Source organism: Pipistrellus kuhlii, unplaced genomic scaffold (genome assembly GCF_014108245.1).
Source record: "Pipistrellus kuhlii isolate mPipKuh1 unplaced genomic scaffold, mPipKuh1.p scaffold_m20_p_5, whole genome shotgun sequence".
Taxonomy (NCBI): Eukaryota; Metazoa; Chordata; class Mammalia; order Chiroptera; family Vespertilionidae; genus Pipistrellus; species Pipistrellus kuhlii.
Genome location: NW_023425551.1, coordinates 10,170,331 through 10,273,285, shown reverse-complemented (window position 1 = coordinate 10,273,285; position 102,955 = coordinate 10,170,331). Strand labels below are relative to the sequence as shown.

Here is a 102,955-nt window from a genome sequence, read left to right as displayed (position 1 = left end):
AATGTCAAGGGAAAACATGCAGGTTTTAAAAAATATATATGTATTTTTTATTGACTTCAGAGAAGAAAAGGTGATAGAAACATCAATGATGACAGAATCATTGATCAGCTGCCTCCGACATGCCCCACATTGGGGATCTAGTCCACAACCAGGGCATATGCCCTGACCAGAATTGAAACCTGGCCTCCTGGTTCAAAGGTCAATACTCAGCCATTGAGCCATGCCAGCTGGCAAAAGCAGGCAGTTTTTATCAAAAAGAGAATAGTTTGTAAAGTTTGGGGAATCCTTCATGAGAGGATTGTCCTGTTTCTTTGAACATCTTTCTTTTTAAACTTTAACAGATCAGAATTGAGTTAAAATTTATGACTATTTTCAGAGAGAACTGACTCATTATTACATGTAGTCTTTCAATTTAGACACAGTTGGTTTTAGCTCCAATTATTCAAAAGTGTGATATTTCTTTCAGTAATGTGTTTATTTTCTATATATAATTCTGTGTTCTTGATCCTTAGACTCTCTTCAACATAGCCTTAGGTTTAAAAAAAAAATTAAAACAAAAACAAAGGAATTAGCATTCTTAATCTTAAATCTGTTCAAATCCAATACTTAAATAAATTAATACAATAATCTTTCGCTGCCCTATATTATAATACTATTATGAGAATATTTTCTTGTTTTAACTTTGAAAGATTACTAGTTAGGTTCAAAACACAGGGTTTCTTCCACCGACTATCTATATATTTATCATTAAATTATCAAATCACTTTAGCATTTGAATCATAGTCTGGAAATGATGGTTGTTACTCTGGATCATCACTTGTGTTCCTTCTTCAATAGTGCCCTAGGGCTTTTTGGTGTTTCTACATTATGTTGGTCTGTTTTCAGATATTAATAGTCACCCACTCCTACCTTATGAAGTAATCTAATTCTAATTCAGGACAAATAAAACAATTCTGCTGAAGTAATACTCTGAGACAGAAAACACTTTAAATGTTTATATGAGGGTGGAATTGGGAAAGGGAAAAGAAACTAAATGGCTATGTTTTATTTTCTTGGGTAAATCAAGCTAGATTTAACCTGGAAATATCATAACTTTTGCTTCAGTGTGAGTTTTATTAAAAATTTGATTATTTAGTTAATACGGAATTGTATACTAATCATTTGCAAAACTACAAAAAACATTCATTTTTAGTTGTCACAGTGATATCTGCTCAATTCACTCTTTTCTTTTATAGTAAGTATTATGATTAACAAAGTGGCCCTAGTCAACATCAAGAAAATGCTCATCTCAGACTAGTTGTATTGCTCACATCAATTTTGAAAAAAGTAGCACATTAAGGAAGCCACACTTATAGATTCATCTTTCAAATGAAAATCCATCTTTTCATTTCCTGTATTTTATACCTTTTATTATATACATTATGTCAACCATAACATAACAATGCTATTTAATTTAGGTGAAGTTATTCCAATGTAATGTTATAATAAATTAAGCTACTCATTATTATTAAAAAGGGCAACTTATAAAATATTAATTATTCTGTTGACCAATTTAATAATTAATATAAATTAGTCAACAGTCATATTTCTGTAGTAAAAAAAATGAAGTGGCATAGCTAAAAAAATTTTTGTGCCTCAGTTTCTCTTTAAAATGAGCATTGTCATAATTAATTGGTCAGTAGAATGTTGATACAAGTTGATATAAATAAAGTGCTTATAATAGGGTCACAGCAAGTACTCAGTAGATGTTAATATTATCCTGTTCTATATCCTCTGCTTAATCCTGATTGGCAGTGGAAGCTTCTGACAATCTGTAACATCGTTTTAATGCAGAAGAAGGAGGAAAACAGAGGGAGAAGTAAGAAAACACCTCTTTATTAGAAATCAGCTTTTAAACTAGGAACTAACTGGAATTAATTTGCATGCCCAGATTTTTTAGCTTCAGCAATGACAGACCTCTTCTTGTAATTTTGATTTGCATAATTGGCACACACCCTATGAGGAAAGATGGCAACCAAATACAACTTAAAATTGTTGCTAAGAATTCTTGTTACTTGATTTAGAAACTCTCAGGAGGAACCCATGGACTCTGTCTTGTCACACTCCACACATAGGATGTGCTTAATATGTATGTTTGTGTAAATTAATGAATGAGAGGGTGTGGGAGTAATTCTGAGTATGTGACATTGGTGGCCCTGCTTTATAACTTTCCAAAGGAAAACTCCAAGAAGAGGACAAAATCTGATATTGGTTCCAGTGAAGTTTGTTTCTTTAAGAAACTTCTTAAAGCACTCTGCAGCACTAATATTTTTCACTATAAAGTATAGAAGCACTTCTGCTGATCTAAATGCTGTCATATTGAGTGATGGTCACAAATATATTTTATTTTGTGTCCCCTCAATAAAATGTTTACCTACCTCATATATATGTATTTATTCATAACTTATATGCAAATATAATCCTATAATATATTATGAATATTACAACATATATAAACTGAAATTGAAGACAATGAGATGAGGATAAAATGATAATATTTTTATATAGTGCCTAGCCCCATATTACTGTTAACTATTATTCTGAGACCAAATATAAATATACTGTATATATTTTGGGTTGAGGATTATTTCTCAAAATAATAAATGTAAATTCACATTTCAAGTAGTCTTCTTGTAAACTTTGTGAACTTTAGCCACCGTCTTTCTGTTAAAATTATTTTTATGTTCCCAATTACACATTAGAATGTGGCTGACAACTTACACTAAGAACAGAACACATATTAGCACTCACTTTTCGTTGTTAGGTTGTACATTGTTAGCATTATTCTAAATCGTCAGTTTTGTAAAGACATTATTTGCAATCTTTTTATCTCATTTTATAACACTATTTATGAATTCAGTTAATTGGGTCCATATACAAGACAGCAAGTCATAGTAAGCTGAACTAGGATGAAAAATGAGACTGCCTCTGACAATCATGTATACTTTCCTCAGGACAATTCATGACAAGTGGCTGTCTGACATATGCCTGAGTAAATTACCAATGTCAATCCATATGTAAATTAATTGTTATCTCATTTATATAAAATTAAATATAAATGAGGTATTAATATTTTCTTTTGGAACCTCAGTGGATCACTGCAGACTCACTGGGATTTGTGTGCCCTCTTTCAGAAAACAATGAGAAAAGAAGGCCCATAAGCACACACATAAGAAAAAAGAGAAACCTCAAGAATAGTGGGTATGGACTTGCAGTCCAGACCTACATATCATAATGTATATCTTTGTTTTTCTGTAAATGAACTTGATTGTTAACTCAACTTCCCATATTTTACTAATAGAAAAAAATTTTTTTCATGTAGTCACCTTTTCTGGTGAAGTTTGTGATTATTGAGGCATTTTAAGTTTTCACTAAGTCAATCCAAGGATTCTCAGTTTCTCCTTCACAAGATGTCATCTAAGATCTAAAGGCAGAGGATGAGATGAAAGGGCCAGGGACCAGAAAGACACTGGCTCTTATGATGTTATCACAACACATGGTCCTCGTCATCTTTTTTGAATATGGCAGTGAATGATGCTGATATTTCCTATCCCGTGTGAGAGAAAGCACAATGTCAAGAAAGATGGCAAAACATTTGGCTGGAGCACCTTATTGAATTGTGATTCCAGTTAGTGGATTAAGGAAACTGAGGGAAAAACTGGTTTAGAAGGAGTAATTAGCATTTGTATTTTAGAAATGATACGTTTAAGGTGTCTATTGTGCATTCAAGGCAAACATCAATTTTGAATTTTGAATATGGCGGTTTAGTGCTCAAAAGAGAGATTTACGGTTAAGATAGAGATTTAGGAGCACCAGACACATAAAATTGATCTTTAAATCATGGGACTGAATTGGATCATCTAACTTTTAGGCTCCAAGGAGTGAATGTGGAAACATAGATAAGTGATTCATTAATAAATCAGCAGAAGTTCCAGATGAGAAAACTGAGAAGTGGCCAGTGAAATCGGAGGAAAACGAGGGCAGTGTCACGCACGTATCAGACACCAAGGGAGGAAGCACTTCACGAATTAGGAACCGATTAAGTTTGTAAATGTGGATGCGAAATCTGGAGAGATAAAGACAGAGTTTGTTTATCTTTCGATTGGGTGACCTGGAGGTCATGGATACCTTTGATGGAGAGATTTCTGTAGACTTCTGTAGACAAGGGGCTCAAGAGTAACCAAGAGAGAAGTTGAGTTCAGTGAGTACAGAGAAGTATTCTGAAAGGTTTTTCATAAAGAACCCACATTGGGGAAGTGGTTGGAAGGTTATGTGAGTCATGGGAACTCTTATTTGTTTTGTTCTGTTTTTAATATGAGTGATATTACAGCATGTCAGTGTGCTAATGAGAACTGTGCAGAAAATAGGGAATGATTGTAGGAACAAAGCATGTAGGTAATCAAGAGAATGTAGGACCAGGGACGTAGTTTATGATACATAACAGTAAGTATAGCAATAAATCATGGAGCATACGGCAGGTATTGATAGAAGTAAGGAAGTGAGAGGAAAAGGTAGAGTGAATTGATTGGAGATCCCTGGGCGAGGGATTGTTGGGTTAGCATTATTAGAAGTAATGAACTAGGAAGGAAATAAATGGTTTTTAGATAAGAGGGTGGAGTCTCTCAGGGTTTTGCTGGTGATAGACTGTGAATTCCTGCAGGCTGGCACAGTGACATTTTAGGGGATTGGAGAAGAGCCATAAAGAATAAGAATCTGAGTTATGAAAGTTGACCAGGGAGGTTAGGACATCATGATCAGTAAGAGATTAGGTGAAATATAAGTAGCTATAGGCTTATTGTAAATATATTAAATGACCTAGAAGATTCCTCTAAGAATTCCATATTTATAAAGCAATATGGTTAAATAATAATTATTTGACTAGTGAAAATATATTTTTGCAAATAAATAAGTTTATTGAATTTAAGCATTAATTGGCAAGTAGTTGTGCTTTTAAAACTATATAGCTAGGAATTTTAGAGACAATTTTTAAAAAGTTGTTATACCTCTGAAAAATGCACCTGAAATACATTTCTTTATTTCTATGAATAGAATCTCATGCTCAAATTTTCAAAATTACATGCAGAATTTATTATGCGATGGTGATAGGAAACATATCTTTTAACGAACATTGATGTTAACAGCTTTTGCTAAAGGGACAATCTAGGAACACTGAATTCATTGTGGTTTCCAAACTGGGACTGCTAGATCCATTTTCCAGTGTTATTAAAAACGATTGAAAGCATGTTAAGGACTTCTTAATATTTCATCAATACATTAGCCAAATTGCTTATTAAGATGTGTGTCACTGTACATTTTCAGCAGCAGGAGAGCAACAATAATTTAAGATTAAACTTTTAATCTGTGCTAGGCACTGTGCTAAGCACATTAAAGTAATCTTGATTAAATCATCATCACTCACCCTATGGCTAAAAGCTAAGGTTGTTCCCCATCTACACTGGGAAAGTGGGGCTTGCCCAAGGCTTGCAGTCGGTGAGAGATACAGTAATTCCCATCAGCTTCGTCTGCTGAAGAGCTCATGCTCTTAACCAACATGCTTATTGCTTTATCTTGGCTAATTCAACAGTAAAAAATTAAATTTGTATTTTATTCACATTCTCTTATTATTTTTTCAAGCATTTATTTTTCCTCCTTTGTGAACTATTGTCTGGTGTTGTCCCATATTTACTTTTTAATCTAAATACTAATGCTATTCTTATTGTTTTATTTGTCTAAGCAATTGTCAATATGTCCCTCAATTTTGATCTTTGTTTTTATATAAGAAATTATTTTTTACATAGTAGTACCTACAGAATTTTTTTGGAATAAAATGATTAGAAGAGCATTTTGGTCACTTTCCTCATGTAATATTTGAGGAGAATCAAGGTCACAAACTCAGATAATTGCTAATCTCCAGATATAACTTGGAAGACAGTAGCTAAGAAATATACTATATTAACATTATAATAAAAATTTGATTGGAATTTCTTAAATTATTTGTTTTATTATAATCTTTATTCTGGAACTAGATTAGTTCTTTGCTCTTTTGTAAGAATTATTAGAATTAAAATGTGTGACTGTCTTGCTCAATTAAAACATAAATTAAAACATAAAGACCTATAAAATATATACATACATACATACATAAACTATGCCTAAGTGGTTTAAAATATATGAGCTATCATATGTATACCTAACTTTTTTTCAGTGTTACCTAGATCCAGTAAAATAAATAAATATAACCGGGATAAAAATCCACCATACTTTTCTTGGCTTTCTATGCTCTCTTCCTACTTTGGAAAAAATCTTGGCATTAGTCCAGATAGGTGGCCAAAGATTGAATATTATATTTGCTTTGCTACTAGTCTTGCTGTAAACTTCTTAGATTTCATTTTGTTCTATGCTAGATGAAAGTAAGGAATAGTAAATGATTGACAAAATGAATTCAAAGCAGGAAATCCAAACATTTGCCAAAGGGTAAAGATTTTGTTGTTGTTGGTTTATGCTATGCTTTTCCAATTTGTTGTCTATAATCATAAATATTTATGATTCATTCTATCCCACAGATTAGAATATGGTTTTCCCTTATAGGAAACCTGTGTTAATGTGAAAGGAAAATAGAGTGCTATAATCAAAGTATGTTTCCAAACAATGACACAAATAATGTAATATTACGATTTTCTAGAAAATACTGACACAAATAATGTAATATTACGTATTTTTCCTTACTTCTCCCGCCGTAAGGAAAAAGGAAGACAAATTCAAATTGGAGCAGTCAAGCACTTTTTATTTATTTATTTATTCTTTTTTTTTTTCAGTCAAGCATTTTTTAATGTTCTTTGTTCTTTTAAGTCCTTAAAGGGAAAACAGTAATAATAGAATCCATAGAAACTACATGAAAATGGAAGATAAAAAAAATTGTTTAGTGCCGAAACCAGTTTGGCTCAGTGGATAGAGCATCGGCCTGCAGACTGAAAGGTCCCAGGTTTGATTCCAATCAAGGGCATGTACTTGGTTGCGGGCACATCCCCAGTAGGGGGAGTGCAAGAGGCAGCTGATCAATGATTCTCTCTCATGGATGTTTCTAACTCTCTATCCCTCTCTCTTCCTCTCTGTAAAAAAGAAATCAATAAAATATATATATATATTTTTAATTGTTTTGTAATATAAAATTTCTTTTGCCTCTACACTACATGACCCCACATGTACCAAGCTCTTTATGTGGATATTGCATCTCGATCCTTCCCTAAAACCTCCCCTAAAGTCCCCGCCTTTGGAAATCCTAAGACAAGGACCCAGTGCACTTACTGCCTCTCTCTTTCTTGAGCATGCCTGTGCCCGTTCTCCCCCTTTATTCCCTAAAGGTGTATGCCTTTGTTGTTTTTTCTAAGCTCCAAGGACCCTTCTTTTGCCTCTGAAACTTGATTCTTGACTCTATACAGCCCAGCTGGGCTCACTTCTTCCACACCTGTGACCTTCTAAATAAACTTCTGCTTGTATTTGAGTTCTTGATTCTGAATTCTTTCTTAGCTGAACTCAGAAACCGAGTTCTAACTCAACGAGTAACATCTGATGCCATTCCCATTAGCATTTTTTCTTCTATTGATTATTTTTCCCCCTAGGGAAGATATCAAAATGAATACTTGCCTTTAAAGTTGGCCTGTCAGCTACTCCCTGGTTACTGATTTGTTCCTTCTTAAAAAATCAACAGTCAATCCTTTGTGACTGTGGAAATTCTGCTCACTTATGCTACCAGAGCATTGTTGTTAAAACGGTTAAAAACTAGCTTATTAAAATGCAGAAGTCTTAGTGATAGAGGCAAAGTGGTTCAAATTCTAATTTCCACACCCACCTGCTTCTCTGAACACTGAAGGCATTTGAAATGCTATTTCTTAAACAACACTAAAACAAACAAAACAGATAAGAGTGAAGAACTTTATCTGAGGCGAGACCATTTTTGTTAGCAGAGTACCAACAAAGGTCAGTCAGATATGCAAGAAACACATCCAGTGTTCTGGAAGGGGAATGTGTGAATGTTGAACAGTCATTTGAATAGATTGGGCTTTCTCACAGCATCCAGACTTTGTCCTCTGATGTGAAGATCTTTTTGATGGAGTTGGCTAATTTTTGTTAAGTGCCACCATTTCCCATTTATAGACTACAAATAAGGTATGAAATATTTTCATTTATATAACTTAAAAATCTATAGATGCTTCATGGATTACTCTCATTTCTTCACTACTCAAAACAATTTTTTTCAAGACTTCTTATTGCCTACAGATGAGGTCCAGATGCCTTCGCTTGCCTTTCCAAAGTCTCTAGAATCTATTCTGCATCTCTGTCTTATTTGCCATATCTCCCTCTGTTCTCAGCACTGTAATGCCAACCACACCAGCCCATTTCTTTCCGAATATGCCTGGGGCGTATCTGCCTCCTCTCAGCCCCTTAGTCCAATCTGAAATGCTCCTTCGGTCTCACTAATGGTCCATCACCTGCAGCTGGGCCTGTATTCCGGGAGGAAGCAGATACTCTGCGAGAGCACCCAGAGAGACAGCCACATTAGTTTCCCTTCCTCCCTTTTCTGACCTTGGTTTCCAGAAGACCTCAAATGCGGTAACTCCAGAGCCACTAAGAATAAGGACAGGATGAGATGAAGAGGAACAGGAAGATTATTTCGAGGGATGAGAGTCATACGGGAGAGAAATGTCCTTATGGTCACTGGCCACTGAGATGGGGTGCCTCCTTACCAAGTGTAGCATGGTGTTTCAGGACATTTGGGGGTCACACAGCTGCCTGTTTCTACCTCTTGGAGAAGCAGGGAGAAGAATGAGGACAGCATTAGGAGAGAACACGCTTTGATTAAGTTGATTACGTGAAAGGTTTATATCAAATTATGCGCTATGCAGATTCTGACCATTTCTTCAATTTAATACTGAGAATTTATATTGCCACTCACTTGTTGACTATGCAGTTGAGAAGACTGCACATGCAATGTCCAGTCTGTTTCTTCTTAGCTGGGAAACTGAAATAAGTAGCACAGAAAACAAAGTTAATTAAAAAAAAATTTTTTTTTAATATATATTTTTTATTAATTTCAGAGAGGAAGGGAGAGGGAGAGATAGGAACATCAAAGATGAGAGAGAATCACTGATTGGCCGCCTCCAGCATGCCCCACCCTGGGGCTTGAGTCCATAATCCAGGCATGTGCTCTTTTTTTTTTTTTTTTTAATATATTTTATTGATTTTGTACAAAGAGGAAGGGAGAGAGATAGAGAGCTAGAAACATCGATGAGAGAGAGTCATCGATCAGCTGCCTCTTGCACACCCCCCACCGGTGATATGCCCGCAGCCAAGGCACATGCCCTTGGCCGGAATCGAACCCGGGTCCCTCAGTCCCCAAGCCGACGCTCTATCCATTGAGCCAAACCGGTCTCAGCCAGGCATGTGCTCTTAATAGGAATCAAACCTGGGACCCTTCAGTCTCCAAGCTGATGCTCTATCCACTGAGCCAAACTGGCTAGGGCTGCTTTGTTTGTGTTAAAGTTGTTTACCCTCGACCCGTGGTTGGCCAACTGTGGCTCTCTAGCCACATGCTGTTTGCCACTCTGTTGACTGAGTTTGCTGATTTGGCTCAGTGAATAGAAAGTTGGCCTGCAGACTGAATGGTCCTGAGTTTGATTCTGGTCAGGGGCACATGCCCAGTTTTCAGGCTCGATCCCCAGTAGGGGTCATGCAGGAGACAGCTAATCAATGATTCTCATCTTTGATATCCCTATCTCTCCCTCTCCTTTCCTCTCTGAAATCAATAAAAATATATTAAAAACAAAACAAACAAAATAAAACAAGAATTTGTACATATGCTACTATTTTTATTCTCTCAATTTTATTCTCTCAAAACATCTCTTAAAATTAGTCCAAAAATCAGAGACTATCAGAACCAGGTAGATTTAAGAGGATTTTTCAGTAATGTCATTCTACACATAAGAAAACCAGAGTCCCAAGAAATTTAAAAAAAAAAGAAAAAAAAAAGAGCTTTTTATTTTAAAAGATCCTGCGAATGGGGGAAATAACCAACAACACTCTTTTGGATTTTCTGTCACCACTAGTGACAGATCCATCAGGCCCCTTGGGCCTGTTTCCTGCTAACAGGTGAGCTAATAACACGTTATCTCCCCGGGTCTGTGACCTTCGTGGGAGCAACTCCCTCCCTCTCTATCTCCTGACCGACCATCTAAATATGTACCCAGGGAGGCAGGTGTTGTCGCTGGAAAAGTGGACTTCACGTTGTTAATTAAAGGAGAGGGAACAAACATTTGCTGAGGAGTCCAAGGCCGTGGCTGGGGGGGGGGGGGGGGGGGGGCGAAGAGGGGTAGAGAGGTGCACCCCTGGAGGGCAGGGTGGTGCTGAGAAGCAGGCAGGCTTCAGTAAGTTTTGCCCCAGAATCTTGTGAAAGTGGCCGTATCTCCGGATTTAATGCTCAGTGCAGAGGAAGCTAGTTTCCTGTTCTCCCTCTGTATTCCATGTCTTATTCTTTTTTGTTGTTTAAATCTCACCCTTGACAAGAAGCACTAAGAGAAGAAGCTCATTCCTTTAGACCAGGGTTTCCCAAACTTTTGAAATATGTATACCCCTTCTATAATTTTTGTAACGCTGAGTATCCTTCGTACTCATGAGAACATAGGATTAGGCGCAGCTAAGCACGGTGCAGTGCATATCCCCACCAAACTCCAATGCAACGCGTACCCCCACCAAACTCTTCCCGTACCCCTGGAAATGCGTACCACACTTTGGGAAACACTGCTAGACCAAAGCCACCAAAGAGAGGCAGTGAGGAAACTTGAGGCAGTCTGGAGGAGGCCATCAATGGAAGTAGGAGAACCTCCAGGAAAAGGAGAAGGGGGAAGAGGTCAGAGCTGAATCCCACGCCTGCTGTGTATCTTTCAAATGGACTTTATTTCAGTCTTATCTTTAAGGACACGCTCAACTTCCATCACTCTTAACCTTTAACTGATCTGTACCTCAGTTTTCTCAGCTGTAAAATGAGGACAGTAATGCTTACCTCATGGGGTTGTGAGAATTAAAAGAATTCGGCTCAGCTACAGCATCCACTGGGCATCATCTCTGTCCTTCCAGGGTCTCACCCCCTCTGCTATTTCAATATGACCATCGTCAGACGTACCAACGTGTAGATCTCCCAGGCATGTGTGGTGAGCAGAGAAACCTATGTTGGATTATAGATGTTTGATAAGTGGTGGATGTAAGGGGAAATCTAATGGGTCTTATCACTTCACCATTTGCTTATATCAACTCATGTGATAACTTTTGAAAGTAATTTTATGATTCTAGAATAACAAACTCAATTTATACCATGCTGTATGATAGTTAAATAAATAAAACAAAGTAAAACTTTCAATAAAAATAAAATAACATTTTATAATGTTGTAGCAAAAAAAAAAAAAAGAGAGAGAGAGAATTAAAAGAATTAATATGGGTAAAGCACATATCACAGTATCGGTATCTGGCATCCAGTAGTCACTGTAGAAGCATTTACTCTTAGTTAGGGAGACTAGAAGCCCATTGTGCCCCCTCTCATAGTCCAGGCACCCTCAGGGGTGGGTGACACCCCCATCACACCTCTGCTGCCGCCACTGCTGGCACACAAGCCTCAGCTGGCCCTGGTTACCTGAGCCTCAGAAGGCCCTGGGTGGCTGGGCAGCTGCCCGGCTGTGCTGTGCACCTGCTGCCCCAGCAGGGCTGAGGGGACTGGGCACCACCATCTTTGAGGGCAGGACAGTCAATTCACATATTCCCTTTATTGGCTGTGGACATCTCCATCTTTGAAAGGGTGTGACAGTCAATTAACACATTCCCTCTTTATTAGATAGGATGATATAGGTTAATGGTTAAAAGCACTGATTTTTTAAAAAAATATATATTTTATTGATTTTTTACAGAGAGGAAGGGAGAGAGATAGAGAGCTAGAATCGTTGATGAGAGAGTAACATCGACCAGCTGCCTCTTGCACACCCCCTTCCGGGGATGTGCCCGCAACCAAGGTACATGCTCTTGACCGGAATTGAACCTGGGACCTTTCAGTTCGCAGACCGATGCTCTACCACTGAGCCAAACTGGTTTCGGCCGAAAGCACTGATTCTTGATTCAACCTTGGGCAAAGACTTCTCTGGGCCTGTGTTGCCATGTGTAGGCTATTATGAGGCTAAATAACACATTCAGCACTTGAAACAGTCTTGAGTGCATATTAAGTGTTAGCCATTAGTGCATAGTAAGCACTATCCCCTCCCCCTCTCTACTCGCCCACATGTGGTCCATCACTGAACACAGGACCTCCTGTCCAGTGACAGCGCTCCAGAGATAGGAGAAGCTGTGCTCAGGGCCTCTTGCCCCCAACACGTACCTTGCCAAGACTACTTGGCCGGCATCTCCTTTGTGTACTCCACTTTCCCACACAGCAAAGCAAGATTTGTGGGAAAAGTTTTTCCTATTTTCTGTTCATGCCCTTGGAAGACCAGGAATAATCACTTAGTTAACCCCCATTCTGTTTCATGAGACCCGTCTTTCTCCAACATGAAAGGGGAAACTGTTAAGTGATGGGAGGTATTTAAATTAAATCAAGAATAAAGTTATACATTCACATACCATTTACTTGGGCTCAAGGTGGGGCGGGGGGGGGAGGGGAGAGAGAAGGGGACTTTTCAAAGTCTCAAGGTCACAATGGAAAAGAGTACTTTCAAAATGAAAACCATCAAAGGCCAATTTTAAATCTAAGATTGTAGAAAATTCCGAATTATTTTTAACTTGATTTTAATGATTTGCACATGACTATTTTAAATTAAAATAGGAAAGAAATCTGGCCGACCTTGCTATACAGAAAAAAGAACTCTTTGTCACATGGAAGTAAACATTCTATCTTTGCATTCCGAAGAAATGTATTGATATTTTAAAAATGCATAGGAACACTCTTTTTTTTTTTTTTTTTTTTTTTTTTTTTTTTTTCTGGTCTAAGAGCCTAGGGCAGTGGTCAGCAAACTCATTAGTCAACAGAGCCAAATATCAACAGTACAACGATTGAAATTTCTTTTGAGAGCCAAATTTTTTAAACTTAAACTATATAGGTAGGTACATTGTTATTAACTTAATTAGGGTACTCCTTTGATCGCACTGTATGTGCGCACCCACACGTGGTATTTTGTGGAAGAGCCACACTCAAGGGACCAGAGAGCCGCATGTGGCTCGCGAGCCACGGTTTGCCTACCTCTGGCCTAGGGTATTCTAAATAATCAAAAGCCAGAAATTAGCACACTTCTTTTAAATTTTTATCACTTTCTATTACAATTTCCTTTCCATACTACATCTCAGAAAAACTGCGCTTGAAATACTATAGTTTGTGTTTCTTTTATTTGGTTTTTACAATAACCCTGATCAACACATATAGCAGAACTGGTGAAGCAAAACAGACTGGAATCTCAGAGGGAAGGTGGGGGAGTGTGGGTGGGAAGAGATCAATGCATAACCATGGACACAGCAATACGGTAGTGAAGGCCTGAGGCGGGTCGTGGGGGCAGATTAGAAGAGGTCAACGGGGGAGGGGGAAGGGGACATATGTAATACTTTCAACAATAAAGATTTAAAAAAAACAAATTGGAAACAAGAAATCTGATAAAATTTGACTTTGGCCATGTCAGTCAGAAGTGTAATGCCAGCACCACCTAGTGTCGATTTTGAGTAAATCTTGAAAATGAAAACTAAAGAGGAAAACAATTTACCCAAAGGCATATAGTCAGGTTAGGTTAAATAAATCCACATTTATTGACTGAGAGTCTCCTGGTGTTTTTATTATTATTATTATTATTATTATTATTATTATTAATTATCATCATTATTATTTATTATTCTCTACAATATCAAATTAAGAAAATATTTAAAAAGCAAATCCCTTCTACTGATAGAAATTTAACTTAAGTGGGAATTTTATTATAAAACAGGAATATTTGAATGTCTAGTGTGTCTACAGCACTGTGAGAGCCTTCACATACTGTAAGGGGTGGGGGTGGGGGTAACACTGCTTTCTGGTTTCTTGCTTTGAGAAGAAGAGGCAATCTCCATCTAGTACTTCCGGCACTGCTCTGCTAACCAGTACTGCCAAACAGTATTGACCTCTGTAATAGTGGAGCACTGTAATACACGGAACAAAAGGCATTGTGTTTGCCTATGTGGCCCTCCTTTTAAGATGTTTATAATCAATTCATTTTGTGTTTCCACAGAATGTCAGTGAGCCCTTTTCACAGCCACGGCCAGGCCCCGGGCCGATGTGAAAGGAGTCAAGCTTGGCGATGGCATCTCTTCTTTCCAGGTCAGCTTCCTTCCCCTTGGCCTCACTTCTGGCTACCCTCTCCCACCCGGGGGATGCACCGGCTTCCACCACTTTGCTGTTCCTCCAGGGTCCTGCAAGTTAATGGCAAATTGTACTCACCAGAGAAAAACTTTTTCTGGAATAAGGTAAAAATATGAGCGAATGAATGCAAAAAAAAAAAAAAAAAAAAAAAAGACCAAACAAATAAAATTGCTCTGCAAAGATACAAATGACTCGCAATAGCCTCTGAGGTATCCCGCCTATATAAAACTTTATTTTCCTAGGAATCCTGAGTGGAATCCAGACAAATTTAACAACTGAAATAAGCCAGTCAGAGAAAGACAAGTAGCATATAATTTCACTCATATGTGAAATCTAGTGAACAAAATAAACTAACAAACAAAATAGAAACATAATCACAGATAGAAGAGACTGATAGCTGTTAGAGGGGAGAGGGTTGGGGGCCTGGGAGAAAAAAACTGAAGGGATTAATTTTAAAAAATTGTATAGACATAAACAATAGCACACTATGGTGATTTACCAGAGGGGAACAGGAAGGGCTTAGTAGGAGAGGGTGAAGAAGGATAAATGGTGAGGAAGGTAGTGAACATGAAACAGAACAACCAATGGGTCCGGGCTGCCTGTCACTAAGTGAGCCAATCCAACAGAGACAGGGTTGAATCATGTATGAGCATTTATTCCAATACCGTGGCATATGGGAGAGCAGTCATCCACAAACATCTGCTTATACAGGATAGAACAAAGATTACATGGGGAAGTAGGGATTACAGGCATGGGAAGTAGGCAATGCAGGCTGGATTGAGACTCCACTGTTTGGGCAACAAGGATGTTAATCTCTCCATGATAATCAATCTTGAATAAGGCTGGACCACATTCCAAGGTGGACTCCCAGGTACCGGGGGCATACAGCTCCCAGCCAGCTTAGAATGTTCTTTCTTTAACCAACACGAGTTCAGTCACGGTTAACAGAGAATGATTAATATTTCCCATATCCACAGCTAGCCCCAATATTCTATTTTTGCCCCTAACAAACACACATTACCACATATAGATGATGTATTATAGAATTGTACACCTGAAACATATATAAAATTTGTGCACAGGGGGGAAGGGTTCCCTAGCCCAGTCTGCACCCTGTCCAATCTGGGACCCCTCGGGGGATGTCCAACTGCCTGTTTAGGCCCAATCCCAGTGGTTGGATATTCCTCTCACAATCCAGGACTGTTGGCTCCCAACTGCTCACCTGTCTGCCTTCTTGATTGCCCCTAACTGCTTCTGCCTGCCAGCCTGATCATACCCTAACCACTCCCCTGACAGCCTGATTGATGCCTAATTGCCCTCCCCTGCCAGCCTGTTTGCCCCTAACTGCCCTCCCCTTCAGGCCTGGTCACCCCTAACTGTCCTCCCCTGCAGGCCAGGTCCCCCCAACTGCTCTCCCCTGCAGGCCTGGGTCCCCCTCAACTGCCCTTCCCTACAGGGCCGGTCACCCCCAACTTCCCTCCTCTGCTGGCCTGATCACCCCAAACTGCCTTTCCCTGCAGGCTTGATTGCCCCCAACTGCCCTCCCTTGCAGGCCTGATCTCCCACAACTGCTCTCCTTTGCAGGCCTGGTCCCTCTCAACTTCCCTTTCCTGCTGGCCATCTTGTGGTGGCCATCTTGTGTCTACATGGGGGCAGCCAGATTGTGTGTTGGAATGGTGGTCAATCTACATATTACTCTTTTATTAGATAGGATAGAAGCCTGGTGCATGGGTGGGGCCGGCTGGTTTGCCCTGAAGGGTATCCTAAATCAGGATGGGGGTTCTCTTGGAGCATGGGGTGGCCAGGGTAAGGGGCCTGTGGTGGTTTGCAGGTTGGTCACGCCCCTGGGCGACCCAAGTGGAGGCCCTGATATCTGGGATTTATTTATCCTCTGTGATCAAAACTTTGTAGCCTTAAATGGAGACCAAGGCAGGCCAGGGCAGGTGGAAAGCTTGGCTTCCTCCATTGCCAGGAAAACACAAGCCTCCTGCTCACTCCGTGGCTACAGCCATCTTGGTTGGGTTAATTTGCATACTGGCTCCTGATTGGCTGGTGGGTGTGTCTTGTGGGTGTAGCAGAGTGGTGGTTAATTCCATGTTACTTTTTTATTATATATGATGCCACCCACAAATATTAAAAACCCACAAAAACAAAGCTTATAGATGTGATGGTTTAGGGAAGAGGTCCTTTTGGTGCAGGTGAGGTAGAGCATGTCCTGGATCTGAGGACCCTGTCTCAGATGCTTGTTGCCACTTTCTTGAGTGAATTCTGAAATGCGAGACCTAAATCCATTTTCTTCATCGGTAAAGTTGTAACTGGTCAATCAATGGATCCCTGCTATCATTACTTGAGCCAATTAAACATAGACACAGTTGAATCATATATGCATATTTATTCCAATACTGCTGGCATTATGGGAGATCATTAGGTCATTCACAAACATCTGCTCTGCAGCCCCCCATAAACCAGCTGCTTATATAGGGTAGGACAAGGATTACAGGGCAAATAGGGATTATAGGCATGGGGTGGGACTCCATTGTTTGGGCAACAAGATTGTTAATCTTTCCATGATAATAGGCAGTTCTTGAAGAATGGTTCCAAGGTTGACTCCCAGGTACAAGACTGACTCCCAGGTCCTGGGGGCGTACAACTCCCAGCCAGGTCAGAATGTCCTTTCTTTAACCAACACAAGGCAATCATGCTTAACAGGGCATGATTAATATTTCCCATAACCAAAGCTAGTTCCCCAATATCCTATTTCGCCCCTAACAAAATGAGAAACATTAACAACTATTTTGTATGATTATTATTATGAAGCTTCAAAAGGATCCACTACGGTGCTGAGTAATCACCAGTCACACAAAGGGTGGCTATAATAATAAAATTATTCCTATTGGTGTGCTCAGTAAGAAATCCATTCTAGATTTTTAACAGGTAGCAACAGAACCTTCCTTTAGCTCTTTGTTTGTTATATTTTAAATAGCTGCAGATTTTTGTTCTTAGAGTTGTCATCAATAACTCTGAGGAAAAACCCACTCTCATTAATCAATCCTAGTTTTAGCTAAGCAGTTGCTGCCTGTGGAAAGAAAAGAAAGAAAAGGAATAGAAGGGAAATCTATAAAAAATGACACAGAAAATGTTATTGACAAATAACATAGGAAAAAATCAACAAATGTAGGACATTCACCTTAAAGTCACCACCACCCTTTATTCTCAGAAAATTAATAAGAATAACTTTTGCTATGTATCAGGCACTTTCCTTAGCAATTTATCAGCGTTCACTAATTTAATTTTCATAGCAATTCACCATTTTGCACATTGAAGAAGTTGAAGCAGAGAGTAAAATAACCAGAGTCATGAGAGTTAAGGGCAAACCTGTACTGTAATTTGAACTTGGGAGTCAGTTTACACCATTAATGCATCAGGTTAGTGTGCCTTGGTAATTCTTTCTCTTGTTCTTTCTTCATCACCTACCCAAGCAGCTCAGTCCCCTGAGCTAGCAAAACTGAAGCAAATGCACCATTTCCTTTTGACTCTCCCTGCAGGCACTCACATTCTAAGGAGGTTCAAATCTTTGCAGCCAGATCACAAAAATACCTTTGGGCACATGACACAAAACAATTTCTTTTTGTTTCTTCTTTCTTCTCTTTTGCATAGAATCAAGTTTCCAGACAGCTGCGCAATTGTCCCCTTTTGTCTTGGTTTATCTTACAGTATTAATTAAGACTTTACAACCAAATAAAGCAAGAGGCTGTAAAAAGAAAATGGTGAAATGGGCATGGAGACTTCCCTTAAGGAGCCCCAGCTGGGGAGCTTTGTTGAACGTGTCTGCTTGCTATGACAAAATACTTTACTATACATTCCCCCAAATAGCTTGATTTTTTTTAAAAATTGATAGATGGATTCAACTTTGTCTTTAAACCATTGATCTCTTGTTTTTTGTCTGAATTCCTTCTCAGAAAAAAAAAATCTGTTGGCAAATATTCAACAACCTTGATACCCTCTGTAATGCAAAAATACTTATAAATATGTATAGGATGGGACATTTATATGTGCATTGTGATGATAAGTGATTTAGCATATACAGCTCTCAGAATATATCAAATGGCTTCATTTCTGGCTTCTAAACAAGAGAGAACCACCTAATAATACTGTGACCCAAGAGATGGGTTGCTTTCTTTTTTCTCACATTTTCATGGAACAGATTACTCATTTAGATACTGACACAAAATTGTTGTGTTGCAGTAACTGTCATAACACTAGTGAGTGACTCATCCTCAAAAGATGTCAGCAGCTCATTAGCAAGTCTGAATTGGCACTGATGTAGTAATCACCAGGAATTGTCAATTTCCATCACAGTGTCCTCTCCCAGCACCAAGAATTGGGAATGTTTGTGAAATTGCAGAGGAAGGCAGAAGACAGCCAAATGGACAAATTCAGCTGCCCGCCACCTTCACTATCAGAGAATAATGGCAAAGCATCTGAATACAAGAGGATGGTGATGACAGCTAATATTTATTGAATTGTTCTTTGCCTGGCATTAGTCAAGTGTTTTACATACACAGTAAGTCCTCACTTAACATCATCCATCAATAAATTCTTGGAAACTGCAATTTTAAGAGAAACTCTGTGTAACAACACCAAAACCCCTAGGCCAGTGGTCGGCAAACTCATTAGTCAACAGAGCCAAATATCAACAGTACAACAACTAAAATTTCTTTTGAGAGCCAAATTTTTTATTTTATTTTATTTATTTATTTTTATTTTTTTAAAAGCCACTCTTCTTCCTTAGGAAGGAAAGTAGCATTTTTTAAAAAATATATTTTATTGATTTTTTTACAGACAGGAAGGGAGAGAGATAGAGAGCCAGAAACGTCGATGAGAGAGAAACACCAACCAGCTGCCTCCTGCACACCCCCCACCAGGTATGTGCCTGCAACCAACGTACATGCCCTTGACCGGAATCGAACCCAGGACCTTTCAGTCCGAAGACGGATGCTCTATCCACTGAGCCAAACCGGTTTCGGCAAGAGAGCCAAATTTTTTAAACTTAAACTTCTTCTAATGCCGCTTCTTCAAAATAGATTCGCCAAGCCCGTGGTATTTTGTGGAAGAGCCACACCCAAGGAGCCAAAGAGCCACATGTGGCTCGCGAGCTTCAGTTTGCCGACCACTGCCCTAGGCTAATTGACAGAAACAAGAGTAATGTTCTTAACTGCATATTTCTGGTCACAAACATATCACTAAACTTCTGTATCAAGACTCAAAACACTTTTCACATTAAACATTGAAATAAATGTGAGTGATATGTAAACTTAACAAATAGTAATTGAAACAAGGAAGAATTATTTTCCAACTCCCTTGTTCTAATTCAGGGTTGCAGGTGGCTGGAGCCTGTCCCGGCAGCTCAGGTCACAAGGTGGGAACCAGCCCTGGACAACCCCCCACCGCAGGGCCGCACACACACTCAGAGTGAGACAAGGCAGACACTAATTCACCTAACGTGCTTTCCTTTGGGATGTGGGAGGCAGCAGGAGAACCCAGAGAAAACTCCACACAGGCAGTGGCCCTGGCCTGGAATTGAATTATTTTCCTCTTCACCAGCACTGTAACAAAACAACATTGAGACCTGACCGGTTTGGCTCAGTGGATAGAGCGTCGGCCTGCAGACTGAAGGGTCCCAGGTTCGATTCCGGGCAAGGGCATGTACCTTGGTGGCAGGGACATCCCCAGTAGGAGGTGTGCAGGAGGCAGCTGATTGGTGTTTCTCTCTCATCAATGTTTCTGACTCTCTCTCCTCTCCCTCTCTCTCTGTAGAAAATCAATAAAAATATATTAAAACAAAACAAACAAACAAAAAAGTTGAACAGAACATTTTTGAGGTCCTGCTGTCCTGTTTTGTTTACTACTTCCACTAGCCCTATACATACGCACTATCGATATTATTAATGCCATTCCAAGAGGAGTACACTGAGGGGTAGAGACATGATGTAAATTGACCAAGATCACACAGGTTGTGAGCAGCAGAACTAAAATTCAAACCCCAATCATTTGAATCCAATATTCATGTGTTTACTGGTGAAACTGTACTTCAGGGTTTCTCAGCCACAGCACCACGGACAAACACACACACACACACACACACACACACACACACACGGCCAGATCATTCTTTGCTTTTAGAGTTTGCCTGGTAGAACTGAGGATGCTTAGCAGTTTAGCAGCATCCCTGGCCTCTGCCCACTAGATGCCAGTAGCTCCCTCTCTCCTCAGGCCCCTGTCCTGCTGATGGCAGCCCCAAATGTATCCAGGCACTGCCCAATCCTTTAGGAGGCAAAGTGCCCCTTCCCCCAGGGTGAAAACCACCGTTCTACTCCCACCCATCTTTATACTGACTACACAGGGTGTCCCCAAACACATGCAGACACACTTTACCGACACAGTTGATAACTCACTTAATTTTCACTTCTTTTCAGGTTTAACTGGTTTGAAATAAAGGCTGAAGCCAGACTAAGTTTTGAGCAAAGAAAATGTATGCACTAGACTTTTTTATGGGGATACAAAACCGGCCACCGTTGACAAAGTGAGAGTGCACAAATACCTCAAGAAATGATTCTTGATGTTTGTGATTCCATTGCTTCCCGCTATCAGCAGTGCCTGGACCAGGACGGTCATCAGTTTGAAAACAGGCATCGACAAAATAAAGTATTCATTTCTGCAGACTCTTTAAAAGTTTGAAAACAAAATGTATCTTAATAAGCACTGACTTCATAATAATTTAAAATGTGTACCAAGTATACATTGTTTGGGACACTTTATACAATATTGTGTTATTAAACAAATCAGAAATATCATTTTAATGGCTAAAATATATTTTATTGAATATTAAATAAGTGCTACACCTAAAATAGTACTTTTAATTAATTTATAAAGAGAAATTTGTACTTGAGAATTTAAAACTATCAGGTTCTTTGAAATCTACCTTTTTGGTGTATATTAGATATAGATATAAACTTCATAAATAATAATCAGGAGGTGTTTTATATCACAAAGACTATTAATTTCCTCTTTTAAAATATATTGTCAACATTTTAAAAAATGTGTTGTCATTTTTCTCCTGGTATGCTTTAGATAAAAATGAAGGAGACTTGTGTGGGTAACAGATTTAACAGTGAAAGAGTTTATTTGATTACTGTATACAGACATGGCCTAAGTTACAATCAAATAAGGTAAAACTGCAGGCATATATGTCTGAAAATAAAAATAATTCATTGGTAATTTTTAAAAAAATCCAGAATCCTATTCTTTTTCTAAAATGTCTAATAAATCAACATTTACTAAGGCTTTGGTTTTATTTATTTTAAAACATACTTAAATATATATTAAAAAACAAGTATTTTGTTATTTATACCTACCTCATTCTTCAAATATTTAAGTGCCTAGGACAGATATAAAAATTAAAGTCTACATTCCTGAGAAAATTACTTTAGAAACAAGTCATATATACACAAAAGCCCTAAGAATAAGAAAAGACTATAAAGCAACTAATAAAGTATTTCTGCAATATTCACATTAAATAAAAACATACACACACCCAAGTTAAGGAAGATAATAAAATTCATTTAATAGGCATATTACATATAAACAATTTATCACAAATTTTGCATCTTAAGAGCCCACATGAAAAACCACAGTATACATAGACTAGAAGCAATGTATATCAGACAAAAACATCCTGGAGATGTTTACATTGTCAGGTTTATACTTTTCCTCCAAATATTTTTAGGGTTTGGGACCAAAAAAAAATTAATTAATTAGAAACAAGCATTCTATCCCAAAAAAACCAATAAGATTCTCCAAATCCCATTTATTAGTATTGTTTGGTTTAAATGTTTTATCTACTACCATAACAGCAGAATTCAAATCACATCTGGCTAAATAAGTCTAAAAGAGAATAGTGGATTTTTATTGGGTTTATAGACAATGATATGTATTTAAATGACCATACATTCTTAATTTTTTCCTTGGGTGCAATTTGGATGTAATCTGCCTTTTAATGACCTACATTGGACCTCATGGTTGCAATCCAAGTGAGTAGCATCACAACAAAATTATCTAGTACACACATGCTGCTTAGGGCTGCACTGTTACCATAGTTACTACCAGATCGAACATCTCAGGAAAGCAGAACCACTAAAGTCTTTCACCTTGCAGAAATTCAGCACTCTTGATATGGTGTGAGCCTTCATTTTCCTTCATTTGGGGGCTTTTCCGTTTGGTCTTGTGTTTTTCCTTCATCTTTCTTTTTTACATCTAAAAAAATAAATAATTTTCATTCATATGTGTAATATATTAAGATTTTTCCTTTATGTACCCTAGTCATTTTCTACTTGATTAAGACATACTTTGCCATCAGTCCAGACATAAAAATTACACAAAGAAAAGTCAGATCCCAACTTTTTTTTTTATTGATTTTGTACAGAGAGGAAGGGAGAGAGATAGAGTTAGAAACATCGATGAGAAAGTCATCGATCAGCTGCCTCTTGCACACACCCCCACTGGAATCAAACCTGGGACCCTTCAGTCCCCAAGCCAACGCTCTATCCATTGAGCCAAACCGGTCTCGGCGCCAACTTTTTTTTTTTTATTAGCAATTGGAAACTATTAATTTTAAAACACTTAATAATATTTATACTTAGCTAATTAAAAGAAAATAGGCCTTAAATCCACTTATTTATAACTCTGTTAATAAAACATTTTCTATGCCATCTACTTCTGTAAATGCGTTTCCTTTTGCGTATTCTTTAATACCTGGTGTTATATGCTGACTGTATTTTTAGTACTTTTAGTTTCTTAGTTGATGCCCTTGACTTTATTTCAAAACGATTTAACGAATCATATAAAAATAGTAGCAATATTCTTTCAGATAATAGTTTCTCTGGTGACCAGAATATAAAATGATGAAGAATACTAACTCTCTTCCAGTATATTAGCTTTCTTTTCCTTAACTGAGTAATGTCAACATGTATTTTGGGGTGTGTGTTTGTGTTTATAAACTTTGATTAGACCTTTTATATTGACAAGTAACTTCTCTACCTCATTAGTTGGGGATGGTTATTCAACAGCTACATCATGTTTTGATAATCATACAGTTGTCCCCCCTTATCTATGGTTTCACTCTCTGCGGTTTTTAGTTACCATGGTCCAAAAATATTAAATGGAAAATTCCAGATATAACACTCATAAGTTTTAAACCGCACACTGTTCTGAGTAATTGTGATGAAATCTCATGTCATCCTGCTCCGTTCCACCTGGGACATGAGTCACGCCTTTGTCCAGTGTCTCCAGGCTGTACATACAAGCTTCCCACCCGTTGGTGAGGTGGTAGCTGTCTTGGTGATCAGATGGACCATTGCAATGTTACAGTGTTTGTATTTAAGTGACCCTTATTTTACTTAAAATGGCCCCAAAGCCATTCACATGATTTTATTCCAGTATATTGTTATAATTTTTTTATTTTATTATTGTCATTGTTGTTATTCTGTTGCTGTGCCTAATTTATAAATTAAACTTTACCATAGGTATATATATACAGGAGAAAACATAGTATATGTAGGGTTTGGTAGTATATGAGGTTTCAGGCATCTACTGGGAGTCTTAGAACATATCCCCTATGGATAAAGGAGGTCTATTATATATGGCATTTTCAAACTTAAAAAGCCAAAAAAAACAAAAAAAAACACCCCAAACATTATTTATGCTTTATTTTATTTTTATTTCTTCCATCTTTTTTCATCTTATGCGCATACTTTTTTATGTGTATACTTTTTTTAAAAAAAAGGTTTTTTTATTTAGTTTCAGAGAGAGAGAGAAAGGAAGAGGCAGAGAGAGAGAAACATTCATGGAAGAGAGAAACATGAATCGGCTGCCTCCTGATTAAGCCAAAAACCAGGAATGTGCAACCATGTACGGAAGGACACCCAACCAACTGAGCCACCTTGGCCAGGGCTTATGTGTATACTTTGTAACTTTTACCAGTAGTGTCCCATTTGAGAAATGCAATGACCTTTGGGGAAAAGTGAGGTAACCATGGGACTCCAGGATCTGTCTATGGCCCCTGCCTAACAATGGCATGTTTATTTCATGGGAATCAAACCAGGAACATTAGTGACTTTACCAGGTAGTAAATAACCTGAGGCAAAGAACTAAGAGCCTTCTCTTAGTGGGGTAGAGGTGAAAGAAGCTTCTAGCTCTCTCATTCTTCACTGTCACCAGGAATACATTTCTACACACACACACACACACACACACACACACACACACACACGTCTACGTCTACCTTGACATCTAAAATGGGATGACTCAGTGATTTCACTTCTGGAAATATATCCAAAGAAACCTGAAACACTAATTTGAAAGAATATATGCACATTTATGTACATTGCAGTGCTGTTAAAAATAGTGAGGATTTGGAAGCAGCCTTAGTGCCCATTAGGAGATTATTGGGTACAAAAGTTGTGGCACATTTACACAGTGGAATACTACATGACTGTGAAAAGAAAGAAACCTTACCTTTTGTGATAGCATGATGCTCTATGTTAAGTGAAATAAGCTAGTCAGAGAAAGACAAGTACCATATGATTTCATTCATATGTGGAATCTAATGAACAAAATTAAACTAACCAACAAAATGGAAATAGAAGCAGATATATAGAGAACATACTGAAAGCTGTCAGAGAAGGGATGGTTGGGAGGCTGAATAAAAAAGGTGAAGAGATTAAGAAGAAGAAAAAAACACACACATAGACACAGACCACAATGTGGTGATAGCCAGAGGGAAAGTGGGGTGAGAGAGGCAGGAGAGGGTATAGGGCAATGGTCGGCAAATTCATTAGTCAACAGAGCCAAATATCAACAGTACAACTACTGAAATTTCTTTTTATTTTATTTTATTTTATTTTATTTTTTTAAAATATATTTTATTGATATTTTACAGAGAGGAAGGGAGAGAGATAGAAACGTCGATGAGAGAGAAACATCGACCAGCTGCCTCTTACACACCCCCTACCGGGGATGTGCCTGCAACCAAAGTACATGCCCTTGACCAGAATCGAACCCGGGACCTTTCAGTTCGAAGACCGACGCTCTACCACTGAGCCAAACCGGTTTCAGCTGAAATTTCTTTTTAGAGCCAAATTTTTTAAACTTGAACTTAATGCCACTTCTTCAACACAGCCCGCCCAGGCCATGGTATTTTGTGGAAGAGCCACACTCAAGAGGCCAAAGAGCCGCATGTGGCTCGCGAGGCCGCAGTTTGCCGACCACGGGTATAGGGGAAAACAAATGGTGGCAGATTGAAACCTGCTTGGTTTTATTAACCAATGTCACCCCAATAAATTCAATTTAAAAAAAGAAATTAAAAAATAGAATGGGGCACATGGTACCGGTATTTTGGTAATGACTTGGAACTGAAATTATCTTTAACTTCTTTGAATGCTTTTAAATGAAGTTACTTTTAAAGACCTTTATTGAAATTATTATTATATTTAGTCCCAGAAAACTAAACTCTGCAAAAGCTATATGGGCTATATGTAAGCCATGGGGAGAAAGACCCAAGATTTTCCTTCATTCGCTTGACAGCTCTCTCTCTCTCTCTCTTTTTTTTCTTAATTCAACTACTGGTTGAAGTCTGATCACCTTTTATAAAAATGCCTTCAAGATCTCATCTCTAGTTGATAATAAACTTCCTCTAAGAGAAATACCGGTAGCTAATCTTATGGAATACTGCAGTGAGCCTGGCCAGCGTGACTCATTCAGTGATTGAGTTTTGACCTACGAGGCAGAAGATCAAGGTTCTATTCCCGGTCAGGCACATGCCCTGGTTTTGGGCTGGATCCCCAGTGTGGGGTGTGCGGGAGGCAGCCAATCAATAATTCTCTGTCATCATCCATGTTTCCATCCTTCCCTCTCCTCTCCTTTCCTCTCTGAAATCAATAAAAATATATTTTTAAAAATTAGTGCAGTGAAGCAGAGGCTCCTCAAGTGATTTGTCCGTGGGTGGCAGAAGAGAAATTATGTTCTTTCTGAGTACATCACAATCAATTTTGCAAGCTCCTTGAGAGAAAGGATAATATGTGCTGTTCTTTTACCCCCAATCACCAGCACTGTGTATGACAATACACACCCAATGAATACATAAATGCTCAGTTTCCACGTACAAAACACTACGAGACAAAAAGATGAAATTGTCCACTTTCGGGAAGCCCGAAAAAACCTACTTGACCATAAACACAGAAGATGAAAGGGGGTAGTCAACAGTAGGAGAAACCAGCACTTAGCAGGGAGACGTGCAGAGGAGAGAATTGGTTCAGAGAGAAGTGCTGCTGATTGTAAGAGAAATGTACTGTTACCTTCCTTTATGGAGAGGGTCTCCAGTTTGAGGGGCAACTCGGAAGTCCCGCCTATCCCGGCTGAACCCTGGATGTCTGGGACGGCATTCCGGCGGCCTGCCCTTGCTGAAGATGCAAAATTGTCGACCCCGAGCTCCACATCAGTCATTTCCGATGGCTCTGTCCTCATATCAACATCTACAAAGAGAAGGTGCACGTGAAGAAGAGGATGCGCCTGTTCCGACGTAAACACTCGCAATGGTGGCTGAAAGGCATGGCTTGCTCAGAACCACAACCAGCCTGTTGGGGAATCTAATCGCTGCTCACACTCTGCATCTATGTCTACTGTTCTGGCCCCAGAGTTTCCATCTGCTCAGAACAGAGCAGGAAGTTCTCAGTGCGAGCCAGGTTGCTAAAAATAACCCGAGCCAGAAGAGCCACTTGGATGTTTTAGGGTGCAGCAATCTTCTTGCCTTTTGTTCTGCTTTTCTATGGAAGGATCAGCCAACGGGGGCTGGGAAGGAAATGAATACTGGCTTGTTTGGCCACTCCCAGACTCTGCCTGCCAGGATTTGCTTTGAGTGTTTGTTCAGCCTAAAACCAAATCACTATAATCTGTGAGGAGCAAACATAATACACGCTGTTCCCACTCTTTACAAATAAGGAATTCAACTTTATCTCAAAGGTTCCCCCCCACCACCCCTACCATCCACCCCCCAGTGACAGCTGTGTGTTTCTCTCTGCGCTCTTCTCAGCCCTAATTTTCAATGCCGCATGTTCTGTTGGGGAGTGTAGGACTCGTTTTATCTTTTCGAGTGGACATGGTGATTCCTAGTGCTTTCCTAAAGCATCCTTCATCTTCCCAGTAACTGTCAGTCTCTACAAAAAAGCTCTCAAGAGATCCCTCACTCTACAGGGAGAGAGGTAGCAGATATTGCTTATTCTAAAACCATTTCATATGTTTTCTTTTTTTCACCTTTCAAAAAATGTTTAATTAGCAGTTAATGTACAATAACATATTAGTTCATGGCGTACAACCACATGATTGTATATTTATATAACTTATGAAGTGATCCCTGTTAAGTCCAGTATTCATCTGATACCATATATAGTTATTACAATATTGACTGTATTTCCTATGCTGTACATTATATCCCCATGTCTATTTTTTAACTATAATTTGCACTTCTTAATCCATTTTCCTTTTTCACCACTACACCCCGTCCCCCAAACTCTTTTCCCCTCTGGCAACTGTTAAAATGTTCTCTGTATCATATGATGCTTCCTAATGAATCTTTCCTAAGAAGTCAACAATGAAGAGTATCGCAAATGCAGCAGGAGCAGGAACAATTTATTGAGAAGCTATTAAATGTTAGGCTCTCAGCTGGACATCAAGAGTACAGAGGAATGATACATTCTCTGTTTTTAGGGGACTTGCACTCTCAAAGGGAAGAAAGAAGGTAAACATGCAAGCACAGATAACGACACAGAATGTGGTGAGTATCAACCAAAGGATGGAGATAATCATCATTTGTGGCACTTGAGGGTAGGAATTTGTGAACATTGGCCTATATACACAAAGCAAATCAAACTTTTCATGAGGAGAGCCCTTTGCAATCAGTGAGCTTCAATTCAGGAAATGCTAAAAAATGAAGGGAAACAGTCACAAAATACGTGCATTTGAAATTAAAAATGCAACTCTTTTTGGCCCATAGCATGCACATTGAGTTTAGTGTTGGCCTGAGGAATCCAGAGCAACTAGGCTTCTTCTCCAGATAGTTTCGTTTTTCTAGGAATTAGGAAACATTTGAGAACAATGCTAGAATTTAAACATAATTTTGAGCTCAATTAGGACTTCTAATTGTTTAATATTCACCAACTGTCTGGCATTGAAAGACAGTACAGATTAATGTAAAGAGCACTGGACTATTATTCAAACAGAACATTCCAGGCTTACAAAGTTATATTGGTTAATCCATTTAATTTATCTGAGTCACTATTTAAAAAAAAAATGGCCTGACTGATTCAGAGAATTCTTGCGGAAAAACTAATGAGAGAAAGGGTATAGAAACTCTTTGTAACTACAAAACCATATGGTTGATGACTGGCATCATTGCTCATGTCTCACTAAGTTTTATTTACTCTACCACTCTCCTGTGTGCCCACTCTAATCCTAACAAGAAATATCTGACGCCTGGAAAACCTCCGAAGTTTTTTAAGAGGGAAATCAGCATTCATTCAACACTGTGTGAACATTTTCATGTCTATTATTCTCACTTAAATCTCCCCCAAACCCTGTGAGGTAGTGAGGAATCACCCTCACTCTGTAGATATGGAAACTGGGGCGCAGGAACTTTAATTGACTTAGTTAGAGTGGCACAGCTGCTAATCTAGCATCTAATTTCAGCTTACTCTGAAAACAAGACATGTAGGTTACTACAAAATTAGCTTTCCAAGTCTCTGAGATATGTATAGCCACACAACAGCTACTTTAGATTCTGCCCTTCACTACTTTTAAATAGGAAAGAATCCATAATAATAAAAGCACAATATGATAATTAGACCAAACATCCTTCCAGATGTCCTTCTGGACAACCTTCCAGATGAAGCAGGGGCTGCGAGGGAAGCCCGGGTCCCAGGTGCCAGAGGGAAGCCAGTGCCGGCAGCCAGGGGAAGGAAGGCCTACTCTTGCACAAATTTCATACATCAGGCCTCTAGTATATTTATAAATGTTTAGTTACCTTGTGACCACCCCCATGATGTGTGAATTTCAATTAGAGATGTCTTCTCTACCTGTGAGATCTCTAGCTTGTGAGTAGCACCTGAGGCCAGTTTGGAAACAGACCATTTGCCAGGCACTCTGTCCTCAGCCAATTTCTAATACATCAGAAGTGAAGACCATGATTGAATGTGTACTAGTATTTCTGTGAAACATCTTCCTGCATAACTAGAAATGAGTGAACTATGCTGAGCTTGAACACTTTGGTTATTACTGGCCTAGTAGTCCCAATCTTAAAACTGAAGATAAGCCCTAGACTGAAGGGTCCTAAGTTCAATTCTGGTCAAGGGCACATGCCCAGGTTTTGTGCTCGATCCCCAGTAGGGGGTGTGCAGAAGGCAACCAAGCAATGATTCTTTCTTATCATTGATGGTTTTATCTCTCCTTCTCCCTTCCACTCTGAAATCAAGAAAGATATATATTAAAAAAAAAAAAAAGGAAGATAATGTTAAAAGAGTACTGAGTTAGCACTTGTGCATTGAAAGAAAACTTCCAAAAGGTGGCTGGGAATAGGCCATCCACAAGGAAGAAGGGATTCTGGTCTCCAAGCTTATGTCAAGGTTTCTTTGCTGCTGGCTGCTATTTTGGAAGTTTTTGCTTTTGCCTTTATTATTTTTCTAAATTAGTCCGTTTTTATAACTTGACTAGAGGCCTGATGCAGGAAGATTTGTGCAAGAGTGGGTCTTCCTTCCCCTGGCTGCCAGAACCACCTTCACTCTGGCCTGAGCAGCCTTTCTGCGCCAGCCTGGAGCCTTCCCACGCTACCCAGAGGCTGAGAATAGCTGGGCACCTGTGTGGGCAAATTAACCCGCCATCTTTATTGGGTTAATTTGCATACACACTCCTGATTGGCTGGTGGGCATCACCAAGGTACGGTCATTTAGCATGTTACTCTTTTTTTTTTTTTAATTGATTTTTTACAGAGAGGAAGGGAGAGAGATAGAGAGCCAGAAATGTCGATGAGAGAGAAACATAAACCAGCTGCCTCCTGCACACCCCCTACCGGGGATGTGCCCGCAACCAACGTACATGTCCTTGACCAGAATTGAACTTGGGACCTCTCAGTCCGCAGACTGATGCTCTACCACTGAGCCAAACTGGTTTTGGCTAGCATGTTACTCTTTTATTAGGTAGATCCTAGAAAATAAGCTCATCACAAAACCAAACATTTGTCAAAGTTAACTCACTCACTACCCTTTTCAGATTAAAAAAAAAAAATAATAGAACTGGACATGAAGGGAGGCCAAGCCACAAGCTGATTTCTCCCAACTCCCACTTGGTACCATCTTCCTCTCAGAGCCACCCGGACTGAACGGCCAGGGTGCCGTGCTCCACCATAAGACGGGCACTTCGGCCAGCCCAATCCTACAGGACTACGGGGAGGAAGCTCGCTACAGTGACAGCCACTTGGCCTTCCTGACAGAACGTATCTGTGATTTAGAGATCACTGGCAGGGGCAGTGGAGCCCACAGGGTGGGTGATTCTAAACTGAGCTCTTTCCATTACAAGGAGGCTTATCGCAGCATCAAAAATAATCTGAAAGTCCATGAAAGAAAAATAAGTCTGAAAAAGCTGTACAGATTCTATTACCTGCCATTGTAAGGAATGTGTTAAATCCAATTAGATCTACCCACGGAGATGTGTCATTGACACCTTGTAAAACAAAGCAAATTTTAAAAGTAATATTTACAGTGTGTGTGGGGGGACCTGGAGTTGGGGGGGGGGGGGTCCTTGAATATAATTTCAACTTTGTAAAAAGAATAAAAAACCTAGTTGGAATGTGAGAGCAAGACAAATATCAACAATTTTTCAGTACCTCCTTACATATTTTAGCTTATAATAATGAGCATATATTACCTTTTGTATTTCAAAGAATTACAGCATTCACCTGACAAAATTATGAATACACAGATATTCTAGAACAGAAAGGTTCTATAAATAACATTTTGGTAACTTAACAAAAAATAGCGTATCTCTAACTAAAAGCTTCTCTGTCCTCCAAATCTTACTTGTCTGTTATTATCCTGTGCAACATTAATTGCCTATGCTTGACATTATTTTTAAAGGGATGATATATATGTACCGTAGATGAAAATTGCTCTATTCAGTGCTTTGTGACATTGAAAAAATAATATAGCGTATAGAAAGATGAGGAATCACTGATAAGAAAAACAAAATAGAGATAACTTTCAGGTTCTTGTAATTTTCTGGGCTTAAAAAGCTATGTTTGTTTGCTAACCAGGGCAGCTGACTCACTAACAACTCCTCCTTTTTCTTCTACAGAATTAGCAGAGACATTTGGTCGAGTTCTGCTTTGTCAACTGTGGCTGAATACAGGAGCTGAAACCACTAGGACATTCGGAGATTTTGCAGAAGTCCTCGGACGCCCACATCAAGGTAATGCGATTTACATCACCTGGGACAAGCTTCCATCTTGTAAATTTGAAATACACAAATTTTAGAATGGCTTAACCAAACACCGTTACACAGGCATGTTTACACACACATTCAGGCATCTTCTCAGTATCCGAAAATGTTGACAATGCTATGGCTGCACCACTGAAGCAGACAAAGATGGTTAAGCTAAATGGAGCACTAGAGGAATATAGGTATTTTTAAAATCACTAGTCAGCTCTCAGTGGGCTCGAAAGAGCCTGCTAAGAAAAGTATATGTTATTAAGTGATAAGCACACTTATAAACAAACAGAAGGGTTTGTAAGCTCTTTTCTTCCCCACGGAGACAGCCCATCCTTTCGACTCACACCCATTCTTTTCTGAGGCTTTCTTACTTGAAGCCAAGCCTGCAAGGAGGTGGATACCTCTTTTGCTAGTCTCTGGATCCATAACACATATTCCATCTCCTGCAGTGAAATAAATACTAATTCTGCATGTAGAACTGGAAATAAACTTCGGACCTGCTAAAATAGTTCTCTGGGGGTATGAGTCAGGCTATCTGGAAAAAAAACACGACCAAAACACTAAAGTAACAAATAAAGAAAAACAACAGGCATCTTGGAAAGTCAGTGTTCCTGGGGGCCAAAAGACAGAGAGAAAGAATAGACATGCACTGGTCTCAGCTGATAACTGCTTCTCCAGCTTTTGACATCTTAATATTATATGCTATTTTTTGTTTTTTTGTTTTTTTTGTTCTCTGCCTACAGATCATTCTCCTGAATGATCTTCTCTTTGGAACATACAAATCTCTTAAACACACACACACACACACACACACACACACACACACACACCCATAAACAAACAAAACACACACACACAAAAACAAAACTGTAACAACGGCCTCTTAATACCCACAGAAACAGGTTATTACTTACTCATCTAGTCACCATCTATGGAGCTCCTGCGAAATTAAGCTACAAAGAGGAACTCACAGTCTGGTGAGATCAAACACATTGTGACCTTCCTTGAACTCAACACCTATTCTTTGCAAATCAAGTAAAAGTATCCACTCTAAGATGGGAATCCTTTAACACAACTCTTATCCACTAAAGTAGTGAGGCCATTTTAGGCTAGATGGAACTTATATAGAATGTGTTTACATCTATAGAAATTATTATTATTTTTTAATATGGATACCTTCCTCTTTTTAAAAATCCCTTCATATATGGCATTGCTGTGCTTCAAGCATAAGCCAAAGGAAATCCTACCTTTTTTCCTGGTGACCCACCTATTCATTTTTTCATGCCTAGGTTCTTGCTTGGTAACCTAAACGGATCCCTCAACATATAATTGGTAGATACAAGGAGGTTATTTTTACCACAGAAAGTTTTTGGCAGGTTAAATTTATAAAATTCAAAATGCAAAGCCAAATGGTTTTCCCATAATCTTCCATGTAAAGTGGTGAACAAATCTGAATATCTTCCCAGCACAAGCACACTTGTAATACTAAGATAAGGCACTCAGAATAATAATATGGACTGGTGTGAATAAAGATGAGGAAAAGATTAATTTCATTATGCTATGTAACCCCCTTAAGGGGGTTACAAAGCAGAACTCGACCAAATGTCTCTGCTAATTCTGTAGAAGAAAAAGGAGGAGTATGAGGGCCACACTTAGATGGTCATTCCACTTTAATTTCCTGCTAGAAAAACTGTTTCAGTCCACACCCTCCATAAAGAATGGTTGGTTGTTAGGCTGTCACAGGGCTTCCTTGACCTTTTGCAACTCTCTTAAAGGGCCATGAAACGTTTCCCATTATTGCAGGATTTTTAATTTGAAAGGACCCAATATGCAACCTTCCAGACCCTAATACTTAGGGGATACATTAACGCAGCACGGCCAGTTTGTGTCAAAATTTCTTCTAAGTTCCCATGGTACTCTTCTGCCATGAGCATGGCTCGTTCTGCTCAATCTCCAAAACAGCTTTCCCTATTTATTAGTGCATTACATGTGTGTGAGTGTGTGTGTGTGTGAGTGTGAGTGTGTGTGTGTGTGTGTGTGTGTGTGTGTGTGTGTAGTGGGTGGTCTCCAGGATACAGAGTAATATTTTCAGTTTTCCTTTAAATGAGCATAATTCTAAATGGCTATAAGCCATAGAAAGCATCCTTCCTACTTACATTTTGCATAGTTTTGCCTTTCACCCTCCACCTTTTCATTTCTATCTTTCTGACTCATCTGAATTGAGAGGAGTTGGCATGGATTAGAAGGAGCCATGCTCATTTCCTTCCCACCTACCTCAAGCCCCTCTTGCTTGAGAATGTCCCTCCAGTCTCATTTACTTCTCACAGTATCCTTTCCCATAACTGACGCCATTATCCGGTGTTTTTATTTTGTTAAGCTCCTGCAGCTTAAGAAAGCAAGTATTCGGATTCAACTCAAAAAGTACTTAGCACCAACTCTGTGCACAACATGGTGCTCGTTACTATGGAGGTTAGCCACAAGGAGGAAGGACTTCCCTCCCTCAACTGCCCAGCCAGCTCCTCACCCCACAGAGGAGAGAGTGGTTAATTCCACGGGGAAATGGAGCAGAGCTGCCCAGGGAACATGGCATTAGAGTGGGTCCCAGAGAAAGAGTAAGCAAATTCCAAGGAGAATTGCTCTCAAACCACCCATTTCTCTCATCTCTGCCCCTTTCCAACCGCTTAGGACACAGTGCTCCTAGAGCTCAAAGAAACTCAAATATTCTCTAAGCGCACAAAAGCCCCAGAACTGAGTTTGCACTAGTGAGAAAATGCTACCATTTTGAGGCTCATGTGGTTTGCTTGCCCCCTTCCCGTCTCACAGTGAACACAGCCTGTCTATGCAGGGGGCAGTTAGACGCAAGACCTGAGAGGTCGGTTCCTTTTTTTGTGAGACTGTGGTTTGAAAATGACATCAGTAGGAAGGAGGGAAGGGGAAGAAGGGGAAGTTAACTCTGACCAACGTGGTCACGCAGGAAATGTCTCTGTCTGGTACATGGACTTTATATTCATAAATAACATAAAGGAAGGATAATACTATATTTAAAATGTAACATATTTTACAGTAAGCTGTTTTTTAATTAAAAACTGTATGTCCCAACACCATACATCGTCATCTCCATGGATGTTGTCATGCATGGTGTCAGGTGGGTACTAGACTTACTGGGATGACCACGTTGTTATATAAATGTCTAATCACTGTTGTACACCTGAAAGTAATAAAATGCTGTATTTTATTGTCAACTGTACTGGAAAAATAATAATTAAAAAAATAAAACCTGTATGTTTCATTTGATCACCATGTCTTTGAGCTAAGTATAACTTCCGGTTCTTTTCAACCCCTCCATAAGTAATTTAGACTTCTGTATATTCGGAAGAAAAGTTTTCAAAGTGAAGAGTTCAAAGCAGAGAGTTGAGCTCTGAGATTACTGAACTACATGAACACAGCCTAAGACCATCGGAAAACACAGATATTTACATTTCGATTCACAACAGTAGCAAAATTACAGTTATGAAGTAGCAACGAAAATAATTTTATGGTTGGGGGTCACCACAACATGAGGAACTGTATTAAAGGGTCACAGGCATTAGAAAGGTTGAGACTCAAATGATATCACCAGATGTCCTGTTTCTCAGGCCTTTAGACTTGGAATAGACTTGATTCTCCTGAGTCTCCAGCTTGCTGATTGCAGATCTTGGGATTTCTTAGTCTCCATCATAGCTTGAGCCAATTCCTTATAGTAGACAAATATATATATCCTATTGGTTCTGTTTCTCTGGAGCACCCTAATACACTAAGATATAATTGTCATTTTTTGTGGTTTATAGAGAGTTTTTTATGGTATATTTTGAGGATTTAATATATTTGGTGTTTCTTAATGTCATTACCTGCATACCTTTTTTTCTTCTTCTTAGTATTTGGTAGGATCCCTGCATTTGAGACTTTAATCAATTCTGGAAAACTCTCAGGTATTTTTTTTGGATATTACTTTCTATCCTTTCTGCTATTATTTCATTGGAAATTCCAATTAGACAGATGAGATAAATACTCTCATTCTATTGACCATGTCTTTACTCCTTTCTTTCATATTTCCCATCTCTTTATCCCTCTGTACTGCATTGTATATTATGTCTTCAGATCTATCTCCCTATTCACGAGTTCTCTCTTCATCTGTATTTAATCGCCATAAGGTATACATCAAGTTTTTATTTCTAATTATATTTTTTCATTTCTAGACAATTTGGCTATTTTTCAAGTCTACCTCACTGTATTATAGTATCTAATTCTTCAGTCATACATAATTAAAATACCCTCACTTATTCTTTCCAAATATATCGAGCCTATGTTTTTAAATTTCACATAATTCCAACATGTAAATTCTTTATAGTCTGATTCTCTTGTTTATTGTTTCTGTAAAATCTCTCTCATGGTAGCTTATTTCCTTGCATTTTTTAAAATATATTTTGGGTTGTGAGATTTTTTTTTTTAAATAAATTTTTCCTTGAAGTTACTTGAGATCTGAGATAAAGTGTTTTCCTCTACATGAGCTCTGAATTTGCATCTTCTGAATGTCTGGGCCCACTGCCAAATTGGTTAGCTTTAAATTCTTAACATGAAATTATTCAGACTACATAGACTGTAGTTTCAAACATTTGAGGTTCTACCTCTGGTAATAAATGATGAATAGAGTTTTTTTTCCAAGCAAGGCAAGGCCAAAATAGAAAACAAAACAAAACAAAAAACAAAACAAAAAAAAAACCTTGCTGTTTTTCTTTGAAGGTTAGGGTTTTGCCATATTATCCTTTGCTTAATATGTCTTATGCTGATTCCCTATCTTGAGTGGGTCCTAAGTTTCTTCCCTTGTCCTAAGAACATGACTCTTTAAGACAGCAGTTCTGAGACATTAGGGAACTCAGGGAAGCCTCTGAGTTATAGCACTCACCTGGCTCTAGATTTTGGACTTATTGTTCTCCTGGGTTTATGCAGTATTCTCTTAGTTATTTGCCAATACAGATATTCATATAAAAAGAGTTTTGAAAATATGTTATCCTGCCTTAGCAGGTTTGGCTCAGTGGATAGAACATTGGCCTGAGGACTGAAGGGTCCCAGGTTTGATTCTGGCCAAAGGCATGTACCCTGGTTGCAGGCACATCCCCAGTAGAGGGTGTGCAAGAGGCAGCTGATCAATGTTTCTCTCTCGTCGATTTTTCTAACTCTCTATCCCTCTCCCTTCCTCTCTGTAAAAAAGCAATAAAAAATATTTTTTTTAAAATACATTATCCTGCATTTTAGTGTGTTGTGTACTAGAACTTTTTAAAGGACATTAAGTTTTCCATAGTGCCAGAAAAATAAGTTCTACCAAGGTTCAATACTTTTGGATCCAAGACTCAAGATATCCATTTCCTTGAGTCACAGAAAACAATGTATAATAATGTAACTGCTTTATTCTTTAACAGAAATGACTTCAACTCACATAGCCCCATTTTTCCTTCCACATTTAACCCATAAGAGTCATTCCTTCATGTAGAGTAAGGCACAATTAGGGTGCAATATTACATGTTGCTCACTCCATAAGGCTGCCTCCCTACCCACTAGCAAAAAGCAGTCTGTGATTCAAAGCAAAATCATTCACTTCCACATTTAACCCATAAGAGTCATTCCTTCATGTAGAGTAAGGCACAATTAGAGTGCAATATTACATGCTGCCCTGACATATAGTAAAATTGGGAGTGCTTCAAACATTCCCTCTCCAGCCTGGCCGATGTGGCTCAGGGGTTGAGCATTGACCTATAAACCAGGATGTCAAGGTTCAATTAATTCCCTTGACATCCTGCCGGGGTTGTGGGCTTGAACCCCAGTAGGTGTGCAGGAGACAGCTGATAAATGATTCTCTTATTATTGATGTTTCTATCTTTCTCTCTCTCCCTCCCTTTCTGAAATCAATAAAAATACATTTTTAAAAAGCACATATAATAATAATAATAATAATAATAATAACAATAATAAAAAGTTCCCTCTTTGCTCTGCTCCCATGAATAACTTACCCTAGCTAAAGAACCCCTTTTGTATCCAAGGCATCAGGCACAGTCCCTGCTTATTTCTGAGCAGTGTCTTTCATTTCCATGCCAGCCTGTGGGATTATTCAAATGAGCCTATCATCACATCTTCTTGTGGGAACCAGGAGGCACCACACCCTCTTGTTACTATGCAATTTGCCTTCCCCAGCCCTCGGTTATTTACAATCCCCATGTGGCCCTGCACGATAGATGTTGTCTTTCCTGGGCTGTGAATATTTGTGGCTAATCAACTGCTGTCATCTCATCTGTCCCGTGTCAAGTGTTGTGTGTGTAGCCAACTCCGTATCCCCAGGGCAGGAATCTCTCCCTCACCAACAGGGTGAATAGAGGCCAATAGAAATTGCTGGTGTCACAAACCACATGACACGCCCAGCCATGCACAAGGACACCTGGTCAGCTTCAGTGAACAGCCCTCGGCTAACTTAACAGGTTTTGTGATATGGTGAGGGCTGCCTGAGAGGGAACCACTCATTGCCGTGCAGGCTGGGAGCTATGTCCTGTGTGGTCTTCTGTTGTCTTTGTCAGCCATGGCTACCTCTTTCCACCCTGAAACCCTCGTGTCCCCAAGACAAGAATGGTTGTTATTTGATAGTCCCTGGCCCTAACCGGGTGCTGTCAGGGTTAGCCTGTGTTCGCCAGGTGGTCTCTGAGGCTCACACAGGCAAAGGCAGTGAAAACACGTTGACTTAACCAGTCAGAGCTTCAGTCCTGCTTCCCAAGGGTTAGGTTGGGTCACTGCATCTAGCCTGGTGGCCACCACTGGCTGCCTGCGGAAGCTGTACAGACATGGTTTGTAACTGTGCCCCTGCGGAACAGGTCCAGAGACAGTTCTTTGTGAGGCTAATGAGGGGGGGGGGGAGGAGACCACCACCTTATCGAGAATTAAGCATGACATCCCAGTGGTTGCTTTTCACGCAAGGGTAGTGACCTTGGTGATCTGTGCTGCCGCTTCCCTTGCTGCTCTTGCTTGCGCTCTCCTGCCCCTTGAGGTGCGCATCCATGGTGGCCTGTGGCCCAGGGGCTGATGGAAACAAAAAGGGTGGGGGGAGGAAGGAGCATTTGGTACTCAACTTCTCTCCTAAGGCAAATTCCATAGCCGATGCACCTAAGCGTTGCTCACTCCATAAGGCTGCCTCCTTACCCACTAACACGTTAACCTTGCCATCATTTGTCTGCGGCCTCCATCCAAGCCATCAACAAAATGAGTTACTGAACCGAAACCAGTTTGGCTCAGTGGATAGAGCGGCAGCCTGCGGACTGAAGGATCCTGGGTTTGATTCCGGTCAAGGGCATGTACCTTGGTTGCAGGCACATCCCCAGTGGGGTGTGTGCAAGAGGCAGCTGATCGATGACTCTCTCTCATCGATGTTTCTAACTCTCTATCCCTCTTTCTTCTCCCTCTCTCTTCCTCACTGTAAAAAATCGATTAAAAAAATATATATATATATAATTTTTTTTTTTAATGAGTTACTGAGTGTGAACTCTGACCCCGCAAGACTGGCATTCCCTAGAGGAAGAGGCTGCCACCGACAAGAGGGGCTACCAAGCTCCTGAACCTTTCCCCATAAACGCAGTCACAGGTGATGGTGCAGACAGAGACTGAAAGCTGCCACACTGGCTAGAAGCCCTAAATACTCACAGTGATTTGTGCAGAGAGGGGGAATAAAAGGAAGACTACATGACAGAAAAGGTGGGTCCGTAGCGGGAGGATGGTTTTAATCTATCAAGGCTAATGATGGGCCCCACACTCTTCCCTTGCACCACTCCGCCATCTACGCCTCTGTTGCAACAAAGATCCTGATCTTCAGGATTACAGGTGGCACCGGGAAGAGGTTAATTAAAACAGGCGTAGGCTCAGGGTCTTTAAACTTTATAAATCAGCCATTGGTAAGGGAGGGATCCCTAACTCTGATAATATTGATCTGAGGTTCTCTGAGGAAGAAACTTATAAATATGATAGCAGTAGAAAGACCTCCTCCTCATAGCCCCCCCCCCCCCCCTGCAAGTATATCTAGTGACCAAAAATAATAGCAAGATAAAACACAAAAAGAAAGAATGCTGGATATAAGGAGGGAAAACCAACTTTAAACAAATGCTCATAATTTGACCTAATTGGAAATCCAAAATTTACTAAAATAATTTCTATAGCAAACAAAGAAAGAATACTGATTGTCTCGTGCATCTACAGCATAGGCTCTGAACTAACTTTAGTATCTGCTAAAATCCACCAACTGTCAAACCACATGGCCTTAACCAATACTAGGGCTAAAATTACAGTTATATCAGGGTCCTACCATATTTAAACGTGGCATTCTCCATAATGGAAACTATTGAACAGAGGACAAATAGGTATGCCTTGCTTTAACCGTCAGAACGCTTCTTGCTTAAATTACCCATGGTTATAGCACTCATTGTCCTAAGATATCCTACCGTGGGCTTGACCAATTAAAATAAATAATTAAGTCTCTGACACATTTTTGGCTTGAAAAAATGATATGACACTCCCCCTTCTCTCGTTAAAATAGGTTCAGCTAGTAACATGACTCAGTGTAATTTAAAACAGGTTCTTCAAGGGTGAAAAAGTGTTATGTAACACGCAATGTGTGAAAGGTAATCAACCCTACTGTTTCTACAGCCCAATGGGGCCTGTTCTTAAACAAATCAGTGGTGCCCCAGAATGCACTGCTGCAACCTAACACCATGGTCCTATCCCATAAGGACTTTACACCCAACAACTTCATTACTGAAACTGCTGACTCCATCCAATGAGCAACTGGTAAAGGTTTTGCTACCACAAACTTGGCAAATCTGTTCTGTTCAATGCCTATTTTCAATCACCTCTCAGGCACAGTTTGCCTTTGTTACTCAAGGTACACACACACGGCTATCCCTGGAATCCGAGGGTCAGCACAATTGGCACACTTCAATCAACAGCTGGCCTCATTGGTATATTATTACAAATTCTTAGGCCATTACCTAAGAGCTGCCCCCTGTAGGGTAAAGAACTCTGGGAATCTCTTGCTTTACAGATCCCAAAATATAAATCAAGTAACAGATTTCTCTATAGATGGTAAGGCTACAGCACATGGCCTCTCTAGAATTCCCTTGTATTCCTTTTGGAGTTCTAGACACTATTATAGTGCACTGAGCCTCTAGTATCTAATAACAAAGGAGAAAAGACTCCAAAGAATGCAGCAAGGGAAAGCCACTATTAGACTCTCTGGAGGTAATTGACAGTTGCATTGTAATTGTCACACCATTTAGTTATTTTTACAAAGACAAATAAATTCGCATTTTACTATAAAATTTTGAACCTTCCCTTTGAAAGCTATTACAATTTGGTAACCTTCTCCAAGCTGCCCTAGCTATGTACACTTTGGCCCGAATATCCTTTTAGCTCAGTAGCTGCTACATGATCAGGCACTCAGCTTCATCCATCTGCTCAAACAGTGACCTCCTTCGAATTTTTTTATAAGCTTTGGATATTTTCTTTTTATAGCTTTGCCAACATGATCATATTACATCCTGACACCAGGCAGTGTAAATTAATTCCTCTTCTGTCTTATGAGCCATGCTACTGAGAGAAAATAGATTTTTCACCTTAACACTTGATTAAAATGTGGAAAGCACAAGACAAAAAGAGTGAGATCTCTGGAAAAAATTCTCACCTTTGTCCATCTGCAGAGTAACAGAGAATTTAAAGCAAATTAACTCTTCCAAAGATTTTTTAAAAATCTTAGTGGAATAAGAGAAATAGAAAAGGTGAGCAGGGGTGGACAAAAAGCCTATAATCTTATTCCAAGTGAACGAGAGCAGTGTTTCCCAAAATTGCCTGCTCAAAGGCTCATCTAGGATATCTGTTAACAATACAGACTCCTGCCAAAACCGGTTTGGCTCAGTGGATAGAACGTTGGCCTGCCACTGAAAGGTCCCAGGTTTGATTCCGGTCAAGGGCATGTACCTTGGTTGTGGTCACATCCCCAGTAGGTGGTGTGCAAGAGGCAGCTGATCCATGATTCTCTCTCATCAATGTTTCTAACTCTCTATCCCTCTCTCTTCCTCTGTAAAAAATCAATAAAAATATATATTTTTAAAAAACCAACAATACAGACTCCTAGTGCCTTCTCTAGAGCCTTCAATTCAGCGTGTTTGCACCATATGTATTGCAAGTACCCTAGGAAGCTACACAAGTTTGACAATAACTGAATTAGAGTAAAAGGTAGGTCAGGTTCTCCTCCATCCATCTTCCTCTAATAGACTTTAAAAAACATAAAACCATAAGTGATGTTGCTTCATGGTCCAATAGTATGTATTACCTGAAAGAATAAACTATAAACTGGTCATTATAGCAAAGTATATCAATGCACACACACAGCTCTGGAGATCTATTCATCCAATTTCAGGCTTATTAAAAAATTCCTTGGAGCAGATTAAAAATTAAATGAATTACAAACTAATTCTGTCCAAACCTGCTCTAGCAGGACATATACTGATGGCCTTGGCTACATCAGTCATCCCTGGGTTCTTTCTCCTCTCACTCTGATAACCGACCCTAAAGTTCACTGCTAAAAGAGTGTAATATGTTGCTCACTAAATATTCTATGTAAGCGACTTGTTTTAAAAACCCCCTCCCCAAAGGCCATATCTCCTCGGAGGCAAGAACTAATAGGTTTAGGTGTGGACAATGGGTAGTAGGTGTTCAATGAGTGCTTTTTAAAAAATTTATTTTATTGATTGTTTACAGAGAAGAAGGGAGAGAGTTAGAAACATCGATGAGAGAGAAACATCAATCAGCTGTCTTCTGCCCCCCCCCCACTGAGGTTGTGCCCAAAACCAAGGTACATGCCCTTGACCTGAATCGAACCTGGGACCTTTCAGTCCTCAGGCTGATGCTCTATCCACTGAGCCAATCTGGTCAGGGCTCAATGAATGCTTTCTTTTTTTTTTCTTTTTCTTTTTTTCTCTCAATGAATGCTTTCTGAATAAACTTCATATGGAACTGAGCATGCCATCCACATCATTTGCAGATCCTGTCTGTGCGGATAGGAAGCTTATGTTATCAAACTGGATAAAAGAGGTCTGTTGTTTTAAGCAAATACCCTCGGTTGGCAGTATGCCTGAATGAGGAAAGACCTTACAAGCCATCCTGCCACACTTACTCACGTCACATCGTTATTCTTTGACATTTGATTAAGGATGCTGAAGAACATCAGTTGGAAAAGCTCTCCCAAATCCATCATAATTAAAATAACTGAAGAAAACACTAATTCAGTTTGTAATAATAAAAATGTAGTATAATTGCAGACATTTTCAGGGATCCTCGCTAGCAGGGATAGGTGAGGAGAAAAGTAAGCATGGATACACTGAAAGAAGCAGAAAGGATTGCTCACTTCAGACGTTTCCCCGCCCCAGGGAGAGTGGGTCTGAGAGGCCAGAATAGCCTGAGTGATATTAACTAAGACCTCTCTGGGTATCTCAGAGATTGTTTAAAAAAAAAAAAAAGAACTAAGAAAAAGGCATGATTGAAAATCTCATTTAATTCAACTAATATTTGGGGGGCATCATTGATAGACGGTCATCTTCTGAATAAAAAATCAGAAGAGCAATTTTTTGAAATGCGATCAATGTACAACAGCTATTGGTAACAGGACAAATACTGAGAATAGGTACAATAACAAAGGCATTAGAATAAGGGAGACAACACTGCATGGTGACTCTAGAACACATTTTAGAGCACAATTTCATCACAGCAACAGGCTCCGACTCCGGCCAATTGCAGATTCCCAGACAAACAGCTTTGCACCACTTTCACTCCTCTTACCCTACACACAAATCTGCTTAAATCAACCCCATCTACATTTCCCAATCAGTCCTCAAAAAGAGCCAGAAACTGAGGAGGAAAGTAGTAAATCCAAGCATATTCTTTTTCTTCTTCTTCTTTTTTTTTTAATCCAAGCATATTCTAATTCATCTGTAAGTACTTAAAAGCCTACTGGATTCACAAAATTAAGACTTATGGACTAGGAGTATTCATCACAATAACCTCAAAACTTTGAATTTCCTTGGCTGGATGAGTAAAAATTACTTTAAAAAATGTTTTACTTGCATTAAAAACTCTGAGCAATCATCAGACATCACAGGGTCCAGAGAGGGGAGCATTTTGGCACTTTCAGAAGCCTCTATTTTGGGTGTGGAAATAATTTAAAAATGATACAGGTGACCAGAACAACTAATTGACCAGCCGCTATAATATGCACTGACCACCAGGGGGCAGACACTCAACGCAGGAGCTGCCCACTGTGGTCAGTGTGCTCCCACAGGGGGAGCTCCTCTCAGCTGAGCAGCCACTCAGAAGGCGGGTCCTCAGCCTCTGGGCTGATTTGGTTGCTGGGTTTTTATTATATAGGTTGTCATTATTTTGATCACAAAAACATCTTTTTAAATGTATTTGACTACTAGGGAGATTAAGCATTTTACAGAATTATTAGCAAATGGCATAAATTTTTAGAAATTGATTTTTATTTTCTCATGTCTATGATTCTCATCAATTATGTGACACTTTACAGATTAACATCATGCTATATATGTGTTCTGATCTTTAGCTTTATTTACTGTTTTGTAAATAAGTTCATGGTGTTTGGGAAAATAAAGTGATAATTTATATGTATGCAAACCTATATGTTTCCCTTTATGGTTTCTTATACTGTCATTTTTGCAAGTTTTGGCTTAGTACATGTTCTTTTTATCAATAAAAAATCATTTTTTCCTGATAAACAAAAAAAAAAATGACACAGATGTTCATAGGTTTTGTTTTTACCTATTTGTGTTGATTTACTCAGGAAATCTCAGTGGGGTATGGAGAGAGCAAAGATGCCTATCTTCGGTTAACTTGAATATATACTCTATATTTAAAGTATTATTAATTGCCAAGATTCAAATTCAAGCCCAGTTTTCCAGTAAATTATAAGTCAGAGGCTTTCTGTAGTCTAAAACACCAGGTTCCCTTGACATACTCTTAATTTAATATGAGCTTAGCAGAATGTTTTCACTGAGTATTTTTTTGGTAAACGCTTGTTCTATTGAGGTCATACAGATTGGCCATTTCACTGCAATGTTTATACACAAGGTAAACTTTTTGAACCTAAAAATCATCTTTCTTTTAGTCCTATCTATACCTTGCCTCCGGATTTATCTGAAAAACATATGTTGAATCATTCTCATCTCTATTTTTCATATGCATAGTAGTAACTATAACTACAAATGGAATCTTTTTAGTCTTTTTAAAACTGCAATTTTAAATTATTGTCTGTACTCTGGCACAAGCTCTCCCTCTAATTTATTTTAGTGGTGACTTCCATTTTTTAAATTAAGGATAGTGACAGAAACATATGATTCAGCTCCTAACACACCCTCTATAACTGGGGGCAAGTCACTAGCTATTCATAACACATTTTTAATGACCTGTGAAGTTCAGTAGCTGGTGAAGATTAACAAATATGTTTTCTGGATTTAAAAAAGATATAGAAATAGTTGTATTTACTTATTTTTATTTTATTTTTAAAATTGAATTTATTGGGGTGACATTGGTTAGTAAAACTATATAGGTTTCAGGTATACAGTTCTATAATATAATCTGTAGATTGTATTGTGTGTTCATCACCCAAAGACAAGTCTTCTTCCATCACCATTTATCCCCTCTGTACTACCCTTTGTGACAGCATGGATAAACCTGGAGAATATTATGCTAAGTAAAATAAGCCAGTCATATGATTTCACTTATATATGGAATCTAATGAACAAAATAAACTAACAAACAAAACAGAAACAGGCTCATAGGTACAGAGAACCGACTGATAGCTGTCAGAGGAGGGAGATGGGGGGCTGAGTAGAAAAGGTGAACAGATTAAGAAAAAAATGCATAGAAAATATTTAATAGACTAATTTTTAAGATTGAGATGTGATGTTTTGCTCAACTCAGATGTCTATTTGACCTTGACCAAAGCATGCCTAATCCAGTTTCTTTTTCCTATTGTATAAGTTAATGGAATTAATGCCAAGTCAAAATAATCAATGCCATTAAAAACAGTCAAGAGAAAAACAAAACAATTGACAATCCGTAAGTAACTTGGAGATATCTGAGAATTTTGGAGCTAGAAAATACTTTAATCGTAAACATATTAATAAATAAACAAACAAAGCAATGCTGATTTTAAAGATAAGGGAAAGGAGACAAGACTTGCTACTTCACTAGAGATTGCTTAACTTCTGAATCAAATTTAAACATCATGTCAATGGATATTTAGGTCAGGACTTCCCCCACAATAATGGTTATAATGTTTTAAGGCTAAAAATCACTTTTTTAACAGCAGATCACTTATGTGGACATGGTGGATATAATTTGTAAAGAGAAAGGCCCAACCTCTGATGGTGGAGGGGAAAGGGTAGTCCTACCAGGCCTTCATATGCTTAGGGGAAGGTTTCTGATTGTGAGGTCTTCTAGGGAAAGACATGTCCATATCTTGACCTTGAGCCTTGCTGAGAAGTCAACCAGTGTTCTATAGTTGTATGAAAAAAAATCACTCACCCCTTTGAATGGAAAAACTCTTTTATTTAGGAGTAAATTGTTGAGGTGGAGAAGTCTTGGTGAAATGAGAAGCCTACTTTGTAATGATACAATTCAGACAAAAAAATTTACTGTTGTGATTTAAAAGTTATGCTCATTGGAATCTGCATTAGGTAACTGTCAAAATATAGCAGTGATGAACAGATATTGATTTATTTATGTGCAAGGAGAGGAATTTTAGCCTGGATTCCAGAGAGACATGACAAGATTGAAGCCACCCTGCCTGTGGAAGGTGGGAAGAGACGTGAAACAAGGTGACAGGCTGGATGCTAAAGAGAGATCCCTGTGCACAGGCACAATTAATTAATAGACACTAGTGGTAATGATGTTGAATATCCAATGCTAGGTTTCTCACTTCTGCATTATAATCTGGGGGTTCTCAGAAATACTAGGTGTGGAGAAGATAAAAAATATGTACATTCTGATATGGGATCCATAACTATGTTTATTAAGATTGACCCCTCAAGTTTGAAGAACCTATTTTTTATATATATTCATTGATTGAGAATATATATAACAAGTGAAAAGTTACTATGAAGTAAATATTTTTAATTAGTTATTATTTTATAGTAATAATCTGTATTTTCAAAATGCTAGTATATATGATATGTGACCATATTTATTTAGACAGATACATGGCTTTGTGGACCCCTCTAATAATTGTACAAAATTCTAGGAGACCAGGATCCCCATGTTGGCAAACACTGGACTATAGCATAAATCGTGGTCCTAGTGGCCAGCATCCTGTCCCCCGTAACAATTATAACTTTAACCTCTAAATATGTAAGCCTTCTTCCAGTTACTTTTAATTCACTCCATTATCCATTTAGAATTATAAATTATTCAAGCTAAAAAATTTGCTTAATTCCTTCTATTGGCTCTTAGAGATTAGAAGACCAGCTAATTATTATGCTCAATGTTCATAGACAGTTCCAAGGGGGTGTCCACAATATTACTTGGAGAATAGGATACAAAAATCTGTCACGCTGAATTCCATCCCACAGTCCAATGATTTGTTCAGTCCACAGTCCTGGGAGCCAATTTTAAGCACTGACAGCCCACCTTTGCTTTAGGGGTTGGGCTGACACATTAGTGGCATCCTTCCCTAGGCCTTTTCCAAGCCTCATTTGTTGAACTCTGATTGTCACATGACAGAGAACCATTCTTGAAAAAGAAAACACAAAATATCACTCCTGACTTAATTATAAATTATTTTCAGTAAGGCTAGGATAGAAAAAGTCTCAATTAGCAAGTGTAATAAAGATGTGACATTTAAAAACAAATTAGAACACATTTCCATCCTTCAGTGGTACACTAAATGATGATATATTGTTCTTTTATAGTTGCCATTTCCAACTTTTAATTGCTTTGGTTTAATTCAAAAAATGTCAATTCGGTAATTACCCTTATGGTGTTGGAATTAGCTTCATTTATCGAGCAAAACAAAATTGACTTCAGAAAGGGAAAACAATTACAACATAATACCAGGAGAAATACTATATCATTGAAGTATTAAAAAACAATATTGTGTACGACTGAAAGTCAGTTTATTTTACAAGAATAAAAGAAAATACTCTTTTCAATTCTAAACAGGAATTTACAAAATAAACAATCCAATATAAATTAGTTAATCCCAAGTCACCTTCATTCATTTATAAACGTATTAATTTACTTGGAATATATCTACTGAGTATCAACTATGTGCCTGGCACAAATCCACATATCAATACAAACTGTGGTAAGTCTTAGACGAGAAATTACAAAGTGTTGTGTGAGTGTATCAGAACCTGACTCATTGACAATAGGAGCTGAGATGGAAGGCAAGAAAAGCCACTAGCTAGTACAGAGACAGATACAGAGCATAGGACACACCAGGAACTGAAGGAAGACCAGCCTGTCATGAGCACAGAGAAGGCAGAATGTGGCACAAGATGGGGCAGATCAGTTAGCAGGGGCCACATCACCCAGGTGTGCTAAGGAGCTGGTCTATCCTAGTAGTAGCTGGGAAGACACTGAAGGTTTTTAAGCTGTGGCATGACAATCAAAATTGAATTTTAAAAAGATCACTTTGGCTGCAACGAATGGGATAGCTTTGGAAAATAAGAAGAGAGGATTCAAAAGATGAGTTTGGAGTCAGTTGCAGTATTCCAAGTGAGAGAGAATGAAACATTAGAAATTAGAGTTTATGCCCTCATTTTGACACTCCAGAAAGTCTAAAGTTATCTGTGTTCTACAAGTGACCTATTTTCACAGAATCGTATGTGCCAGGACTAAACGGAAGGCAAAGTGACATAATAAAAGGTATAGGTACAGTAGAAGGAAAGACACCTGGCTCAGCACACTGGTCTGAAGTTTTGGCTCCACTACTTATTAGCTAAGAGACCTTAGGCAAGGCAGTAAGCTCTCTGAGCCTCAGCTTCCATGTCTTTTGAGGCCACATAATAATATCTCCCACAGTTGAGAAGATTAAGGATGACAACATGTGATATTCTCAGCATGTGGAAGGCGAGTTAATATCGAACCACCCCAGGAGAGATCAGTTGGCCTCATCCACTCACTTTAAAGATCTTCACCTTCCTTTTGAATCCTGGTCCTCCTCCTGGTTTTCTTTCTACGTGTACAGCAGTACAATCCACCCCGATGCACAAGTCAGAAGCCAGGAGGCATCCTTCTCCCTCACTCCTCATAGTTACCAAGTCATACAAACTTTCTTCTCTAAACAGCTCTTCAACGGATGGTCCAACTGCTCTGCTCACCCTCTTTCTCTGTCCTAAAGTCACCAGCCTCTCTGCATCAGATTATCCTCTTCACTGATGGCCCTGCCTCAGTCTTGTTGCCCTCCAGGCCATATTTCACACAGCCGAGCAATTTCACTATTTGTTTTTTCGTTCATTCCCCATATGCCAGAAAGAAGTCACCCAGTTCCTTAGCCTAACAACCCCTATCTGATCTACACTCTGCTTGCTTCCCAGGCTCATCGTCTTCACTCCCCTCTGATGCAGTAGCTGAAGGAAACTGCTACCTGTTCACCTCCAGGTTCAGGCCAATGGGTGGCTGCAGCTCCTCCTGGCTGGAGCGCTCTCCTTCCGAAGCTTCTCTTCTCCAGGTCAACAAGTTCTCAAAACTGAGGCCTCTGTCCAAGACGGCACTTTATCCGGGATGGACTTTTCCTCCATCTGACTCTGTATCTAGGACAGCCTATAACATGAATTTCACTATTTGACTACATTGAACGAATAGCCGCATGAGGCCTGGAGGGTCTGCTTGCATTGCCGACAGTCACCTAGCGTGGAGGTGGTAGCATGAGAAGAAGACCCAGTCTCCCGACACACGTTGCCATTCTCTCTCCATCAGGGTGACACCTGCCTTATAGATCTCAGTTGCATCAGGTGCCTTCATCAAGCCTTAGAAACATGTTCTGCATGTGGTTTCAACACGTTACACATTGACCAGGTGTACTGTGGGTTTTGACTTCGGAACCCAAAACAGACCCCTTGTCGCCTTCTCGCCAAAGCCTTCTGGGACTCCCCTAAAAAAGTGGCTCAAGGCCCCCGGGGGGCCAAGTGCTCCTGTAGCATTGTCCACACCAGTCTTCCCTCCCCTACCCACCCCCTCTCGCACAAGATACTGTGAACTCTTTGGAAACTAGGACCACGCTGGATTCATTTGACATCGCTGGGATAAAATAGTATATAATATTTGTTTAATTCAATGGCACTCAGAGATGAATAGCCTAAATAAGAGCAAGCCCTAGCTGGTTTGGCTCAGCGGATAAAGCATAAGCCTGCGGACTGAAGGGTCCTGGTCAGGACACATGCCTGGGTTGCAGGCTCAGTCCACATTGGGGGGCCTGCAGAAGGCAGCTGACTAATGATTCTCTCTCATCACTGATGTTTCTGGCTCTCTCTCCCTTTCTGAAATCCATAAAAATATAAAATAAACAAAATAAGGGCAAGTAAAGTGATATAAGGAACACCATGAAAAAAAATGATGTAAGAGTAAGAAGACAGACTACAATGAAGATGGCTTTGTCATTGAGAGACATGGAATTTGTGAAAAGGCATGGACAGCTCTGGCTAAGAAAAAGAATCAAGAAGGTGAGGAAGAAGATGGTGCCACTGCTTGAACGGGCTGCCTCTCCTGGTTACCTTGCCCCTCGGAGGCCGGCCTGCCTCTTTTCCTTCGTGGCAGAGAACTGGACGGAGCTGGAAAGGAAAAGCTCTCACAGCCAGACAGCTATACAATGAAGCAGGGGAGCTCTGCGCCTGCCTGGAAGACACAACCAGCCCTGGAAAAGCTGGTTTCACAGGTGCTGCAGGTGCTTGAAATGTCAGAACTAAAACCAAACAATTGTATTAAAATGGAACTGAGCTAGGGACAGGAATCCAGTATAATTCCAGGTTTTGTCCTGTGGTCTTGGGCAAATGTAGGAGCCACTCTTTCCTCCTCTGTGAAGGAAGAGGTTTGAAAGAGATGGTCTCTCAGAGCTCTTTCTTATTCAAGAATTCTTCAATATATGGGCTTGGCACTTAGATTTCCTTAAAGCTGTGACACAACCAAAGGTAAGAAAACCGTCAGTCTGCAGATATCCAAATTCATCCTTTGGACGCCTGTAAACTCCATCTGGACTAGCTAAAACACATACCCCTAATGGTTTCCCCTCATCCATATATGGTTAGTACAGTCAAAAGCTTTCTCAATAGAATGTTAGAGGTACAATGCAGCTGCAAAGCAGTGGTTTGCAAATATAAAAATCAGCCTGGTAATTTTTTGAAAACACAAGTTTCAAAGCCTACCAAATCATTATCTCCAAGAAGGAGCCCTAGGGGTGTGTGTGTGTGTGTGTGTGTGTGATTTTGATAATCAGCTACTGCAATTGGGGGATCATTTTTTTAAACCTTGGAATTTATTTTTTAATATGTTTTTAATTGATTTCAGAGAGAAAGGGAGAGGGAGAGAGAGATAGAAACATAATTGATGACAGAGATCATTGAATGGCTACCTCTGCATGCCCCCAACTGGGGATCAAGCCCACAACCTAGGCATGTACCTTTGACCAGGATCGAACCTGGGGCCCTTCAGTCTATAGGCCAATGCTCTATCCACTGAGCCAAACCAGCTAGGGCAGGGGAATCATTTTTAAAGAAAAATGAGTGTCTCTTAAGGGTAACCTGTATATCATTTTCATGTGAATTATCTAAGACATTTGTTAAAAATACCTGGTAATATGGCCAAGAATCTGCATTTTAATAAACATCAATTTCACCCACAAAATAGCTTATGTATGCTGACAAGTGAGATCATCATGTGGACAATACATTAAATCTATGAAACAATATAGTAAAGAGAAAAAATTATGATTGTAGCATAGGTTTATTTCATTATTATTACATTATATTGTTTCATCATTTTATTTAATCCCCATAACAAACCTGTTAACAATAACAAAAATGCCCGATACCATAGGCACTTTTACCTTCATTTTGCAACAAACTGAAGTATTAGAGAATTTGGATAACTTGCCCAAAACTACAAGATTCACAAGCAAATGCACTGGAATAAAAAAAGTAGTGCCACATAGCTAAGAAACAGCCTACTAGTATATTGATAGAATGTGTACTTAAGAGTTCAGTACACCTTACAAATAAACCATTTTCTGAGATCTTATCTAATGAAGCATATTAGAATCCTGCCTGAGTTCCTGTTGGTTTGTTTTATTAGCTACTACACAAATATTAATATCATTATAATCCATATTAAACAAGATAAAATAACTATTAACTACTAAGCAACCATGTTTCAGTGACTTCCTGGAATCATAAAATCATCTAAGGGAGTCATCATTTCTAGTCAACAACTTTCAAACACAAATATTAATTACTAGAGGTCCATTGCATGATATTTGTGCAAGAATAGGCCTTCTTCTTCTGGCTTCGCTCCCAGCCACCCAGGAGCCGGCAAGTCCCCATTCCTGGGTCATCTAGGAGCTGCCAAGTCCCTGTTCCCCGGCTTTCGGGAAGCTGGCAAGTCCTTGTTTCCAGCTGGAGTACTGCTCCTGTACTTTCTCCACACCCTCCCACCCTCTCATAGCAGGCATCTCACCCCTCCAGGCTGCTCTGCACCTGCATATTCAAATTAACCCTCTATCTTTGTCAGGTTAATTTGCAGACTCACTCATGATTGGCTGTGGGCATAGCGGAGGTACGGTGATTTACATGTTTGTCTACTATTAGGTAAGATAGTTGAGAAGCCCAGAGCTGTCTAAGCTCTTACTCACCTAGTGAGGAACTACTCAATTCCAGACATTAGTTACTTAACTCTGCTTCCTTAATCTGTCTTTACATCATGGGCCCTATACTCCATGCTCTTCAACTCAATATTCTGCCTCTGCTTAGTGCTAGAAGAAGACTACATTCTACTTGAATTGTGTTTCAAGGAATAAATATAAAAAAACTATTACTACAGATACGTTTTTATTTTTAGTTAGTTATTTGCAATTCTTGTGTTAATTTTAATGATAAAAGGGCACAAGAGTAAAAACCTGATCATTCATTTATATTGCATAACAAGCTAACCAAGCTGGACATAAAGGATAAATCATAAAACAAATCATTTTACCAGATATACTTTTAGAACAAACCTTTCTTTTCCCCTCATTGGTTCTCCTCAACTCACCTAATAAAATGCCTGTTTGTGGAAAGATTCTTGCCTTGATCTCTTGCTAAGTTGAAATAGAAAGGGTCTCCCAGAGTCCCCATTACTGAGTTGACCATTTGGGGATTTAGCATAATAATAGGTATTTCACAAATATGATGACACTGAATGGACCTTAGCTATGAGACCGAGCATCAATTAAAAAAAAAAAATTTCACTGAAAGTGTTCATGGGAAATACAAAGCTGCCCAAAGCCATATAACTTTTAGCAGAATACAAATGTTTCCCTTTCCTGTGTTCACACCCTGCCCTTTTCCTCTTTCTCCCATTGATGTTACAGCTTTCTGAAATATGCAGACACAAAGATATTTTCACAAAGAGAAAGAAATAATGAAAATGACATCAAGAAGGGAACGTGCCAAAAAAATAAATCAATCCTTCACTAGCTGAAGAGACATATGGGAAGGTTTTCTGACTCAGCTTTGATTTCTTTGTTTTGCTTTTGAATGATTGATTTTTGTATGTTTTATCCTCAAGAAAAGATTTGCACATCAACTCAAAATTGTATAGTTATATTCTGTCGAGTGTTTTACGAAGGAGCTATTTCTTCCACAAAAATAATTCCAGGTGGAATTATTGCAAAGTAAATTATTGCAAAGTAAATCAGTATTTACTAATAATTTCCCAATAAAAAAGAAATGAATACTTTCAAATAATTTATTAAAATGTTATTTAAAAGACAGTTTAGGAAGAAATTCTGATAAACTTTCTTTCCTGCAAATAAAAATATATATTTATTAAGAATCAGAAAAGGTAAAAATCTAATTAGATTATAAAATTTTAATAATTTGTCTGGTTTTATTGTTGTTATTGTTGTTTTTATTGAGTTATAATAGGTAGAAACCATGACTTGCCTGACTTTCTTGGAACAAGCAGAATCCCAAATTCTACACTAAAATTTTCTAATAAAAGTCAAAAGGGCTTTATTTCAAGCAACAGGTGTTAGTACCTAGAATTACCAACTACAAAATGCAGTGGATAATTATTTCATCAATCCTTAGGGATTAATGGTAAATTGAGAAAGTCATTCCCTAAAAATGACTGACCATTATAGCAAACATTTGTAGGTATAGAAAAATGACTCTAAGAAAATAGTGGCTCAATAGACATTTTCTCTACTAAAAATAAAATTTTGTAATTCTGTACTATATATATATAAAGAAAATACTTGACAAGACTACACATTTAGTTACTAACCCTAGTGAGGAACTACCCAATTCCAGAATAGAAATATATCCCACTTTTAGAATTGGACTATAGAGAATTTCTGTATTTGTTGCATCTTCCTTCAATGCCCTGAGGCATTTTGCCAATATTCCCAACACCCACAACCATCATGTGGAAAAAAATCCAATCATCTTGCTTCTGGAAACCAAAATAAACTGAACAGATACAATTCTTTTTCACAGAATGAACCCTGTGTCTCAGGGCTTAGCACTCGACACAAGAAAGATGAAAAATACTAGGAGTATGAACCATCAGTAAGTATCCACATTAGCCACTCAGGGAAATAGGGCACTTTCCGAATTCCCTCCCCACACTCCCACTGCTCTGGGTTAGCCCGCCATTCATTCTTCCTGGGCTACTGAACAACATCCTAAAATGATTTTCTTGCACTCATTCTTCCTTCTTATAAATCCTTCTTTCCACAGCTTGCAGGTGGAATTATTGCAAAGTAAATGTACTCATGATCATTCTGTGATCAATCCTTCACAGCCTCCCCATCACAGGGTCAATCCCAAACTCCTTCACAGGGGGCATGGTGCCAGGAGGTGCCCCCACCCCATCTACCACTCTTCATCGTCACCTCTGCCCGCCGTGCCCTAATCCTAGAGCCCTACAGGCACAGCCAGTCAATGGCACCCGTGTGCTTGTTTATATTGTCTCTGTGCCTGAAGTTCTTCACCCTCATTCCCCTTCTTTTCTCCCGGCTAACATCTGTTCATCCATTCAAGGTTAACTCGGGCATCCCCTTCCCAGAAGCCTTCTCTGCCCTCACAGGCTAGGTAGGTACCCTCCTCTGGGTTGTAAAATACTCTGATATATTTCTATTATTGAAGTTATCACATACACTATAAATTTCTGATTATTGCCTGCACCTTCTGGCCCCACCTCACATACTCGTTTTTAAGGGCACAGACTATGACTCATTCGCCTTGCACAGTGTTTTGCACATGGTGGGAGGAATGCAGTAAATATCTCTCTGAGTTTCAAGGTGCTTTTCAGACTCAGAGCTGCCTGAATGCACACTCTATGATCTTGCGAGGATTTAAACTCAAAAGCAGATATTTTTTAACCTAATTCCTACCCAGCTTCCCATATGGTTTTCGCTGTTCCTCTAACTGTTTCCCTGAAATTTAGTCCTATTTGTTCAGGCCAAAAATAAGGAACTGAAAAGAGGAAGAGAAAAATTAATGAAAAAATATCACATGGGGAGTAGCAAAAATAAAAATTTATAGACTTCAAAGTTTATGCGATTTAATGCAATTATGTACCCCTAAGAAACAAGATTAAAACGTATTTTATAGCCCTAATTTTTTTTCACACTTGCATAAACTCTTGTCAAAGGTCTAGTAGAGACAACCAAGAGGAATTAAAGTTAGATAAAAACTAAGCATTGCTATTTGTGTCTTTAAAATACATGTTTAAAAATAAATCCCTACAATTATGGTACCTAGTCTATGATTAAATTCATTTTGCTTTTATAAATTTCCACCCGTTTGCTGGGTGCTCCTGATTTTCCAGATGTTTCATTATCTCACCAAATCCTTACAAAAGCCCTAAGAAGTAAACAGTAATACCATACCATGGGATGCCTGAGGAAGCCTGAGGTTTCCTTAGGGCCAGCACCCAGCAGTGTCAAGACTGGAACCCAGACCTGCCTGACACAGCCAGACTGACTCAGTAATGGTAGTAGTGCTCGATAAGTCAACCCACAAGAGCAGCAAAGAGCAGACACAAGGGAAAGCAGAGTTGATAACTCTACTTTAGAGGTCACCTTGGGCATGCCACATTATTTTTTTTCTAAGTCGTTTTTTACAAGACTTCCTGTTAGCATTATATTTTAACACCCGATGTTCCATTCCCACCCATCTTGATAAGACCAGAAACCTGTTCAATTGCAGGACTGTTTAAAAAGCACAGACATGTCCTTGAAGGCTGGCAGTACAGGACTAGCATTCAATGCGTTGTCCTCTTGCATATTTTCCAGAAAGTTGTCTGACATACTCCTAGAGGGACAGAGGTGGCAGTGGAGAAGAGCACAAAGATAACTTAGATCCCCAATTTTTAAAATTGTTTTCAAAACAAATATTATTACAGTGTGATGCCCTCTAGACTAGGGCAAGATGCTCTTAGAAAATGGACAGAATGACCTTTTCACAAAACATTAAACCCTTTGGACTTTAAATTTCTGTCCCTCCACAGATGGCCTGTGGGAGCTTCAAGGCCTTTTGCCAGCTTAACTTTCTTGAGTCTGGTTAAGAGGCAGGGTCAACCGTGACAACACTGGGTAAAGGAAGTCAGATGGTCCTTAGGGTCTTGTCAGAGAAGGCTGACACTGGGAGAGATTCTAACACTAAAGATCGTGCGATGCTGTACACATGAGCTTCGGGCCCAGATTGGCGCTAGAACGTAACAGCTATAACTTGGGCAATTTCAGCCCAACTTCCTGTATTTATAATGTGGAAATGCAACTTCAGCCTCACAGTGTTATAAAGATTAAATGAGCCGAAACCGGTTTGGCTCAGTGGATAGAGTATCGGTCTGCGGACTGAAAGGTTCCAGGTTTGATTCCGGTCAAGGGCATAAACATTGGTTGTGGGCACATCCCCAGTAGGGGGTGTGCAGGAGGCAGCTGGTCGAAGTTTCTCTCTCATTGACGTTTCTAGCTCTCTATCCTTCTCCCTTCATCTCTGTGGAAAAATCAATAGAATATATATTATTAAAAAAAAAAAAAGATTAAATGAGACAATGCCTGAAAAGCACTCAGTATCATGCCTAACACAGTGCTGAATAAACAACAATCACGATGAGGATGCTCTTTGTACTAAAGGAGAAACTGCACTTTAGAAGACTAAATGTGGAGCGTGAGATCACAAGCCATTTCGCTACTGGGGAATAGGGAGTCCCAACTCAGCTTCCTCTGGAACCAGATTGCCTCTAAATAATGGCACAGGACCAGAAGAGGCCTGTGACATTTCCAAATGCTCTGTAATGTTGTCTTTTGTTTGTTTGCTTGTTTGTTTTTCATTAATAGAACTGACTTGACAGCCAACTTTTTTCACTTTTCCTGACCTCCACTTCCTTTCGAAACTAGCTCTGAATTCCTGTGTGTTTTGACCTTGCTGTTTCTTGGACTGAAGGCTCTTGAATCTACTTTGCCCTGACATCCTGTCGCTGCTACTTCTTTCCCCTATAAGTCTAGAAAAAGCAGACATGAGAGAGAAAGGTACTGGAGGAATCTTATGCAGGGGCACATTCCCTTGCTAACTATTGAACATGCTGTGTATATAGATGTGTGTCTGTACCTAAGAGACAGACTATTAGTTTCAGATTTTGAATCACATAAAGAAAAATTCTGAAATAGCATTTAGAGATCAACGTATTGTAGAGGGCCTGTTGAAGAGGGAGTGTTGGGCACTCTGTAAGCACACGCTCTGAGAAGCAAATGGAGTTAAGGTTTCATACTGAGCTCATCAACAGAGAGGATCAGGCAGAAATGCTCATTGCAGGTTTTCCTGTTTGTCTTCATTAGCGATGTCATTGTTATTGTTGTCATCATAGACATTTTTGAGGATTTTTTAAAAATCCGGGTAAGCTGAAACTGGTTTGGCTCAGTGGATAGAGCGTCAGCCTGCGGACTGAAAGGTTCGATTCTGGTCAAGGGCATGTACCTTGGTTGCAGGCACAACCCCAGTGGGAGGTGTGCAGGAGGCAGCTGTTCGATGTTTCTCTCTCATTGTTTCTGACTGTCTCCTTCTCCCTTCCTCTCTGTAAAAAATCAATAAAAAATATATTAAAAAAAAAATCCGGGTAAATGGGCCAAGTAAAAAAAGGTGGGGAGGGTTCGCTTTTCTAATCCAAGTCCACTTAGAGCCGAAGAGGCAATTAGAGAAGACCACCTTTAGGCCTACAAACTGTGCACTTCCCGGCTGCCATTCACATTGCCGGCCAAGGGACACTCACTCAGAGCTGAACTTAAAAACGATTCACGTCATTAAAGTCTAAATTTAGAACGAGAGGAAGTCTTACCATACTTTTTACAAGGATGTCTTTTTCCCTAGAGTGCTGTTTATTAGGCACGCTAAGTTCTTGACGCTAAATAGGCTTGCTTTTTAGAGATGACTTCCTTTATTTGGATGTGCTTTGCGTTCAAGACAGAAAGATGATGGACAGGACAAACACTCAACCGAAACAGACGGAATGCCAACATGATCTTCTTTGAATCTGAGAATGACTACATGTCTCACACGCCAGTGCCTCTCAATTACTAGTTGAATTTACACCTCCTGTAACAGCAGCTTGTTGGCGTCAGGATTTATCTGGCTCCCAGAGAAATGGCAGCTGCGGGGGTGATTCACACAAGCCGGCTCTCAGCGAGGCAGCTGCTGCTGACGCTCTGCTCGCACATCCATCACCGGCTGATTGCCGCAGCCAGCTCAGTCCCGTCCTCTGCTCGGGTGGTTGATTGTGTGCTTGCCGATATTTGGATTGCAGGATTACTTCTGTCACCGCAGACTGAGCTAGCCAAAATAACATCCTCTTGTGGACCTTCACGTATGAGGAAACCCACGCAATCATGAACTTACAACCCTGGGTGAGAGACGTGATGAAAGGCGCATTCACGCTTAATGCAAAGAGCCTGATTCTCAGCAGGATGATCCCATTCACCTCCATGCTTCTCAAATGAAAGTAAATATTGACTATCCACAATTTGGTATTTTCAAAACCTTTTCCAGTCTGTTGTTAAGCAGTTAAAATGTTGAAGCTAACTATAGTTATTTACTTTTAAGGATGACAAGTGTCATATTGTTGATTTCAGTTCATCAATCTGGACTGAGTATCAATTCTACAAATGCCGTCCCTGCCAGTCTCATGTCATTAGTAAAGTTGGAAAAGAATGCCTTCTGATACTTAACAAAGCTCTGCCAAGAACAGTGCTATGGAGAATGTCACGAGAGATTTTCCTCTACCTCAAAATTGGCCCATGAAAGAAAGGCAAATTTTTATAGATAGATTTGGGATCTGAAGACTGAATATGGTTAAGATGGCAATACTCCCCAAACTGACATACAAATTCAAGCACAAGCCTCATCAAAATTCTCTATTGCTTTTCTGCAGAAAGTGGCAAGCTGATTCCAACATTCAACTGGAATGCAAGAAACGTAAAGTAACCAAAGCAATCTTAAATAATAACTCATATGTTTTCTGAACACAGCAGAACCTCGTGGATTCCAACATGCATGAGGAAAGCCTCAGGAAACATGGTGGGTGTAGCAGTCACTGGTGTTGAGAACAGAGAAGCCCATGCTGCCTTATGCATTGAGAAGGCAATATGATGTGGTGAAAAGAACACTGGGGAGGATCTCAAAAGACCCAGGCTCTCATTCTGCCTCTGCTCTTCGTTGGCAACTCATTCAGAAGATGGCATATAGGACCTCTGAAATTAGAGGACTGAGATTAGAGTTAAATGTATTCTTTTCAAAGGCCCCATCCAACTTTAGCATTCTATAGTTCTGATCAGTGGCTCTCTTTTAAAATAAACCATAGACACAGTCATGGCCTCTTTGCTTAGACTTCATGGCCAAGAGAGTTTATTATATGTTTAGCATGGTAATCCCTGGAACGCCTAAAAGGCATGAATATTTTGGAATTAAATAAGACTAAGTGCTTAGTCTTCTCACTCATCCAGAAATTTGTTTGACACTTCCAATTCATTTGTCAAGGCAAATTAAAGTAGGTGGTTAATTTTCATGTTCTTTAGAATATTTTAGAATATTTTAATATCTTACACAGGATACAGGTTTTTCATTTTTTCTTGTTTGTGCAGCTCTTTCTATTGTTGACTGTCATTCTCTGTGTCTTTCTATGTAAGAGGTTCTTGGTTTTTACTTTTTTCTTTATTTGTGTCTTCTCAAGATAGCATAAGCAGAAATATCTTAGCTAACAGATTTGCCAATTACTCTACTTTTGCATATACAAATTCCCCTCTTGCTACTTCATTAAATCAATTAAATCAATATTAGTCACAAACATAGACAACTTTACGGCAAAAAGGTTTGAGACTTAAGTTTACTAAATTAGAAAATCAAATGCTCATTAAGAATGTCTTCCTTCAAAAAGTGAAATCCTTGCTCTAACTGGTTTGGCTCAGTGGATAGAGCATCGGCCTTCGGACTCAAGGGTCCCAGATTCGATGCCGGTCAAAGGTCCCCAATAGGGGGTGTGCAGGAGGCAGCTGATTGATGTTTCTCTCTCACAGATATTTCTAACTCTCTCTCCCTCTCCCTTCCTTTCTGCAAAAAAAAAAAAAAATCATATATATATATATATATATATATATATTCTTGCCATGAGCCTTAGTGATGGCAGAATAATCATTAAAGCTTATCCTATGCTTGTGTGGGGAAATAAATCAAGTACCTAAAAATAAGTCATGTAATATCCAAAGGGCCTTGCAGGATGATTTTGTACTTAGTTTGATTTATTAATAGATTCATCATTCCCAATGTTTCCCTGAGGGAAACAATATGATAAGGGCTCAATATTCCGACGCCAACGATTTTGAAAATGTGACCTAACTCTCTGTTTAGAAATTTTAAAATATCCAGATGTATTTTATGTGTGCATATATGGCCTCAATAATTTTGTTGTTTAAATAGAGTAAATAAAATTCTGAGAGGTGGAGATCTTCAAACATCAAGAAAAAACTATTTTAAAGTATTTAGAAGTGCATCCATTTCCATGTAAATAATATGCAAATAAAACATCTTTATTCATTTGAAAAGTCCATCTGGCTTCTATTTGGTAAAGTCTAGCTTTTTTTTTTCATAAAAAATAGTTTTGATTTAAAAATTTAAGCCTACTGTTTAATATTTTTATAAAATGTTAGTTCCATTAGGCCATGATTCTCTTGTGCTTAATACTATGTCTCCAGTACCTAGAAGAGTGCCAAGAAGATGGTAAGTAGGTGCTTAATAAAACTCCATCAAATGAATATTAAATAAATTAATAACTGCCATTGTTAATATAAATATCTAGCATTACCAAGTGCCTCAAAGGAGCCAGGAACTCTCTATTTTGTTGTCTTTTATCCTCAAACAGCTCTATTGGGGAGGAACCAATGTCATCGCCATTTTATGGATGAAACTACATTCATCGAGGCTAAGTAAATACTCAAGGTTGCCCATGTAGAAAGTTTGGGGATTTAACCCCAGTTCTTTGACTACAGCACCTGAGCTTAATCCCCGTTTTACAGGAACAATAATAGTATTATTAGTACTAGCAACAACAACATAATAATAATAACATTCTCAAGATAGATATGATTATCCTCATTTTATTGAAGAGGAGCTAAAGCTGGGAGAGGTTGCCAACCCACAAGCTGGTCAGTGCTAGGATCGAGACTCACATTCAGGTGTTGAGTCCAATTCAAACACACTAACCGATTATTACTGCTACTTCTTGTTTTCTGGAGACAAGGATTCTCCTAGAGCTTGGCAAACTGGAATTAGTGCTTTCCTGAAACAGCTCCCCCAAAGCAGCCTTTTCTCTCTGAACCTTGAGACTGTGATTTCAATAGCACATCAAGGCAACAAAGACAGAAAGGGCACGTATCACTGGGACCATTTCAATAATGGTTCCTGGATAAGAAATCCCACTAACGGTTATCTGATTTATTTTCATTCTATCTCCTCGTAGAATATAAACCCTCCCATTTGTCTTTAGTCATGTTTGTGCCTTATGGTTCTGATACTGCCCTGTCTTGTTTTATCACATCCAAAGTTGACCAAATCCATTCATGAGAATATCTCCCTTAATTCCCACAACTTTTCTGAGATTATACTATATCCTTTCTTTATTTTGTGATGAACTGTGAAGAGGCAAAGGCACAATTAGAATGAGTGCTGAAGCTTCCCTATTGAGGAGACTCCTGTTTCCTCCAGACACCTTGTCGTCAGTCACCCCCTGGTTCAGATTAAAGGTAAGAAGATGTAGTAGCCAGCCATGGTCCTGAGTCAGGTCTGCTCTTGCCAAGAATTTGAGGACCTTCCCTGGAATCCTGTATAATATAAACCTAATATGCTAAGTGTCCGGTCATCCATTCAACCAATCAAAGCATAATATGCTAATGATATGCTAAGGCCACTCAACCACTCACTATGATGTGCACTGACCACCAGGGGCAGGCAGTTGACCAGCTGACCAGTTGCTATGATGTACACTGACCACTAGGGGCAGATAGTCAACTGGTTGACCAGTCACTATGATGAAAACTGACAACCAGGGGGCAGGCTCTCTGACCAGTGGGTTAGCTTGCTGCTGGGCCCTGGTCAATTGGGACTGAGTGAGATTGGCCAGACATGCCCTGGGACCCTCCCGTGGTCCCTTCCCAGCTGGCCACCCTCCCATGTTCCTCCCCAGCTCCGATCATGCACCTATGGGGTCCCTTAGCCCGGCCTGCACACTCTTGCAATCCAGGCCGAGCCCTCCTTCCACCCCCAGGGTGCATGAATTTTGTGCACTGAGCCTTTAGTTCATTTATAAAGAGTGCTTTCACACAGAAGGTCCTTAGCACTAAGGAACTCAACTTCATTAAATTTCCAGAATGACATCAGGAGAACAATAACTGTAAGCTTGATAAAAAGGTGGAGTGAGTGTACAAAAGAATGAAGGCAATTAGTGAAGCATAAAACTTGGGTGATTGGATTTATTGTACCTCAAGGGATAATATTTAAGTCACAATTTTAAAGCACTCAGCCAAGCCAATATATTGCCTACTCCATTTTAGAGTAATGGGAAGCCAAAAGTTATAAATATCATACATATCATTACTTCTCTGAAGTTATAAATTGAATTTGACTCATCATTTAGTAAGGATCATTCAATTACCATAACTATATAGTAAATAATCCAGCTCCCATATGTGCAGATGTTGTCAATGCATAATAATAAATGACTTCACCCAAAACACTTTTGCACATATAATATCTAATATTATGTATAATATCCTACTAAGTACTCCAGTATAGCCCAAAACCAATGTATTCCAAAAACATTTAGAGACCTTTAGAAGATAAAAAGCACATAATATTTCTAATTATTCCCGATTAGTAACCTAAATGTCCTAGCAGGTATTTCTTTAAAATTTGTCCAAAAGATTAGTAAATTTAATTTTAATATATATACTAATCAATACCAGGTAAAGAGCTTAATCTAGAGATTTGGGACACAAGTAGAGTGTTTTTTTAAAGTTAACATGCACACCAGCACATATTGGACATTTGACAAAGCCCTTATCTCTAGTTATGTCCTTTAATTGCTCTAGCAAGAGCTACATGGTTTCTGCATCTGTGAGTCTGTAGTGGGAGGACTTCTATTGGTTGCATAAATACTTTAAGATGTGGGTGAGAGCCAATGTTTAAATTTAATTACTCCTTAATCTTTCAAAGCTTAGAAACACACAGCTGAAGAGAGCTCAATAAATATCAATACAGTTTGCTGGAAACACCGATGTAAGAAGGATCCCCTGCAGCCCTTGCTTCACTATGATAGAGCAGGAAGCAGCCTGCAGACAGCCCCAAAGCAAGAGACAATTCAAATACTTTTCATAATCATTCTCTCATAAATTCCCCTCATTATTCAGTCTACACATCACCCAGAAAACTAAAGCTACAATAAATTAGCTCCAAAATGTCATCTTAACATCCGTCATTGGTATCAACAAAAAGCAGCTATTGACACGAACATAAATCACGATACTATAATAAATTCTGAAGAATAGATTCATTTTGGTGTAAACAATCACCCACACCTATTGCAAGTCAACTGAATAACCACTTCAGAAAACAAAACAAAACAAACACAAGCATTTCTGCACATTTGTGTGACCTTTATGAGAGCTCCTAAGAAATAAGAAGCCAAGAGCAGCAATGTTAGACGTAAGTTGGATAAAGGGAAAAGCCAAGAGCAATCAATTGAAAGCTTTCATTGTCATTTATTTATTTAATAAATCTGCACTGAACAACTAGAAGCTAGTGTGTGTATGTGGGGGGGGGGGGGGGGCGGCTGCGGGGACGGGGGGCAGAGTAATGTGGTAAACAAAAAAGACAAGAACCTAAAGACTAAAGGAGATTATAGGACATATATAAGTAATCAAATACACATTTTACAGTTTTCATGAAGGCTATTAAGGGGGAAACTTGGTTGCTAAAGAATAATGAGAACTCAAGAACAATCTAAATTAGGGAAGAGATCAGAGACAGCCTCTCTGAAGAGGTAAACCCAGTGAAGCTAGACATGGCAAACAGACTGTGTGCCTTGAAGCAAACATGTGGATCGCCGGTGACCTTGTCCTCATTGTCAAATGACTTGTTTTTAGCCACATGCCATTTCTACCTCTACATTCTCAATATCACAGCTTACAATGTTTGGATGCTCCTGTTTCCCTTCTCTTCCCCCAGCACGAGTCCCAGCTTCTCCATCAACCTTCTTGCTCCCTCATTCCTCCCAGCTGGGAGGAATGAGGGAGCAAGGTTGGCGGGCTGCATGTCTAAAGCTGTAACTCAGTGGTCCTGCTGCATCATGTGGCCAGGGTCAGAGGAGGGAGACCAGCCAGCGGACACATGTAGGAACAAATCTCAGCACTGATAAATCAGTTTGTCTAAGAAGCTTTCTGTGATATTATAGGAACGATTTCTTATCACAATAGCTAGGCAAATTTATTTTTCTCAAATTCAAGTACTATGTTTCAAATCTATTTAAGTAAACAAATTTCACTGAATTCCCTATGAACTGATACTTGCCAATTATTCAAAAATATGCTTAAAGTCTTAGTATTTGGCTTACCAAAAATAAAAATGAGATTTATGCTATTGTTGCTATTTTTATTTTTTTAAATATATTTTATTGATTTTTTTTTTTTTTTTTAGAGAGAGGAAGGAAGAGGGATAGAGAATCAGAAACATCGCTAGGAGAGAAAGACCAATCAGTTGCCTCCTGCACACCCTCTACTGGGGTTGTGCCCACAACCAAGGTACATGCCTTGAACAGAACCTGGGACCTTTCAGTCCGAAGACCAGCGCTCTATCCACTGAGAGAAACCGGTTAGGGCAATTGTTGCTGTTTTTAAAAAGATCATTTAAAGTTTGATGATATGATTTCTGCAACACAATATTCTTTTATGCAACAGACTTACTGGATCTGTTATCTTTTATGTCGATAAGCCTTACACTGGACAGATTCTGCTGGCCCAGATAATAGCACAATAACTAATTGTTTTTAGGTATAAACATTTGTAGGTGCTAAATCAGAAATTCCTAGTTAAAAAGAAAGGGGGAAAAAAAAACCACCCACTTTCTAAGTATATTACAAACCCAGGCAAACAAATAACTCACAATGCCATATAAGATAAATCACTATCAAGGGAAGACAAAAAATACAAAAATATAATATTATTGTCATTGAGCTCAAATTTTGCAAATTCAAGCATTTTCTTTAATTTCTAAGTTTCAAAGCCTTATAGCTGGACAGAACATAAATGTTTCTCAATGTTTTATAAATAGAAGAAGTAAAACCTAAAATGACTATTTTCCTATGAATTTTCTTTCATCGGTTATCCAATTTTTTCCATGTGTGGATGTGAATAGACCACTCTTCATGCACAGAGAATATAAACATATGTGTCCTATGTGGATGCTCACCAAACGGTCACCTCAGCACAGGAGGATTTTAATAATTAAATGGAATGGATAGGACGACCTGTTTTGTGCATACTGTGCCTTTTCCCCAGACACTGCTGTCATTGCCCAGTGGGCATATGAATAATAGTCATCAAGGCCGAGGTGAAGATCATACATGGGCTTGGTAACGCTGAATTGCTCTCCTCAAGGTGGACCTGGCCACAGCTACCGCTGAGTGTACAATCTGCTAGCAGCAGATACAACCCTGAGTTCCCAATATGGCACAAGGATCACCAGCCAGCTATCTGGTGGCAGATTGATTATCCTGAACTGCTTCCATCGTGGAAAGGGAGGAGTTTTATTCGGACTGCAACAGACACCCTGGATATCAATTTTCTTTACTGCTGCCAAAATTACTAGCCACACATTTACAGAACACCAAAATTCCTCATCATGGTATTCCACACAGCATTGCCTCTGACCAAAGGGCTCACTTCCCACCAAATTAAGTCTGTGCTCCTTCTCTGGGGTTACCATGTTCTCCAACTCCCTCCAAAATGGACCTCTGAATATCAGGCCCGAGCCCCAGCCCCAACCCTGGACTTCCAGTATCTGTGATCAGACTCTGTGTATCTGCCTGGATATCTAGCACCTGTTTCCAGACTCTGTGTCACCAGGGCCTGCCCACCAGCTGGGACACCATCTGCTACACGTTGCTGGCTTTCCTGGATTCCTGCCCCCTGCTTGCCAGGACTGCCTCCTCCTGTTGCCGTCATCATTCTCTCTAAATAATAAGCCCATGATCTTGGCTGGACTTTCTCCCGTCCCATCAGCTGAAATGAGTTCCAGTTTCAATGGTCTCTTTCATGCTGGTGGGCACGTCCTGTCTTAGACAAACAAATGAATCCATCCATCTACCACCAATCTCTTATTCTGAAGTAAGACTGCTGTATGGCCTACAAAATATTTCAACTTCACAGGTATCTAGCTCAGTTAAAAGAGACTGGGGATTGTTTCACCAAGAGTTATGGGGGTGTAACAAGACAAAAAGATCGAAGTCGTGTACCAACCTGTACTAAATAAAACTGACAAACGGTGAAATATTTTCATTGACACTACAGAGGTGAAAAGCAATCATCGCATTGTTTCCCAAACAGACTGCTACCCAATAGAATATTTATAAAGACAGACATTGAGAAATGAAATAAGTGGCATTAACCCTTTAGAATAGGGGTGTCGAACTCAATCAGAGAAGGGGCCAAAATCTAAAATCCAGCCTAAATCGTGGGCCGAATGGTTTACTGAACAGTCATAAACTGTCATTGTGATGAAAACGCAGCGGAGTGTAGTGATGACAGCGCGGTGCGGGCCTCATTGCAAGGCCTGGCGGGACGGATTTGGCCCGTGGGCCTTGTGTTTGACACATGTGCTTTAGAAGGTAAAAAAAGTGTCCACACAATGTGAAGACAAGTTCCAAGCCCAGTTACGGGGGCTCTCACATCTACACAACTAGGAGATACCATATATAGATTTTTGCCTAGATTTCGAAGCAATTTTTTAGTTACACATGGACCTTCAGTTAAAACAAATGACCAAAAAGTATCAATGGTTAAACATATAGCCACTACCACTCTGCAAGAAACAATGTCTTCACCAGCATAAATTAAAGGTGTGTTCAAAACAAAGGCAAGAAACAGAAACTTAAAATAATGGAATCTTCAAACTGGACTCTTAGAGACATCAAATCCAATGAAATCCCATCACATTGAAGTTTTATTAAACAGTCATATAATAATAAGCCCACTATCTTGGCTGGATCTGAAATGAGTTCCAGTTTCAATGGTCTCTGTCATATAGGCACTATGCTCAGTGCTTTACAAATAGAGACTGATTTAATCTTCTCAATAACTTTATAAGGTAGGTACTGTTGTCAGTTCTATTTTACAGATGGGAACCTGGAGACTGAGAGGTGAAGTAATGTGCCTAAGGACCAACGGCTAACAAATGGCACTAATTAAACAGCTAATAAGTGGGACTCAGATTTGGCAATCAGTGATTCGATCCAGTGCATGTTTCTGTACCTCTGAATGACTGACTTCCTAAGACTCATGTAGCTAGATGGTGGTGAAGCAAGGTATAGACCAGAGATTAAACTTACATGGTTCAGTGCTCTTTCAACAAAATCTATGCCCTCCAAGCATTCACCTAGTGTCAGAATGACTACAAACACCAATATAATGGGCTAGTCAACTGCCGTAAGAGGACAGTCGTAGAACTATTATAGTGAACTTATTGAAATTACAAATTGATGTTATGTGTTTAAGCTATAGTATGCATTTAAATCCTTAAAACACCAAAAGCTACAATAATATAAAGGATACATTTTAAGTGAAGTGGCTCATTTTCAGTGACTCCTCTCCACCCCCCCTCCCACCCCCAGCAGTCAGCTCACAAAGGGAAGCCATGTTGCACATGACACACAAATAACATACAACCATGAACTAAACTGAACCAAAGAGGAGCCGTCACAGACAGTGGATATAAGACTTTGAAGGACATTGTCCTCTCAGCCCCCTGCAGCAGCCAGGCCTCCGCATATGGAATTGCTATACACCAGCGGCTGAAGTTCCATTCATGATGGCTTCCAAAAATGTAAAGATGCATCCTCAGAGACAAATAACAAAAATCGGCTCACGTGCAGCTTTTGGACAATGGTTACATCTTTTCAAATGTTATATTCTTGACTTTCAGGGTTGTGTTTAAAATAACCACAAGCACTTATACTCCCCCACCAAAGGATTTTTATTTTTTATGACGACAGTTACCACTTCCATGCTAAGTACAATGTAGAATAAAATGTTGACATCAATCAAAATTAGCATGTGTTCTCAGCCCTCTGTATATTGGATTTTGACAGGCTGAATTTATTTGTAAAATGATCAAATTACCCCAGTTTTGTAAGTAAATAATTAGGTACTCGATACTTAACACATGCTAAATCTTTACTTTCAATGTATTATGTATCATACATAGAGTACTTTAGCAATTAAATTATATTTCCAGCAGGTAGCCAAGAATATTGGTTTGTTTATCTTATAAATGTATAAAACAACTTTAAAAAAATAATAACAAATTTGAAATTAGTGAAATTTGAAAATTATTTGAAAGACTTTTGATCCTAGGAGCTGCATTAGAAATTTAAAATAAAAATGAAATGATGACTGATTTGCCCTAACTCCATGTACTATCCATGACATAATTACAATATCACCCTACTATGAGAAACACCGGAGATTGGGCCTGTTAAAGGAAACTGCAGACCCTGGTTGGAACCGAAACCCCTGGCTAATGAATGAGTCAGTTCTCTGTCTCCCATACAATCTTGGCACACCCAAACATCGCAGAAACAGATATGTCACATTCATTAGCTAGCCAGCTGTTATCAAGACAACTAGGGCAAAGCCAAGCTGACAAATAAGTGGGAAAAAGATGACTTCTGATCACCAAGGAAACCTGGCTTACCTGGCCACACTTCGCTACCTATTGCAACAAATGGGACGTGATCCAGTGGAAAGAGGCAGTAATTAGATTCATCTGAGCAGGGAGAAAGCAAGCATAAGGGAAAAAATGATGGATTAAAGACATACTGTAACTAGCCATTCTGAAGACAGGATATTAGGCATTTCCTTGATGAGGTAGCCTTAAGAATCCAACTTTAAAAAATAATAACAGCCGAAACCCATTTGGCTCAGTGGATAGAGCATCAGCCTGCGGACTGAAGGGTCCTGGGTTTGATTCTGACCAAGGGCATGTACCTTGGATGCAGGCACATCCCCAGTAGGGGGCGTGCAAGAGGCAGCTGATTGATGATTCATTGATGTTTCTAACTCTATCCCTCTTCCTCTCTGTAAAAAAGTCAATAAAATATATATTAATATTTAAAAAATTAAAAAATAACAACAAACTTGAAATTAGTGAAATTTAAAGTTATTTGCAAGACTTCTGATCCTAGGAATTGTATTAGAAATTTAAAATAAAAAACGAAATGATGACTGATTTGCCCTAACTCCATGTACAAGGAAATGCCTAATATCCTCTCACTTCTCTATAGATATATATATATTTTAGTATTTTATTTGGAGGGGGGACGACATTTAAATATTTATTTAACTGTTGATAGTATTACATATATCTCTAATTTACCCCTTCCCCCACCTCCTCCTAGATTCTACCTTCCTCCCCCGCAACCAGGTCTTCACTACCTACTGCTCATGTCCATGCGCTATGCATCGTTTTTAAACATAAGAAACAGTGTGATGAAAAGAACAATGGTCTGGAAAGGAATATATCTTCTGGATGTTACCCCAAGCAACTGTTTGCTTTGGAGACTTGGGCTGATTTTCTCGAGGATGCATTAAACCAACTGTGCTACTCAGAAAGTCATTTCACTCCCACAACTTTGTTTTTCTTCAGATGCAGGCTAATCCTCCATTGTGACTTGCCTGAGAGAGTCCTAGTTTACTTTGATTTTCCCAACTTCCCATTTGGCTTAGTTTTTGTCATTTTCAAAAGTTCTCAGTGCTGACAATACGTGAAGACATAAATTAGAACGATGTTTTCTCCTGACTCTTCCAGCAATAACATCCTGTCATCCATGATCACCAGATGTGAATAGCAAATGTCTTATCAAGGAAAACAGACATTTCACCAGGGAGAACAGAGCTGGAACTATATATAACCACACAGATCTCAAAAACATTGTGTCGTTAAAAAGCAATGTGATGTTATTTTTGTAAAATTTAAAAACACAACCAGGACTAAATATTCAAATGATTGCATAAATACATGGGCAAAGGTATAAAATGGATTGGAACGATATACACTAATTTATAGGTGCTTCTGAAAGGAGGCTTAACTAATTGTAGGATTTTTGTCTCTTTAAAAATACTTTAAGCAAATATTATAAACTAAGTGAGTGTCAATTCTGAGAGGTGGGAGTTGATTTCATTCCTTGTTCTTCTCTGTCTTGTATAAATGTCTAACATATAAATACAATAATATAAAACAGAATATGGGCTAGTGAATCAAGCAGAAGGTGGAGCTAATCAAGAAGGACTTGGGGAAGTGAGCAGAGTATGGAAATAGCTCATTTATTGCAGCTGGTAAACACAACTTGCAGTCAGCCAGTCCTTTGAGTTAAAATTACAGGTAATCACAAATTGTTTCATTGGTTCGTTGGGCATAGCCCCGCTATAGCACAATCACAGGAGGTCCTTTTGGCTTTCTTAATGGCTAATTCAAATTCTTCAATGGTCAATACTGACAACATGACTAAAACACAGAAACGGATTGCAGCACAGATACTTAGTGCCAAAGCACCAGCAACTCAAAATCATACAAGTGCATGAGCAGGCTTTCTCTGAACAGGTCCTTGCACACCGTCCCATATCCTTTCTGGTATAACAAATGGAGGGTGACAATATAGGTCTCCTAGCATAATTCTAAGAGCTACAGACTGAGCTAAAAAGGGAATCTTTCCAACAACAGAACAGACAAATAATAAGCAAATACTAACAAAATGCAATAATTGGCCCAAATTGTTTTGGGGCTTTTAAACATATTTGTATTGATTTCAGAGATGAAGGGGAAGAGAGAGATAGAAACAGCAATAATGAAAAAGAATCATTGATTGGATGCCTCCTGCACCCCTTGCAACCCCCCCATTAGGGATCCAGCTCGCATCCTGGGCACATGCCCTGACCAGGAATCGAACCGTGACCTTCTGGTTCCTAGGTTGACCCTCATCCACTGAGCCACGCTGGCCAGGTTGCCCAATTCGTTTTTTAATGTCATGTGCTTATTATTTCTCACTGCACATTTTAGAAAGATTTTGTTTTTACAAACCCCTGGACAGGGAGAGAGGGACTTACTACATTAATGGGTATCATTTTAACTTTTTGGATTGTTTGAGTCAGTCTAGGTGTTTCCCAAGACGAGACTCCAGGTCCCCACAACAGTTCCATTTATTGCATGCCTATTATAGGCTAAACATTTTAATCTAGTTCATTTACACTCATTGTTTTTATTCGATTCTCACTACAGCCCTGTGAGACATATACTATTGCTATCCTCATTTTTCTAATGCAGGGACTAAGACTCAGAGATGAGAAAGTGGGCCTTGGCCTAAGAGTGAAGTGCAAAGCTGGATGGTTTGACTCGAAAGCACCTGAGAGTCCTTCATTATATTGTCATCAGGGGAGTCCCTCCCGTGAATGAGCTCAGTAACATATCCTGGAACCTTTATCCTCAGGGACGAGTTCACTACCAACCTTCCATCCTCAACCTGTTCACCACCCCATAGATAAACCCCCTGTGCCACATTCCTTCCGAGTGGTACCAAGCCTCTGGAACCATCTCTGTTACTAGAGATAGCTTCTTATCATTACAGGCAGCCATTTCTTTGATTAAATAAACATGTGTCTTCCTCTCACTCCCATCCACTCAACCAAGCTTTGCCTTCTCAATCACACCGAATAGGTGATATTCCTCACATAATTGAACAAAGTTAGCATATCATCCCTAAGATTTCCCCAAGTGCTAACCATCAGGCAGCCACTCCTGACAAGACGCTCTCTTCAGTCCCTCACAGACCTGCAGTCAGTTGTTTTCTTGATCAGCTTCTCCAGTTCACAAACCCTGGGTTAGTGCAAAGCACTTATCTCTGTATCCTCAGTGCTCCCAAAGGTGCCAGCACAGGGTAAACTGGGGAAGGGCTCAACAAATATTTACTGACCAAGGAATGAGAAAGGGTTTGCATTCACTGTAAACATTAAATGGCGATTCTACTGTGATCTCTACCAATGAGGGACCACCTCCATTTCTTGAATATATTTTTTCCTCTCCTTTGCAAGGGCTGTCTGTTCTGCTCTTTTGTTTGCTGGTTGTTTTCTTTGTTTTGTCACCCATTTTACCTCCAGAACTCATCACTTTCAAATTGTTCTTTAACAGTTTCAAAAAGTGACAGCCAGGCTAGCATGAAAATTAACAAGATTTATTTCTTTATCTCTAGGTTTGTGCTGGTTTGATTTTGTTATTCTTATTTAACACAAAATGTCTAAGCCTCTCTTTTGCTTTTATTACTCATGAGAAGAAAACTTTATATATTTCTTTTGGCTACATCTAGGCCATTTTTCTGAGGATGGTCAATAATATATAAACTAAATAGATATTTATGTACAAATAAAGAGTCATGTTTAAACCAGTATTTGTTAGGGGGGTTTTAAAGCTGGGATCTAAACTCAATAATAATAATAATAATTATTATTATTATTATTATTATTATTATTATTATTTAAATTCAGGCATTTCCAGGCATGTCTCATGAGCCAGCAGGATAGATCTGCAGAAGATATAACATCATGACTTCTTATAAAAAGAGCACTGATGATGGCTGCTAGCCAACACCCAGAACCAAGACCTCTAAGTTTTGTGATAAAATGCCACCTATTAACAGTCCTAGCCCTTGTGCCTCTTTAGAGTTGATGGGTAAAGAAAGTTGAAGAAGCAAACCTGATCCAGGGACAGTGGTCAAGTGAGAGAGGAAGAGAACCGTGGCTGAATGCAGAGCATTGGGCCATTTGATCGTGGGAACTAAAGGGCACCACAGGTGAGACAGGCAGGGAGGGGGTGGCCCATGTCAGCCAAGGTACCACTAGCAGAAAGACCTGGAACAGAGTGAGGGGCCTCAGGAGGAATAGCAAGTGGCCATGAATCAACCATTGCCAATGACATGGAGACAGAATGGATATAAACAAGAAGACTAGGAAGTTCATGGGCCTCTTTTCATGAGCTATTTTGGGACTTGGAATCTAGTAATTTTCCTAATAGAGCCCAAGACAAAAAAAAAAAAAAAAAAAAAAAAAATCACTGTTTTGTTAGTGTTCATGTGAGTTGATTGTCAAAGTCCATGCTGATTTCACACACACACACACACACACACACACACACACACAAAACCACCTTTTCCTCTTCATTTCATTGTTCATTGACCATGATACATTTTCCTGTCCCATTTGTTCTGGGGCCCCAACCTTAACAAAATGGAGCTACGCTGGGAGATTAAGAAAACAACCTTTCCTGCACCATACTCTACCTTAAGATGGGAAATACTTCTCTCCAAATGTTATCATTGTAGCACTCCCCTCCAAGTATCCACTGCATAATAAAAGAAAACTGGAATTATTTCATTTTTATTAGGGATAACATGTTTTAAGGCATTATAAAAATTCAGATATTATTCAATGATGTTGTAAAGAGCTTCTACTGAAATGAGATGCTCTGCCATGAGCCAGAAATATAAAACTCTCTATTAAAACACCTTACTCTCCTGGATGTTATAACTCAAATTTAGTTGACCTTTTTAGGTGAAACAATCCTAATTTCTAAGACATTGTCTTCTCTCAAACTCCACCTTTATTATTTTTTAAAATATATTTTGTTGATTTTTTACAGAGAGGAAGGGAAAGGGTAGAGAGCTAGAAACATCAATGAGAGAGATACATCGACCAGCTGCCTCCTGCGCACACACTCACTACTAGACTTCTCTATATGTAAAATACTAGTACCTATTCCATAGAGTTGCTGGGAGGCTTAAATGACATACTTTGTCATACAGAATAATGTTTGACACGTACTGTACTTAATATGTTTTAGATTTATTCATACTCTTAAATAACAACAGTAAATAGGATGCTCCTACCAATTATATATATTACAATTAGTAAAGAAATCACTTTTAAATATTAAGTAGCTTTGAATAAGACATCTTAGAGAAACATTTAAACGTTCCATTACTATTAGATTTCTCAGGAGTACTCTCATTGAATGACTTAGGCGCACAAGTGGGTATGCACGCATGTGTGTCTGTGTGAAACAAAAGCCTGTCTGTACTTCTTCAGAAGAATGTTAGTTTTTCTTTTTTAAAGAATATAGGTCCCTATATGAGAGTATAGATCCAGTGCCAACGAAGAAGCTTCCCCTTTGTTACCCTCACAAAGTCGTGGCTCCCAAACCCTTTGGACCCGCAGACAGTTACCGCCCAAGGCCAGAGTACTGGCTGAAAAGATAGTGGGAGGGAAGATGAGACAGGTCTATACCACTTCCCTCTAGCTGGCCAATGTTAATTATTCCTCAAATCTAACAATTGCATGGTTCTCTGCTTTACGATTTAGCCTCCGATGCAGCTGAGTGCTATTCCCAAGACACTGAGAGAGCTCGATTTTGGCTGTTCAGATATGTGCCTAGATCTTCAGGAGAAGCCATTGCTCAACACCGGCAGCTCCGAGTCCTTAAGGCAGAGCTCAAGCCCCTTTCAAGAGCTGCTTAGTTTCGACATGTTATCAATTCTTCCAAAGAGTCATTTATGGACTACGTTAAATATTAAAAACAAAATAAGATGTGGTCCTGGTGAGTGACCTTTTGACTTTTCTATACAGAAAAAAAAAAAAAATGCAAAGCAGTATCTCAAATATTAGCAGCGAGTGCTTGCATTGATATTGAGTCAAATAATTTGCCATTGTAAGCCCACTTGACAAGGCCAGAGTTAGCTTGCTGGCTTTTCTCGAATGTAAATATTTGCTTTGGCTAAATAATGTTAATAGGAGAAAGTTACATATTTAATGTGGCATAAAGAAAAAGTACTTCCCACTGACCCGGAACATTTACCTTGCAACTCAGCCCGAAGGAGAAAGGAGCTGGGAGAAAATGACCTGAAATGAGAACTCTAGCTGCCACCACTACCTGTCCTGTACCAAGTTCAAGGTTAATTGAATTTCCATCAATAATTCCATACATCGCTTGCAGGTTCACAGAGCATAAGTTATTGACTTAGATTCTGAGGTCAAATACTCACTGCTAGCAACCCTTGTGCCTCTGCGGGAGGCTTGGCCCCCTGCCAGATGGCACTGCTTCTCCCATGGGGGCAGCCCCGAAACTGCTGTAAAGCTGCCTGGGGGATGATGCGCCACCCTGAGCCCCTGGTTGCTCAGCAACAACCCCTTATGACTGGTCCTCAGGGACTGCTAGGCAGCAGCACTGAGTCTGACCCAGCTGCCCTCAGAGCACTGACTCTCCAGAGGGCCAGGCTAGCAGAGGAAGGCCCTGAGTGACTTGTTACATAACTTAGACACATTTCTCCTCGGAATGCTCTCCAACTGTCACTAAATAGAAACCAGAGCAGAGCTGGCTCCTACCCTGAGGGATACCCTGGAATGGATCCTTCCTTTAAACTCTATCCTTGGATCATTATATTATATATATATTTTTTTAATTGATTTTTTACAGAGAGGAAGAGAGAGGGATAGAGAGTTAGAAATATCGATGAGAGAGAATCATCAATCAGCTGCCTCTTGCACACCCATCACTGGGGATGTGCTGGGATGTGCCCGCAGCCAAGGTACATGCCCTTGACTGGAACTGAACCTGGAACCTTTCAGTCCGCAGGCCAACGCTGTATCCACTGAGCCAAGCCGGTTTCGGCTCTATCCTTGGATCTTTAGAGAAGCTAACAAGTGAGAAAAGTGAAAGAATTAAGAGGTAGTTACACAGTAGTCATGATGACGCAACATACAGCACAGGGAATACAGTCAATAATATGGGAATAACTATGCATGGTGCAGGTGGGTACTGGAAATAATGGGGAATATTTTGTGAAGTATACGACTGTCCAACTACTATGCTGTACACCTGAAGCTAATGCAAAATAATAGTAAGTGTAAACTGTAAATGAGAAATAAAATTTTAAAAACTAAGCTGAAGGAATAAAATGCTAGATATAGGAGGAGAAATGAATGAAATAGGAAATAATGCAATAAATAAGATCAGCAAAAAACATATGCAACTGTTGTATTTATTTACACATAAATTGTCAAAATATTTTCCCCCCCAAATACTTTTGACTCATAAAGTACACTACCTATTATATAACTCCCTACTCAGAATTATTCAAGGATGCACATTAGCTACCAATTTAACATTCAAGTCTTCATGCCAGTGTTTCAGATTCTTCTCTACAGCCCCAATGTACCTTTCTACCCTTATCTTCTCCCACTCCCTAAAATTCTGCACAACTCTGCCTCCTGCTTTCCTGTATTTGTACCTTCGTTCATACTGTTCTTCCGATCAGGAATGTTTCACCCACTCATTGAAATTCCATCAGTCCTTCAAAGACCATCCTCATTGCTACATCCTCTATAAAATCTTTCTGATCAGTTTCTAAGTTTCTCTCTCTTTCCTTTGAAACCCCACAGCACTTTTTACTTCTTTTGTGGCGCCCGAGGCAGTCAGCCTGGCAGACATGTTATTACATGTATTCTCTTCCTTCTTCTCCCCCAAATGGATAGAATTCTAAGCTTTCTATAGAAAGGATGGAGTGTCAGTCATTCTGGGTAAGATGTGGTGACAGATGCGTGTCAGGGAAGCGTATGAGTGGAAAGTGTGTGGGATTTCACAACGGTAGGGGCAGCTATGAGGAAGTTTGGCTTCAAGGAGGTACAGGGGTGAGGGGCACAGGAGGTACCCGGATTCGTGCACATCACAAGGAAATTAATTAGTATATTTTAATATCCCTATTCGCCCTTTCTCTGTAATACTGTAGAAGTGTCAGAGATGAAAGAAAATTAGTAAAATGCATATGAAAATAATATATAAATTAATAAATAAACAACATGATATAACAACAACAAAGTCATGATATAAAAAGAACAAAAACAGAATATAAAACAAAAACATTATATAAAAACAACACTGATAAAAACAATGACTGATAAATGGACTAAACTTATTCTAATATCTCCCTGTATACCACATTAAGAGTGAAAACACTTTCAGAGCGCTTGACTAACTTCCCTTGAAATGAAGTATCGATATTTGCAACTTTAACATCACACGCTCTTTGAACTCAAGAGAAAGCAAAATATAACTGACCATGAAAATGGGTTCAGGTAGGAATATCCCTGCTCTGTCTAGAGTTTGTCCTTGTGATGTATTAATAGTTATCGCAAATGCTAGCATCACAGGAAACTGTCTTGGAATTAATTTAAATGGGAGGCCAGTGTCAGACGGGGACAAACATGGTGTATGTGCAAGTCAACATGTATTTTTAAATTGCCAGTGCGCATGATATGGTCAGCTGGTTGGACGGTCTGACGGATGGTTGGTCACTTAGCCTTTTATATATATAAGTTAGTGGGGAAGGAATCAGTTATGGAACAAATGGATTTGAGATGACTAGCTATTAAAAAATAGCAATTATAAAGTTAGATAACCTACTAAATTAACTTCCAAAGGGTAAAAATATTAAATAAGATATCAAAAGTACTTAAAAAGGTGTAGATGAATATTTTTACAAGTGGGAAAGTCCTTCTCAAGCTTAACAAAATTAGAATGAGAGAAGAAATTAATAGCAGCTTTGACATCGATCAAATTTAAGTATCCTGAAAAGCAATGTCCACCAAATAGTTAATGGCAAAAATCAACTGATTCAAAAATTGCAACATAATAGATATACAGAGTTAATATCCTTATGAATAAAAAAACTTTTGAAACAACTAAACAAAAAATGATTAAAAAAATAGGCAAAGAATATAGAAAAGCAATTCATAAAAGTAAATATCTGTTAAACATTTTGGCCAACTAAAAATATTCAGCCTCATTAGCAACCAAAGAAATAAAAATAAGAGCTTTCTCTTCTCACCGATTTCTGAATTTTAAAATGTTGACCCAGTATTAGTATGTTAATAAAAATGGTATTTTGAGTAGAAATAGCATTAGGACTTCTGAAAAGATTTGCAGAATGTATCACAAGTCTTTAAAAAGTAAATATGCTCTTACATAGCAATTCTATGGAAATTTACTCAAAGAAAATAATCAAATAATTCTGTACAGTGTATAAAATTATGAATAGTTATCTACTATGATATTGTTTGTAAAACCAAACTTGGAGAAATTTTGCATACTTACCAAAAGGGATTGGTTAAAAGTTTAATAGCACACCATACAGCCATTAAAAGTATGATTTTCTATGAAAGATATACTAAGATAATTTCTTAATTGGGAAATAAAGCATGTCTATGACATTACTTTTGTTCTTAATAGGAACTACAGATAAAGCAAAGAATTTTATAATCAATGGTGAAAATAAATATAGATGAACTTATTTTCTCAATATGCTTCTGAAATTTCTGATTATCGTTGACCAGCAGGGGACATACTTACTAACAGAAAACAGCGTATTCACAATGCCTGTCTTAATCAAGCTTGACTCAGAACCTACCCCTTCTTGTCAGCCTATGGTCCTCAGGTCTCATTTTTAAAAATATATATTTTATTAATTTTACACAGAGAGAAAGGGAGAGTTAGAAACATCGATGAGAGAGAAACATTGACCAGCTGCCTCTTGCACACCCCCCTCTGGGGATGTGCCCGCAACCGAGGTACATGCCCTTGACCGGAATCGAACCCGGGACCTTTCAGTCCACAGGCCGACGCTCTACCACTGAGCCAAAAACGGTTTCGGCAGGTCTCATTTTAATAATCCGAATTCTGAGCTTTGGAACAGTAAACCCCAGAACATTTTTTTTTTTTAATGTGGAGCAAGCAATGTCAATCTTGCATTTTGAATCTACATGCATACAAAGAGAAATGCAATACTCAAAGTGAATCTAATCCAGTACTCTTTCAGCATCCGGAGCATTAATATAAGTTTTCTGGGGGGTTTTGTTTTGTTTTGTTTTGTTTTGTTTTGGGGTCCCCGCACCCCCACCCACCCACCCCCAGGTGAATGTTTCAGTGGTCATCAGGCTCGAATTTCCGCCTTCCAGTCCGGGACAGACTCTAACAACACCTGCAGTGTCTAGGTTTCTCTTTTTCATTTTTAAATGTTTCCCGTGTGACCCACTCAGGCCCCGAGCTTTCCAAGGAGCCGGGCTGGGCTGCGCTCCTGGATCAGCTCCGGGAGAGGGGCTGGCGGCGACTCAGCCTCCAGCCCGGGGACCCGCCAGCCCAGCCGGGGCGGCGGGTAAAGAACATCCATCCTCCCCCCCTTAACCCCATCGGGGGGCACTTTCAGGGGCTTCCGGGGGGGGCAGCAGCTGTCAGGACCCAGGCCCCCCACCCTCCTAAGCCTCAGCGGCCACGGTGCATACGGTGTCTCCCTGGCGCCCCGGAGTCCTGGGCTCCGGTAAACCCGCAGCTGCCGGGACCCTGGGGGCCATCGGTCTATCACCCCCAGATCTCACCAAAGAACGAACTCCCCTGGGGAGGCGAGGGGACCTGGCTGCAGACACGCAGGTCCCGCGCCCCCCGCAGCCGCAGCCGCAGCCCCGGGAGAACCACTGCGCAGGGCGAGGGGCTCCGCACTCAGGACAGGGGTCCGGGCCCCCTTCCTTCGGGTCAGAGCGGCGAGGAGCAGCGGCCAGACTCCCCGGGTCCGCTCCTGGACCCAGCGCCCCTCTCTCTCTAAAAGCGCCCTGAGAGTGCCTGCGAATGGGGTGGTCCCCGAGCAACAGGGGCATCGGCTGTGAACCCCCTGCTACCCCCCACCCCTGCTACCCCCCACCCCTGTTACCCCCCACCCCCCTGTGCCAGGGCCTCCGGGCGCCAACGGGAAAGTTGCACTCACCGCCGTTCCGCGGGCTCAGGCTCCCCAACTCCCCCGATCCCCCCTCCACCTGCACCGCGACGCCCCGCCGCCGCCCCGCATCCCCACCCCGGATCCCGCCCCGGTCCCCACCCCCCACCCCCATCCCCGCCCCGGTACGCACCCGCCGCACAGCCGGCCCGGGGTCCGGGCGCTCGGGCTGGCCCGGAGCGGCGCCTCTGCAGCCGGGACGGACTCTGAGCGCAGGGGCCCGGCCGCCGGAGGAGGCGATGGCTCCGGGGGCGGAGGGAGCGGCCGCGGGACCCGCCCCCGAGCTCCGAGCGGCTTCCCACGCGGAGTCCCGCTCCGCCCGCGCCCGGGGCGCCCGCAGCCCTCCGGGAGCTCTTCCCCGGGGCCGCCCCGTGCAGGACTCTTTTATTTATTTTTATTTATTTTAATTTTTCCCCCTGTTTCTCCGGGTGGTGATTGTTCGGGGTCTGTAGAGGATTTGCTTGGTGTGACTGCGGGTTTCGCTTCGCTCCCCGCTCCCAGACGCTGCAACTGGACCCTCAGACCTATGCGCGCGCGCTCCCCGGGGTTTTAGTTCTCCAAGAGTCACGAGGTGGCCCTTCCATCCAAGGGTGGCTGTTTGGAGAAGGTGGGGATTGCATGCTTTTCTCACTGGCACCTGGAATCAACAGATGGGGAAGCAACATGCAATGCTGACAGCTTTGGGGCAAAGCGAAGCAGAAAGCAATGCCTGTCATGTTTGGCTTTCACGTTCTCACAAGGAAAAGGGGGTCCTTCAAACCCCGCATTAAACGGCTAAGAGACTGCTGCAAACATTCAGGTGCTCTTCTCTGCTTCCTGAGAAGGAGGCCTGTCCTTCCGCATAAGAACTCCGGTGTCCTTAGTGTTCAGAGTCTGCCTAACACCAGTGTGCTCATGGATACCGTGCTCTGGCTTCCTATTCAGAGCCCGGAGAGCTGCCATTTACTACTGACTGCTCCCAAATTCCTTTTAGGCAATGGCTACCCCTGCTCATGTTCTCTGTGTTTCTTCTCTATTGTCTGTATTCTTCTCTTATAAAAACACCTGTTGGATTTGGGATCCACCCCTTTCATCCTGTATGGTCTCATCTGGAGCTCCTGATAGTCATTACATCTTCAAAGGCCCTTTACAAATTAGATCTTAGCATTATCAATTAATACATATGCATAAGATATTGATAAGGTAAGGAAGGGAGAGATTTGGAAGGAAAGAAGAGGGAATGACTGAAGCTTTACCAGTCAAGGCCCATGCTTTCCTCACCTGGTCCCTGAAGCAACAGGGGCATCAGCTATGAACATGTAATGGGTGATTTTTTTCGGAAATGATATTTAGGGTCTGTAATTCCAAACATAGTTATTCCAAACTCTATAGCAGTGGTTCTCAACCTTTCTAATGCCTCGACCCTTTTTAATACAGTTCCTCATGTTGTAGTGACCCCCAGCCATAAAATTATTTTCATTGCTACTTCATAACTGTAATTTTGCTACTGTTATGTGTCATAATGTAAATATCTGTGTTTTCCGATGGTCTTAAGAGATCCTGCTAGTGGTTCTCAACCTGTGGGTCTCGATTACAGTTATGAAGTAGCAACGAAAATAATTTTATGGTTGGTGGTCATCACAACGTGAGGAACTGTATTAAAGGGTCGCAGCATTAGAAAGGTTGAGAACCATTGCTGTATAGTGAAGATTCTTTTATGTGGACAGCGGCTACAGTGTTTGGAAAGGTTCCAGCTTCAGACTAATGAAAGGGCACGTGGTTCTTTCATGGCAAAGCCACATGCAAATCCCAGCACAATTATAGCCAAAGGCTTTAGTTGTAAGCTTGGCCTCATGGTCTGAATATGTAGTCCCACATGGCTGAGTGATATGAGCTTGATAGAGTTCAGGTGCATGTAATTGAATCGATTCAAAACCCGTGAGAACATTGTAAACATACTGACCACGCCCTTACTTTGCCTGTGGAATCTGGCTATAAAATAAGGACTCGGCTTGCAGGCTGTGGCACTGTCTCTCTAATCAGAGAGCAGCGTCCCACCTAGGCCCAGCTTTATTATCTTGTCTGTCTTCTTTAATCCTTCACCGCCCCCTCTCGCCCCCATCTCAGGTTCACCCATGGCTGTGCTGGCGAGCCACACCCTTTAAGTAAAAAAGAGCACTTTGATACAGAATTCTAAGTTGAAAAGACTTTTTCCCCTCAATAGTTAAAAAAAATGATTGTACTTTGTCCTATGTACAAACTATGGTTTTTATTATCTGTTAAGATTTTATTTTACTGGTGACTTTGAGTAATTTCAGGGAGGAGGTCAAATCTGGTCCCTATTCCACCTTCCTGCTTAGAAGCAGAAGTCGATTTAGTAATTTTGTTTTTGCCTTTTAGTTTTGTTTCATTTTTCATATAAATGCTTTTCCAAAAAACACTTAGTAATAGTTCAGTGCACATAAGGGACATTTTATAAATACTTTGGATTGCATGAAGTACATCTTAAAGAAAAAAGGGAAATTCTCTTCAATTACATTCTTCTCAGAGGAAAACTTGCCTGGAGAACTTAGTGGACGAGCTCTGATCTGACAATTTTTATTACCTTAACTTTTCACGCCTACATTTTCATATAAAATGGTACTGGATGTTGACATTCTTCTCTAAAATTAAGAAAGGTTTTTTACATTAGATTCGAACATGGACAGACTTAATTAGAATTAAATGGAAATCTATCTTGCTTTTGAAGTACCTTGACAATTGTGAATGTCATCTTTTATAAGCTATTCATTACCAATAAGGGATCTAACACCAAGTCATGCTCTGGGAATCATGTGATGAAGTCTCCACTAATAGCAATACGGAGGCTGCATCTCAAAAACGGGGACAAATAAAAATTATTTCTCAGTTCAACAGTGAGAATCTCAGCTTTTACATGAACTAAAAGACAACTGATACATGTTACCTTTTCCCCACAAACCATTTCTATGATAGTTATATATTGTATAAACACCTTCTGCAAATTTGTTTTATTATAAAAGAAAACGCATGTAAACTTGCTGCATTCAACTCTTTCCCACCCTGTCTTCAGGTTCATACCAAGCCATCAGGGACATTCAAATTACATACAGAAAATTAAACAGCACAGATACATGAAAGAATTCTGTATTTACCCAAAAGCTCATGCACATAGATGCGTAGACATAGCTGGCCTGGCGTGTTAGAAGATTTAGTTTCACTACAGTAAACAAATCCTCTCACTTAAAGGAACCATTTATGGATGAAAATATTAGGTTGGTACCTAACACCTTCACCATCAATACTTTTAGTCTATGAAGGTTGATGAGAGAAAGTGATCTCTAAACATTCTTAGATTTCAAATAAAAATATTAACCGTACCTAACCCTAAATATCAGTATCGCGTACATCATTCTGCGATATTCCCCAGGCCAGTAGAATTCGTACCATCAGGGAATTTGTTAGAAATGTAAGATCTCTGGTCCTATCCCAGACCAACTGAGTCTCGCTAACCCCCATTCCTGCTAAAAGTTGCACAAAGCATTCTTCGCAGTGCTTCCAAGCATTTTGGAGCCCCGTGATCTTCAATCTAGCCCCTTTCATGTAAGCGCTATTCTCATAATGCTGGTGGCTGGGCTAGAAGCAATGAAACGCTTCCCACGTGCCTGGATAGTGAGCTTTTAAGAAACATTTTTTACATTACATAACTCATTCATGAATGCATTCTATTTTTCACAGGTTTAAGACATGGGGACGAAATCAAGCCATCTTTGAAAAGCCACCTTCAACTTTTGGCCCTGCCATCCCCAGAGGTAACTATGTCTATTACAAATTCATCATATTCATTCTCCACCAGGATTTTCTATTTATATACATTGCTGAAATATTTGTTTTCATGAATCCTTATATGCATGTGTTATTCTATGGTAGATATTGAAGTTTAATTTCTGGGTTATTGCATAGTCTAATGCTAAGAGATATTTCTGTCTAGACAGTTATGGGTCATAAAGGTTCAGGCACTAAAATAAGAACCTCCTCAATCCTGGAGTCAAAAGTTTTAAAAAGTCTATCAATTCAGCTGTAGTTGTATTTTTCCAAAAGAAAACATTTGGTAGTGGAAATCAAAGGAAATGGACACTAGCCCCCTTCTATGTAGCAAATTAGAAGTTACACAGCCTCTCCCCAGATTTTCATTTCCTCCTTCACTAGCATTAGGGGATGGGACTAGATGACTTATTTCTCAGAAATGTTTCAGATCTGCATGGCATATTTCTGTTCTTCTTTTATTCATTCATTCAATAAGCGTAGATAAGGCATTATAACCTACATACGTTTCCATAAGGACTTAGCAAACAAAGCAGTGTGTAAACAGAGAGATATCACTTAAACAAATGTATCTAGGAAACAAGATGTGTGCTTTCCAAAAATAAAAATGGAAGAGTACAAAAGATAAACACTTAGCATTTATTTGGTTTTCTTTGTTTGTCTGAATAAAGCAGCTGCTTTGGACAGCTTTATCTGCAAACAATGGAATCCCCAGTGAAGCTGCTGCCGGCTCCCATCACCCCACTCAGGTGGAGGCACAGGGAGATTAGTTCTAACAAGTGCTCACATGTTTCTGTCCCCAATGTGCTCACATGTTTCTGGAAGGGCTGTGGCCAACACTAAGACTTTGAGTTCTGGCTGTTTCTTGTGTTCTCAAGATTCTTAGCTACTCAAACTTTGTCTCAAGGCCCATCTGATAGACTGATCTCTTAAAGAAATACCTTTTCAACTACTGAGCCATCCCATTGGAACTCAAGGAAAATTTTTTTAAAATATGTTTTTATTGATTTCAGAGAGGAAGTGAGGGGGAGGGGGAGAGAGAGAGAAAGAGAGGGAGAGAGAGAGTAAGAGAGATGATGGGAGAGAATCATTGATCAGCTCCTCCTGCACGCCTCACACTAGAGATGGAGCTTGCATCCTGGGCATGTGCCCTGACCAGGAATCGAACTGTGACTCCCTGGTTCTTAGGTCAACGCTCAACTACTGAGTCATGCCGATGGAACTCAAGGAAAATTTTTTTGCCCAGTTTTAACATTTTGTAACAAAGTGCTTGGGGGAAGCAGGATAGTAGCATGGAAAGAACACTGGGTTGGAAGTAAAGAAACTAGGTTTTAGCTATGGCTTTTTTATTAACTTGCAATGCATACTTAAAATAATTTTATTTTTATTTTTTAAATATATTTTATTGATTTTACACAGAGAGGAATTGCGAGGGACAGAGAGTTAGAAACGTCGATGAGAGAGAAACATCGACCAGCTGCCTCTTGCACACCCCCCACTGGGGATGTGCCTGCAACCAAGGTACATGCCCTTGACCGGAATCGAACCCGGGACCTTTCAGTCCGCAGGCCAACGCTCTATCCACTGAGCCAAACCGGTCCCGGTAATACTTAAAATCATTTTATTTCACATCTACAGACTTAACTTTCTTCAGTTGTGAGAGAGGGAGAGAATTAAACCTATGATTCCTTTCAGCTTTAACCCAACAAATGGGTCAGCTTTTAGGGTTTCTGTTGTTTGGGCAGAAAAGTTGCAGATGAAGGTAGCCCACATAGGTCAGCTCAACAAAAGCCGAGTCAAGTTGAAAGGTATTCAATTATTCAGTAGACCACCTGCCGCTCTTTGTGTATTTTACCTCACTGTATTGGATACATACTCCTCCCTTGATCATTATACTTTGTGAATAAGGTATATAATGCATTTAATACTTTGGAACAACACTAGGTTCATCAGACACATCATGCTTAAGTCTCAACCTTCCATTTCAAAGTCCTTCCCTAAGTGACTGAGGTCACTTCTCTGACTGAATAAGTAATAGGGTAAATATAATTTAACATTTGTTTGGTTTTAGTCATTGTTAGAACTCTAAGTCTCCATGGTGTAAAAGTAATATCTGTGATAGAATGCATTTTTACCTAATATTTTTGCATCTCTCTTCTAAATAAGGAATATAGAAAAAAATTCCATAAGATTGTTAAGCAGGTATCACAGGCCTTTATCTTGCTGCTATTTTATTTATTTATTGAATTAATTTAAGCAAAAATTAAACACTTGGTTATAATTCTATTTATTGTTCAGTTAATCACGGATTTATAATTTTCAAATGATATTCCATTTTGTATTGAATTTATAGATGTAAATTTCAATTAATTTATATATTTGATATTCCCATGAGATAAGACAAATGATACCTATTTGGGGAAATATATAGCAATAAGGTGGACATATTGTCCTAAAATTTTATATAAGTAACCATTGTTATATTCTTCTCATTTTAAATATATTTTTGTTCTGATTAGAAGGTGAATGTTTTCATTAGATCTTCTTTTATACTTAGAGTAAATGTATACTTTAGCCATTTGCCCCTCTCAAAGCCATGAATGGTGTACAAGATTTTATAGGTAAAATTAGGTCCATTCAGACATAGTTCTTCATATACTTTGTATGCTAAGTGGTTTGTTGTACACCAGACTTACAAAGACTTTCACTTAAATAATTCATCTCCATCTCTTCCAAGTCCAATGCTGTGCCCAGCATTGTACATTCAAGTGCGTGTTGTATACTCACCAGCCAAAAGTTCATCTCAGGTAGACAATAAAAGTAGCACAGATAGTTCAATGCATAAACTTAATCTAATGTCTGACAGGGTGATAGCACTGCATTTTAGATCGATTCCAGCAGAGCTGCCATCTCTTCCAGCAGAGCTGCCATCTCTTCTTTGATTTCTTTTCTTTCTTCTTCTTCTTCTTTTTTTTTTTTTCTTCTTTTCTTGACTTCTTTGATTTCTTAAACTCTAAAAGCATCCTCTAGCCAAAACCGGTTTGGCTCAGTAGATAGAGCGTTGGCCTGTGGACTGAAAGGTCCCAAGTTCAATTCCAGTCAGGGGCATGTATCTTGGTTGTGTGGTTGTGGGCACATCCCCAGTGGGGGGTGTGCAAGAGGCAGCTAATAGATGATTCTCTCTCATCGATGTTTCTAACTCGCTATCCCTCTCTCTTCATCTCTGCAGGGAATCAATAAAATATATTTTAATTTTTTTTTAAATAAAAGCATCCTCTAACAAAAGATAGTTCCTTGGCTATGGACAAGCTAAGAAAGGTTTAAACTTAGCTGGCATTCCTTCTAGTGTCAGGTCCAATACGTTCATATACTTCAAAAGAGGAGGCAGGATATCACAGGAAAAATAATAGTAAGGCCTTCTTTAATTGCTCTATAGCTTCTAAATTAGAATAATCCATACTGAAAAGACACTAAATACTCTCCAGCTCTTCATCCAAGTGACACATCCAAGTGACACACCCAAGTCTCACATCCCAGACTCCAATGCCTCTCCCCAATCCAGGGTTTGGGCGGGGTTTTGAGGGGTTGCAGTTAAGGGTTCACAAGAGTTATTCCCTGAGTGGTGTTTCACAAGCGTTGCTCCTAAGTGGTGTATCTGAGGTTTAAACTTTAGTTCCAGGTCTTGTTAGAAACAGGACAGGAGCAGTTTGGGTTGGTCCTACGGTTGCAGTAGGCTTGGCTTGGTGACCAACATCACTGGATTCTGGAGAGGCACCTTAGGTTCAAGGAGGACCTGGATGATTTTAGGTCTTTAACTTTCATTATTAAGATGTTAACTATTATCAAATCACTTCCATGGAGATTACAGGAAATAAATTGCAGAGTCCTCTCATCTATTTAAGTCATGAGGATCTGTTTGTAAGGGGCACAAACATTTTTTTAACAACTCTCATGTATGACCCATGACCCAGACATTGAATCATCCACAGTGGCAAAAGACAATTTCTGCACTCGAAAGAAAGAAAGAAAGAAAGAAAGAAAGAAAGAAAGAAAGAAAGGAAGGAAGGAAGGAAGGAAGGAAGGAAGGAAGAAAGGAAGAAATATATTACCACTATGAACAATGTATGGGTCATGGTTCATACATATATTATAATAGATTCATGTGTGTATGCATATTTATGTGTATGTATATATGTTCATACATATGTATGATATATATATATAAAAGGGCATAAATATTTTAAAAATAGTGATGTCATAGTCCATACTTATACTCACTTCCTAGTCCACATTCAGACCATTCTTGCCCATGTAGATAGAAAGCTAGAATAAAAATGTAATAATTATTATGTGTAGAAAGATGGCAATCATGGAAACAGATCCTCATGACTCAGTCAACTACTATTTATTCAACAGTCAGAGACACGTGGCACAATTAAAGGTTTTCAGTGGTCCCTGCCCACAAAGGAAATTACAATAAAATAAGGAAAAAATATGGTAAGTTTAAATGCGCATGGATAAATCACAAAATTATAAGAACAATGCACATTAAAGGAGGATTAATTTTGTGTAACAAAGAAAATGAATCTTTTAAACCTTTAATCTTGCACCTGACACATAAGTGGTTTAATGTTTGATCTTGAAATTTTAAAGATCTGGTCATTGTTTTTCAAGATTTATATGGCAAGTTAATTAAATTTAAAGTAGTCTGGCATCTTCCATTCTCAATCTGTTTTTAAGTCCTTTGAGAGGATCTCTGACCAAGTAATTAACATAACTTTTTTCTGTGTCAACATTGATACTAACTAGCAATCATAAGTCCAGATGGAAAGGAAATCTTACACTGTGAAAGAAATGTGATAATAAAAACAATTCCAAGGTAACTGATAGAGGAGAGGAAGTGCTTTAACAGAAATCTGTGTCCCCCAGGAGGTTTTAAATTTTATTACCAACAAACTACTTTTTTAAAGGTCTATTCTATCCTCCATGTAGAAAAGTTGTGATAAGATTATAATGGTTCCAAATCACAGTGTGATGTAGTAATTAACTTCTTTAAAAAATATATATTTTTATTGATTTTCTAGAGAGAGGAAGGGAAAGAGATAGAGAGCTAGAAACGTCGATGAGAGAGAAACATCGGCCGGAACCGGTTTGGCTCAGTGGATAGAGCGTCGGCCTGCGGACCGAAAGGTCCCGGGTTCGATTCCGGGCAAGGGCATGTACCTTGGTTGTGGGCACATCCCCAGTGGGGGGTGTGCAAGAGGCAGCTGATCAGTGATTCTCTCTCATTGATGTTTCTAACTCTCTGTCCCTCTCTCTTCCTCTCTGTGAAAAATCAATAAAATATATTAAAAATAATAATAATAATAAAAAAAGAGAGAAACATCGACCAGCTGCCTCTTGCACACCCCCTACCGGGGATGTGCCCTCAACCAAGGTACATGCCCTTGAGACCGAATCGAACCCGGGACCCTTTAGTCTGCAGACCGACGCTCTACCACTGAGCCAAACCGGTTTCGATGTAATTAACTTTTTATTCCACAAAATGACTAGGGCCATTTGAGGAATGAGTTGATACCCTGGCTATGCAATCACCATCTGTGCTGCTAACTCATTTTCCAAATCCTCTGCCATGTTGAACCCTGGCTTTACTTTTGTCCAGGGCTCCCCAGTCTCATTTCACTTGCAATTGAAGTACAATCGATCTTCCTGGCTCTTACTGTTTCCACATTTCATTCAAATTCAAACAATATTTGTTAATTTCTCATCAATCACATGTCTCCTTTCTTTTTACACCATCATAAGGTAATTTCTGCCCACGAAATTGTACCCCTTTATCATAAATTGTACAATGAATTATCTTTTCCCCCTAATTAAGCTCTTTTCTGTTTCTCTCCAGTTAATGCATTTAAAATGAGTGTACATCTTTCCCATCTAAAATGAAAAAAAACTTAATTTCCCCTCAGTGCTGTTTTCTGTGGAGTGTGTGTGTGTGTGTGTGTGTGTGTGTGTGTGTGTGTGTTTTCATTGATATTTCACAGCAAATGCTTGCTGTGTTTCTGGGAAGATTTGACAACTCACAAATCTGAACATCTTTATTATCTTTGTTTTGCAAATCTGTTTGAGATAGAGTGTAACTACAAATTCCTAGGACAACATACACATAAACATAATAAGGCCAAACTCAAGGCCTGTAGTTAGGGTCTTGTCACTTTATTGCTTTTTCTTTGAGGTTTCTCCAACCCTGCCTCCCCCATCCCGGGAAAAAGTTATTCTACCATAGAGTTCTTAGAGAGTAACACAGTCAGGTTTAATCTCGTTTTACTAATCTCGTGGTACTGTTCAGCTAAGTGTCCTAATCAAACCATGAGCTATGTGCAGTCAGTGTCTTCCCATTAAATGATGAGATCCTTGAAGACAGTGGCCACCCCATCTTATATGTCTTATACCTGGCCTCCTGCCTGACACGTAAGTTTCTAATGTCTAGTAAATAAATACATGCATAAATTAATGTCTACCGGTAAATCATGAAGATAAACCTAATGGCCTTACAGGCCATAATACTTTGGAAGAACAGTGCTTAAAATGTCGTATGTATTTCCTTGATGCTCTCTCCTTTGGTAGTTTCAATTTGTTTAATACATGTAAAGCCAAGCAAGTTAGAATTTTAAAATGTGTAAGATAATATAGCATATGCTTAACAAAATCAATGTGACGTTAAGCATATGCTTTTAAACAAATAAGTGTCAGTAATGTTTCTTTAGTTATAAAGATAGGGCAAAGATAGGTTTACAGTTGTGATTACATGAAACACAGAGTTTATTCTTGTATTATTATTTATTTTATCTCCCACATGAACAACTAGTAAAGCTACTCTTGTCCCATCCTGTAGTTACATAAAAACTAAATGTCAGTGTTTCAACTGAGTTTAAACACTAGCCAAATGCAAGTATTAGTAATATTTTGTGTGCCTGATACGTACATCGGTATATTCTGTGAGTCATTCCCAAACTAACTCGTGTACTCTAAGATTTATTTAACCTTAGATCTCTGCCAACGTGCAGTGTTTGAACAAAATAGGAACTTAATTAACACATATTTAAATATCTGCATTTCAAAGAAGATCATTGGGACAGTCCCTGGAAAATCCAGGAATCTTTGCTTCATAGTTGGAGTTAATTTTTTCTGCCATTATTGTGGCTAATATCTTACTTCCATCCAAAAGAATCATAGTAGTCCGATGTTGCAGTCTTCATGTCTAGGTAAAATTCTAACCCAAGTATATTCCAGGTCAGTACTATAGAATCTTAAATTGACGAATTTAAGGTTTCAATGGCATGTTAAATTCTGAATTTTTTTTTTGAAAACTACAGAATCTCCATCACACATGTTGACCTATAAATGTAAATGTTCACCAGAGAACTGCAATACATTGCCCGTTTGTTTTGCCTAAATTAGAAGTGTCACCTTACCCTGATTAAATGGAAGTTTCCTGTGCCTCAGTCTTATGAGCTGTGAAAAACTCCACGCTGGCCCATGCTGGCTCACGCTGGCTCACGCTGGCCTGCCAGCTGTCCTGACTAGCAGCGCAGGACAGGTGTCATTGTGGAGACAGCAGTGGAAATGAGGCTACCCATCCAGGGAGCATCCTCCTACCATTTCCTCCTCTCCTAAAATCTTAACTTGATTTTGCTTTATATTCATGGCTCATTTCTCTATGGAAGAAACTGTAAATTAGATTCCTGAAAAATTAAACACATTCATCCATTTCACAAAGGTTATGGAGTTCTTAATATATAACTAGAGGGCAACGTGCTAAGTCTGGAAATAGAAGGAAAGAAAACGGGTTTACTGTTACTTCAGAGAGACAGACCTGTGAATGGCTGTGCCCTAAGGGAGCAAAAGGCAAAAACAACTAATTGGAAGAGAGAGGAAGAAGGGTCCGGGAGTCTTTGCAGAAATGGTGGCATTGAGCAGTGCTGGCAGATGACTCTGCTGATGAATTCAGCTATTTCTAGAGTGAGGAAACTGCCTGCATTGCAGGCCCAGGAGTATCAATCTGCTTTGTGAACCCTGAAAACTACAGGAAATTCAGTACTTTGGGGAAAAACAAGAAGTGTTTAGGGATGGACAGGAACAGAGAACAAAGCAGCCAGGATAGCCAAGGGAATGAAAGGGTAGATGGTCAGGGATGGGTGGAGAGGAGTATGCATACCACACTATTACCCCAGGGTGGCAGACACCTCCTTGGGCTTAGTGTACAGGCTCAAAGGGCCTGCAGCAGTCAGGACTGAATCATAGTAATTTGAACAGGGATAGTTTAATATAAAGAATTACTAACTTTATATTTAAAAATAAAGCCAGTTTGGTTCAGTGGCTAGAACATTGGCCCATGGACTGAAGGGTCCCAGATTCAATTCCAATCAAGGGCACGTACCTAGGTTGCAGGCTTGATCCCCCGCCTGAGCCAGGGTGTGTGTTTCTCTCTCACATCGATGTTTCTCTCTGTGTGTGTCTCCCCGTTCCTTCCACTCTCTCTAAAAAGCCAATAGAAAAATATCCCCAAGTGAGGATTAACAACAACAAAAGAAATACTAACTTTAACAAGGGGATTGCAGTAACCAAGGAAAAGCTAGCAAAAAGTACAAAGAACTGTAGTGAATACAGGAATAACAGATACTAACAAGCAGCCATTATCTTAGAAGGAGAAAAAGTTCAAATATTCTCAAAGAGATATAAAGGAATATTTGAGAGACAAAAGAACCTGATAAAACACGTGATAGCAATTTTTAATGTAATTTGTTTGTGGCAATAGGGAGAGGAAGCAGAGATGGAAAATTTCAGGAGCTAAATCCTAATCACCATATCAGAAAGTCAATAAATAGGCAGTACTTAAAATTGAATAATAAAAATATAGGAGTCTATACATAGTCCTGAGAAATACATACACCCATGAAGAAGAAATCTCTAAAAAGGTCAATAGTGATTGCCTCTGGGGAAAGGAATTAGAGGAGTTTGACAGAAAATTACTGTATTTTGTTATACATATTTGACTTATAAACGATGTGTATGTTATTTTTTCAAAATTAAATCAATTTTTAAAGGAATAAAATAATATATAAAATAATATATAAATAAAATAAAATAATAAAATAAAATATAAAACATGTATATATTAGCTATACATGTGTGCTTGGCTCACTGCTTTGAACTGGGGGGAAAAAATTGAAGACAGTGGCCCTACCCTGAGAGAGCTCAGGAGGTTAGAAATTGAGAAATTAGAAATAAACAAATTAAAGGACTGTGCCTTTAAGTGCTGGGTATAGACTGAATGGTAGCATAAGGAATTCAATTGTCTAAAAGAAATATAAGAGAAAAAATTTCTTGAAAGAAATGTTTGAATAATTTAAGAGGTACGGTATTGGCTTATTAGCTGCTGTTTTTATTATTTTTTTATTTTTACTCTCGAATATGTGTAAGACACAGATTCTAAGTCTTTTACCTACATCCTTTGATTTAATCCTGACTTTAAGGAGGCCAAATCTTATTAGCCTCATTTTACAGAGGAGCTGAACCAGAGTAGCTTTGAGAATAGAAAAGTTTCACATCTGTGCGGGTGACTAGCACACGATTCAGCCTCAAAGGGAAGGAATGAACTAGATTATCTTAGTGTGCATTTAGTGTATTTTTATCTTTAGGTTGTAGTCCAAGAAAGTTGAAAAGTCATCGCTGTAGGTGGCCAGAAACTCACAATTGAAATAGACCTACTGTTGAAATAGACCTGTCTGCTAGAGCATGATGTCTTTGGCATGTAAAACATTCCTTTAAAAATTCAATATTATAGTTATTGGTCACTGCAGATACATGTATAGTTACCAAAGAATTTCTTTTTTTTTTTTTTCTTCAGAAAAAAAAACTTCTTAGAATTTCCATGAGAATAAATTCAAAACACAATCAAGATATTCTTGTGTTCTCTTTTTTTGTAATTAATAAAATGCTAGTATTGTCAATTGTGCTCAATATATTCTGAATAAAGTAATTTAAAGTCTAGCTACTTTAATTCCATTTTCCTGTCAATTTAGTTATTACGCACCTGCCATATTTGTCTCTCCTTAGAACCTAAAATAAAGGATGACAATTGAATAAAATGAAATGCTTAATTCTATTTTGTAATCATTCTGCCATCCTATTTTTTTTTTCTTTTTTAAAAACATATTTTATTGATTTTTTACAGAGAGGAAGGGAGAGGGATAGACAGCTAGAAATGTCAATGAGAGAGAAACATCGACTAGCTGCCTCCTGCATTCCCCCTACTGGGGATGTGCCCGCAAGCAACATACATGCCCCTGACCGGAATCGAACCTGGGACCTTTCAGTCCGCAGACCAATGCTCTACCACTGAGCCAAACCGGTTTCAGCTGCCATCCTATTCTTGAAACACTTTGAATAGTGTTTACATGTGACCTTTGTAACTATAACTGTCAGAAAACTGTGTTCTAAATTGAAATGGAGGGATACGTAACAATGATATCCTCTTATTCTCGTTGTATGCTTTCTATCTTGATGTCAGATGACCATTCTGGGAAGAGTAGGATGAGATTTCACATTTGTTAAAAGAGATGTATTTTTTTTTTTAATGCTTCAGAAATGCTCAAGAAGTCATGAGTTCAGTCGTTTGAAGTCTATAAACCACTGCCTAATTATAAAAGCTTTTTACATCCTCACTGTAAGTCTCAATAAAGGTTATTTTTATATTTAAAATTCAGTGTGAATTTATTTTTTGATCAGGAAATGAATTGAGAGTTGTCTTTAAGCTTCTGTAATTCCCAGGTGTGTTTCTAATTTATTAGAGTCATGTCAGAACAGGTCTGTTGGAATTAAATTACCTTTGTCTTCCTTTACCACACATTTCCAAACCTGGGAGAAAAGAGATTCAATAAAATACCAGCAACAAGGTTCCTGTTCTATAAAATATGAATAGTAAGTAAAATGTTCTAAAGGTGCACACAGATCTATTTAATGGATTTTGTTTTGTTATTCACTGTTCCAAAGCTGACCTTTATGCATAAAAAGTAAATGAAAAAAATAACACAAGGCCATAGTCATAATCCCTTCTTCCCGGCATCCGTACAGCAGTTATTCTGAGCCTTCTTGTGACACTCGCTACATCCTATAATCTATGTTGTATTGTCTAAATCTCAGCTCCCATGCTACAACACAACTCTATAAGTATGGCATATTCTTTTATTTATCTTTTTATTTATTTATATATTTTTATTGATTTCAGAGAGGAAGGGAAAGAGAGAGAGAAAGAAAGAGAGAGAACGAGAGAGAGAAACATCAATGATGATAGAGAATTACTGATTGGCTGTCTCCTGCATGCCCCACACTGGGGATCAAACCCACAACTTGGGCATGTGCCTGGACTAGGAATTGAAATGTGACCTTCTGGCTCATAGGTTGACACTTAAACATTGAGCCACATCGGCCAAGCTCTTATTAATCTTTTTATTCCCACTGTACCTAGCTCTGATTTTGCACATACTTAGCACTCAATACATTATTTTATTGTAGTGTGTGTGTGTGTGTGTGTGTGTGTGTGTGTGTTTAAATCTGTCCACTAAAGAATATTTCAAAAACATAATAATTTTTTTTTTAAATCACATGAACCACAATTTCTTTATCTAAATATACTAGAGACAATGTTTTGAAATATTACCACTCCTTTACTGTTTTCCTGTTTGTGGTCATTTTTATATAGTTATAATGTTTGCATAATTTGTATATGAAGGTAAACATCATAATATGATCAGTCTCCATGTTATTTTAAAAATCAGAGTAAACTGACATTTCATTTTAGAGGATATTAAAACACAAAATTATTCATCATTCTTTTATGGTGAGGCAAAGGTTGTTGCAAACCACACTGAGCTGTGAAATCCCCAGTGTTTCTGAAATGCTGTGAGTCATTTTGAGGGTAGAAGTGTGCCCAGCAATTTCTTAATAAGACCAGATCTCAAAATGTACGTTTTAGGATATATTATACCCAGCTAAGGAATCTTTGTATTATCCACAGCTCTGAAGTGTGAGACACTGGGGATCCTCAGGTATTATTGTTTCCCTAATTTTCTATCTTTACCCCAAAACCGACTTTCTCAAGAAGAGGAAACAGTTTGCAACTTTCAGCAGCTGAAGGCCTACACAGCCTCACTTCCTTTCCAGTAGACACTACGCCACCCCATAGTTCAGTGGGAAGCTTTCATTAAAGAGAAATGAGTGAGCCTTTAAGAGAAGACTTCTTTCCTGTTCCTGGCGCCTCCCCACCCATAGATGATACCCCTTGACTATATACATGGCCAACACGGGTGATTGCTCTAGGCCAAATGCCCACAAAGGTATCCTTATTCAAAATGTTAGGATGCACTTCTTATAATTCTTTTTAATGGAAATATTTTCTAACACTGATACCAGAGCTGATTACCAATTATACCTGATAATTAAGTAGAAGCATTTCATATATTTTTCAAGTAATGTTTTAATAACATAATTTTCCACTGAATTTTATCTGCAAAGACAACTTTTAAGACCATATAAAGGAAATTACAGTTCAAGGTGTCCAGTTCCCAAACCCTCGAAAGCCTGTCAGTAGACCCAAAGTTCCAACTGCAGTCAGTACCAGTGTTTTATAGAAATTAGTCCACTAACCCTCAGATTAAAAACTTGACTGGTATCATGACTCTTCTTTTGAAAATGAGGAAACCTAGGTTTAAACCACTTAAGAAAGTTTCTCCAAGTGCCACCGTTAATGGGTACAAGGGCTTAACCCTAGATATGCCTTAACTTCCAAGTCCTGATGCTTACCCTCTTCTCAGTTTGCCTCTCCTATGTCAGACAGTGCAGCTTGCTTGAAAAGAACAACAATCAGCAGGTACAGCAGGAATAATAGAAAAGTCTAAAAAGAGGAAGAAGGCATCATGTTGCAAGGTTTGTGGATCTTTTAACCACACAAATTGTGGTTGGAATACAGACTCTGCCATCATTGCAAACATGAGCATGTAAGATCATGGAGTCAAAATCTGAGAGTCGCCATTATAATAATTAACTGCATAATCAAATTAAACTTTACTAATAAAAAACTAGTAAAGAACAAAAAACAAATAATTTTTTGAATAGTGATTCTATAAGGTAAATTCATAATTGATTTTTTTTTTGAAAGAAAAAGGAAGCAGTCAATGATTTACACAGAATATTTTAAAAACTAAATTTTAAATTGGGTACTAGTAACCTTATCCCTAAAGATAAGGTTAATTAAATTTCCATTTTACAAAGAAAGACCAAACTGGCTCAAAGACATAACTTAATTAAAAATAGATATCTAAATCTTCCAAGTATTTATTTAGGAATTAAACACACACACAGCAACACAAATCTGATTGAGCCTTTCAAATTTATGGGGTGGGAAGGGGGGCAGAGAAGGAGCATATTGAGGATATTATATAAATTGTCACTGAAGCTAGGTCTTATTTTCACAAAAGAAGAGTTGACCATTTCAATGCATTATAGTATCGATAATTATGAAAGTTCTGGTTGAGATATTTTATGTGTGTTGAAGGAGAGGTTATTCCTAATCTGGAGAAATTGTGAATGAATGTTCACCCTACTCTTTTGTTGGCATGTGATACTCTAAATATTTCTCCTGTACCCCAGGACACAATCAATAACCTTATAAATTAAGCCAGGATTCTCAATCTTAAACATTCTGACTCAAGTTGCAAGTGTCTTCACATGTAGTTTCAAGGCAAAATTTGAACATCTCCTACTATATAGAACAAAACTCTTATTTGGAATTGAAATACTTATTTAAATATTAAAATACGCAGAATCAACAACTGATTTTTAGGATAGCAGCTATTTATTTTCTCAGACAAGATATTGGTTTTATTTATATAAGAGCTACCATATTTATTGGTTGGCACATATAATGCCCACACAAATCTCTCCAGCATAATGCCCAATTTTTATGAAGCCTTCATTCTGACTTTAACTACAGAAGGAAGGTCAAGCTGTGAAAGTCAAAAGAATTTATGACATTGTTCCACTACCAAGGCCCACAGAAGAGGGAATTATTGAAGAAGAACTGAAAAGCTCTTGAAGAATAAAAAGATCAATCCATTTGCAACAACAACACTGGCCGCAAGCATTTTGGGGAAGGAATAAATGCATTTGAAAAATCTTATTTTACTTGTAAGTAAATATTAAATTAAAAATCCCCTGGGGGTTTTGAAAACCACAAATAACAGATAAGATGTACCTATAATGACAGAATTATTGGCAATCACACTGTGGGCGAAGTGTTTTGTTATTCACTTTACATAATGCTCACAATCAAGCTTTATTCTTTCAGTTGTTTATCTTCCTGCTTCTCTCCTCAATGATTGAAAGCATCTCATGTGTTTTGTTGTCAAAACAACCATTCGTTCTGCAAGACTTGCTTCCTCCTCCACATTTCTTTAATCCCAATTTCCTCAATCAAGACTTCTAGAATAGAGGACCATTTGAATGCTGTGAACCTTTCAATTGTCTTGATATTCCTATAAGCTAAGAAGAAACGCTTTAAAATTCTTCAAGGTTGCAAGGTATTTCTTAGTTAAAAATTTTTCTGCCTTTCTAAGTTAAATTCCAAAACAAGCCATAGATTCAGTTTTGTTTCCAAGAAAGTCATTTTTTCTACCCCAGCTCATATAAAGGTGGCCAAATGTTTTCAGGTCCCACTCAGTAGACAAATGCAGTTATATTGAGAGGTTTTATCATAATGTACCGCATATAACCCTTTTATCACCAAGGAAGAAAAAGATAGAAAATGAAATTTTGCTTTGTGAGCTAGAGTTCAACTTAATATCATTTTGCATTAAGCTCTTTTATTTTTTTGGAATTTAGGGGGGGGGGGGAGGTAGGAAGGAAACCCTATTGATTTTCTTGATAGATAATATAGATTGCATTTCTCCACGCTTGCTGATATTATAAGGTTTAGCAACAGCTATTCATTGAGCACTGTCAACATAATTTTTTTTAAATAGAAAATAATAAATCAATATGGGAAAAATTATACATGATTTCCAGATTTTTTAAAAATATATTTTTTATTGATTTCAGAGAGAAAGAGAGAGGGAGAGAGAGAAACATCAATGATGAGAGAGGTTCATTGATCGGCTGCCTCCAGCATGCCCTCTACTGGGGATGGAGCAAGCAACCCTGACTGGGAATCAAACCATGACCTCCTGGTTCATGGGTCAATGCTCAACGTCTGAAGCACACTGGCCTAGTGCTAAACATATTTTAGCTAACTGCCCTTGAGATATAAAATGTTCTGTAAATGCCACTAGCATTTCTTTAAGAAATCATTCTCAAGGATTATAAAATAGTATATTAAACATTAGAAACACTTGAATTCTCTACTCTGTTATTTACATGATGAGTACTTGCTTTTGCTCTCTAAATTTATATATGTTCTGCCTGAAGTAAATATTACATTTTTGCAGTCATCTGCTTCACTAGGATAAACATATCTGATTGTCATGGGAATTACTGGTTCAGATTTGGGAGGGAGAGGAGGGAAATCTGTGTAGAAAGAAAATTGTTTCTTGCTATTTTACTGATTAAGATAATAATTTAAGAGAGTGTTTGTACCTTTAACATTATAGCTTGTTCTTTTTATTTTTTAAAATAAATACCCAACACTGTCTTCACTAACATCGTTTGTCTTTAATCAGGATATGCTCTTCCAATTCTAAGTTTATAGTGACCCCTATAGGTGACTGTGTTCTAATTTATTTCTGGTTTATTCTTACAGAAAGTAAGTCTAATAATATTTAAATATATTTACATTTAGAATTTATTTTAGGAGTAAAGTTATAAAATACTTTTCATAAGCCCTTTCTCTCCTTATATTGCACAACATTTACTATGCACAAATGTCGGCCATCCTGATGTAAGACAATTTATTTTGGAGACCCAAGATGTTTTAAATCACAATAGTTTCAATGTAGGTCTACTGAGGACAGGGGAAATAAGCAGCATAATTTCTAATTAACATGATTTCTGATTAACCTGATTCTTTTCCTCAAAATCTGTTATATTCTCACCCTATTCACAGCTTATAGTCCATTAAGAAATTAACTTTAAAGTTTATGCAGAGATGTGTATAAAAGCAGAAAAGACTTGTGACCAAAGTAGGTCTGATTTTAGCTAAACTTGGTGGAGCGACACTGATTCTAGGCTAAACAGGGAACTTTTAATGTGGGGTGCAAGATTCTAAGTCATTTTCTTATGGATGTGGATGAGGGCGTACAGGAGAGGGTGGAGGCCACAGACTACTCACTGCTGGGCATGGGCATTTCCAGGAAAAGTAGCAGGGAAGGACTGGTCTCGACATCACAGAAAGGAGCATGACTCCTGCAGCTAGCTAAGGTATCAGTGAAAATTTACCTATGCAACAGGAACTCGAACATATCATATTCTTCCTAAAAATGCCAACCTTGCATGAGATAGAAAACTGATTTCTTCCTAGCCTGCTCAGGAGTAAATGTGTGGTAGCTAACAAAGGCCCAATGCCATGAACTCCAGAATGTTGGTTCCATATTGCTCTATAATCATAAACCCTAATGAAGACTAGAGCATTATTGCAAGGTGTTGGTAACCAGCTTTTAGAAAGATACTTCATTATTCACACTTGTTCTGTAGAAAAACATCAGCCATGGACTATGCTATGTGAATTCAATATGGAGCCCAGCTATATTTTTCTTAAACTTGTACTTTAATGTAAGAATTGGGGATAATAGAAATCATCTCCTTACTGATCACACAGTAATTTCCAGAGTATTAGAAAGCAGAGATGTGTTTTGACCTTTCTTTTGACTTGAAGCCAGGCATAGATTGCCATAAAAAATAGAAAGCTAAATATTTTCTTGTACATCGAAGATATGGTTTTATTGCCATAGGGGTTAGTTGTGGCACCAAAATTATTATTTGGGTGTAGATATTCTCATAATTCTTTTAAAAAAATATACTTTTTTGATTTTTTACAGAGAAGAAGTGAGATGGATAGAGAGTTAGAAACATCATCAGCTGCCTCCTGCACACCCCACACTGGGAATGTGCCCTTGACCTAGGAATCAAACCTGGGATCTTTCAGTCCGCAGGCCGACACTCTAACCACTGAGCCAAACCGGTTTCGGCTCTCATAATTCTTTGTTTTTTAAAATATATTTTATTGATTTTTTTACAGAGAGGAAGAGAAAGGGATAGACAGTTAGAAACACCGATGAGGGAGAATCATTGATTAGCTGCCTCTTGCAAACCCCCTATTGGGAATGTGCCCGCAACCAAGGTACATGCCCCTGACCGGAATCAAACCCCAGATCCTTCAGTCCAAAGGCTGACGCTCTATCCATTGAGCCAAACCAGTTTCCAGTTTCAGCATCAGCTCTCATAATTCTTTCAAGAGTGATAATAAAGTCTATATTTCAAAGTAATTTTAGTTTCATAAGGGTAAATTTTGTGCCTAAATCATCCTGTAGATTATATTGGTTTAACTTGACTTTTATGAATGCATTATTTAATTTTTTACTATTATCAGAATAAGCTTGATAATCTTGCTTTACATTTTTTTTTCGAGCTCTATTTGGGAGCTTTGATTCTTTGTTTAACCACTTATGAGAATGAACCCAGACTGTTTTGAGGAAAACCTTAAGCCTGTCTCTAGTATTCCAGAATTCTCTCAGCCCACTCTGTGCAAGTCTATTTTGACTTGTGTCTTAGTCATCCTCGTGGATTTTCCTAAGATACTACTAATTTTGTATTTATTTTTTGGACTAGTATACTGTTTTGTTTGCCATTGAGTCCTTAGTACTTGAAGCCTAACCACTAAATAATCAATAGGAGGTATTTTATATTGCAATAAAAGATACTGTTCCTATAATTTTAGAAATTTAAAAGTATTGAGTGTGCAAACTTCTTTTAATAATATCCTAATAGGATAAAAAATTAAAATGCATGTCAACAGCATACAGACAGAAGTGATACACCCCAATGAAAGGA

At 39.0% G+C, this 102,955-nt stretch overlaps 1 protein-coding gene across 3 annotated transcripts; it reads right to left on the bottom strand.

The window, feature by feature from the left end:
• Window positions 1-21,613: 21,613 nt before the first annotated feature.
• Window positions 21,614-74,592, bottom strand: PKIB (cAMP-dependent protein kinase inhibitor beta). 3 transcript variants are annotated; one of them, XM_036414988.2, is made up of 3 exons: window positions 74,504-74,592; window positions 26,860-27,036; window positions 21,614-22,762 (listed from the first exon to the last, which is right to left on the bottom strand). In XM_036414988.2, the coding sequence occupies exons 2-3, from the start codon at window positions 27,026-27,028 to the stop codon at window positions 22,695-22,697; spliced, it is 237 nt and encodes a 78-aa protein (XP_036270881.1). In that variant the 5' UTR covers window positions 27,029-27,036; window positions 74,504-74,592; the 3' UTR covers window positions 21,614-22,694. The 3 variants fall into 3 exon arrangements, with proteins under 3 accessions (XP_036270881.1, XP_036270880.1, XP_045428952.1); XM_036414987.2 differs by lacking the exon at window positions 74,504-74,592 and adding an exon at window positions 39,006-39,126; XM_045572996.1 differs by lacking the exon at window positions 74,504-74,592 and adding an exon at window positions 27,185-27,348.
• Window positions 74,593-102,955: the final 28,363 nt, after the last annotated feature.

What these genes read in the sequence shown, in the direction of transcription:
- PKIB (XM_036414988.2), bottom strand. Translation starts at nt 27,028, where the DNA reads ATGAGGACAGAGCCATCGGAAATGACTGATGTGGAGCTCGGGGTCGAC. An exon ending in GACCCTCTCCATAAAGGAAG is followed by an intron (nt 22,763 to 26,859) that starts GTAACAGTACAT and finishes TTATTTTTTTAG; the next exon opens with ATGTAAAAAAGAAAGATGAA.